General features: G+C 33.8%; 14 protein-coding genes, 2 long non-coding RNA genes, 1 other non-coding gene and 1 pseudogene across 22 annotated transcripts; 11 read left to right on the forward strand and 7 right to left on the reverse strand.

The window, feature by feature from the left end:
* Positions 1-5,150: 5,150 nt before the first annotated feature.
* On the forward strand, positions 5,151-6,495 carry LOC122606084 (methylesterase 17). Its single transcript, XM_043779042.1, has 4 exons — positions 5,151-5,418; positions 5,528-5,668; positions 5,873-6,007; positions 6,121-6,495. Exons 1-4 carry the CDS (start codon positions 5,170-5,172, stop codon positions 6,400-6,402), a joined length of 807 nt encoding a protein of 268 aa, XP_043634977.1. The 5' UTR covers positions 5,151-5,169; the 3' UTR covers positions 6,403-6,495.
* A 751-nt stretch (positions 6,496-7,246) lies between these two features.
* Positions 7,247-7,320, forward strand: TRNAI-AAU. Its single transcript has one exon. It is a non-coding gene; the product is annotated as a tRNA-Ile (tRNA).
* A 2,635-nt stretch (positions 7,321-9,955) lies between these two features.
* Positions 9,956-12,990, reverse strand: LOC122603663 (probable inactive receptor kinase At5g58300). Of its 2 annotated transcripts, none has more exons than XM_043776432.1 (3): positions 12,908-12,990; positions 11,278-12,607; positions 9,956-10,727 (listed from the first exon to the last, which is right to left on the reverse strand). In XM_043776432.1, the coding sequence occupies exons 2-3, from the start codon at positions 12,539-12,541 to the stop codon at positions 10,096-10,098; spliced, it is 1,896 nt and encodes a 631-aa protein (XP_043632367.1). In that variant the 5' UTR covers positions 12,542-12,607; positions 12,908-12,990; the 3' UTR covers positions 9,956-10,095. The 2 variants fall into 2 exon arrangements, with proteins under 2 accessions (XP_043632367.1, XP_043632366.1); XM_043776431.1 differs by lacking the exon at positions 12,908-12,990 and adding an exon at positions 12,833-12,904.
* A 7,526-nt stretch (positions 12,991-20,516) lies between these two features.
* LOC122602707 lies at positions 20,517-21,720 on the reverse strand. Its single transcript, XR_006324372.1, has 3 exons — positions 21,660-21,720; positions 20,946-21,026; positions 20,517-20,851 (listed from the first exon to the last, which is right to left on the reverse strand). It is a non-coding gene; the product is annotated as an uncharacterized LOC122602707 (long non-coding RNA).
* Positions 21,721-22,783: 1,063 nt separating this feature from the next.
* Positions 22,784-25,362, forward strand: LOC122602714 (calvin cycle protein CP12-3, chloroplastic-like). Of its 2 annotated transcripts, none has more exons than XM_043775303.1 (2): positions 22,784-23,951; positions 24,846-25,362. In XM_043775303.1, the coding sequence occupies exons 1-2, from the start codon at positions 23,909-23,911 to the stop codon at positions 25,217-25,219; spliced, it is 417 nt and encodes a 138-aa protein (XP_043631238.1). In that variant the 5' UTR covers positions 22,784-23,908; the 3' UTR covers positions 25,220-25,362. The 2 variants fall into 2 exon arrangements, with proteins under 2 accessions (XP_043631238.1, XP_043631239.1); XM_043775304.1 differs by having other exon boundaries at positions 22,784-23,942.
* A 1,318-nt stretch (positions 25,363-26,680) lies between these two features.
* On the reverse strand, positions 26,681-30,819 carry LOC122603843. The gene is made up of 3 exons (XM_043776666.1): positions 30,060-30,819; positions 28,054-28,326; positions 26,681-27,171 (listed from the first exon to the last, which is right to left on the reverse strand). Exons 1-3 carry the CDS (start codon positions 30,588-30,590, stop codon positions 26,905-26,907), a joined length of 1,071 nt encoding a protein of 356 aa, XP_043632601.1. The 5' UTR covers positions 30,591-30,819; the 3' UTR covers positions 26,681-26,904.
* Positions 30,820-32,883: 2,064 nt separating this feature from the next.
* On the reverse strand, positions 32,884-34,511 carry LOC122603842 (annotated as a pseudogene).
* A 2,464-nt stretch (positions 34,512-36,975) lies between these two features.
* On the forward strand, positions 36,976-39,784 carry LOC122603257 (hydroxyacylglutathione hydrolase cytoplasmic). Its single transcript, XM_043775919.1, has 7 exons — positions 36,976-37,149; positions 37,262-37,384; positions 37,939-38,100; positions 38,387-38,465; positions 38,888-39,001; positions 39,131-39,307; positions 39,533-39,784. The coding sequence occupies exons 1-7, from the start codon at positions 37,103-37,105 to the stop codon at positions 39,605-39,607; spliced, it is 777 nt and encodes a 258-aa protein (XP_043631854.1). The 5' UTR covers positions 36,976-37,102; the 3' UTR covers positions 39,608-39,784.
* Positions 39,785-42,898: 3,114 nt separating this feature from the next.
* Positions 42,899-49,341, forward strand: LOC122606086 (E3 ubiquitin-protein ligase RNFT1-like). Of its 2 annotated transcripts, none has more exons than XM_043779044.1 (8): positions 42,899-43,873; positions 43,964-44,040; positions 44,147-44,315; positions 44,625-44,713; positions 44,813-44,977; positions 45,057-45,134; positions 47,350-47,456; positions 48,967-49,341. In XM_043779044.1, the coding sequence occupies exons 1-8, from the start codon at positions 43,132-43,134 to the stop codon at positions 49,070-49,072; spliced, it is 1,533 nt and encodes a 510-aa protein (XP_043634979.1). In that variant the 5' UTR covers positions 42,899-43,131; the 3' UTR covers positions 49,073-49,341. The 2 variants fall into 2 exon arrangements, with proteins under 2 accessions (XP_043634979.1, XP_043634980.1); XM_043779045.1 differs by having other exon boundaries at positions 42,904-43,873; positions 47,353-47,456.
* Positions 49,342-59,252: 9,911 nt separating this feature from the next.
* On the forward strand, positions 59,253-61,005 carry LOC122605960. The gene is made up of 2 exons (XR_006324767.1): positions 59,253-60,511; positions 60,725-61,005. It is a non-coding gene; the product is annotated as an uncharacterized LOC122605960 (long non-coding RNA).
* Positions 61,006-65,983: 4,978 nt separating this feature from the next.
* Positions 65,984-72,328, forward strand: LOC122603115. 2 transcript variants are annotated; one of them, XM_043775735.1, is made up of 9 exons: positions 65,984-66,161; positions 66,379-66,459; positions 68,355-68,540; positions 68,659-68,758; positions 68,865-68,899; positions 68,976-69,128; positions 69,238-71,243; positions 71,315-71,380; positions 71,859-72,328. In XM_043775735.1, the coding sequence occupies exons 2-9, from the start codon at positions 66,389-66,391 to the stop codon at positions 71,903-71,905; spliced, it is 2,664 nt and encodes an 887-aa protein (XP_043631670.1). In that variant the 5' UTR covers positions 65,984-66,161; positions 66,379-66,388; the 3' UTR covers positions 71,906-72,328. The 2 variants fall into 2 exon arrangements, with proteins under 2 accessions (XP_043631670.1, XP_043631669.1); XM_043775734.1 differs by having other exon boundaries at positions 65,985-66,161; positions 71,832-72,328.
* A 908-nt stretch (positions 72,329-73,236) lies between these two features.
* Positions 73,237-75,638, forward strand: LOC122606243 (cell division cycle 20.5, cofactor of APC complex-like). The gene is made up of 7 exons (XM_043779203.1): positions 73,237-73,355; positions 73,445-73,547; positions 73,903-74,093; positions 74,183-74,452; positions 74,527-74,626; positions 74,725-75,041; positions 75,124-75,638. The coding sequence occupies exons 1-7, from the start codon at positions 73,242-73,244 to the stop codon at positions 75,418-75,420; spliced, it is 1,392 nt and encodes a 463-aa protein (XP_043635138.1). The 5' UTR covers positions 73,237-73,241; the 3' UTR covers positions 75,421-75,638.
* A 1,793-nt stretch (positions 75,639-77,431) lies between these two features.
* On the reverse strand, positions 77,432-78,928 carry LOC122604946 (putative F-box/LRR-repeat protein At5g02700). The gene has a single exon (XM_043777802.1). It carries the CDS (start codon positions 78,926-78,928, stop codon positions 77,432-77,434), a length of 1,497 nt encoding a protein of 498 aa, XP_043633737.1.
* A 21,729-nt stretch (positions 78,929-100,657) lies between these two features.
* On the reverse strand, positions 100,658-104,270 carry LOC122603662 (probable pterin-4-alpha-carbinolamine dehydratase, chloroplastic). The gene is made up of 3 exons (XM_043776430.1): positions 103,865-104,270; positions 101,050-101,242; positions 100,658-100,911 (listed from the first exon to the last, which is right to left on the reverse strand). The coding sequence occupies exons 1-3, from the start codon at positions 104,198-104,200 to the stop codon at positions 100,820-100,822; spliced, it is 621 nt and encodes a 206-aa protein (XP_043632365.1). The 5' UTR covers positions 104,201-104,270; the 3' UTR covers positions 100,658-100,819.
* A 1,544-nt stretch (positions 104,271-105,814) lies between these two features.
* On the forward strand, positions 105,815-108,037 carry LOC122606126 (putative aldehyde oxidase Art an 7). The gene is made up of 3 exons (XM_043779089.1): positions 105,815-106,201; positions 106,538-106,701; positions 106,768-108,037. The coding sequence occupies exons 1-3, from the start codon at positions 105,815-105,817 to the stop codon at positions 107,960-107,962; spliced, it is 1,746 nt and encodes a 581-aa protein (XP_043635024.1). The 3' UTR covers positions 107,963-108,037.
* Positions 108,038-109,956: 1,919 nt separating this feature from the next.
* On the forward strand, positions 109,957-114,766 carry LOC122605192 (uncharacterized protein At1g28695-like). Of its 2 annotated transcripts, XM_043778092.1 has the most exons (4): positions 109,957-110,294; positions 110,573-110,950; positions 112,782-113,314; positions 114,724-114,766. In XM_043778092.1, the coding sequence occupies exons 1-3, from the start codon at positions 110,127-110,129 to the stop codon at positions 113,283-113,285; spliced, it is 1,050 nt and encodes a 349-aa protein (XP_043634027.1). In that variant the 5' UTR covers positions 109,957-110,126; the 3' UTR covers positions 113,286-113,314; positions 114,724-114,766. The 2 variants fall into 2 exon arrangements, with proteins under 2 accessions (XP_043634027.1, XP_043634028.1); XM_043778093.1 differs by lacking the exon at positions 114,724-114,766 and having other exon boundaries at positions 112,782-113,370.
* A 2,177-nt stretch (positions 114,767-116,943) lies between these two features.
* LOC122604947 (uncharacterized protein At1g28695-like) lies at positions 116,944-118,968 on the reverse strand. The gene is made up of 3 exons (XM_043777803.1): positions 118,709-118,968; positions 117,549-117,938; positions 116,944-117,456 (listed from the first exon to the last, which is right to left on the reverse strand). Exons 1-3 carry the CDS (start codon positions 118,946-118,948, stop codon positions 116,944-116,946), a joined length of 1,143 nt encoding a protein of 380 aa, XP_043633738.1. The 5' UTR covers positions 118,949-118,968.
* Positions 118,969-122,409: 3,441 nt separating this feature from the next.
* Positions 122,410-126,621, forward strand: LOC122604948 (light-harvesting complex-like protein 3 isotype 1, chloroplastic). Its single transcript, XM_043777804.1, has 5 exons — positions 122,410-122,739; positions 122,903-123,040; positions 123,176-123,420; positions 124,645-124,742; positions 126,366-126,621. Exons 1-5 carry the CDS (start codon positions 122,418-122,420, stop codon positions 126,619-126,621), a joined length of 1,059 nt encoding a protein of 352 aa, XP_043633739.1. The 5' UTR covers positions 122,410-122,417.
* Positions 126,622-136,384: the final 9,763 nt, after the last annotated feature.

A 136,384-nucleotide genomic window follows, 5' to 3' on the forward strand; every position in this document is an offset into this window, starting at 1 on the left:
CAGAAGTTCTTATGCTAGAGTCCACACTGAATAACGTTTAGCCAGCCGTTAACGTTACCGTTTGGGACCAGCTTCTGGATCTTTCTTGCCTACTCTATAAATACCCTCAAACAACCAGCTTGTAGTCTCTAATGAAAAACACACACACAAACCCGTGAAGCAACTTTGATACTTCACACCAGTTGGGAACCGCCAACAAGCCTTAATCCTTTATTCACATTTTCTCGATATAAATTTACCCTAACTAATTTAAGTGTAACTTTACCCTTAAACATCTATATACACTATTTAATAAAGCAAATTACTTTTTTTGTTTAACTTTCAATCTTTGAAAACCAAAAATACTCATCTTTTTTTATTTACTAATTTAAACATCTAACATACTTATAATATTTTTAATAAAATAATTTACAATATATATTTCAACTCTTAAAATAACTACACTATTACCTTTAACATTAAATACTTTACATTCACCACCGTCACTGCCCCCAAAACGGCTACCAACATTAACGCCGCCACCTATCGCCACCACCACCACTACACCGCCGTTATTGCATTGTGCGGGCTTAAATCTACTATAGGTGAAGGGTGAAGTTTATTTGTTAAAATTGACAAGTCAACAACAATTCACACGACAACACAGGTATAGTTAAAAAGTTTGCGAAAAGAACCAAAATTTAGGATCTACTTGCTAAACTTTGCCATGTGAATGGGTTGCCGGAATACATTAATGTTATAGTGTTGCTGAAATTTGGTGCTAAAATACATTGGTTCAGAAAAACCAAGGGTTGGGAAGTTGAACGTCAGATACGCCATGCTTGCCAACCCGAAGGTTCACACCGCCAGGATACGTCCCAAATCATCATCGCCAATGCAAAAAATATTCAGCAACCTAACATGTTCAACGATATCATCGCATCAACCTATTAGTTTCTCGGCTAAATATTGGTTAGAATGAAACAAAAATGACAACAATATTACGAAATGAAAATGCCGGCAACGCTACCGTTAAAATAAACTACCTAGCTAATCAAAATTAAGTAATTATCAACAATATCAAGTAAAATACGCATCAAATATATAAATATCAACCATATACAACAATAATAAGCAACCACCCCAAAAAGATTCACCAAAAAACACAGAAAGTGGCCGATGATGAAAGAAACCCTTAAACAAAAAGCGGACACATGAAACCCCCCCCAAAAGGGAGAAAACATCTAAACCACCAAACGTGACGGCCTTGAAAACCCACTAAATGGAAAAGACAAGACTCGCCGAAAAAATCAGGGGGTTTTAGATCTCACGGGAATAAGGGTGAATATTCGAGAGCATCAGCGAGTGGTTTCATTTCAGACAATATAAAGCTAATAAAATCACAATAGAAACTTTGAAATCGGAAACCCCCATTAAAAAAAGTTAGGTTTATGAGAAGCATGCAGTGGACCACGTAAAAATTTTTGTTTTTTCACACACCACACTTTCCAACGTAAACATTGATCGGTCCCTTGGGGCCGATTTATATAACCAAAACCGAGTGACACTTTTTGTCGAAAAGTAAGGGATGAAGAAACTGCTAACCGATAAATGAACCCGAAAAATAAAACTGATCACATTCTTCACCCTTAAATACTACTCGTATATATAAAACATGAAAATTTGATATCAATAAAGGTCTAACTTTCGTTATAAAGTTCTTTAGGTCGTCAAACCGAACTCAAAATTTAACATAAACTTCTTATTAGTTGAGTTTGAGCCAAGTCTAGCTTGACTAATTGATTGTACTGAATGCATATATTACTATGCATAACGTTACGCGTTGTTTATCTCAAAGAATTGGTATCAAATATTTCTAACAAAATTTATTTATAAAACCCAATCTAAGTATCAAATTATATTTTATTTGCCTAAATTTAAATACATAACTATCTTTCATCATCATAGACCACCATAAGAAATCACACATGTTATGTGAAAAAAAGAGAGTATAATTTGTTTTAATCTTGAACTAAATATTGTAAGACGGAAATCTATAGGCATTTCCATATAGAGTTTCCTTATTTTGAGAATCATTTTTTTAAAGATCTTTGATAACTCTTAATTTATATATTTGTTCACATGTTTTTTTGTTCATTCACATGTGAAATGATATAAAAATATATGTTGAAGAAGAAATTTTTTTTAAAAACCTTCAAAATAGCTTTTCGTGAACTTGTGAATGAATTTGTTCACGTTTTTTGTTCACATGTGACAAACGATTATATATAAGGTTTTGAATTTTTTTTTTTTTTGCAATATATGTATTTATGACGCTTTACATGTGAATGAAAAAAAAAACATGTGATCCAATATAAAATTTAGGAATTTTTATGATTCTTATAAAAAAATGTGTTCTCGTAATAAGGTTCTTTTTATATAATACTCCAAGGATAAATAATGAAAGAAATGTCTGTTTCGCCATTTCACGTATGAGTTATGACATATGCGATTTAAAATAGCAACTTATATGACCAAGCCCGAGACATGAAGAGTGGTATAAGGCCATGAAGCCCAAATAGAAATTTTTTTTTAATGAGGCTTACCCCAACATGCATTATTGCCATCCAAATTATTATTATTTTTTTTAAGACAATAATTATATAAAACTAATAGGTAATTACAAAGTAAAACTCTACGAATCAAAAAGTTGCAAGTAGCAACCACTTGGCCGTAAGTTAGAAATACCAATAAAACATGAAACAACTAACACATAAACACTCTACCCAAATCTAAAACAAAAGCTAATGACAACATATAAATGACAACATTATATATTGCCAACCAAATTATGACCATACCTTCCACCTCCGGGCCTAGTTTTGAAATTTTTCTTTCGCCGAGTAACGAAATTAGGGACAGTGGGACACCTCATTATATAAATGACAACATTTTAAAAGCAAAATCCTACAAAGTTGTCATTGTAAGGAGTCGAATTCAAAACTTCAAATAAACTAGAGATACATCAACTAGTTGGACTATTATAGGTTTGAATTACTTTTGATTTATATGTGTTAATTTGTATGAGAGGGGTAACCGTGCAATGCGGCGACAGAGTGTCAATGACGGGTGATGGTGAAATTAACGGTGTGTGAAAATGTTTGGTTTTATGTAAGAGTGTTTTAAGATTTAGGATATATGTGTTAAAAGGTTATGGGTAAAAAAGGTAATTCAAACGGTGAATTGTTTAAAGTGGAAAAAAAATGGTCTTTCTTTATATTAGACGGTATAGATATGAATTAACAAAAGTAAGTGTAATTAATTTTTTTTTTTATGTATATAAATACGACACTGAAGATTTTGGAGACAAACGAAGGTGATAAAACCACAGTTTGATAGTGGCAATCCAAAACACTAAAATCCACACGCAAGCATACAACCACATAATACACTTGTAAAAATTGGCCCATGCCTTTTCCTAACCACTCTCTGCCAGAATCGCACCATGGCTGTATGAAAAGCGGATCACCGATCACGTATAGTAGATATACTATACTATGTCTATCACTTCACTATATATAATATAAGATGATTTATATTTATGAATTATCCATGTTATTTATGTGCTAGCAGAATGCCCGTACGATAAGGTAATTATAATGGTAGCGGCAGAGATAACGACGGTGTGGTGGCGGTGGTGAGTAATAAGTTATTGATGCAAATTTTATCGACATAAAAGAAGTTAATGTACTTATTAGAAGTAAACGTGTAGCTATTTGTAATTTATATTCATTAAGGGCAGAGCCCCCCACCAGTCATGAAATATCATATTATGAAACCGATATCAAGACGCTAAATACTAGATCACCCAAAGGTAATTTGACTTGAAGTTTATAATAAATTAAAAATAATGTAAAACGCGAAAATTAACTTATACATTGGTGCGAGTCTCTACTAATTAATTAAGAATGGTAATTATTTCAAATTTTTTTATATGTTCGCATGTGTCCGTACGTAGATTTCCGTGCAAATATCGAAGTCGGTGGTAAATACTTAGACTAGGGGTGTTGAACGACGGCGACCTTTACGTGCGCAGGTTGAAATTGATTGTCTATTACTTACATGTTGAGACGTTCTACATCCGTGTGCGTGGCTTCGTCCACCACACCAATCTATCTACATGTTGGTCTGTAAAATTTATTAACCCAATTTAATTACATGATTAGAAATAAGTGGTTTATTTTAAAATAAGTTAAGGTGCATTTATCTTATCGAAATTCTTATCTAATTACATTTATATAAACTAATTTTAGTTAGATATGTTTTTTACATTTTAAATAAGTTTTAATAACTGGCCGGATGTCATGTTTTTTTCACAAGAGTTATGAGATTTGAAACTTTTTCTGGTATGATATAAAAATTTTTGTCGGGAATGATCATGATAATTAATATCTTGATTAGACGCATACATTAAAAATAAATACTCGTTATTTTTGAAAAACCCGATAAGAAAAACCTTGTATGTTTAATTAACCGTTTGTTGATCATTGATTGCAGATAAGAAAAACCTTGTATGGTTTGTATTAAAAATTTCTCCAAATTATATACTCTTAATAGTACAAGTCAAATTAATTAAGCAATAACATGAATGTTATATAAACTTTTATTAAGGTACGTATTAGACGTTATAGATTAATTAAGTTATACATACTCGGAGCGGATCTTCACTTACCCCACGTTTTACTTTACGTAATACCATCAAAAGTTATATGAAAAAGAAAGTAGACTATATATATAATATAAAATTATAAATGGAGTACTACCGGTATAAATCTCTTGATAATATATCTACAGCAATTATTACCCATAGATAACAAATATATATATATATATAATATATAATTTACGTGATAATAAATTTACAATAATTACTAGTCATATATAACAAATGTACATAATTGTAAAGATGGATAATGAAGTTATTGTTATAAATGACTAATAATTATTACAGATTTACCCTTCTCGTAAGAGTCGAAAGGTAACATGCAAGGTAATTTAATTGTTACATCACTTGGCCACGTACTTAATTAGAACATACAATATATATGTATAAAGTGTTTTCACACCAGTCCACATATATAATATGGTGGTCATAATTTAGGAGTGTAGGCATATATAGGAGAATTTAAGATGGACAATACATCACATGAGTTGATGATGAAGAAGAAGCCACACTTTGTGTTCATTCATGGTCTAGGTGGTGGAAGCTGGTGTTGGTACAAGATTAAATGCCTTATGAACACTTTCGGCTACACCGCCACTTGTATAGACCTCAAAGGTGCCGAGATTGATCCTTCCAATCCCAGCAAGATCCTCTCTTTCGATGTCTATAACCAGCCCCTTATCGACTTCTTCAAGTCATTGCCTGACCATGAACAGGTACGTACGTGCATTAAATACATAATCACATATATATATGTTAACGAACACTAAGAAACATATATATGGGTCGTATGTATGTATGTATGTATGTATGTAATTATTGCAGGTGATATTGGTTGGACATAGTGCTGGAGGATTAAGCGTGACAGATGCGACTCGTAAGTTTCCAAATAATATAAGCCTTGCGGTTTATATTGCTGCCACCATGCTTAAAGGCGGATTCCTGACTGAGCAGGATATCAAAGATGTAAGTTGACCCCCCTCAGTTGTGTTTTCAACTATTTCCTACTTTAGGCATATAAGCATTAACATTTTTACCTTAATCTTGGCGGTTTTTGAAATTATTAGATCGACTTCAATTCAGAGACATTTATATCATTGATATATATACTCCGTATTTTTTAAAAACACAAATTAAGTCATAACTATATATATTTTGCAAATTTGTCAGGGTGTCCCTGATTTGTCAGAACTTGGGGATGTTTATGATCTGGAATTCGGATTAGGCCCAGATCAATCGCCTACTAATGCAATCATCAAAAAGGATTTACAGCAAAAACTTCTCTATCATATGACCCCTCCAGAGGTATATATATATATGGAGTTAATTGATTCATTAATTACTTAACAGATTAAAAACTCCATTGTTACAATATACAGTAATAAACATTCACTTGTGTTTGATTAAATAATTTGTAGGATTTCACATTAGCTGCAATGCTAATAAGACCAGGACCTGTGTACGCATTACAAGGTACTAAGTTTAAAGAAGGAAATGAGGAGGGTGTAGAAAAGGTGCCACGGGTATATATCAAGACAATGTACGATAGACTTCTTAGACCCGAACAACAAGACAGGATGATCGAGAAGTGGCCACCTATGAATGTATATGTTGTCGAAAGTGACCATAGCCCAAATTTCTCTAATCCTTTTGTCTTGTGTGGCATCTTAGTTAAGGCTTATCTATCTATTAATTACTGATCACACTAGTATCTAATTTGGTGCAATGTGATTCTCTCAAACCATATGTAGTTACTATCTAATATCCAGTGCATTCTATTCTAGCAAAATAAAGTCAATTTGTGTCGCATATATATGTTCTCTTATCAATTTGTTGATTTATAGTGCCATCATTAATCCCAGAAAACAACCAATCCATCTAGATGGGTCGCACACGGGTATCTTAATTAGATTTCAGCTATAGTAGTGAGTCTGGCTAAGTTATTTCCTCCGGGATCTTAAGTTCGAGTCTAGAATGATTCACAGAACTTACAAAAGAAAAAGATTTCGGGAAAACAATAGTTTATTTTTTTTATCCAAAAAAAAGATATTAAGGATGATAAGTAAGTCAACTGATTACAACCACTATAGCTTAATCTAGTGATAAAGGTATGCCCAATCTCAGTGTCTTGGGTTCAAGTCTCATTTGAGACATTGTAGTGTATATAATGGTGTTCCTTTCCAAAAGGTTCGAATATTGGTGTGTAATAATTTGCCATGAAAAACAAAAAATTCAATTCAATTTGTTAAAGTTTAACTAATTCAATATATGTATAAATCATGTAAAGTCCACAATATATCTTGATAAAGTCGATACAATATTACATTATTAAGTGACGAGAATGGAGGCATAGGTAAGAAGTATAAAGTGTTTTCAATTTACCAGATAGTCTCTCAATTCCTTCAAATGAACATCTTTTGGCACTTGCAAATATTTTTCAAAAACTTTACTGTATATAACATTTTATGGTTGACAAGTTTAATAAAGATTTAGATTTTTGATCAATAAAGTTAGATTCTTGATCAATCAAAGAGTGAACTAAATGGCCTATTAGCTCAGTTGGTTAGAGCGTCGTGCTAATAACGCGAAGGTCGCAGGTTCGAAACCTGCATGGGCCACTTTTTTTCATTCATATTTCTTTTTATCGTGTTTTTGTTTTTTACGCTATTTGGGCTTTTTCATGTTCATAATTTGCTATTAGTTTTTATATTTTGTACTTTGTAGTGGGCTTAGTTGAGCTTCAGTTATCTACACAACCACTTAATAACTTACCTATATTGTAACTCCTTTTTTTCAAAACGAAAATTTTAATCATGTATAACAAGCCTAATATACCTTTTCGTAAGCTAATAACACAAGAATTTTGGAACTCGGAGGATTATTAGAAGGGTATATTATTTTCCTTACACAGATATTATACTAGTACTAATACCCGTGCGTGATACATGGTTTGACAGATAAATATTTATATTTTCTAACAATTGTTTGGATCCGTTTATCATGTGAACAACAAAACAATATAGGATAAGTAATATAAAAAATCAAAAAATAAGTTATATAGTTATAGAAAGTATGTTAAACCTTTTGAGCATTAAAGATAAGTTAAGCTATATTGAATTGAAGTTTGCTAATATTTACTCACTTTTCTAAAATATTCGGTAAGGAATCTAAGCTAAATAAAAGATTTATTTTTTTCCGAACGGTCTAATGAAAGATTTAACATAATCCACACAAATTTCTAATGGCTTGTTTATGAATACGAACGTAATGGGATAGAATACTATAAAAAATTTGATTAGTATTAGGAAAGTACAAATTAAGATATTGATTCAAATGTACACATGTCATTTAAATATTACGTCACATGTCGATTAAAGAATGATACAATCCTGTTTTAGTTTATTGGTAGATTGGACGTTAGATATGTAGAATTAACTAAATATGTCAAATGGTTAATGTCTCTATATATATTCATCTACGTTAGGCCTATTGACTATGCATCCAACAAACAACAATCATTTATAATCTTTTATTATACGAAAACACAGTTGTTTTAATAACTTATTAACCAATCATATTTTTCGATTTATTTAAATTCTCAACTTTGTCTTTTCTCGACCTCTAGTTGTATAAAAAACCTATAAATCTTGTTGCGATTCTTCAAAATCTCATTGCGATTTTGAAGTTCTCATTGCGATTTTGTAGATCTCATTGCGATTTTGTCAGATTATTGCGATTTTGTTGGTTATTTTGTGAAAATCCAAAAAAACTTGGCTAATTTGATATAATCGCAATAAAATTTGGCTAATCATGTTATTTTCTCGTTAAAAAACCATACCAAATGATTCATGCCCCTCCAAATTATTTGTTCATGTTCCGCCATCGCCTGGTTTTGACAGGGTTTAGGTTTTGTTTTTTCGACCCGATAAAACTTCAATGGTAGCTCTCGATATTAATTTTACTTATTTTTTTTGCTAATACTCGTAATAAAAACGAGTACTTGTGTAAAAAGTCTTTGTATGGTTTTCTTAAAGTTCGATTTATACCTCTGCTTTATGATTCTCATTTATGTTCAGTTGAGATGTACCTTCTCTTTTCTTTACTTTCTTAGTACCTAGCTAGAAAATCTAACTTGGTGCGACTTGATTCTCTCAAACAGGCCACATGTAGTTATTTCATTTACAATGTGTTGTATGCATTCATTTCTAACCAAAATAAAGTTTAAAAGTGTCGCATTTCTTATGATTGTTTTATATTTCTATGGATAAAACAATCATAAATGAGAATTACATAATGTGAAAAGGGTTTAAGTCCCACACTTAGTTAAGGCCCCCAAATTTTAAAGAAAAGGGTTTTTTCTACTGCTTGTCACCACTAGCCTTTTTGAAATGGGAGGAGAGGTCAAGATTTTGGTAAAAATAAATAAACTCATACTACTCTATAATAATATTTCTACAATTCTACTCTTTATTTTCGATGACTTTCAGTTTCTCCCCTCCATCTTCAACAATTCTTTTTATTATTATGTATATACTATTGAAGTATTGAGTATATATTAAAGTTTTTACTTGGCTTTATTTATTATGTATAATGATTTAACTTTATTTTTGTTTTGTATGTTTTAATTGTTGGGTATTTTTTTTCTTCTATTGATTTCTGATATGGTCTCGTGTAGAACTATCTAAATGATTGTTAGAGACTTTTAAGGGAGGCTCCCAAATTAGTCCCGCTTAAAGCTCAGAAAAGCTTGAGCCGGCCTTGATAAACCAGAAGTCCAAAATGTTATATATTGCTACTGATATTCAAACTTTTGGATCAACTATTAATTGATTGTCATCGTACGTATTTTGTCATCAACTATTATTTATAATTTTATAGGTTCCATTGAAAATTTGTCATATAAAAAAAGTCTCATGAATGTTTTTGTGTTGTACCAATCATTTGCCGTTTAAAGACGTGACAATGTGTTGTTTTATAATAGACGTCATGTATATATTATATGTAAAACTTGTTATCATTCTATTATGAATACTGACCTTAAAGTATTGAAACAATGAGAGTCGAGTTTAAGAATACATTAAAGATCCAAAGACAGTGTTACAGAATGTTGCATAAACAACAGATTCAACAATATTTTTGTTTACAGATAAGCAGTTCATTTTGCAATATGTACGTACCCACATGTGCAACTATAGAAAAAGTATAGAAGAATATGTACAAACCGGCCTATTAGCTCAGCTGGTTAGAGCGTTGTGCTAATAACACGATCGAAACTGCGACCATAATAATTCTTTTTATGAATAATTTGGAAATACAAGCAACCACAAAATTGAAGTTCTAACAATAACAACATAACTATATAATTTCAACTACAACCAACTCCAGATCAACAATCATGGAGTCTGCACATTAGATCCTTTGGACCTATTATCATCTGAAGAAGCCCGATGTTCAGAAGAATCTGATGACCGTAGATCAACAATCATCTTCACAACATCATCCATAGAAGGTCTCATATCAGGAACCTTAGTCACACAGGCAAGCCCAATTTGAAGCATCTGCACCATCTCTTCTTCAACATGTGGATACCTCATTAGTTCCTCATCAAACACCTCTGCAGTCCATTCCTCTCGAACCACTGATCTCACCCACCTTGGCAGGTCCACCACCTCATCATGCCCCGATGACGGTAGAGGAGGCTTACCAGTCAACAGCTCAAGAAGCAGGACTCCAAAGCTGTAAACGTCTGATTCTTGAGTTAATTTTCGGCTTTCTAACACTTCTGGCGCGTAGTAGCCAATGTAACGAGGTTTTGTGGGAGGAAAGTTCATTAAGGGAGCCAAGCCCAGATCGGATACGCAACCATTGAAGTCTGTGGTTAGAAGGATGTTTGAAGCTTTGATGTTGCCATGGGTAAATCTTGCACCTCCTTCTGTATGGATATGTGAAATACCTTTTGCTGCTCCTAGTGATATCTTCACTCTTGTCTCCCAATCTAATGGAGTTCTACCTAGACCTCTATATCCTGTGGAAAAAACAGGATGTTAACATTAAAAAGCGTTGGAAAGGAAATAAGTCAAACGGATTAACACGCTAAATTGTTTATGGTATTTTATAAAATATGTACATCGAGTCTTTATGGTTAAATCCACCCGGTTTCAATGCGAAACATTTATAGTTTTGTAGAGCCCATTTGTAGCTCTTTACCCACCTCTCGAGAACTGCCCTTATTACTATCTGCTGCTGAAGAAAATACGGTGTTATGTAACATAACCCATTTGCCAATGACTTGATTGGAGTAATGTTTTATTTCTAACGGGTTAGACAAAATCTATTCGTTATATATTTTTCAGAAATTGCTCAAAAGGATACAGGTCGAAAGTCGCTAAAGTGCATTATTAATCTATCAAACCTCTTTAAATAAGTTCATTTGAACTATTTAGATTTAACTTTCCTAGTGTCTGGCACTAGATTCAATTCCGGATTGTTTTGACCCACTACCTGCCCCGCCCATTTTGTCACCTTTATTGACACAGAAACTAGTTGGAAACCAGTTCTACAATACAATTGATTACCATGCAAGACTGCAGATAGGCTGCCGGTTATCATGTACTCGTAAACCAGAAGCTTCTCATCCTTAGAGAAATAGTAAGCACAAAGTGGCACAATATTGGGGTGTCTTCCTATCCTCCCTACGAACTCCATATGTTGGTCAAACTCTTTTTTAGCAACCCCAACTTCTCTTACTCGTTTCACTACCACTGTTGTTCCCTCATCGAGTATAGCCTTATAAGTTGTTCCGTAGCTACCTTTACCAAGAACTTCTGCTGATGCTCTCAACAAATCCTCAAGATCAAAATTGTAACTACTCCCTTCAAAAAACACCAACTTGTTCTTTTCGGCTGCTTGAACCCCACTCCCAAAGTCATCAGATTTTTCATTTTTCCCAGGTGGGACCGCCTTTATCGTTAACTCACTGACGGAATCTCTATCTTTCTTCTTCAAGAAACAAAACAAGAATATCGCAAGTAGGATAAGAAGTAAAAAGCCTCCTACAGCAATGCCTAGGATTGCACCGATCCTGAGTTTTTTGTTATGCTTTTTTGGACGTACAGGCAAGGATGGGGAGTATTGTGGGGTCAAATATGAGCATTCACTTAAAGGGGTTCCACATAAGAAAGAATTCCCTGAAAATGAAGAAACCGGGAACTTCTGGAGGGAGGATGGGATCGAACCATTGAGTGAGTTATGGCTAACATTCAAAAGACGGAGTCTGGTGAGGTTTAGTTTAGGAACAGGTCCTGAAAAGAAGTTATATTGGAGGTTCAGGGAGGTCAAACGGGTCAAATTATTTAGCGTTTGAGGAAGGTTTCCTGAAAAGGAGTTAAACGAGAGATCTAAAATGCTTAACTTGACAGAAAGAGGGGTAGGAATGTCTCCCGTAAAGTTGTTGTTTTGAAGGTAAAGAAACTGGAGAGTTGGAATGGAGGGTATATCAGAAGGAAGCGACCCATTAAGGAAATTGGATCTTAGGCTCAAGATTCTGAGAGCATCTAGTTTTCCGATACTGTTTGGAGGGATTTGACCGAATAGTCCATGACCCGGGAGATGAATAGCAATGACTCTTGTGCCCTCATCATTACAAGTGATACCAACCCATGAAGTGCAAATGGGGATGGTGGAATTCCAGTTCAGTTTTCTTACGTGTGGGACAGTTGAAGCGAATTGAAGAAGAGCCTCGGCATCAGAGCTGAGGTCAGCAGTTGTCACTTGAAGATTATACAGTAGGAATATTATGGCGGTGATTGCTAAATAATGGAGTTTTATAGGCTTTTTCATTGTGTATATGTGCAACTACATATAGATAAACCTTTGATCTCAGTAGCTAGCCATAATGCTTCCTGGCTACAACATAAAGAACAGAAAATCATATCACAAAGAAGTGATCCACAAATGGAAGTTTAGCTGGTTGAAATTCTAAAGTGAACTTATTTGTTACAAAACATATTTGGAAAACATCGATAAGTGCATTTTAGATGATTTTCTCATATGATTAAGCAAAACAAAGTTTCACTAGTACATATGAAATTCTATATAAGCAATCTAAAGGAAGAAGCATTAGAGGCTTACAGAAATACTCTGTATAATACTTGTAGCTACCGATAAGACAGTAGTGAGGAAGAGAGAGGAAAATTGGCTGGTTACCTTCAAGAGCTCGCAGTAGAAGCTTCAAACTTTGTTAAATGATAGCCTCTACTATGCTGAAATTCTTACCTTTTCCATATGGGAAAAAAGCAGAAGACAATTATTTGAGCTTTAGCTTTTCCATTAGAAAGTGCATGCTTTAAATTGCCAATAATAAACAATTGCAAAGAAATAAAGAAGCATTTCAATACAAAAATGATAAAGGCAATTGTCATCTTTATTCATTCAACTATTAAAGTTGACGGTGATGCAAAGATTAACAAGCAAGAAATCTACAGGGCAAATGTATCACAGGTGAGTTAAGAAGAAATTATAAATACATTATGCGTTAAGACTCGTCTTAACCCGAACAGGGGAACCTCATCTTTTACCCGTAATAATAAATAAATAATGCGAAAAGTACAACAAACTAGAGAAGATGTCAGTGAACATAAAGAATCTGAAACTTGAGGAAAGAAGAATCACTGATAAAAAAGGGAAAGCAAAAGTAGACTCCTTTGTTCTGAAAAAGTTAAATAAGTTCTTAGATAAAAAGATTACAATTACAATAGTATAGTATAATGTTTTTAAGAATCCAATGTTACAATAAAGTATAAACTACTTAATAAGAATAAGTGACATAACCACATATTGTAATGAATAGCGTTCACAACTTCCATCATTTATTCCCAACATAACTAGACATAAAGTGGACTAATTACGCCTGCATGTTTCAATGAGACCAAACTCAGAAACAAAGGTTCTGACAGACCAAGAACAAGCATAATTATATCATGTCCTATGTTTTGTGAAATTAATAAAAAGTAACTGCTCAGTGCCGCCTTCTGCGGGTTTTGAGCCCCAATACCTCGACGGTGTATGGGGGAGGTTAAGATGTAGGCAGACCTTACCTCTACCTAAGTAGAGAGGCTGCTTCCAAATTCTACCCTAATTAGTTGAGCCAAGTTAAACACTCTTAAAGATTAAGCAAAAGTAAGGTTTCCATGTAGGTATCAATGTAGTTTAATAATCTGCCATACACCGGCCAAAATTTCATAGGTGTGCTCTGAGTCGGGTTTATAAACAAAGAGATCTCCATCTAGATGAGGAATATCCGTAGAAACAATATGTCCACCGCTCATCCTGAATCGAAGTTGAGTAATATAATTATATGCATTCGGTAATTTAATGGCGTATAGCTTTGCAAACGAGTTTGGAACACCACACTCCATCTTCCATATAACATAACTATGAGAAGAATCGCAACCGCAACAAGAGATTCCCGTAGCTTAGATAAACAACAAAAGGCAGAGCCACGAGGGCGTGCTAATTTTTTTGGTAGGCATATTTCTATAAGTTCTCGAGTATTCATAGCAAATGACAAAATCAGACGATGATCATTACGAAAGTATGTATTATCAACCAAAATCGTATCATAAGCTATCCACTAAATAAACTCATCTATAACTTCCTGGCTGTTGGGACATAACCGAATTGTGTTGCGAGGGAGGCTAATCGGTAGAGTTGTCCAAACACGTGAACTTAATGTATATACCTCAACAGGTAAAGAAGTTGTTATACAGTCTAAGGTTAGATCCTCATCGTCCTCCTCCTCCTCATCAGTCCAAGGCCCACGCAAAATGTCTAAAACGCTACTATATGTAATCTTGACGAGCATGGGGTCATTAGTGTGAGGACTGACCCCGAAAACACTACAGACCCCATCACTGATGATAATGGATTTTCGAATTGATGGATTCCAAACAACGGCCGTCGGTTTATCAATATCATCATCATCATCATCATAATTATTGTAATGTAAAATAAAACAAAACAATCCTAAAGAGCTACCTTGTATCGTATATGATGGTTTAACAGGGTCGGGAAGAGTAAGGGAAACCTTATTTTGAGGGAAAGTATCATCATCATCAAAAATTCTAACAATATCGTCATTCCACTCTTTTTGTACAAGTAGATGGTGTCGTTGTCGTCGAATGTGATAATCAGCGATAAACTCGGGGGATTTGATCAAAGAATTCCATGCTTTCGAAACCGATGTGCATCGAAGCAACGATTTCAGATCATCCGTCCTTTTTATTATTTCCTCTTGCAGATCTAATTGTGCAACCCTTTTACTTTTTTCCGCCTCTTCTTGCAGTTCTAGTTGTGGTATGTCATCACCCCTTTTACTATTTTTTCCACCTCTTTCACACTTTTTATTTATTTTATTTTATATTTACACAAAAAATAATTAATTCAAACATTTATTTAAAATCAAACATTAAAATACATAATTAAAAAAGACAGTACATGATTATAATACGAAATAGATAATAATGCTACGATTACTCTTCATCATCTTTTATTGACATTTTTCCTAAGCCACGGTAAGCGCTTCGTTTGCCCACCGCTTGTCGTGTTGCGGACATTTGACTTCCCACGTTGATTTGTCTTCTCCGCAGTTGTCGTGATAAGATTTGGCCCAAGTGCATTGGTCGATCAACGTCTGACCAGCCTTAAAAACATTGTCGATCACCCTCTTGACCCTTTTGCTCTCATACTGCAGAAACAACGAATATGTCTCTTCGTGTTTCGAGACCTTGCGGCCTGGTGCTTCTATTTCCTGAACGTGTTGGTCGCATTGGTGTCTCTTCTTCTGTAGGTAAACCAGTTCCCCAGATAGTTCATTTTGAAGGAGGGTGTCCTCTTTGATATCGGTCATGATTCGTGTTTTCATCTCATCTTCAGTGAGACGAGGTTGGTGAACGTTCTTATTTGATGATGATGAAGGCATTTGAAATGGTGAGTGAGTTAGCAGATGAAACAAGTTTGAAACAAGTGGAATGGAGATGATACTAATTAAGGCTCTGGGTAGCTATTTATAGAGTGATAATGTAGCTAGCCGTTAAGGGACTGTAAATGTAAATGTTTTTGAACTTTTGGCCGTTTGAGGGACTGTAATTGTAAATATTTTGAATTTTGAACGTTGGAGGAGAGTCTGTGACTTCAGCTATAAATAATTTAAAACATAATAAGAGACACCTTATGAATATCAATAATATGATATCACTTAAGATAGATATGATCAAGGTGCTCTTTTTGACTACGAATCCTTTGAAAAATCGAGTTCAACTCGTTCAAACGATCTTCCATTAACTCGATGTCTTCATTAATTTGAAAATAGAGCTCATCAAAAACTCTCGCACAATCGGCTTGACGGTTGTACTTCTATAATGATGATTAATATATAAATATGTGAGATTGCCTATAATAATATGAGGTACAACTAATATAAAATAAAATTGAGAATGGCAAAAATATATATATATATATATATATATATATATATGTAGAGAATTGATAAGAATTGATAAACATGTTCATCACTAAAAGCCGTTGGCGATTTTCTATATACATAGCATTATGTTAGAGACTTTATAAGTTATATTTGGTTACAAATGAGGAGGTCTGACATAACCTGAAAGCCCAATAAAATACAATTTAGATAAACATGAAATTGCTTCATCACTAAAAGCCCACTCATAGTATACGCGCCTGATTGATTTTTAACCCCTGTGCGTTATATATGGTTGCAAATGAGCGATATTGTAATGTACTTCCATAAACCTTATGATATGGTAGGCTCCTTTCAATAAAAATTGTTTTAGCCATGAAAATGAGTCAGGTAATCCGTCAAACTGATCAACTAAAGGCTAACACGTAGTTGACCCTTAGTATATGTAGTATTTAAAACTGTTAAACTTACAAAATCTGTTTGCCATAACAAAAATCTGCATAAAGTACAGTCCTCTTTATGCATTTTCCCTTTTAAGTAAATCACAAATTAAAGACTCATAGTTAGTGGATCAAACTACAACCATTATAGAACAATGGTGAACCATATAATAAGAGAGCTGCACATATCCAAGTCAGATATTCGTATGCATCAACCTCCCTTTTGGTGAAAAAAGCGAGCTTCATTAACATCACACAAAAATATAGCTTTTGCAGTTGAAATACGATTTTATTATGAGCAATACTGAGATGAGTACAACCCCGACAATTTCTAATTAAATCAAAGTTTGATGGTGTTTATAATATAAGACGAATGTAACCTGAAAAATGTAGGAAATCACATAAGACGAATGTAACCACTTTAGAAATGAATAATTACATAAGAAACAGTTCTCATATCCTAAACACATGACAAAGGAAAGATGTAGGAAATCACAAAAAAATGTTTTTTTACAAACAAAATTCTCAAGTGGCCCAGTTATATAATCCAAAGTACATGCTTGGTTGGCTGTTGAAGCATCACGAAGGCTAGAAAGAGTGACCAGTGAACTGCATTTGTTTTATTTCGGCTTGTCGGGGTTGTATATTGCCCTGCACAATAGGTGACCTACTCAAAAATATTAAATTACATAGAATGGGTCAGAATGAGTTATGTTGTATCTTGAATGTGTTGGTTGGATAAAAGAAATCATCTTCAAAGTACTTATGTCAAACGGGTCAAAAATTGCCCATAGTGTATATAAATGCCTAAAAGATTTAGAATCATTTTCTTGGAACAATCAAATAGGAGTGAGATGACATAAGTTCTTTACGTGTGCCCATAGTGTATGATCAGGCCAATGACTAAAACAATAAAATACTACCCATAGTGTATGATCAGGCAAATGGTCATATTTCCAATGAATTAACAAATTCAACATAAACAGGGCTGATATAATTCATCTCATATGTCCATACCCAACATTCGAACTTGCAGATGATATCAAAGCTATATGTAAGTGTTTATGCAAGATAACTGAACTTCCACGGTAAGCTTGTTTTAGTATCCTGGAAAATAATAAAGTAACAAACGGACTTAAAAAAGGCACGCACCTGTCAGAAGTTATATCCGACATATTCTTTGGAGTCCAAGACAATAACAGGTTACCAACACAAAGCAAACTTCCTTCATAGTCAACCCCATTAACAGTTAACCCTGTATCGGTATATGCTGTGTGAAATCGAGTTTAATAATTTATAACAAGATCTACCGTTTACTTTTAACCACACACTTACGGGCAGTGTACCCATTCGTATGTAATATAGTTAAATGGTAAGACCAGGATTGAACACAAGGACTAAATGTTGTACTTAAGGTTGTAAAAATGTAAATCAAGAGAAAGTTTGGTTTGTGACCGAGTTGTCACTTTGCGTTTCAGAAAGCTAATTAATCGACAAGTAAAATGAATTAAATACTCAACCGGTGTCAATCGAGAGTATGCGAAAATAGTTTGAGTTGTAACAAATAATTAAAAAGCCATCTATGTCGAATCCGCTACACAAGAAGTTTAGGTTGCATATGGTTTAAGCTCAAAATTCAATATTGTTGGTGACAATAATCGTGACAAGACTAAAACACACCCGGCGTGCACTCCGGTTGTAAAATCGACTCAATCACCTAATCAATTCAATTCCTTGCAACAAGTGGTACCACCAACCTTATTACGCTTCCTTGAACTAACTAGTTTGTTTGACTACTTAAATAACAATTTTATCTTTGTGAAAGAAACGTGGTACCACCAACCGTTAAATTCACTTAACAAAGTAATTTCTATTAAACTTATATTCTTTACTATCATACCATGACCTAGCAAAAATTGTTCTTAGACAAACAACTAAAATAATACTTGCATTCAACTAGTACCACTATTGAAAAACACAAATATCACCAAGAACACAAATCTAAGTGGAAGAAATCACTTCATTAAGATCTTGACAAAATGTTAAGTAAAACCAACTTGAATTCAAAATACTATGCAACCATAACTAATTGTTTCACTTCATCTTCATAGATGTATAAGGATTTAGCTACTCATAATGTTAAAAGCTAAAGATTGAAGTAGAAAGGAAGACATGATGTACCAAATATAGAGAACAAATACAAACCGAAGTTACAATCGAGCTACAATGAGTAACAATAGCTAAAATTAATCTTCAAGTCTTCAAATGATGTTGGAGTAGTGAAAAACTCTTGAAAACCTTGAAAAACGGCTGAAGTATAAGTGTGTGAGCTGAAAATGTCCAAGACTAGGGTTTGGATGGAGTGGTGGATGGTATTTATACCCCAGGAGAGAGAAAATGGTGATGTCAGATAGAACTCGCGCCGCTAGGAACTCGGGTCGCGCCGCTAGTTCTTTCAAGCCAAAGTTCTGACTTCGAAAGTGCCCAACTCGCGTCGCTAGTCTTGCCACTCGCGCCGCTACTGGGTTGAAAACCCTGTCTCGTGTCGCGAGATACCCTCCTCGCGTTGCTATCTCCTACAGGTTAAAGTTCTGTCTTAAATTTTCTCAGGTCGCGCCGCGAGAGACCCTCCTCGCGCCGCGAGGTCTTGCAGAGTTTTGCCGTTTCAGCTTCGTTCTTCTTCGGTTAGTGCATATGGACCACTTCTGAGCTATTTTCTACCATATGGGGCAATATACCTGCTGTAGGCCTGAAACCACTAGCAAATACCATAACGTACCACAAAACAAGTATAAATGGCTATAAAACTAGTACAAAATGTCCAATTCAGTGTAGGAAAACATGTACAATTTGAGGCTTATCAGTATACCTACAAAAATGTTTACCAAACGAACTAAACAACCACCAAATACCTTTTAAACATAAACTTTTATTCGCCAAATACTTATACACATTGTACGTATAAACAATAAAACCACCACAAAGGTCTCCTATTGGTCAGGACTCAGGCATCCCAATGTGCTCACAATAGGTCTTGGGTTCAAAACTCCCTAGGTTACCATCTTGGGGATGGCTAACAGGCAGAAGAAAGGTTTCGGAAACGGTTACAGGAATAGGACACCTAGTTAGACCCTGACTTGAAGATCTGACCTCCCCAAGTAGCCTGAACATGAAAAACCTTGTTCTTTTACATATCAACTATTAAAACTTGACATTATGTATGTGTGCAGGAGCTTCAGTATCACATTATGTACGTATGCAGGAGCCTCAGTATCACATTATGGCTCAGTATCACATTATAGATTGTGTTTTCAATATTGGATGACTAAAACTTGACTATATGTTTCGTATTAATGAAAGCAACTTAGTTGAGCTCTTGAAACTAAGCTACAACTGCAAATGCTTCATCAGCCTGGCCCGTATTAACTGGGCCATTCAAAGCCATGTTTTACTAATATTTATCTATTTAACCTTACATTTTGGTTGAGGGGTAATCTAAAATGACATTCTGTACGTATGTACAATATGGGCGATACAAAAACTGATATACAATTGGCATATAGCCTGTACAGACAGATTGCATTACTCTAAAAACCTGACCATTCACTTTGAAAATATATAAAAAAATAATAGTATAAGTCATGCAACCCTTTTGTAAGCAAACATTAAGCCATAAGTATGTTATTAATAAGAAAGATTAAGCTAACCTCACGCAATGAGAATGAAATGGTAGATGAGGAAGTGCGGATATGTGCATAAAACCTTGAAACCTGAAAAAAAGAGAAACTAAACAGTAAATTAGAGAACTGAACAGTATTATACAAATTAGTTGGTATATAAATCCACTCACATTATATAAACTATGCATCTTGTAAAACTTCTCTGTAAACCACATTTGCGGTGTATACACCGGGTTGATGGAAATTTTGGGTAGGCCTAACCAAAACCTTTACCCTTTCGCGTGATATCCCTCGAGACAAAGCCACGTATAGTTGTCCGTGTGAAAATACCGATTCAGGTAGATAGACACCAACGTGTGGAACTGTCTGGCCTTGGGCTCTGTTTATTGTCATCGCGAAGCTAAGTCAAATCGGGAACTGTTTTCTCTTCAACTTAAAGGGGTACATATCATTTTCAGAAGGACATAGGGGTATTCTTGGTAAGAAAACTCTTTTACCGGCATGCTGCCCAACCGCTATTTCCGCATCAATGACATTTTGTTGAAAACCTCTGCATATCAAACGTGTCCCGTTACAAAGTCCGTTGGATGGATCGATGTACGCAATAGTATAACTAAGAAACATATTACATAGTCGTGCAATACCATTGGATGGAGCAACTGCATTGGCAATAGGTACAGTAGTATTTGCGGTTCCAGTGCCGTCAGAATAAGCGGATTGAGAACCTGCATTGGACATTTTTTTTATTATTGAATGAATGATGAATGAATGAGAATGTGTGTCTGGCGTATTTTTTTTATACTAATTGGAATGGTGGTTAGGTGGGTATAAATTTCCTAAAAATGTGAAGTTTGACATAGAGAAATCAATCACAGAGAATTATGAAACGGCTGTAATGTTGTAATGTATACCAAAGATAAATCGTCTCACAATCAATCACAATATATACCAAATATAGATATGAAAAGATATGCATTGGACAGTTACCAAATTAAAACGACATTTAATTCACAATTTTGGTGAAATTATCTCTGGAAAATGCAAAAAAAAAAAGATTTAAAAGTCTGAACAAAATAATTCAATTTCATGTAAATAGAGATGATGATAATTCAATTTCTTGAAACATAGTAAACTAAAACTAAAACAACGTCGTTTTAATTATTTTGATTGATAATTTAATTCAATTTCTAGAAAACCACCTGATAGTGATGGCTGCTTCATGACCATCTTGAAACATATATCGTGAAACAATTCAATTTCTAGAAAACCAATTTCTTAAAAACCAATTCATTTCCTTCCCCCCTAAAATAATTCAATTTATTGAAACATAGTAAACTAAAACAATATGTTAAACCCACCTGATAGTGATGATGCATCGCGGATGAAGGAACCCTAGAAAACCACCTGATGGTGATGATGCATCGCGGATGAAGAAACCCTAGAAAACCAACCGATGATGGTGGTGATGAAGAGGATTTCACGATATAATTGATACATGCATAGATCATTGATTGACGATATATAATCATTTTTTGTTCAACCATATCTCTGTGTCGATGATGGCAAGGAAGGGGGAAAGGGGGGAATTGTGCTGGTGGGGAATAAGATTACGTTAATTAAAAAAAAAAGTCCAAAGGCAATTATGTAATTTTAAAGACAGAAACATATTTAATATGGGGGAGGAGTTTCTTTTATAAGGTAGTAGAGATGAGTGTAGTAGATATGGTCTATGACATGGTTTTTGTTATTGCCATTTTGCCTTGGCTATATGCAGGTATCAATATATATATATATATATATATATGGGTTAATAACTTGGAAAGTATCTCAATTTGTCACTGAAATTTTTTTTGGGGCTCAAACAAAAAAGTTCTATTCAGGGGAAAGAAAACGGCTAAAATCTCTTTATTGGAGTTCCGTACAAGTTGCCTGTTAAAAAAGATTTTCCAAATATTTTTTTTGTTTTTTATCTTATATATTGAATGTCCATGTCATATATTTCTAATTTCACATTTCCAAATCAGATTCAAAATTCTATGGCAAATCACAAACATCCAATATCCAACTTCAAAGATAAACAACACACTAGACAATATCCAACATCAAATCTAACACACACTAAACAATGAACAAACTAAAGTTACTGGTGACGGGGATAATTTCTACCACATCAAATATGTTTCCAACAAAACTAAGAACAATCAAGATGCACAATCAAGAACAATCATATATCCGTTTTTCTATACCTTTATCTCGTTATAACGATGGTAATTAAGCATCGGTTTTGTGTGGTTATATGCGGTAATGGCAGTCGAGATCTGGATTTTTGTGGTTGTATACGGAAACAGTGGTGGTCGGACTTGGGTGACCGGGGAAGATAATCGTTATTCCCGGAATTTCAAGGGTGTGGGTGTATTTATATGGTTTTTTCTTATGTGTATATATAATGGATCTGAGAGTGATGAGAGCCCCCAAAACAAACAGCACCTCCTATCAATGAAAAAATTAATAAAGGAAGGAAGGAATAAAACAGCAACAAAAGTAAAAGTAGCAGCAGCAGCAGAGAAAAAAAGAAAAAGGTTTTAATGGCTATGGAGGTGTGGTATGTATATAATTTGTAACTTTGAATCGAATCACATATTGTGTCAAAATTACATAAAAACATATATGGATCTGTAAACATCAGATTATGTAAACAACAATATCTCACTTTACAATATCACAAGATAAACTTTTCGAGCTTGTGGCATATTTGATGGGGAAAAAAAGAACTTTTGATTTGATGAAAAGGGAATTTGGCTGGAAGTTGAATGTTGGGGAGATGCATATACTCCGTATTTAGGGGACGTTTGGTACGAGTGAATCATAGAGAATGGAAATACATAAGAGAATGGAAATGTAGAGAAAGAGAATAAGACTTGATAATGAGCAATTATTCAACTGTTTGGTACCAAAAAGAGATTCGACACTAAATCCCACTTAAAATATGAAACCATAGCAAAACAAAAAGGTAAATTGACATCAGCCTATAAACGAGTTTGTGAGCATTAACTCCATCTTAAAAATGTTTAATCCATGATGCAATAAAACTCTATTTATATACTGATGATCTGAATACTGGATAAAGAAATCCAAATATTTAAAGCAAGCTCGAAATAACGGAATTTTTTTCGTTTAACTGTTTGGAGCCTTCTTGACTTTGATGATGGTAGGACCTCTAGCGATTGTTATAAAGCTCTTACCTCAACCTTTCGCCTCATCTATTTTTTTGCCACTCCATTTTCAGATCTGGGATTAGTGACAGAGTATTTTTAAAATTCTTAGCAACTCTATCAAAAGATATTATTGTTGTGGCCGATTGAGATGATTGAAGTGGTGATGGATGATGGTTGTCCGACTGGTGATAATGATGGTAGTTTTCAGCAATGGATGTACGATTACGGTGGTGGATTGGTGGCGTGGTTACGATGGTTTCGGTGATAACGTAGCGGCGGTTGGCTGTGGTAATAGGGAAGTAGTGGTCCGACAATTATGGTGGTGGTAAGGATTAAGGAAGCAATGATGCGGCATCTATGGGGTTGGAGGTGGGGGTGGGGATAGGTCAAAGATGCTCGTAGGCTACATTCACATAAGAATGCCAAGTGAGAAAGGTTCCTTGTAATTTATCATTCTCTGCCATTCTTCTCATTTTTAAGTGGAATTATATTTAGAGAATGAGAATCAATTTTCAATTCCACATTTCCATTCTCTACATTACACAACAAGGGAAGTGTTTCCCTTTCTCATTCTCACATTTCCTTTCCATCCTACCAAACACGACCTTAGTGTTTTATATTTAATCATTTTATGCTATTTTGTGTGCTAGAAGTTTTAACCTGCTAATTATAGTCCACGTTAGCTTTAGCAGGTCACGACCCCATTAAAGAGATTTTACCTGTTTTTCTTCCCCTGAATAGAACTTTTTTTTGTTCGAACCCCAAAAAAGATTTCAGTGACAAGTTGAAAGACTTTCCGAGTAATTAGCCATATATATATATAGTTTTTTATATTTTTGGATGGTAGTTTGACTTCTTTTGTTGTTGCAAATTTGGTTTGTCATACATTCATACCCTCTTATTACATCTTGTAGTGTGGGATACAGTTTGGGTATTGATCAGTGATTTCAATTGTCGAATAGAACCATGTATATATTATTAGGTAATATATTTTTGTTTGCATTATAGATAAGATCTAACAGTTCCTTGAGCTAAAAAATCAATCTTTGTTAATAAAAACTCTACTTTCAATCTTCCCATGTTTAACAAACACTCCACTTTCTCTAAAAATGCACCACTTTGATCAACGTATGTTTTGTCTTTTAACTAAGTACCAAACTTAGTAGCATAAATAAGAAACAAAACTTCTATTTCTTCATATATTGGAAACAACGACCCCATGAAGATATCAATGACAATCTGTAATATCTATAAATACACATACACATATGCATCTACATATAATTATGAAAGTAATAATGGCAACTAATCTTAAAAGTTCGTTTATAGGATCAATTACAGAAGTAAACAGTGTCAAATCCTGTTCCTTATTAGGCTACAAATTGTTCACTTCTTCTTCTTCAGTATGTTTTTCTGGTCAGAAGAAGGGATTATCTGGGGTGGGGTTAAAGGCGATGTTTAAGGGAACGCATGTTAGAGAGATGAAACTGACAGAAATGATTGAAAACAAAGTGACGGAAGCAAAGGAAGTGTGTGCTGGAGATAAAGACTCTGATGAGTGTAAGGTGGCGTGGGACGAGGTAGAAGAAATAAGTCAAGCGAAAGCTCATCTACGTGTGAAGTTGGAGCATGATGAAGATCCTTTGGACTCGTTTTGCTCGGGTAATCCTGAAACTGATGAGTGCAGTGTTTATGATGATTGATAAAATCAGAGATCTGTATTGCCTCTGTTTGTAATTTAAATTTTATTTTTCTTTTCATTTCTCACCAATTTTCGGTTTTCAACTTTCACACTCTATTCTCGAGTTTATAGTTATAAGAAAAGAAATGATAAGATTAAAGAGGAGAGGAGAAGAAAAAAAAATATATTCATATAATGCATTCTCGAGTTTAATAAAAAGTGATAGAAATGATAAAAAAGGAAATAATCCACAACATTTTCATTTCATTTCTATCACAACAATTTGGACATTTAAACATTTTTACCCATATAGCCTTTGTAAAACAATTATTAGATATAGATTTAAGGGTGAAGTTGTAATTTCATATATCTATCTTTTCTTTTCCTTCCAAATCATGCTAAAATTGACAAGAAAATTTTAGAACTTCCACAAGTTTTCTTATCATTTCCTTTCTTTTATTTTATAAAGAAAACTCAAGAATGAAGATTTGAAATAATTATCTATCATTTTTTTTTATTCCATGAAAAAACCCTCAAGAATGTAGTGTCAAGCTTAATGTTACAGATTTGGTTCTAAAATTTAAAGATATCGACTATATATGTTAATATACTCAACATCCTCAGATAAGCGAAACAAATAAAGTGTTTCAAATTCACTTGCCCAACAGCATTCATCATTTCATCCGTTGAACAGTGACAAGAAATAAGTTCCATTCCTCTACATTCATATGCAACAAGCTCTATTGGTCGAGCTATCGTGTTTGTAGATTAAGTTATTGTTGGAACCACGTTAGTGTGACCGTCACTGATCATGTATCATTCCTGATATGATAATTGACGATATCTGAAATCCCTATGTCTAGTAAATATATAATGGGCTTATTTACTCTTAAAGACGTAGTATATGGTTTCTCATTAGGTGATTGTAAACTAAGAGGACTAATGGTGCACACATTAAACACCAAAGGGGTTTAAAGTATAAATACTCTCTTTATATATAGAGAGTCATTAACCCTAAGTTGAGGTTAATCCCTACACACATAATACCTTAATTTTCGTGTGTCTCTCCTCTCTAAATTCGTGCATTATGTTCCAGCCGAATTTATCATCCCATTATTACTCGATCATCTTGTTATGAGAACCCGAAATCAATAGCAATCATGTTTTATGTTCTTACAGGTTTCACAGGACGATTAGGAATCATGTTTATTCCAACAGTTATTTCAGAAGCTTAAGCCAGGAATGATGCCTGGCCCAAGTCTATTTTGACAACCCAGCCAAACATTGCAACCTTAAGTTTATTTTGACATAATTACATATTACAAAATTACTTGTTTCGAGTCAATGGTTTCCACATGTCCAAACCACCACCAATGCCACCATTAAAAAGCTAGATATTTGCTATAGCATTCATGCAACAGAATCTAGTAATTTCTAGTCCGTCCATGTATTTCTTTGAAAGAACAATTTTAGTCGAACACAATTGTGAAAAGCCATATTAGCAGTAGTTGATTCTTGCGAAAAAGATGTTCATCTGAGATGCAGCCAATTTCAAACTTATTTTCCTAGAAGATCTTTCTTTCAATGTATCCTAGTCACATTCTTGACTCCATTTGATTTGGCCTTTGTCCCGATTACAAGGATATGAACAACTCATTCTAAAATTAAGAAGAAAAACCAACAAAACGTGCAGGGGAAAAAGGGCGACTATGAAGCTTCTCTTTGAATCTTTTCAACTTCCTCGCGGTGTTTTCTCTCTGCTTCCTCGAGTTCTTTCTCGGCATCTTCTTTGTCCTCTTTTATGTCACGATCTTCAAACTCCTTGGCTGCTGCCATTGCTTTCACAACAGGATCTCTTAGCTCTGATATCAACCCACCACCCACTCTATATTCTTCTTCATCTCCAATCAGGAATATACGTTGATCGGGTCCCGTTGCCATTGGAATGTCCACTGATAGCAATTTCATATCATACTGCAAAACAGTAGTAGCAGACCATAAAATTACAGCATGAATATGGCACGGTGTATTACTGACCACTATATTTAAGTGGCAACATGGACCAGAGAGCAGGTTCAAAACAAGTAAAGATTTGTTTTTATATTAAAATGGCCCAGTTTGACTCACTTACATTTGAAGCACTTGAGCTAAAAGTTACATCGTTTAGCGGTCTTATTTCGGCTAAAATTTTAAATCTATAAATAACCCCTTAAAAACAAAATGCATCTCCAATTGACCCATTTTTACATACAGTTTTCACACACACATAAACAACAACCATACTCTGCATTATGAGTACCTTAAGTTCATATGCCAACTTAGAGCCATAGCCTAGAGAGGGAATTTCAACGTATTTGTGAGAAATTGGGTGATTGGGTCAAACTGAGGTATCTGTTATTGCTAGTGCGTAAATGGGTAAACTAACAAAGTTTAAATAAAAATAATAGTGGTGAAAATGAGTCATATGGTTAAAAGAAGTTCAAATAATATATACTATTAAAAGTTTTTACAACTTTCTAAATTACCTCATTCAAAGTATCATTTAATAATAGTATTTGCAATCACACTAAACATATCAACCAAGTACTGACATAATAACAGACAAAAATTTGAAGGCAGGTCAACCCAACAATACCTGTTTGCCCCGCATGGACACACAGCTGTACTTTTAAGAATGATCCAAATGTTTCACTTTAAAAGGAATAAAACACACTCTCGTGCATCAGGATTGTCAAGGGTAGGCATCAGCATTTACTCTTTTAAGTTTCAAGTCAATATGTAACATAAATTCTTGAAAGATGTGGTAAAACACTCTAATACATTAAGATGTTAAAATCAAGAAACTGAAAAACTAACCTGGCCTTTTTTGTTCTTGACTTCAACACTAACTAAGCCTTTCATCTCAGAACCACGTATTGGGAAAATAAGAAAACATCGCCTGCTCCTGAGACCTGCCTTGAAGTTTTTTAGTGTTATACCACCTCCTGACATAACATATGCTCTTAAATCTGTTCCCGTGAGCGGAGCACCCATAATTTCAAGAATGTCAGCAGAGGTGTTAAGTTTTCTCATTGCCATCCGATAAACCTTGTCAGGATTGATATTGAATCTTAAATGAAGATACAATCCCTTAATGACAAAAAAGAAAAGAAGATGATATCAGAAGTCAGAACGAGTCTTCATCATAATACAAAATACTGGTAGTTATCTTTCTAAAAAAATACAAACTATTGGTAGAACAATTAATTAGAATATCTATCAATTTTCGATCTAGAACACCTCATGAACTCATGATAAAAGTTAACAAGTATGCTCAGAAGCAACATGTCTTAAGGACTGATCAAACTAAAAGACCATAACTACCATTTACCACCTAATTTACGCCTAAATGCCTAATAGTCTCCTGCAAACCCGAAGTTAATAATAATGAAAAATGTAAGGACATTTGCACAAAGCAGGCAAAAGATGGTAAAACTCTTAACCAGCCGATTTCATAGGGGACACTTAATTGTGAGGCATGATGTCACCCTAGATAGAGATCTAGTTACGATTTGCTTTGACAGAATGCAGTTTTCAGTTCTACCAAGCATGATGAGGGGAACACAATGTACATTCCCAAAAGACACTGTGCTCAATCTATAATACACGGCTGCCTAGAAACTTGCTTGCGATGTAAATATAAATATAGAGGTTGCAAGATCGGGGGTCTGTATAATGGGTCAACACAAATTCGATTGAAATGGGTCTAGTCATAACAGGAAGGTAAGGTTGGATTGACCTACATTGCTTATCTTATAAACTTGCTTGTGATGTAAATACAAAAGCTACCTTTAAATAACTAGTTTAGTCTTGACAGCTCCGCCCTACCCCCTAGTTTGTATGACAATGAAAATGCAAGCCCTATTCAGAATGGCACATCGAGTATTCTAGTGTCACCCTTGATAGAATTTTAGTTGGAATCTGCTATGATATATTAAAGTTGTATATTCATCAAGCATGATGAGGATAGCACATGCTCTCTTGCTAAATATTATATGCTAAATCACTCATAAACACTTACTTAGAGATCTAATAATGTTGGCATATGAATATAAACACACGAAAAGATGTTCAAAGGCTTCATAAAATAAAACACCTGATGTAGAGAAAGACATTCAACTGCCAAAGTCAGAACTATGCCAAATAAACCAACTTCAAAAAGAAAAATACGGGTAATAATTATTTGTGGTGCATACTTGCATGTCCCCTAGAAGAAGCACATGCGAGGAATGTAGCATAAACCAGATCCCCATTCCTCATACTCATAGCAATAAATATTAAGCGTATAAGATAGACTTTCCTTTTCTTGATCAAAAAATGACACCCCGTCTGACATACATCCTAACTTAGAACTCTGAAACTCCATCAAGTCTTGTGGGCTACTAATAACTTCATACGCTTAAAAATCCATCAAAAAGTAACTACTACATGGCATAATCTGGCTAGAGAATGCATAACGCCTATGAACAAAAGAGAACCCATGTACAAAACTACTAACAAAACATCATAATATAAGCTACCCTTCTATGTTCCTTGTCAAAAACATATATCACATGAATTCATGTTACTTGTACAGAATAGGACACGACATTCTACTAAACTGTCCCTCACTAGCAAAGGGTTCAAGACTTTCTATTAAATCTCCCTTCACTAGCAAAAGGTTCACGAGTTTCTATTAAATCGCCTAACAATATATTGTCCGAATATGATACTATGCCAAGAGTAACAAATTTCCAACAGTAGTACTACACAACCTACATTGCATCAAACGAAACCAACAGCCGACTAAAAGCGCAACAAAAGAAGTCGTAAAAAGAACTCACAGTGAAAGCAACGATAGCGGAAGAAAGAGCAAGAAAACCATACTTAGCCATACCCTCAGAAAACCCAATAAAAGTATTAGCAATCCCAAACATAACCCTCCATAACAAAACACATATAAACGCACCACCAGCTGTCACTAATATCACTGCATTCCTTCTCCAAAACGCATCCATTTGCAACCCCACCGCCTGTTTATACCTCGAAAACGTCTTACCCACAACCTTCACAGGCTCCTTAAAAATCTTCCCTTTCAATGTATTCACATCCACTTTCCCACCTGATTTCGAACCCCCATTTGTAGTGTACCTAAACCCTAGATAACTTCTACTCAAATTCAATTCTGATAGTTTTGGAGACGAATTTTGGGGCGGAAATATAGGATGTCTGAAAGATGGTGGGACTGCACTGTAACTACGAGATATTGAACGAGAAATTGGAGATGAAATTGGGGGTTTTGAGACGAGATTATGATGATGGTGATTAAGGAATCTAGTGAAAATAGATTTGGAAATTGATGGTGATTTTGACATTATTTTTTTTTTTTTTTAAGTTTTGGGAATTGGGGGATTTAGATTCACGAACTGCACAAACTCGATTATGAGGATGGTGAGATTGAAGGGAATTAAATTGAATCAATATTTGATTAGAGTAGATGGATTTTGGTGTGTTTGACTTTTAGATACTATTGATTTTGACTTGATGGCTTTTATTTGAAGCAACTGTATATGTTTATGATGATTTCAGAGACGCGGTATGACTAGTCTAGTAGTGTCACACTGAAATCACTGTAATGTAACTATGTGTGTTAATGTGTTATTTCTTGGAGGATCCGACTAAATGGGCTTCGGCTTTGTCAACATTCTATACAGGGATTGAGATTCTATAAAGTTAAAACTCAACTTCATAGGTAAAGTTGGTATCTAAACTTTTGGATTAAAATCAAAGATCAAAATTTAAAAACCATATTTGAATCTTGACATTTGATTTCAACCCAAAGGTCAAGATATTCTCAACTTCACTTATGAAGTTGAAAACAACTTTAGAGAATTTTTAAGGGCCTAGAAAAATAAAAAAGGGATCAAAAGGGACCATGACTATATATAGAGCCGAACACAAAAATGCGATGAGTCCACTAGAGTTTTTATTTTTTGAAAAGTGAATTTTGCTAGTCTGTTATACGTTCTATTAATTAGATCGCGCTAGAGACTTCTCTCGAAGTATAAATGTCTATTTAAAATACACGATTGAAGGAAAACTCCATACTCATCCACCTAAAGGTACAACGATTAATAGAGATAAACTCTGCCCTTATTAAGAGACTTTCTATGTCCACCCTAATACCTGAACACAAAACATCTTGAATGAGGTGATGTTCTTTCAACCACTGACCAAATGCTCAAAAACGATTCGAGTAGAATTGATAATATTAAAACTTGTTTATATTAAAACAAAACCTAGCAATTTCCTAGTATACTTTAATTCAACATCCATAATAATCCTAAAAGCAATCTCCTCCTTGCTCACCATAGGTAAGAAGCGAAAAACAACCTGAGCTCACCTTTCTTTCAATTGGTAATCGACCACTAACCCGACCGTTATCGTTTGACGTAACATAAAACATCGATCAAGCTTGGGTTCAATATCAAGCTTTAAGAATTTTAATCGACTTGAGCTTGAAGATAATTATCGATTTCATTCAACTTTATGAAACTCCTAAGCATATTTTATTACACACCATTTTATTTCTATTACCCATTTTGATCCCGTCATGCTCTCAAATTTTGGTTGAATGCTTTCTTGATTTGAAAAGGCGACAAATAGTTGTTTCAAAAATAAATATTTAATATATTTATAGAGATTCATTCAAATAAGCTAGTTTGAAGGGTCTTGCAAATCAAATTTAATAACTTCATTTTAAGTTGGTGAAAAACTTAATATAATTTTCTTTTTAACATTCAACTAGTTGTTGACCCTGCGTGTTGTCACGGGCTACGTTTTTGGCAAACGTCTAAGTGAGTTGAGTGATAAAGTAAGGGCCCTGAGAAACCGGAGGGTATACATTAAAGTTTTGACAAATTTATGTCAAATATTTGAACTCAAACTTTAAAAGTTACAACTAACTATCTAGCAATAACATTAAGAATATTGTAAAGGAATAATAAGTCGTATAATGACACAAATAATAACTATATTAATGCTTTAAATGTTTCATGAATGTAAGACGTAAGAATGATGAAAATTATTATATATTAAAAACGCTATATATATATATATGTATGTATGTATAAATACGGAAGAAAATAATAAAAAACTAAATCTGTACAAGTAAAACCATAACTGTGTACAAATTGTATGCTGAAAACCTGAGAACCCAAAAGTTTAGTGTCAATAAAAATGAAAACAAAATTTTGATGTGGGATACAAGTTAAAAGATAAAAACTTTCATTTAAAAAACAACTAAACATGTAGCAATACAATAAAAATAATGTAGAGAATATTAAGATGTATAAAAACATGAACAATAACTATATTAATCTTTTAAATGTAACATGAACGTAAGATGTAACGATGATAAAAGTTATTGTATAATGAAACGCTATATGTATAAAAAGACAAATGAAAATAATCAAAAACTAAATGTTTAAAAGTAAAACTGAAACTGTGTGAAAGTTGTTTGATGAAAATATGAGAATTTAAAAGTTTAGTGTCACAAAAATGAAAGCGAAAACTTTAATGTTGGGTAAAAGTTAAAAAATAAAAATTTTAGGGGATTAAAACGAAATTTGGTTTTAAATTTAAAGGGTTAAAACGAAATTTGGTTAAAATTAGTATATGCTTTAAAAGCTTGTACATTCCACGTATAAAGTACTTATACATTTACATAGGTTTTTAATATATACAAGCAATTCAATAGCTTCTATATCTTCACTTACATCACGAAACGACCCATCACTTCTTTTCAGTCTTCGGTTTGCCAGTAAAGTTGGTTGCTCAATGTTGTGATTGATACACCATTGACCAATTAAACTTCTTAACACGTAGTTAGGAGTTAGGGTGGCATTCCGGAGCTTTTGCTGAGTTTTTGGGCACGTAGTATTTCCACAATCAATCCATCTTTGTATGTATGATCTCTCATAAGTCTGCAAGATATCATATATGATCAATGAAAGAATACAATACGCTTGATAAAAACAAGAAGACATTCAGTTCAGCTGAAAATTCAATCTACCTGTCCGGTGGACACAATCACAGGATCCCGCATTAGTTCTAGAGAAATCGGGCATAAGAAATCATCAGGAATCACAGGTGTATCCGACTTCTTATTTTCATCATTCAGCATAGTAACTGCCTCCGATGAATCCTTTGGATTCTAAGACGAATAAACCACTTCGTTTTGACCATCCCCATTCAAAAGATCATCTTTGACAAAGTTTCCACCTTTCTTTCAATTTCTAGCTGATTAACAACATTAATCGCACTCTCCTTAAGCAAATTAGCCTCTTTCTGCGATACCAAATTTACGGATTTACCGTATCTTTCTCTTGCTCTTCTAAGCTGCCCTCTCACTAAATCAACCTAATTCAAAACATTTCCAAAAAACTTACACTTTACAAAATAACCATAAGTATATACTCATAAAAATATTCTTACTTGTTCTTGAACTTCCTCAGAGATCAAAATGATCATATGGCAAATTTGCTAATGCTTTTTCTAACTTCCTTGTAACACATTGAAATTGAAATTCAACTTTCTTGGCTGCTCCATCCTTTTTCAGTCAAATTTAAACATTAATAAATTCACAATTCAAAACATAATACATTCATAAACTAAAATATAAAATAATAACCCCCATATAGAATAGTACTTATCTGTTTATCCTTTCAACTCACTAAAATATGACTCTTTTTTTAGCTTCTATTTTCTTTTTATTCAATTAGACTTTATAAGATTTTCCTAACTGGTTAACAAGCAATAAAAGATTCTACATTTTTATACTTACATTTATAAATTTATATAAAACTAGCCCTTTTTAGATACAAACTAAAGTTTTAATCTTTAACATCTTAAAACCATGAATTTATTTTATTTTATAAAATACAATCATATATATAAGAAAATGGATAAGAACTTACAGGGGAGATCTTGTGATCAAAATTGGCAGCAATTGACAACAATTTCTTAGCAGATTGAATGGAAATTGTCAAATCAGAAACCCAATTGGAGGAATTTGAAGAAGATGAAGATGAATTAAAGTTATCTAATTCACCATTAAAGTCCCTAATTTCTTCAAATAAATGAGATAACAATGCAATTCTTCTTGAAAGGTCAGTACAATCTTTCTTGAAGTCGCCGGAGAATCCGCCGGCGGAGGTCCTAGAGATGTCACGGACGAGACAGAGGAGAGATTGGGTTGCAGCTAGTACGGCGGTGGATTCAACGCCGCCGGCCATTGCTGGCTGTGTGTGTGTGTTTGACTCTGTATTTTGTGTAATGGAAAACTAGAAAGTTTGGACGCCGCCCGATGGGCGGCGTCGATTTTTGAAGCGAACTATGGTATACCGGTACTTACCAAGAAGTTTTTGGGGTAAGAAAGTTGGTTAACGGTAGAAATATGTGTTTAACGGGCGACGTCGATTTTTGAAGCGAACTATGGTATACTGGTACTTACTAAGAAGTTTTTGGGGTAAGAAAGTTGGTTAACGGTAGAAATATGTGTTTAATTGCATATAAAATATTAAAGGTGTTATCTCCCATTTCTTTATTATTTAAAAAGAATCCCATATATTTGGGTTAAAAACAAATACAAAACCAAATGTAGAAAAGTTACAGAAGGTTAAGGAATATATAATGAAAAAAAAAACACAAAAAAAACAAATAAATTAAGAGGTTCTATAAAAATGTAAAAATTTTGCAAAGTAAAACTTTTTAAAAAGCCTAAAATTTTTCAACAAAATAAACTAAACTAATACACCAAATTAATCATATGTAAAAGATCAGGTTTATATACGTAACTTTAAAAGTTGAAATGGTAAGATTAAAAAAACTTAAAAAAAATATATTTTTTTTAAAATGTAAAAGATCAGGATTATACATGTAACTTTGAAAAGTTGAAATGGTAAGATTAAAAACTAAACTAATACACCAAATTAATCATATGTAAAAGATCAAGTTTGTATACGTAACTTTAAAAGTTGAAATGGTAAGATTAAAAAAACTTAAAAAAAAAAATAAAAAAAAAGTGGTGATGGGGGACTTGAACCCACACCCTCTATATAATAAGTGATGTCTAAGACCACTTGGTCTACCTCAACTTTTGTTTATTATTCCATTTATCACATATATATTCGAAATATTTATTTGTGTAAAAAAATCCAAAAAGTTACTATTCATAACCTTGATATTTAATGATATTCTAATATAATGGCAAAGTTGTTCTCAATGGTACATCCATTGTGGGATGAATGTTGCCGCATAGATTAAAAGCAAACCTCATAATATCTAGTCAAAAAAAGTAAGTAACTCCTAATGCCGTTTTTTATGGGTTTTTGGTCCCAATATCGTCTTCGACGGTTTATGGGGAAGGTTGATATGTAGACAGCCTTACTCCTACCAAAGGTAGAGAGGCTGTTTCCAGGTTCTACCATAGGTAGAAAAGGACCTCCAGCCTTGCTGGACATGAGGATCGAACTCATGACCTCTGTTTCCAGAGACATGAGCTCCAACCACTGATCCAACCCAGTTGATTTTATAATTCATTAGGAGTAAAACATTCATTTTATTGGATTCGAACTTAGGTCTTCCCAAACCAACCTTCTTTTTTTTAAATCTTCAGATATCTTTTTCATATATAAAGCTGAAGTCTTTGCCTAAATAATAACTAAAAAAGCATAGCTATAATCTTTTCATTTATTAATTTATTTTTGAAAAATCTATTTATGATGTCATACCTATACCTATTATTAATAAAATTAAATTAATTATTTAAAAACTTCTAAGCCAGTAGAACATATTCTTCCATCATTGCTTTTCCTATTTGTTCTCCAAATTGTTCTAACATATCTTAAATTGGTTATGGTTATTTAAATTATTGGCGGTTATCGCCATTCATTTTAAGCGCTGACCATTCATTTCATCAAATTAAATATAATAAGGATGTTTTTTTATATATAATTTTTTGTTTTCCATTTATACACAGTTCCAATTATCAATTATTTATCATTGGTTATTTATTATTAAACTTTATGTTATTCTTTCTCTAAGCATTTTTCACAAGTATAAATATTAGTTGTGTTTCTAATGCAATTTTTTTAGTTTATCTAGGTGCCATTGAATAATTGACTTATTTGATCGGGTTAATCGAATTCCGGGTTATATGGGTTTTAACAATTATGGTGTATCCTAGATCCTTCAAATCAGACAAGAAAGAGTTGTCTTTCTACTAATCATGTTTCTATGTTTGAAAATTTGGTTGATTTCAAGGAAATAACACAATATAATGATGAAAATGTGTTGATGGTTTTCAAACTAGATCTGGAGACCTTAAGACGTTGAAAATTTTTAATCCTTTTATTATTTGATTTTTGTAACTTTGATTTGATATTAGTTTCATGTTCTATTTTGGATATCACTTTCTCATTTGTTTTTTATATATTGCCATAACTTTTAGGGGTATCCGGGTATGTAATTAAAAATGTCTGATTATTACGTAATCAACTATATTGACGTATTTTTCATATATAACATTTAATTATATCATAATTGAAATAACCGTTAATTAATTAACTTAATCTTACCCGGGTATCACTCGGGTGCTTAAGCTAGTATAATATATAGAAAGAAAAAAAACTAAAAACTTGTAAAAAGGGGCCGCCAAATGACGAGTAATAAAAAGCAGTTAAGCCCAAGATTCAACAATCACCGGCCCAAAATCCATAATCAAATCACACCGATTGTTCGAGATCATCCCCGTGACGACCAGTCGACCACAACAGACCAAAAGATTCAATCACACAAAATACACACCGTAAAGAAGAAGAAGAAGATGAAGGTGATTCACATCCCTTGCCTGGAAGACAACTACTCTTATCTGTATGTACTTAATCATCATCATCAGATAAATTTTATTAATTTATTCCAGTAGGTTGGTTTTTGATTTATTTATTTAAATATAAGCTGACTTGACTGATTGATTAATTGGCAGAGTTTTTGATGAGAAAACAAAACAAGGAGCAGTAGTGGATCCTGTCGAGCCCGAAAAGGTTCTTTCAGTCGCTAAACAACATGGCGTTGATCTTAAGCTTGTTCTTACCACTCATCACCACTGGTTTGTCACTTTGTTGACCTTATTTTTTATTTATTTATTTAATCCAAATTTGTATTTATTTATAATTCCAGACAAGATATTCAATATATCTTACTGATTTAGCTCAGTTCGTTAACTTTCGGTGCCATATGTCTCAAGTAAAAGCGAAAATTCAAAATTATGTTGTGGAAAATGTTATATAACAAATGTCATATGTGATTCTAGATATGTAGTAGGTTTGTTTATTTGTTATGCTGAGGATAGGCCATGTTTCGTAGTCTGTTAAAATTGGTTGTCGGTTTAAATTATGAAGGTGCTGGTTTGTAGCTGCGATCAGTTTTTCGTTTTTTATGATACTCGAAGTTGGTTATTCAGTATCATCTGATCAGACTGGAAAATCATTACAAAACTGATTATGGATATAGATATAGGACTACCTCACTGTTTGTAACTATAAGCAGCTGAGTATATGATTTTTGATATGATTCTATAAGTCACAATTTTCACCTAGAAAAAGACACTTGAAACATCCTTTATTGATGTTTGCATTGGCTTTCGTGTTATAATGATGATAGGGATCATGCGGGGGGGAATGAGAAGATAAAAGAGTTGGTGCCAGGTATTAAAGTTTATGGTGGCTCTGTTGATAATGTAAAGGGGTGTACTAATAAGGTTGAAAATGGCGATAAGTTGACGCTTGGGGATGATATAAATATACTCTCTCTCCACACACCATGGTATGTTTAGTTATTTCTGGTCAATGTTGTTTTCATTGTGACCCACGTTGCAAAGCCTCATTGATAGCCAAGTAGGGCAATCTTGTTGACAAAAGACCGTAGTATCAGATGATTTGCGGTCTAGAGCAACCGACAGCCAGATATTATGTGGCATGAAATTTTATCAAAAAAAGTAAACTTTGCTATTTAATGGGCAATCGGGAAATGGAACTGTTGCGGTTTCCATAGGTATTTTGTGTCTCATGTTATGGGAATAATAACTTGATGTGGTTTACTGCTTTTTCAGCCATACTAAAGGACACATAAGTTACTATTTGACCGCGAAAGAAGACGAGGACCCTGCTGTGTTCACAGGCGACACACTGGTTGGTGTATCCTTACATATTTAGATACCCATTGAAATGCATGCCAATCCTTATAATTGTCAAGGCACTTTGTGACACTTGCAAATTATTTAATAAATTATTTTGACACCGTATTAGGTGTTTTAGTGGTTGAATCAGGGAGAATTTCAGTTCAATGCATAGCCAATATTTTCCCGGCTTGTAAGATAAGTAGATAACTAGTTTACTAGCTAAAATTGAAGCAGGTTGGTTGACTAAATTTGCGTTATTTTTTAAGGAACTGATGCATGCAGCCCTTTGGGTTTCTGCTCAAACCTCGTTAGAAACATAGTTTATAGCTTATTTGTTTGACCATTCCTAAAAAAACAGAACAAGACAATATGAATCTTTCGGTGCCTGTTGGGTTGCATCAAGCATTCTGAAAAATCGGTTATATTTTGTAGTTTGTTGCTGGTTGTGGCAAGTTTTTTGAGGGCACAGCAGAGCAGATGCATGAGTCATTATGTGTGACTTTGGCTTCTTTGCCAAAACATACTCGAGTGTACTGTGGCCATGAGGTACTTTTTGTATTCTTTTCCTGTCTTATAGTTTTTAAGCCTTGATCTGGTGGTAAAACATATACCCTTTTTCAAGTTTTATTTTTCTATTTTCTCCTGACCATGTGACCGTGTTTTCTCGTTTTTCAGTATACAGTGAAAAATTTGCAGTTTGCTCAAACGGTTGAACCAGAGAATGCCAATATATCTCAAAAGCTATCATGGGCTCAGCATCAGAGGCAATCTGGGCTTCCTACTATTCCATCCACCATTGATGATGAATTAAAAATTAATCCGTTTATGCGAGCTGATCTACCAGAAGTTCAGGTCTTGCTGCTTTTATTTAATCAATTTCCACTTCTACACGATCTTGAAAAGTTAAAAGGCAACATAATAAATGTTAATGTATCTAAATGGTTACAAAGATTTTGAACTAAAATGGAACCGGCTTGTTCCGTCATTTAATCCTACTTTTATGAACATATACAGCATATCTGAATTTTTAACTAAATTTTGAATAACTAGGGTCTCATATATTCAATCACATTGCAGGCAAAGGTTGGATGCAAGTCCCCTGTCGAAGCAATGCGGGAGATAAGGCAGCGTAAGGATAATTGGAGAGGGTAATCACCAAACAGTCTTCTCTTTAGTATTCTGTCACATATATTTCCTTTGTATCTTCTATGTAACCCCGCGTGTAATAATGTATGCCATCAAAACTTCAAAAGGCCTATCCTGTTTACTTGTAATTTTGTGATGTTCAATATGTCATAAATTTTCCTATTCACGGTCTATCTTTCAAAATCCCATCTCATTTCCTTTTCTCGTTTGCTAAAGGTTTATCTAATCTCTTCATTTGATGATTAATAGGATTTGTAATACTCACCTTTAAGTGGATTACACCCTTCCCTTTTTGGTCTTTGACCTTTGATAGAGATTTAGTTATCAATCCAAATGAAGCAAGATGACCCGATGATTGGATCTGTTGAAGGGTTATGGAGAAAGGGTATGGTAGAGCTTATTCCCCTGTCTTTATTGTGTCGGTGTGGGTAATGATTTGAAATCACCCTTGTAAATGATTCAAATTGGGAGTTGTGATTATAAAGGAGTGGGAAGGAAGTAAAAGAACCATAAAGATGTTCAAATTCTTTTGATTTATTCTTTGCTTGATGTAAACTTGAAGGGTTAGAGTATGCTTTAGACGTCTACGTATTTAGTCTTCCAACTAAAGAAATTGAATGCTTCATCATCACAATTCACTCTGCTGGAAGTACTAGTTATTCCAAACTCGTCTTCCAGTCAATAATTGACTTTTGAAAGTCAAATATTATACTCGTAATGAACGATTAATGCTTGCCAATGGCCTAAGTGACAATACATACTCATATGGCATTATGGCTGATTGGCTTCTTATGACATGTTTAAGTACCAGCTCGTTGCTTCTGTTAAGTCGAGGTACTTGAAAATACATTTTGTTGCAAACATGGTGACAATTAGTACAACGTGGTTACCTTTGTTCTAAATAAGACGTGACAAATAGTACAATTAAGTTGGTATGCCTTGTTATGTTTGCTCTTCGTTAGTAGTTTGTTACCATGAGATAAATCAGCTGTCTAATTTCATGGGAACACTTCCTTTCAAGACTATCTTTAAAATAATCAACAGGTTTTCAAGTTTCCACCTTTAACAAAGTTAATTTGGCACATATGGAAGTGGGAGTGGAAAAGATCTTTTTTATTTAAGTTATCTGGGGAAGACAAGTCTTTTAACTCAAATATAATTGGCCTAAGGTATCGCTTAGAAGTTTATGGACCCTTCCCCGCCAAAATGCCAAATCCCTTCTTAATACATGGGGTATATATATGTTGATATTGTGTGAAAATCAGTAAGGTAAGTATACAAAACTAAACGGCCTTAGTAAGTTACTTTGAATCATTTGTCTTGATATCTCTTTTTTTTTTTTTTAGTTTTATTTGGTACTTCAACTCTTCAAGTTCCTTGATTTCTCTTCAGGTTATCCATTTACTTTTAGCTACTAGATAAGATGACTTGTGTTGCATGTCTCATTCATAGGTTTATATGAACAAGTAAATGGGTAAGATTTTTCATGTTCGGATTATCTAGAGACGTCAAGTCTTTTGATTAAGATGTTTTAGTTAGAATTTAATAATGTTTTAAATCCGATACCTCTTGTTTTTTCTCCTACAATGTAACAATCTTCTATATAATCTTACTAATTTAAAAAGATTTGAAGATTTAATATGTTTATTATAGAAAACTAGTCACACCGAGAAGAATATAACTTGTTCAGCGAACATTAGTTGGCCATCTAGGCTTCCTCTTTGCTGCTAAAACTTAAGTATCACAAAGTATCGATGTCAACTAACTCCATATGCTTGCCATAGGAAACTACCGAAGTATCAAGGATAGCAGGATACCAAATAATAAAATGTTCATTTGGTTATGTCTATGACGGGTCAAACCATCAATCTTTTGAAAGAAGAAGTGTGATATCAAAGCTAAATATTATATGTCCCATCTATTAAAACAATATAGTTTGTGATCTTTTGAAAAAATTGATTACAACTTTCATAGCATCAACTGTTGCTAGTAATCGATGATATTAAGAATAATATTAGATACAATACACTTAGCTTCTAGGAATTATATAATGTGACATGATTTCTTAAAGCACTAGACGTTCCATCTTAAAAAGACGTAATTAAGAGTCTTCGTATGATGGCAAAGTGTCAAAATAAATGCAACAAATTAGATCATCTTTTCAATCAAAGTTAAAAGCCATAACCCTTCATACCAAGTTACCAACGTGTTCACACGGTCCAATTCACATCAAAAATTAAGGATTTGTTGCACCCACTGCATGCATTAATAGAAGTTTAAGAAGTGCCAGATAAACAAATGTATTGGAATTTTATGTATAAGTGACAACAAGATACCATATGTATATCAAAATTGGGTAACTTAATAGTCTAATACACTATCATATATCAAAACTTATTAATAATTTATCGGCATTCACCATAAAAGTATAATTTGCAAAAAAAAATTAAAAAAAATAGGTACATTACAACGTTCCGTGTAAAGTTGTTTAAAGTTATTATTGTGAGATAATTACTCGTACCAAAATGACACGTATATAAGATTAATATGTCCCTGTCAAAATTGACTTTTACATATATTAGAAATTCAATTAACATTAAAAGCATTTCCTTACACTATCTTTTTTTTTTTCCTTTAAAACAACAATATATTAAAATAAAAAGGCCATTAAAGTTAGAACAAAAAATTATTTTACGAGTAATCATACATTGAGAAATATGCATAGATCTTTCCAAATAGCTTAACTGTCTTAAGTGTGAGAAAACCAAATGTATCTAATGCAAAATGTTAAACACATGTTAGTTGTGACACTTTATTATAATAAACACTTTGTTTTATCATATTCATTCATTAAAAACTATTTATAAGCGTATGGAATGTTTAGTTTATTTCAACTTTACTAAAATTATAAGGCATCGGGTGAAACTACCGGCCCGTTATCCGTTAAAAGAAAGAAAAATTGACAAAAAGAATTACTAGTATAAAAAAAACTTAAAAAATTAAGGATTAAATAAGATGGAATTGTATTGTGCTTTTACGCGTTAAGTTCAAAGCTGTCTTTTTTTTTTTTTTGAACATTAGGTCATAGCTGTCTACTTCACCCCTTCTATTTCATTACTGTACTTACTGTATACAATATTTCCTTTATTTATTTATTATCTTTAAAAATTAATTAAAAACATTATTACCGAGAAAAATCCTCACAAAATTTACTTATCACACGTTAACTCCAATTTTAATGCAAATTCAATCCTTCCCAGTTTCGTTCTTCCAATAACACTATTTCTCCTTTCTACCCCAATCCCTTGAATCGATTTGAATCCTTGTTTCTTTCTTCTCGATTCCACCCTAAATCATTCTCAATTCAATTATACATACACAAATTTGTATCTATATATAGATATTTATATACTCATAATAATATCGCTACCTAATCCTGTTCGTCATCGAAATAATCATATATATATATTATAATTATAATTATAAATAAATTAGTTAAGCAACATTGTGATTGAATTATCAGAGTTTATATGCGGCGATTTATGGAAACAACAGGAGGTGATTCAACGAATTCTGATGTCCATTCAAATCCTTCATCTCCGACGGCGGCGTTACGGAGAACAATTAGTAACAATTCGTCATCGCCGAGAACGACGTCGTCTCCGCCGTTTCCGATTATCAGGTTTTTACAAGCACCTGTAACTACTTTGATTGAGTATTCAGGTGTGTTAAGACCTAGGTCAAGTAATAATAATGATTATAATGAATCTGAGTCTCTAATTCCTGTTAATAATAGTAATCACCGGAGTCATGATCATGAAAGTAGGTCTAGTGGTTCCGGTAGAGTTAGTAATGGTAGTACTACTGCTACTAGTAGTAATGATGGAGGTGAAAATAGTACGGATGAGGTTTCGATCCGGATATTGACCGGTGGAGAGCAGGACGAACACCGTGGTGAGGCGGTGGAGCGTGGAGAGAGCGAGTCGGTTGATTCTGGTGATGTAACTGGTGGTGGTAATGGTAATGGTAATGGTGGGATTGATAATAGTAATGGTAGTAATAATAATAATAATAATAATAATAATAATAATAATAATAATAATAATAATAATAATAATAATAATAATAATAATAATAATAATAATAATAATAATAATGTGGATACAGCATATCAGCAGAGGTATGATTTGCAGCAGGTTTCGAGATGGATTGAACAGATTCTTCCGTTCTCGATCTTGTTGTTGATTGTGTTCATTCGTCAGCACTTACAAGGTGCTTTTTTATTTGGTTTTGCTTACTTGTTTAAGCTGTCTTATTAAATGGATCTTGCATTAAATGTTTATTTTGTATGGTGATTTGTAGGTCTCTTTGTTACTGTCTATATAACTGCTTTCATGTACAAATCAAATGATATTCTACGGAAGCAGACTGCTTTAAAGGTATAATAATATATGCCGTTTCAGTTTGTCTTAAATTTGTGGTTAAATACATATGTGTATGTTGAATGTTCCCTCGTTGAGCTTAACGATATTAGAACTTGTGCAGGGGGAGAGAAAGTTATCTGTTCTGGCAGGGTATTGTATTCTTTTTATGCTTCATGTGATTGGAGTTTACTGGTGGTACCAAAACGAAGATCTTTGTTATCCCTTGTTTATGGTTCCCCCAAAAGCAATACCACCATTTTGGGACGCTGTATTCACCATCATTGTAAATGGTATGCATTTCATTACCTCTTTTATAGTGATGCATTTTTGGGGTGATGATCGGATTGCACTTATTATATGCTTTCTTTGTAGCCACATAATTTCAATATATGATTGAACAAATATGTGTGATTCGTTGACTAAATTAGAACACGTAAGCTTTAAAGTATAGGAGAAATAATAAGTCAAGGTGATAACGGAGATGGACAATTTACAGTGAGTTTAGAGAGAGGAAGTTATGAAACTGTTTGTTATAGGATTTTCCTACACATGGGAGGATGTCATTGCTATTACAAATAATAAAATTCTCTTGCTTGCAGATACAATGGTACGGCAGGCTGCAATGGCTTTTAAGTTGGTATTGCTTATGTACTATAAAAATGGCAGGGGCCATAGTTTTCGTAGGCAGGTAACGTAATATAACCTAATAGCTTGTAACATACATTATAAAGAAATGTGTTTCAGACATATTTATAGATTGTGCTGATGGTTGATTTTTGCATTTTAGGGTCAAATGTTGACTCTGGTTGAGTACACACTCTTATTATACCGTGCCTTCTTACCTGCCCCTGTCTGGTACCGTTTCTTTTTGAACAAAGAATATGGCAGCCTCTTTTCGTCTTTGACAACAGGCTTGTATTTAACCTTGAAGCTCACATCTGTTGTTGAAAAGGTATGGATTTGCTGTTTTTCTGTTATTTCCTTGAAGTTTATAGTGAGTTAATTTATATCCTTCCTACTTATAATCTCAGATTGGATCCTTCTATGCCGCATTAAAGGCACTATCACGGAAGGAGGTCAATTATGGATCACATGCAACGGTAGAACAGGTACGTCAAGCAATTTTTTATCTTTTGTAATGGTCTTATTAGCACCAGATATTAGTATCATTATAAGAGGGTGTTTGGGTTACGCTTATTTGGGAGGCTTGTTAGCTTATAGCGTATGAAGGCATTGTAAGCTCAGTCTAGGTGTTTGGATAATCTTATTTGCGTAGACATATTTGCTTATTTATGCAATTATGCCCCATTACATAAGCTTTAATTCCCTTACTTATTCCCTAAGGCTTATGCTTATTTGAAGCTTCATGTTTGTAAGTACATATTAATTTTCCAATTTGCTTGTTATAAATGCCTTTTTACTATAAAATTTCTATGACTTTCTGATTTTTTGAAGAAACATATTAATATGGTAACAGATATAGTATATACTAAAATGCACAAGAACCCATTATAAATGTTTCTCTTACTAGTTACTATTATTTGGTATTATCAGTTTATCACATGATAATCTAAATCATCATTATCTTGTTATCTAGAATGCATTAATTAAACCAAACAATAACATGGTAAACCGAAAATATGTAACATGTCCATTTTGATAATCTGATAAATGATGAACATAAGCTACTATGTGATTAGCTAACCCGAACACTCAGAAGATAAGCCAATCCAAACACTTAAAAATGTTTTTCAGCCTTATAAAAAATTAGCCATAAGCTACTTATTTTTAATATGCACGAGAAGGTTACCCACGCAATGCGGCGGTAGAGACGGGTGGCGCCGGTGTTGGTGACCTAGCGATGTGTTTATTAATTTAAAAGTAATTGATCTAATGGGGGGTAATGTAAAAGTAATTAATTTCATTAAGGGTATTATAAGTATATTAGGTGGATATATTTAAATTAGTTAATAAAAGAGAAGGGTATTTTAGGTATTTTAAAGGTTAAAAGTTAAAAGATGACAAAAGGGTGATTTGCTTTATAAGGGAGTAAAAAAAAAGGCTAATTGGATAGGAACCCCCTGATCCCATGTACCATTTGGTACCCACTAATCCCCCAGCCAGACTAGTGTCCAGGTGAATCTCAACCACTTAATAATCCCCTGATTATCTCAAGTTTGCCTTTGGCAATACTCGAACCCAGGATCCCCCTGGAAAGTGGCGGCTGGTGGCCACTGGGCTATTACCCTATGGTTAAGGGAGTATAGATAAGCTCAAAACATAAGCTATCCAAACACCACCTAACTCGAGGAAGAAATAACATACTAGTAAAAGGCGAGTTTTTTTGGAGATCTTTTGCCTTCAGCGGACACATTTAACCCAACTTGCTTATTTGGGATGAGAAAACAAGTGATAATTCTATGAGGTGGCATTTACAGTCCCTTTATTTATTAAATGGATCGTTTAAGGTTCTGGTTTATTTGTAACGGGTCAAATAGGTTTAAAGTTACTCAAAGTGTATCTTTAATGCTTAAGGAGACTTTATTTATGAAAACTGAACTCTCAGATTATATGATTATCTGAAAACAACATTGTTATAGTAATCATATTTGTCACATTAGCTATTTATAAAAAAAATTGAACCTTCGGTAAAATGTTTTGCGGGTCAAACGACCCGTTCCGCCTCTTTTTGTGATGATCATTAGATCATACAAATTGTTTAGTTTGAATAACTATTATCCTTACTATACTCACAAAAATAGTAAAAGTAAAATAGTCAAAGATGATTGATTCAATCACTCCTAACAAAAACAAGGAGAAAGTCTTACTGTGAAAGGAAGATAATGAACCTGCAGGCCCATGACTTTCAAGCAATACACTTGACCAAGCCTAGTTACTAGTTAGGTTTGGCAGCTTAGATCTTTTTCCCCAAAAGATTCTCCGGTAGTGTTATTATTGAGGAGCACTCTAGATATTTGATTACTAAGCATCCACTTGTATCAAGCTACATTTATCATATTTAGCAGGTATTTTAAATCCTAGAATCATTTCCTAGATGGTCTAGTGGATAGCATCCTGACATAGTGACATCTTTACAAGAGGTCTAGGTTTGAATCCCACTAGGTACAATCTTGGAGGTGGCAGGGAGGTTTGGAAACAGCCACGGATACCCAGCTTAGGCTGTGTAGATCTATGTAAATAAATACACTCCTTCCCCGGGTAACCTGAATAGTGAAATCCCCAACCGTCTTCCCATTTACGTTTCGTATTGCAGAAGCTTTGGCTCTAGTTACATTATATTCTGACTTTTTTTTTTTATACTAGCAGGTGAGTGAGGCAGGAGACTTGTGTGCTATCTGCCAGGAAAAGATGCAGGCTCCAATTTTGTTGCGTTGCAAACATATTTTTTGCGAGGACTGTGTTTCAGAATGGTTAGCAATTTGACAATCATCTTCTCTGATATCAACAGTTAACTTAACGTAATTTAATATTAATAAATGGGTGTACATTTGCTTAAACTTTTTCTTAAAGATCATACTAGAAAATAGTACAATAAAATTTGATCAAGGAAACACACATAATCATACTACATTAGGTAGTTGAACTAGTTTGAGGGAGAGAGAAAAGTTACCTGGTGCTTTCTGGGAGGAAGATTAAACAATTTAAGCAGCACTTGCTTGGTTAGTTTCCATACTATTCTAATCCTATAATGATTTCCAGTTTTAAAGTGTATTTCTAAAAAATTGGTATCTGATAAGTTAGGGTGTTGAACTGTTGATCATAGTTCTCTCCTGCCTTGCTATGATGTGCCAATGCAAATAAATTATTTGCACGTCATGCTTTTGTGAGATCTTGTTCTCGAAGTTTTTTCCAAGTGATGATTGATGAATGGTTGCTCTCTTTCAGGTCATTTTCACATAATAGTGTCTTGTTTGCAAACCACTTGTATACTGTTAGTCCATTCATCATGAAACAGCCCTATTAACATCTGATTCCATGATCGCTATTGATCATGAAATATCGCTCAGCCCTATTAGCATTTTCTATCCGTAAACTTCATTTTTATTAATCCTCAAAAGTTCATCCATCTTTGCCAATAAATACCCAGATTGTGGGCTTTGGCCCGGTTGTTTGGTAAAATATGGAGGTATATTCCTGCCTTGTTTTTAGATTAGGTGTTGTAACCACTAACCAGTGCTTGGTCCCAAACTGGACTGTGTTATGCAAATTTTATAATCCTTAAACAAATAAAATTCATAATGGTGTTTCAAATTTGTAATATATAAATCGTTAAGGATTTGAATTAGACTGACTGAAGCAAGAACCCTTTTAACAAAATCCAGAATCAGAAATCAACTTGACTAGAGCTGGTATGGTACTGGTGGCAGTTTCGGGTTTTTTGTTTTTTTTTTTTTGTTTTCCCAGTTGGGTTTGTGTCTTGCATGTTTGTATTTTTTTTTATCACCAATCTGATGGTGGCCACCTCCTCAAGTCTGCAGCAGGCTTTCCCATTTCTCCCCAAGATCTGTTAACTCGGCCCTCTGCCCTCGACACAATCAAAAGTTTCTGTTTTGAAGAGCTTCGAGCTATTCATGATCTCATCTAATCCTTTTACCTTTCTTGCTGAACCGTGTTCTATCACACATATTGAACTTGTGAGACTGATACAGATTTTTTCATAGTAGAAGGACAACGATGTTAAAATTTGTTCCACGTACTTGCTAGAGGAGTTTGTTTCGTCCAATGGTTCTCAATAAACCCTAACTTACTGTCTTAATACTATCAACTAATGGCTATATTTGTATGGACTTTTCTTGATTGAAGAAATAGCGAAGTTGCCAAAGGCCTAAGCAAACAGCCTGGGCCATTCTTAAAGCATTATATTTCCCAACTAATTTCTTTTTTGTTGATTAATTAGCTTTTTGGCCACTCTATTTTCAGGTTCGAAAGGGAAAGAACTTGTCCACTATGTAGAGCTTTGGTGAGACCAGCGGATATACGATCATTTGGAGATGGCTCAACGAGTTTGTTCTTCCAGTTATTCTAGACTTCCCAAGTTCCCATGCAGACCGTTTGCTTTCTTCAATATCGTCCACGGATTTTCCCAAAGTTATAATCTGTATTATTGCAGTTATTTTTGGCATCTTTTCCCCCGCTAATTGTACAGTCGAGGATTTCTTGTGCCCCTAATTATAGTGATATACTCACACACATATACATACATACAATATTACACATGAGTGGATTATGTAATACCATTGTTAACGCTTTGTATATGGAAATACGCTATAAGTGTTTGTATGGATGATTTCCACATGTCTGAAGTCGTTAATCATTTTAGTTTTTTAGTTGCAAAGAGGGCCCAAGAGAAGAACTTGAGTGCATAGTGCATACTGTTAGGGACAAGTAGCGTCAAACTGTCAAAGGCGATGTCAGCTATTAGGGGTTCAAATCATGTTTCATGTTTCATGTTTCTTTAACCAAAATGTTACATGATTTTTACCTTTGTTTATGTTTGGACACGGGACTGGATACCTTTTTTTTTTTTTTTAATGAGAGAGTGCCGCGCGTTGCGGCGGTGAGATGGTAGGGGTGATAGGTCATAGACTCATAGGAGGTGATAAGTCATAGTTTACCCGTACGGGCTCTGCCATCGGATTTAAAAATTCGTTGAAAGTATATCAAATGACATCTTTAACTTAAGGGCTGAAATTTTAAGAACATCATACAATTTTTATTATTTATCGATAAATGGTTTTTGAAATAAACGATTTTGAATGAATTAGAGGAATGAAATGATTTATGAAGGAGAGAAAAAAACGAGTGGTTGAGATTTGAGGAGAGGGAAAAAAATGAGTGTTTAAAATTTAAAGGTATTATAGGTATATTAGGTAAAGATGTTTAAATTAGTGAAAAAAATGATGGATAATTTAGGTAATCCAAATCATCTTTTGAAATTTCAAAAAAGGTCAAAATGCTTTATAAAATAATATAGATTAAAATGTGAATATAGTCTTATCTGTTTCATGATGTATGGGAAAAATGTAAAATCATCAACATATAGTCTCCGTACCGGCATTTATACCGTGACTATTGAATGTTTGAGTGTTTATATTTGTCAAACTTACAAATTTTAATTATTAAAATATATATTAAGTATTTTATATTGTTTTTACTTATGCCATACAACTTCATGCAAAGACACATCCAATGCCATCAATGATGGCTATTGTTGGCCAGTATGTCGCGGCCTTAAGCTGTCATTGCACTGCAATGTCCATTCCATGTTTTTGCTTCTCCCATTCCCTTGCTTTTCTAATGTGAAGTTCTACTCTCTTTTTGTAAAGATGTTTTATGTCAATTTTTTGCAAAAAATAGTCAGATTTTAGTGCAATGAGCTTTATTGCATTATAAGGACGTTTCTTCTGATTATTTATACGCACATGCAGATAAAATATAACCTTTTTGATAACCTTGTCCTCAGATGATATAGTCATTTTAAAAGTATTCAATGCAAATAAAGATGGATATATGAAATTCTAAATTTTATAGAATAGTACAAATGTCCAAATATTTATTCCACATCCAACTGATACTTTTAACCACCTTCAACGTGGGTCAGACTAGGACCTAATTTCTTTATAGTGATCTCACGTTCGAACTTTAATAGGTAACAATTTTTGGGCTGCAAGGGAAATGGTTAAAAAACGATGATAAACGTATTTCAATGTCATTCTCATGTAATAATTAACCTGAATAGAGAAAACCTTATCTGTTGACTTATTTATCAAACTAGTAATTTTTTTTGTTCTCTTATTATAAAAGATCCAAGAAGTAACAAGTTAGAAGATTAAAACTATGAAATCTAGAAACGTGAGAGCTGTCCTTCATGACACATTGGCTTGCTTGTGTCCGTCCGCCACCATCACCAACTCCCGTTAGTGTCAAAGGAAATCCCACTCAAATTTTGGTTGATTCTCCCAAGTTGACTTCTATATCTTTTCATAAATATAAAACATGGTTGACCAAGTTCAAAGTTCAACAACTGAGCCACTGAGGCCTCCAAACCATTCATATATGCACATGAAGAAGATTTTAAATTGGAAAAATGATGATAACTTAGACCCAGAAGAGATAAGATAATATTATGGATTTCAAAGTGGCGTATCTTGGTGTATCAAGAATCACCAGCTAGCCAAGCCATTAGATTAGTGTCACGGAAAAGAGAATTGATATTAGTATCAAATTATTTGATTATTTTACCACATCGGTGTAGTTAATATTTGTATAGTCTGCAATGATACTTGTACATAGTGATAAGAAAATTAAAAAAAATGGTACAAATATCATCTCTCACGGAAAATGAGGAAGTGCTCATCCAATGTTATATTTAACAAGGATTTGGATATCCACTTGTTACGAACATTTTTTACCCAAATTAAAGAGCAACTAATTAAAAAATGATAGTTACATTAATGCAATTAACAATACTTCCATGACAACTTATATTGATTATATTATTCACAATCGATACATGATGTTTATTTATTTATTTAAAAAAAAAAAAAGATACATGATGTTTAAAAAATTATAACAATAAAATAAAATTGACATGTAATTAAAAAGAAACAAGATAAGCTTAATAATAATAAAAAGAAGTCAGAACAAAAAATCCAGCTTATTAGCATACTCTTAAGCAACAATTCTTCAATAACGAAATGTTTTACAAAGCTTTTTACAAAAAAATTTAATATTTCATAAAATGTTTGCACAACCTATTTATATTGGAGTGAAAAGCTTTTCTAAAATAAGTTTAGAAATTTCAAGTATTTGGAAGAAGTTTACATTATTTTCTCTTCTTTGTTTCAAAGATATAGTTTTTAATATTTTTTAAAAGTTTTTGGAAGAATTTTACACTCTCTTTCTCTTCATTTAATTTATAAAGCAGAATATATGTATAAGAAAAACACAAGAAACTAAGAACAACAATGAAGAAACAGAAGGTAGTGGAGTTAGCTCAGAGACCACACACACTGAAGACTAGCTGATCACCTCATCGATATGTCTTGTTTTGGTCATCTCTCCCCATACCGCCAATCATTAACTCTTGACATATTTATTTAAGTAAAGTAATTACCACCAGAGCTAATATGTTAATTAATCAATGTCTATATATATGCATCAAAGTATGTATATATTAAACCTTTTCATTTTTAGTTTTACCCAACGTCTTGAGTTTTATTCTTAAGAATAACAAGTCTTGAGTTTTCCATCCGAATACTTGTAACGGACCGTAGCCAATATCTTGTCGTCTAACGTACGTGCACGACTCACCATTATACGGTGAGGTTTTCCTGATATTGTATCCAGACTGAATCTTCAAAAAATAATAAAGCATGTTTATGATAAGGTATTTCTGTTGGCCTGATTTTTCTTAACTTTAATACAGTAGGACAATACTGATAATGCAAGTAAGTAAATCACCCCACTTTGATATTGAGGTTTATAGATAAGAAAATCAATGTCTAGTTACTAATAATACACACATATATATAGGGAAATGCTAAAAGGGCTGTATTTAACGTGCATAAAAAATTTATATCTTTCATATTAAAAGTCCGTCCCTGATTTTCATGATAATGTACAAACAATCTATGCACCTTAAACACAGTCCTAAGAGCTGTATTTAGCAAATCCCATATATATAATTAAGCTGGCATTTTTTTTTTCTATACCATTCTTATTATCGATTTATAATAATTTAAAATTGTACAATCCACGCCATCTTTACATGCATATATAACTGAGTTTCAGATAGCTAGAAAATTGAACCTAGCTAGCTGGTAGTTCTAGAATCATGATCAGATAGTAACTAGTTGAGGTGGTTGGTTAACGTTTGACAAGTTGATAACCACTTGAATATATATATATATATATACATGAATGAGAAAAATGAATATGGGACTGTTATGCACCAAATTTGGGTGAAAAATCTCTCACATATCAATATTTTAATAATTTGAATAAATGCTTAGCCCTCATGATTTTTATGGTTTAAAAAAAAGTATGTGAGAGGTTTTTCACCTAACTTAGGTGCCTAACAGCCTCATATTCCCTTCCCCATTTATATATATATATATATATAAGGCTGTGTGACACCTAAGCTTAGTTGTGGAACTCCTCACATACTAATATTTTATTATTTCTTATTTAATGAATAAATGTATAGGCCTTCATGATTTTTATGAATTAAAAAAACAATATGTAAGTATTCCACACCTAAACTTATATATATATATATATAGGGACAATCAAATAAGAATAGTCTTAAAATAAGAACGGTGAGAACACTTAAAAAACATCATTTTGATGCATTAAAAGTCCATATAACTAACATAGTGCATAACTAATTTTCATTATTTAAGTGTATAGCAACACATTGACCTGTCAAAATAAAAAAAATCATGTTTTTTGTTTTGTGCATCCATCCTGGCTGTATATTCTTCAAAATGATGCATCCACCAAAAAACGTGATTTTTTCGATTTTGACGGATCAATGTGTTGTTAAACACTTAAATGATAATAATTAGTTCTGCACCATGTTAGTTTTATGGACTTTTAATGCATCAAAATGATTTTTTTAAAGTGTTCTCACCGTTCTTATTTTAAGACTGTTCTCACCGTATATATATATATATATATATATAAATAGGGGAAAGATAATTTGAGACCAACTAAAAAAAGTCCAAAAAAGGACCATTGATTTTCATAACTTACACACCACCATCATCATCTACTACGATATATAAGACTTTTTTGTAAAAACACTAAGACTTTCCGGCGACGGGCCCACCAAAAAATCATGTGTAACACATGATTTTTAACTCATGATTTTTTGGTGGGCCCGTCGTCGGAAAGTCTTAGTGTTTTTACAAAAAAGTCTTGTATATCGTAGTAGATGATGATGGTGTACAAAAATCAATGGTCCTAATTAGTCTTAAAATAAGAGGTGGTCTCAAAATATCTCACCCTTGTAAGGAAAAGGTAATTTGAAACCAAAATATATATATATACACACAAGAAAACACATTGGTCCATAAAGTACCCCACATCAATTAACACTGCGAACTCTCATGTGGTATTGGTCATGGCGCACACATTATAGTGATGTACAAGTGTACAACGTATATGTTACCCACTTATCTAAGTCCTTAATTTGTCCCCTAGAAGATGAAGAATATACATTATGGAAACATATACATGCCATACTAGATTAGACTTAATTATATAAACAAAATACACCCTTATATAATAGTATTTACTTTTACATTCATACACACACATACTATTAAAAATTGACTTTTACGACATTTGATTCGTTGGAATATGATTACCTAAAATAAATGAATGTTCGAAAATATTTAAGCTTATGAAGTCACACGTTTTGACACAATACATTATGTAATTAATTAATATGTTAATGTAATGTATTAGTTAATATATATGTTTACGAAGTAACTAAATAAACGTTTGTCAAATGTTAAAATATACGTGTATTAATGATTAAAGGTTTCGAAAGAGATGGACTTAAATTATAATTAGGAATTAAGGATGTTTCCTAATTATACATATAGGGGGCCGGTTTTACAAAGGGGTTTTTAACCCTAATATTAGCTTGTTTACCAAGTTAAGTAAACCCTAATATTAACCTTATATAAAGAGGGTTCAGGGTTATTATTTGTAAGATGATTGAAAGGTAAAAACCCTAACAAATATCTCTCTTTCTCTCCTCTCTTTTTCGGCCAAACCAAAACCCAAAAAGGTTTCAGTTTTCCTTGTTCAACTACATCAAAGGAAGCACAAAGGGTTATGGGATTCGTGATCGACACTAGCATACATACATCGTTGTGTCGTGTGTGCAATTGTAAAAGAGTTTTACTTTAAACCCTAAACTATAGTTTATGGGATTCATTAACTTTGTCAATTAATATTTATATTGCATAAATATTTCCGCTGGGTACTCGTGTTATTTGTGTGTGATGAATTGTTTAAATCTTGGTTATGACACTCACATTACGACTTACGAGCAAACTAATTCCAGCATAACTTATATTACGAGCTAGCCCGGGGACATATATAACGAGTTAGACTAGTTTAATTTATGCCGTTCAACACATATAAGAAAAATATATAAACAATATAATTAGTTGTGACTTTTACATAATGTCTTTCTTAATGGACCATCACCCTAATAATTTATCAACCAATATAATTAGAATATGATTGAATATTTCGATAATCCTGACTTCATCTCAGTAATACGTGTAAGTCAGAAATACGATCAAGTAGCTTGACTTGCCATTTAAAAATAAAAAAAAACACTATTAAAGTTAGAAAACTCTAATGCAAAAAAGATGACAATTATCAATTTAGGTAACATATAATTTCATATCTTATTTTAATATTCACAGGAAATGATTATTTGGACTAAATATATAACTATATATTATCTGGAAATATATTTCATGTTAACATTGAAGTAAATTTAAAAAAATATTAGCTATATAAATATTTTTTTAGAAATCATTAATTATATATATATATATATAGGGAAATGCTAAATACAACCCTTAGGACTGTATTTAACGTGCATAAAAAAAATTTGTATCTTCCATATTGAAAGTCCGCCCCCTGATTTTTATGGTAAATGTACAAATAATTTATGCACCTTAAACACAGCCCTAAGAGCTGTATTTAGCAAACCCCATATATATATAGGTTTTAGGTAAATAAAATAAATATTAAGGTAAAACAAATAAAACAATATATTTTTCTTAACTGAAATCACCGTGCATCATGAAAATCATCGTACATCAATTGCTTCGTGCATCAATTTTAGCATGATCTAAGGGTCAAGTTCTTTTCTTATCTGTTTTACTTTAATATTTGTCTTGCAATACCCAACCCAATATATATATATATATTTATTAAATATATATATATTTAGAATTACCACAACATATAAAACAAAATAAAGGTATATATGATAAAAAGAAAAAATAAAGCTAAATTAGTTTGGAGTAATGTTGTACAGTATACAGTTAATTAGTGGTCAAAGGTAAACAAAATAAAGTATCCAGACACAGTAATTTAACACGGACCCGCATTGCTGCTGGATCTCGATCTTCATCCATCTCTATACACATCTTTTCCTTTCTCACTCTCATTCTCTCTCTGGCTATAACTTTTTTTCCTTCACATAAACAGTGAAAGTGGGATTTTCCTTTTCAGACCAACAAACAACCATGCATTTATTTTTCACATATTAGAAGTGTCACACTACTCACACACTACTCATATATTATAGATTTGAGGTTATTATTATAAAACAAGTATTAAACTAAAATAAATAAAACAAGATTTTGATTTTTAGATCTTGATTAAATTGATGATGCACGAAAATTCACGAAACACAAGTATTATAAGCTGTACGATGATTTTCATGATATACGGTGATTTACAGTAAAGATAAACCTATTGTTTTACTCCGTATTTGTTTTACATTAATACTTGTCTTATTTACCTAGACCCTATAATTATAATATGCCTGTAGGATTTTAAATACAGAATATTTAAGGTTTTTTTTTTTAAATGAGTAAATTAATCGCGAATATCAGCAGGTGCAACCAAGCGTGGTACCACATATGGGGGGCAAAGAGGACTAATGTCCCCCTTTGAAATTTATATTTTGTCATGTATTTTTAGATTTTTTTAATTCGTGGATTTTAATATTTTCCTATAGGTTTTTAGCCTTTTGCTATTTTTTAAATTTATTTTTCATTAAATTTTTAAATTTATCCTCTCTGTGATTTATTTCTGGTACTGCCTCTCTGTGCAACATACATTGTTTTAATCGTGTTCGCGTTATAGTGTTCTCTCGTAGAATAGATACCCAATTTAAACCATTATTACCCAGAAATCGAGGGGAAACTCATCCAGATGGCGAGACACACCGTAGTTGAAAATTAAATACTTGTGGCTACATCAAATCATGTATCAAGTACGTAGGTTGTGAAGAAATTTATCAATGGAAGTTGGTGGTTCATTGGTAAAATTTTCGAGCTTGGAAAAATTCATCAAGGTTTGAGTCTCCTCTCTATATTTGTAGAAGTTGATTATTGGAGGATTTCAGAATCCCGGTCTCTTGGGTTTCATTCCAGATTTTCATGTATAATTTAAGAGTAATTAAGGGTTAATAATAAAAATAAAAAAGGGTTGAAAGGAATTAATTTGTCTGGGGAAAATAAACAAGTACCAACTAGCTTGTTTACATGTAAAAGTGGTTACTTGTAATAAAAATCAGTGAATTTTCAGTTTTAATTTAGAAAGTTTTTATGATTGTTTATCTGTTAAAAAAGATCAAAAATATCATATAAAGAGAAATATAAACAATCCAAATATATATGTATATTATATTGGGTTTAGTGTGTTTTACATATATATATGGGTATGTTTTTGGGTAGCTTTTAAAAGTGAAGAAATCTGAGTCTGACTCTCATGATAAAAGCGACCCATCAATATAATCAGCTGTTCATTTCCTTTTTCCATAATTATAAACTCCTACACACACCTGATTCCATCCTACAGTAGTTTAGCGACCCACTTCTGCAGAAACGGTCACTGTTGCTAGCTATCTAGCTGTTCATTCATTTCAGATATATATATCCAGTAAATTAATGAATTGAATGAATACCCATTCCATTCCATTCCATTCCATTCCATTCAATTCTGCTATCTACCTTCTGTTCATTTATTCTATGGATCATACGTACACCAGAGTTAAGTTTTCTTTTTTACTTCCCGATCTCTCTCTCTCTCTCTCTCTCTAGACACATGTTTATCTTTTTTTTTTTCTCCAACAGACATAAAAAAAATAATAATAATACGAGTAATTAATAATAGAATTTTTTTTTTTTTGAAGATGTTATATATAAGATTTATTGGGATATATAGCTATATGACTTACATATAAGCTGGGCTAGTTGGTGTCTTGATATGTATGTTCGGGATTAGGGTTTGTGGGTTATTATTCTTATTATTTTCCTTTTTTGTTGTTTAAGTTTAATTTAGGTTGGTTGTATGTTTGATTATTGAAATCTATCTTGTTGATATATATTTTATGTGTTACTGATTATAACGACAACAATACCCAATCTGTCGGTAACAGGCACGGCGAACGTGAGATGTAGATTTTCATATCTTTATCCCAGGGTAGTGTTTATATGTTAATTATTAGTGATTCTGGATACGTGAGATATTCGACTTTTTATCAAGAATCGAAACGATCCAAAAATGGAAGGTTTTAATTACTGTAATTAACACCTTTTATTTATGGAGTATTTCAGATATTTTCCTTTCTTGCTTCATAAATGGTTACTTATGAATAATAAATATATAACACACAGGGCTAGTCATAACAGATCGAACTGAAAAGGAATTAATCAAGAAGTTATAATTAAGTTATATTTTTGTTAATTATATATATATGTAGTGGTTTTTTGCTTATTGTTTGATTCAATTGATTAATTGCCGGCCGTTATGTATGTTTTGCACTCTCGATGCTTCCTGCACGTATTCTAAAGCACAAGAAGAAATTAATGAAAACCAATAAGTGAAAGTACATCATACAAGCAGCAGTTTTGACATGCATCTAGAAAATGACTAATAAATCATACTCCTCGCTTGAAGAAATTAATTGAAGTGATACATATATACTATTATGACTATATATACAGTTGTATCTATAACGCTCGTTAACGTTAAAATTCTATATATGCTAGCTGAAGTTTCATTTGATGTTTAAGTAGCTAGCTAGGTAGCTAATTAAATGGAAAAGATAGAGGGAGTATATATATATATATATATATATATATATATATATATATATATATATATATATGGGAAAAGGGAATATAAGGCTGTCTGGCACCTAAGCTTAGGTGTGGAACTCCTCACATACTAATATTTTACTATTTATTGTTTAATGAATAAATGCATGGGCCCCCATGATTTTTATGGATTAAAAAAACAATATGTGAGTGTTCTACACCTAAGCTTAGATACCCGACAGCCTTATATTACCATCCCCCTATAATATATATATATATATATATATATATATATATATATATATATGAAAAAGTTCATGTAAAAACTATTTGGATTGGAGTACCGTGAAAAACTTGAAATTATAATTTGATGTTCATATGTAAATGACCTATGTGAACAAATCCATGAATATATGAACAGATCAAGTTATACATAATATTACCTGTATTTATATGTGAATGGTCTTTATATGAACCTTATCATATATATATATATATATTCAGTGAACTGAAGTGAGAAGTGAAGGGAGCTCCCTTCAGCCCACTCATGGATGCGATGAAGGAATAGAATTAGCTGCCGACTCATTCATTTAACCGGTCAGTAGTAGCTAGATCGGAAGGAATCCTACTCAACAGTTTATTATGCGCTACTTTTTGATTAATTGAATGATGCGGGAGATAGTTTCTTCCTTTGCTAATCTATGCTTGGACTGAAGGGAGCTCCCTCTCCCGCGGCCTCCCTCAATATAAATATATATCATCCATTTTTCCTTTTTACGAGCTAACTGGTAGCTGTCATATATTAATAACTACTAACTACTTGCTATCGGGCTAGCTAGACTGCGATAGTTTCTTAATTAAGTAATGCTTATACAATTTAATTATAATAGATATATACAAAAATATGTGTGTGAAGAAGTTGTGTGTTATATATATGCGTGTTTAATAATCTTTTATTGATAATGTGATTTATCTTCATGCAAGATATATATCTTTATCTTTTACCGTATATTACTATAAATAAATTAATCAAATGAAAATATTTAAAATTTTAATTAGAACTTGCCTAAATCAAACTTAGAAATTTTATCGTTTTTGAGCGTTCGTTTCACAGGACTGCTAGCCATTACATCCATACGGTTAGGCAGTCATTAGCGATCGATCCACGGAGTCAGGGACCACAGGGGAGGGAAACTTACCAATTTAACCGCTATAGAAGGCACGACGTTAATTTGGAGGTAAAACCTCGTCTGCTCAGACTCGATCCCTGGTCTCCCAGGATCTAAGTATCATTGTAGGATTTCGGAATGCTGCTGGGGTTTGGAAAGGAACTTAGAAATATTATCTAGCTAGCTAGCCAATTAATAAATTACTATTCATTATCAGTAAATCTTAAACATTCGATTTCGAATAACTTTTTTAAGAAAGATACGTTACAATATAGTTACAAAATAATTAACAACTTTTTGGGTTACGTAATTTTATATTTTAATTTAATTATTGTAAATTTTATAACAATAATCATTAATTTCAACCGTCAAAGCTATCACTTTGGTGGTCATGTCGCGCACTTGCCTCTGTCGCATCGCATCTTACAGGTATCATTCTATTGTACATGTATATATACATATATACTATATATATTTTAGTCGTACATGATCTACATATGTATGTATACATCTTTATATTTGTAACGAGTAATTGTGACACAATCTCTCACGATAAGAAAATACGTTTAAAAAAAAAAACGCCGAGAGAAGTAGTTTGAGTTTTGGTTTTTAATTAATTTGTTGACTCTTATATATATGCAGTTCACAAGTTCGCTGGTTCTTACTACCTAAACAGGGAAGCAATACTGTCTCAAAATTCATTTCACTGGCCAGCATGTCATGTGGATCGATATGATAATACGGAGTAATATTAATATATCCCTAGATATATATGTTTTTGGAAGTCTAGCTTGTATATATATATGTTTTTGGAAGTCTAGCTTGTATATATATATGTTGCCTTCTGGCTTCATTATTGTCGAGGATAACATATAATTAAATTAACAATATAAAATAAGGCTTGTTGGTGGACTGTCGAACGACATGATTTTGTCATATATATTCCAGCTAGATATACCTTTATGAAACATTTTTTTATAAAGTAATATAGTACCTTAAATAGCCATTTGTGGATTATTCACTATGTGACATGTCTAGAAGTTCGTGCTGTTACTATGCACTTTATTGGAAAGATTCTTGAAGAAAGTACGGTTTATGGAAATGGAAAGAAACCCAAGGCTAACAATTGGGTTGGTTGGTGATATTTAAATCACTAAATTCCATGTGTCTAAGCGACTATTGGACGAAACTGCAACAAATACTCCCAATGATATTACATTACATAAATCATATTATATTATCCTGTCCGTATTAGTATATCAAATCTTTTATTTTGATTTTTGGAATATTTTTCTTTCAACTTTATAAGAAAATATGTGAATAGATTAGATTTTTCTATTACTCTATTTATTTTACCAATTCCTATATAATACAAGGAAAATGATAAATCTTCCTAATTAATCCTCATAATATATTCACTTGTTAACACATAGAATCTACTAATTCTCTTTCCTAATCTCATCCTCTGATTTTCCACATGTCACAATTCTATTAACTAGGAGGATTTTTAGGCTAATAATTTAGGAGGATTGATCATTACCCATAATATAAACAAAGATATTTATAACTGACGAGTCAAAATAAGACATTTTATATAAGACTTAGAGTAGTAGTTAACAACTAATAAGCACCTGATTGCTATGATATTATAGATGGCTACTAACTTGGAGAAATGGCAGATCAAGCCAACCTTCTCAAATCTCTCACTAATTAAGATTAGTCAACTTATTTCACCCTTTCAGCCCTTCAAGCTATCATTTTTATTGTCAGTAATTAGGTTCCTTCAAAATTATTTATTTTTCTCATAACTAAATTAAACAATTTATTCATAATAACAATGAATTATAACTAATTGAAAGTTTAATATTAAAAAGCAAATGTATACATTATAATTATGAATGATGACACTACATTTTTGAAAAGTTTATTCAAAATAACAGTTTAATAATAGGTTTTTTAAGAAAAAGTTATTCAAAAAGATATATTGTAATTATCTATGTAAACTAACAACTAGTTTTTTTTTTTTTATTTAAATAAAAAATGACACATGTTGTTCAAATAAAAATGTTATATGTTGATTAATGATTAATGAATACTTACCATGGTGTTTTATTATGTTGATAAATCGAAAAGTGAATAGTAATACAACTATTTTGGACACGGATCACTTTATTGAAATTTAGGTATTTAGCTATGGCCTGCTTTTTAACTTGTCCATCCACATTTTGGACGCTTGTTTTAGATCTGGCTTTAATTGAAAATAAAAATGAAGTCCGGCCGTTTCATCATCTGGCTGCCCATCTTTTAGATTTGGACTAGATGTCCTAATTGGGCCTTTGTGCATGCCCAGGAAATAAATATTATCTAAACCACTTCATTTATATAAGTGTGAACAAGCCGGGCCTTTGTGTAAAGATAGAAATATGAGTGGGATAAAACTTAATTAGCGTGTAATTTATCTGTGATTAGTTTGTAATTTATTGATCGATTGGATTGGGTTTGGGTTGGTTGGCCTGGCATATATTTTGTACAAAACTAATAAGTATTTCGCAATTGTTTTTTTTTTTGAACGGCAAACATTGAGGGAGTGGTGGTGGTTTAAAACCAGACACCAAGTATTCCGCAATATAATTAGTGAGTATCTATGATTACTAGCTAGAGTAACTTTTGATCTACACGTATGGTGTTATTATAATATACTTATTGAGTTTTATACTCTTATGTATCGAATATATAACTTTTGACTCGTTTGATCCAGTTAGGGATAAAACACTATCCAAGTTAACCCATTTATCATTGAATGTTTTTAAATTGCGAGTCCAACCTTGTGACTTCGTGTTTTCATATTGTTCTATGGCCCAAAGTCCGAATGAAATTATTATAGAAATGTTTTGGGCTTTTGGCTGTTGGTTTGATTTTCCATAAGAAGTTTTTAATTTGCTTATGTTTAACCAAATCCTTCATCTCATGCTGCTATTTGATACAGATATCAATGCCTTGCTAAAGTGAAGGCAAGAAATGATCTCTCCATAGACAAATGGAGCTCCAATCGTAGTGGAAGATGCACGTGTGACTCAAGGATACGGATTACACGCTTTGCTAGAGAATGTCCTTTACATTAATGCCATTGTTCTATGACGAAGACCAACCAGCTAGTTTAGATTAAGTGGTTAATACCCCTGACTCTAGAGACTTTTTTACTTTAGGTCATAATCTGAAATATACCTTTCAACCTTAGATAGGGATAGGGAAAGAGGATGTGTGATTTTTAAGATAACAAGTGAAAATGTAACATTATCACACCTTGTTCTTGTAAATATTTTGATTATAAATGATTCATGTTTTTTAGAGGGTTGGCAACACACCTTTCATCATTTTTTCACCACTCACTAGCTTCCAACCAATCACATTATGCCACCTCAACTCCACCACTCACTCACTACTCATCTAAATTTTGTTAGCATCCGGCTACTTACTTCATCACTCACTATACTTTTCATTTTTTTTTAAAACTACAGTTTAATTAAACAAAAATAGCAGGTGTAATGTGCATTGGGACACTAACTTGCAAGATGGAAATGCGTGGTCTGACTACTCAATTTGACGCCACCACTCGTGGTGTAAGGTAGGCGGTGGTGTTTCAGCGTGGTGTCACGCCCACCACCCGCCTTGCCAACCCCCTTAGATGTTGAGAACCTAAAATGGTTAATTCTTTGCATCATGACAGTCTATTGTATAATGAGGTGGGGGCTTTTACTTTTTTTATCAGAATGTAAAATTGAAGGTAAAGCTTGACCCACCATGCACCTCTGCAGATGGTGGTGGTGAGAGGGCTTGTAAATTAAGATTAGCAAAACACAATAAAAGGTGGGTACCTTTCCTTACTGTGCTACAAAAGTGTACCAAAATGAGGAAGTGTCAGATTTACAGCAAATCATCAATATGGGTTGTGACAAAATGTGTGGCCTAAGCTTATGATGGTGGCCCTCACTCTTTGATCCCTTTGCCTATACTAACATCCAACTACCCTAGCTAGTTGTTCATCATTGACATTTCAAATTTTGTATGACTTCATATTCTTCTTATTCAAGGATGGAAAAAACATGGAATAGTGAGATGCTATCTCAACCATTATTAATGTAGACACATATGATTGATTGTATCATATCATTGTGATGGTTTTGTTGCATCATATCAATAGGATGTGTATATAATAATATAAATTGTTCTTTTCTTTCACATTTTATTAAACACTAGTTTAAGAAATATTCAAAAAAATTAAAAAATACTAGTTTAAGATAATATTCGAATTTCGAAGACAGCGTTTTTATTTTTAAATAGAATATAATTATTATGTAGAAGCGTGACTGTAAGGATTGGAGCCTTGGAGGTCATTGTAGCTAATGTTTAATATATATAAGTATATAACCATGAAAACAAAAATTTGAAGGTCAAATCTTATGGTATCAAAAACAAAATAAGCATTAAAAGTCGTCATTGCCATTGCTTTCATTTCATTGCAATTCTGACCCACATGATTACCGTTGTATGTTAATTTATTGATGTTTTTTTTGGTTTGATGACCTTATGTTCATTTCTTTGTTAGGCTCGTTTTTTTACGAGTAATACACATTTTAATAACCTAAATATAAGTATGGAAAGTAATTAATCTTCTTAAACGTTAGCTTAAAAATCCTCCTAAAACTATATGAATGTGATAAGTGAATTCCACTTAATTTCTATCATAATCTTACCCCTTCAATTTTCACATGTCATCATCTTATGAATTTAAAGAATTTTAAGGCTTATGAATTAAAAGGAGCGATGTATTTTTAATTATTGTTAGAGTCATACGTAGCGATGACAAAAACTTTATTAAAGGGACTTGTTAGTCTTGCATTTTTAACCCCCTCTCTTTGTGTGATGTTAGAGTTGGTACGTGTATATAACTTTATCAACCATGTGTTTTAATAAAAGTTGTTTCATAGAAAAGCTTACACATCGATATCGAATTATTATGTACTATTCCAATTGAGTTACGATGCCTTCATGTATTCTTGTACCAAATCCTAACATTGATTTTAAGGGAAACATTAATGAAATGAATAATTCCCCGCAACCACCAAAATTTATCATAGTGGTACTACCATATATTGTTATTTGTTCCAAAATTTATCTTTTTTTTTTAAACGCGTTATAATTGAAAAATATTTTTTATTTTAGAAAACTAGAATATATATTAGAGATGTGAGATGAGAAGAAAAGAGATGGAAAATGAAAAATAAAAAACGAGAAAAAAATGTTTTTAAGTTTTCCATTAAAAAATGAAAAACATTGTTTTCTGATTTCATTGAAAATATTCTTGGAAAACAATAAGTGTTTTTTCCAACTAAACACACTTTACGATTTTGTTTTGTTTTTCTTTTTTATATGAATAATATTTTCAAGTTGTTTTTAATCTATCATATATTTGGATGCCATGAAAATCTCGCAAACATTTTTTTTTATCATTATATAAATATTATTTAAATATGAAAAGTGGAAGATAAAAGAATAAAAAAAAGAAGTCAAATTCACAAGTCTAGCTCTACTAGAAAATTTTTCCTATTTTGCAAAATCACAATTGTAAATTATGTTATTTTGCTAAATAATAATGATATAGCAGCACAACGTCACCAAACTAGTTGTCATTGTGTTTTTGTGTCTCTATTTCCATTGTTACGAGCTTGAACAAAGTGACGTGTAGACTCTCGATTCTCTTGTATCATGTTGTCTCTTTCACTAAAATAATAATACAAATATTAAAACCCGAAGAAAAAACAAACTATTCAATTTCGCATTTATGCTTGGACAACAACCTCTTCCATCCACCTATACATACAATACACTAGTAATCATTTCACTCCCTATGCATACATACATACATACATACATACATTCACTCTCTGTTCACTGTGTCTTTGTGTGTGTGTTTTAAGTAGCAGTGCTAACAAATTTGGTCAAAGTTTATTTGACTTTTTGCTGGTTTCAGTTGTGGTGAGCTACAGCCTACAAGAATTTTGTTATTTTATTTTCAACGGTAGGTGTATATTTGACTAATTGCATTATTATCATTTTGGATTTTTATGAATATACATTTTGTATTTGTAACAAGCCTGTGACATTAGTGTGAATTTTACTTTGTACATATTGAAATTTGAAATCAATCAATCAATAATAATAATAATAATTTAATAATAATAGTTGTTAATGTTACTATTTGAATTAACAATTTTTTTTTAATTTCTTATCATCAGGTTGGTAGGGATGGAGGGAGGAATAAATCCTGATGCAATACTTGATTTTGTTGAATTTCATATACATTCAAACCAAAACAGGTTGCTTCTCTTCTTTTAGTAACTTATATTTCTCATTGTTTGTAAAATGGAGTTCATTTCCCCTGTTCAAGTTACCACATAGGACCAGTAAATTTGATTCAGATGTACCCGGCGACCTAACAGAGTACTAATCTATCTTAGAGAACCCTTTGACCTGTTGTATGGACATCAGGTCACTTTGGTGGTGGTTTATCTGTCATTGTTAGCGTTTTTTTGCAAATTTGTCAATGTTTATAACTTAGGTAGAAAAGAAAGATCATGTTGATCAGAATTAGAAAGCAATAGCTGTGATCAGTTTTTACTTTTTACACTAAAGAAAGTTATTTTTACTAGGGATTATGGCACCGGAGTGTAACCAACTATGACCAAAAGGTTATGTAATGTAACCAACTACTTGACTAGTTTATAGTGTAACCACCTTTATTTTTTGGGTTATGTTATGTAAGTTACCTGCTACTGCAAGTTTCCATCCGGTTAAGCCAAAAATAAAGTTAGGAAAAATGGCACCGGAATGTAACTAACTATAACCAAAGGGTTATGTAATGTAACCAACTACTCAACTAGATATGTAGTGTAACCACCTTTGTAATTCAACTAACAAAAATAAAATTATAAAATTATTCATTTCTTTTGCTTCTTTTATCTTCTTCATTTCATCACACGGACTATGCAACACAACCCAAAATGAGAATCTAAACCCAAATATATTAACTCACCTGATTTATCATATCATCAATCAATATATCATCTTCTATCTATCACTATATATCTATATCTATATAAATTTCTCCTTCGCCGTCGTAGACAAATGGTTTCACCACGCCGATTCATTCTATAATATTAATCACCACACTATACCATGATCAGATATCTCAATGGGTTTTGCTTTATTTGATTCCACAACTATTGTCAAAGATCCGAATGGCTATGGCTCAACGAATGATGCAAAAGCTCAAAAAAATCCGATCATGTCCACGGAATCCGCTGATGTTGTTCAGTGTTGCCGGAATCTGTTGCTGGTTGGTAGGATCTGCTACTGCTGCTGTTGCCGAAATCTATTGCTATTATTCACTATTGCCGGAATATGTCGTCGGAATCTGATGTTGTTCTTCACTATCGACAGAATCTAGTGTTGTTCTTCGCTGTTGTCATATACCATCTACTCGATAAATATCCATCTATTAATCTAGCCATTTACACACAAATCTGATTTCTCAATAAAACCCACAAATCTTCAAACTCAAATTGATAGAAAAGAAAGGTCGCTTGTTGTCTGAATCTTCAAAATCAAAACCGCCGGATCGAATCTTCAAAATCAAAACCGGTGGTAATGGTGGCTGAAGGGTGGTGGTTGTGACCGGAGGTGAAAGTGAAAAAAGAAAGAGATAGAGAGAAGAGGTGTATATTCTATAATTGTTTATATATAAATAATTAGAATATATATATATATATATATATTATTGATACATGTGACACGTGGCTCTCCTTTTTAAATAAAATGAATAATAATGGAAGTGGTAACCGACAACTTGTTTCCCATCTGGTTGCTTACATTACATAACCCAAAAAGCAAAGGTGGTTACACTACATAGCTAGACGAGTAGTTAGTTACATTACATAACCTTTTAGTCATAGTTGGTTACATTCTGTTGCCATTATCCCAATAAAAAAAGAATAAAAATGAAAGTGGTAACTGGCAACTTGTTTTCTATCCGGTTGCTTACATTATATAACCCAAAAAGCAAAGGTGGTTACACTACATAGCTAGTTTAGTAGTTGGTTACATTACATAACCTTTTGGTCATAGTTGGTTACATTCCGGTGCCATTATCCCTTTTTACTATTATTGTGTACTGCTTTTACAAGTGTAATATTCCTTTTTTACTATTATGTAGATATGAGGCCAATGTATGGAGTAACAATATAGAGGAGAATGTAGTATCCGGGCCCTTGGATCTAATGCTATTACATTTGCCTGAAATTAAAAATCTGTCCTCTAAAGGCTCTAGCACAAAGTTGAAGGTTTTGCCACCCGAGAGTGTAAATGATGTCAGCTGGTTTACAACAACCACACTGTTAAGGTCTGTATAATATATTCATATGTATATTGAATTCACTGTTATCGAACTCTAACTTTCTTTATTTCATAGTTTAAAAGGCTGTCGTTTATATTTGCTTACCTTGGTTCTATATTGTCAGATTTTTGCGCATTATTGGTTTGCCAGACATCCTTACTGCTGGGAATGAAATTTCCCAATTAGAGGAGACCAGAAAATTTCAATTCTCATTATCTGATAAGGTAACTCCTGAATCGTTTGAAGTAACTTTGAATGGCTAATATTCTAATGTATATGTGCGAGTAGAAGCAAAGGACTAAATGAGTATTGCTCATCTTGTTTTAACAGGCTGAAGTGGATATAACAACATCAGTCGAGTCGAAGTATGTTTCATTGTACTGTCTTTTACTTTCTTATCTTATTTGTTTTCTCACTAACATGTATCATGGTTCCTGATAGAAATGAACTACTGCAAGCAGTCGATTTGAGATTGGCAGCATTGAAAGAGGAACTAGCTGATGTGATTAATCAGGCTATTGGTTCCAAAAGCTCACCTAAGGATATATCTGACTTGGCAAACTTCGCTTTTCATTTCGGAGCCAAGGATTTGAGGTATTTTTTTATGGTGTTTTGGCATTTCTTTTTATATATACCCTTTAGTTATGCGTTCCTTGTAAACAAATATGGGGATATCAAAATTACTATTCTGCACTTGTTTCAGGGACATCTTGCAGAAGCTTTCAGAGATTGAAAGACATAGCTCAACAGAAGATGAAGATTCACGCTTTTCTAGTGAGGAAGATCAACCATCTGTTGAAAGAAGTCGAGGTCTTACAAGATCTGCGATGCCTAGAAGGTCTGCATCTCCAATGAGAAGAATCCAGATTGGGCGATCTGGTTCTCGAAGAGCAGCTGCACTAAATATCAAGAGTCTCAACGTATTTCCAAAGTCCGCATCCCAGAGAGATGCAGCTGGTAACATTAGTGAAGACGAAGATTCACAAAGACCCCCTAAGAGCAATGCACTAAAAATGAGCGTGCAAGATAAGATCAGTCTATTTGAAAGTAAACAAAAAGACCAAGGTATAGACACTCAGAAGACAAAACCAACTGTTGGTGCAAACAAAGCTATACTTAAACGATGGATTACAGGATCAGGTACTAGCACTGGCAATTCTTCTCCGAGCAGCTCTAAAAATCTAGCGTCAGAGGACAAGACAGAATCTGATCGTACTATTAACAAAACTGAAACTTGTGCCGAGACCTTAGAAAACATCTCACCCTTGCCTGAAAAGGGAACATCTCATCAATTAGGGCTGGAAGCCGGAACAGTTGAATCTGAAAGAGATTGGAGTGAAGAAAAGGAAGCTGCATTGGACGATCCCACGAAACTAATGGACAGCAAGCCAGTTAGACATCAAAATGCGAATATTGTTGATCACAAAGGTATGGATCCGAAAGAGCAGAAGGGTGGATTATATGAGCTATATAAGCATAAGAGAGAAGAACCTCAATTTAAAGAGACACATAAACCTATTGACGAGAAAAAAGGCAAGATGGCTGCCAACAAAGTGAGTGGTGTTAGTAGAAGACAGAATGAACTTCAAAAATCTCAAAAGAACTCAACTCAGTTGCTAGATTCTAGAACCACAAAAGCTTCTGCTGTGAAGAAATCTTCATTAAAATCGTCTCCTTTGCCTGCTTCACGTAAATCATGGCCTTCAACACCTTCACCACAAGCTTCAGGAGCATCACCTGCTAGGACTCCATCCCGTCCCACTTCTACTAGTTCTACACCAACAAATCGAAAACCTCACCCTACTGGAAAAATGGAAAAGTTACAACCCCAATTGAGGACTCCGAAGGCAACACAGCCAAATGCTACCAAGCGAACTAACACTATAAATCAGAAGAAGAAGCAGCCTATAGGGGCAGAAAACAAAAAGATTACGAAAACCAACGTTCCCATTCCTAAGGAAGATGTTGATGCTACTGCCACTGCTAAACCCAGTTTTTATAATAAAGTGACCAGGAAAAACAGTGTAGTTCCATTGGAAACAAAGCCGTTTCTTCGTAAGGGTTCTGGGATCGGGCGTGGTCCTGGTCCAGCTGTTAACAAGACAAAAGTTGTGGGCCAGAAAACCGAGGATAATGTGGTCACAAGGATTGGTACAACCAGTCAAAATAAGGAGACGGAACTCGAACTGTCAGAAAACAGTCCTAATATAGATTTGGAACCCCAAGTGGTTAGACATAGCCCCACAAAATGTGAGGAATCAGAGAGAAATTGCAGTAGTGTCGTCGGCCCAAGGGAAACAGAATGGGTGGTAAGTGATATCAATATTACTATGGAAGAAGAAGTAGTAATTTCCCCAACTGCGTGGGTGGTAAGCGAAGAGATTGATCAGGATGAGATTATTCCATGCAAAGAAAGCCTGGTAAATGTTTCATCACCAGCCAGTGTCACTCCACCAGCTGGATTTTCTCATCCACGTGTTCGTCACTCTTTATCTCAAATGTTTTCCGAGGACAGCAACAAAGCTGATATAGGTGAGTGGGGAAATGCTGAGCACCATTCTACCTTGATCTATCAAAAAGATGCACCGAGAGGATTAAAAAGACTTTTGAAGTTTTCACGGAAAGCTAAAGCTGACTTGCATGTAACTGCCTGGTCCAACAGTCCATCAACATTTTCTGAAGGAGAGGATGATGCTGATGAACCTAAAGGTACATAGTTATATAAAGTTTTAATGGAGTAAAAAAGTTGGCTATGCTAGTAATTCTCCTTGTCTGTACAGGTCTATCAAATTTTAGCAGATTTAATGAGCAGAATCATGTCTCTGCATCCATGAATACAACCAAAGGTAGTTTCTAAAATAATCTGTGTCTTTTATAATGGTAGATCTGGAAACAAGATTCGATTGTAACCACATTCCTTAATTAGCATGAGCTAATACATTAAGATTTTAAAATTTGGTCCCACTAAACTTGTCCAGTTTCAAAATTTAAAGTCAAACTTTTCCTACTTTGACCATAAATATTTTTAATTGTGTTATATAATAGTTGATGAAAGTTATACCAATGAAACACACATCTAAAACACAATCAATTCATATAACTTTCATCAAATGTTATATAACACAAACAAAAATATTTAATGGTGGAAGTTCGTAAAGGTTGACTTTGAAAATTTAAAAGTGGACAAGTTTAGTGGGACGGAGGGAGTACATTCTATTTACTTATCTTTCCCTGATACCGAATCTTAGTTTTATACCCCTTGTAAATTCCGATATTTCTGCTTATCTTGTTTTTCAGCAACAAGGTCATTCTTCTCTCTTTCAGCATTCAGGGCCAACAAGATGAAGGAGACCAAGGTTCTTCATCATTAAAAGAGAGTCCAAGAAAGTACTGGAACTGTAAATTAGACATTTGACCTTACCCTGTAGAGGTGAACTTCATCGGTTTTAAGTAGATATATTCATCCATTAAAGACCAGGAAATGATCCATTTTTATTCAGACGTTGCATGTTAATTTCTTGCTACAAGTCATTAGCGGGTGGAGTCCTTCTCAAAGTGCCTATTGCACAAATCGTTTGGGATAGAAGGCAAGTGTGCCCAGTAATGTATAAAGACAACTATTGATATTTAGAAGGCAAGTGTGCCCAGCTGTTAAACTCAAAGTATTTTTTTTTTATTTATAAATTTATTAATATTAGCAGATTGGAAAGCTTTAAAGACTGAATATTGTGGTTTTGTATGTACATGTACAACAATATGTTTGCTGTATGAAGTTAGATTGTGCTTTTTGACTTTTTTTTATTTTTATATTTATAATACTCGTAGCTCATACTTGATTTTGACCTTTTGTTGGATCTTAATAGTGATATATTACTCGCCTTTTTGGTTGAAGGGCTATACGAGTTTCTTTTCCTTTGAGCAATACTACATTTTGTAAACTCCAAATAGCATTGTAATAATTTTCATTACTTGTCAGATATAAAAGTTGTAAGTTTTTTTTTTTTTTTTGGAATAGCAAGTTGTAAGGCATGTACATCGTACAGGGGTGTCTAGGGTTTACGTGAAATTTGTGTAGTGTAAAATTGTACTAAACTTATGATTTTACTCTTTTTCACCTCATTTTAATTGTCCTATTAGGACTGGTAAAGTCTTTTTTTTTTTTCAGACTTTAACTGTAAATATTTTTGTTTGTGTTATATATTAGTTGATGAAAGATATATAAATGAAAAATACATTTAAAACTCAATCAATTCATATATGTTATATCAATTGTTATATAAAATATACAATAATATTTACGGTCAAAGTTGAAAGAAAAAAACTCAAAAAGTAAAATTATGACATTTAATATGGACCGGAGATTATTTATTAACTTAAATTTATATTTTTCTTATTAAAAGTCAATCTTTTGACTTTTTGACTCTTTTTTTTAATCACTTCCATAAAAAAAAAAGTTAAAAAACTTATACCAATACACCTAGTAAAAGCTACAAAACCCTTTTTTTGGTTAATCAAACACATTTCCATATCACTTTCCCCTAAATTTCCAGAAAAGGATAAAAGGAAAGTGGCAGTTATAAACAGGCCCAAAAGAAAGTGTGCCACTTTATTTCTGTTTGAAAGACGCTCTGTTTACAAACCCAACTTTTGGCGCCAATCCGATCCAAAACAGAATCTTTTCCTTTTTCAAAATCACCAAATCAAAAGATGGTGTTATTGAACCTGGAATTGAATTCAGACCCATTAAAAGATTGGAAGTTGCAATCAGATTGGTACTCTCCAACTCGCCTTCACAACAGTCCTGTTGTTTACGATTTCCCGGTAACCCGCTTTCTTCATTCTATCCATACTTTTTATATCTTTTTCTTGATAATGTGATTGATTTCTCAATCTGGGTTTTGCTTTTTTAGGGCGATCGGTTTATACCCAACAGGAGTTTGATGGATCTTGATCAAGCCTGCAGCCTGTTGACCAACAGAACCAATTATCCCACCAAATGCAATTTCGGTGCAAGTCTCTTTGCCTTTTCTGTATTTCATATTCATATTTGTTAATGGGTTTATGGATTTTGGGTCTTTTCTTTAAATCTTTCTGGTTTTTCTCACATTTGATGAAAATTTCAAGAATAAATGATATAAAGAAGAAAAATATTACTGTAAATTTATTTAGAAATTCAATAACAAAAGCCCTGTCAAAGATTTTTTTTTTTGTCATTAATTTCTAAAAAGATATAATCTTTTATGTATTATTACATAAACTTTTGGAATTTTCAACAAATGTGATAATGTGAATTAAAGATTCTGATGTGAATCTTGGAATTCATTAAAGGATTTTTTTGTTTTCGGTCATTATTCTATGTAACAGGAAGAATACCGAAAAATAATGGAGGAAAATCTGACTTTAGATAGTGAAGGAAGACCCTTTAGAATGCTTGCTTTTAGAGGAAGTCCGAAATTCAGTAGAAAGTCAATTCGATATATTGATGAGCTTCGTCGTAGTGATGAAGAAAATTTGAACAACATAAGTGAGCATCCAATCCAACAAAGAAAATTTCAGCGGGTAAAATCCATCTTCAGTGCTTGATAGTTTTTAAATGATATTTTTGGGTCTGTTTTAAAAACTATTTTCTTGGGTTTTTGTTTTCATAGAGAGAAACCAGAATACTAGATGCACCACTTCTCCAAGACGATTTCTATATGAATGTAATGGATTGGGGGAAGAACAACATTCTTGCGATTGGACTGGGACGAGATGTGTACTTATGGAATGCTACGAATAGAAGCATACATCATATATATAAATCGGATCACGTGAATGACCATCCTTCTAGTATTTCATGGTCTCAAGACAGCAAAATGCTGGCGGTGGGTCATGCACGCTCAGAGATCGATATATGGGACGCACACGCATCCAAAATTGTAAGAATTGTCTCTCCTCTTCATGTGCCATTGTTTGTCTCTGTAAGTTTGTTAAATCTTATGTTATTGCACAGATCAAAACACTAAAAGGTCATACCAAAATGGTAGGAGCAACTTCATGGAATGGTCACATATTAACATCAGGCAGTAGAAAAGCCATTTTGAATCATGATGGTATTAGTTCTATTAACCTTTATCCGTTTTCATAATTTCATCCCAGTAATGAAAAATGTTGAATTACTGAAACTAAAAGAATGCATTTTGGCTGGCAGTTCGGGCTAGAAACACTTTGGTATCATCTGTAAAGGCGCACAGAAGTACAGTGTGTGGCTTGAAATGGTCAATGAATGGTAACTTACTGGCTAGTGGCGGTGATGATAATGTTGTATACATATGGGAAGCGTCACAGATGAACTCAGCCAGGTTCGTGCACCGGTTTACAAACCATGTTGCTGCAGTGAAGGCTTTAGCTTGGTGCCCTTATAATTATGAAGTGCTGGCCTCTGGTGGTGGTTCACAAGATGGGTGCATTAAGTTATGGAACACTCAAAAAGGGACTTGTATTACTAGTGTCAACACAGAAGCACAGGCAAGTACTATTTTTTTGTATTGTCACTACTTTGTGTAGTTGTAACTTATGAATTTATAGTTTTACCTTTTTTACTATGCAGATTTGTGGGCTAGAATGGAACAGACATTATAAGGAGATAGCAAGTGCACATGGGTATAGCTTCAATCATGAACGTAAGAACGCACTGTCACTGTGGAGGTACCCTTCAATGGTTAAAGTGGGTGACATAAGGAGCCACCAGTCTCGAGTTTTGCAGCTGTCTCAGAACCCTGATGGGTTGACATTGGTGTCGGCTGGTGCTGATGAAACACTTCGGTTTTGGGAGTTTTTCGGGCCACCGCCACCAGCTAAGAGGCCATGCAGTGTCCTGTCGTTAAAGGCACTCCATATAAGATAGATGAAAAATAGATGATCCGTGCAATATCTTAGCGTAGCATTAACAGTCCTGATGTATGAAGTAAGAACATTAGAGATGCATTTGTTAATATCTTGTAGTATACCTTGAATGTTATGGATTAATTGGCCAAATAAACATAAGAGGATTGAACGGTTATATTTCAAAGTAAACTCTGACTTTTCATTAAAATGTTGTATAAGAATATTGGAAAATGGAATAAGAAGATGCAACAAGCTCATATCTAAATGTCTTAATGCTGAATTGAGTTTCTAACTGTCATATCTTGCTAACGGTGGTTTTGTTCTGGCTAAAGTGAGGGAGAACCCTGAACATTGAGTTTGACAGTAGCCATTTTCGGGGAATTGCAAATTGGACAGGCCAATGTAGTTATCCAGACATCCTGTAAAGTCTTCTACAACTCTTTTGGACTGCATACATTAAAACTCAACCATAACTTTTTTGGGACTGTAGAGACACATCTTTAATTAAGATTAAGTTATAGGCGTACCAAACACTTTCATGCATAATGTTATTGATTTATTATCTATGGATGTTTACTGATCTCATGTGATAATTAATCAGTAATCACCAAACACAAGTACAAATGGAAGGGAATAAGAAACTTAGCAAAGGAAGTACGTACAATATGGTATCGCCTGAGAAGCCGACCCAAACACGTACCCCTAAGCTACTATTCTTCTATTGGACTTTTGTAATTGTTATAAATCTTGTTAGTAAAATTGTAATTAGTTTATAGTCTAAGGGTTAAGTGTGTAAACTTTAGTACAGTAATTAATTTTAGTGAAAGGTTTCTACAAGAAGGGATGCATTGGTCGTATGAAACGAAGTGATGGGCGCATATCTCACAAAGAAAGCAACGTGATGATTCATGAAGAGTCACAATTGCGCGCTAAGGTGGGTTTTCAGTAACTCTAACAAGAATAAACACGACATAACATAGCATGAATAAAACAAGCACATGAATCAAACTAATGTTAAATAAAATGCTTCAAGAATACACATTATTATATATATTAAAAACAAAGTTATCAGTACGCGTGCAAATAATAGTAACAGGTCACTTTAATTTTCTTTGAGCCCGTTTTCGATTCTTAATAGGCCATTTCCATTTCAATTTGGGTTGACTAATGGGCCAACTTTATTTTTTTTAAACCCGCCAATAGTTTTTTAATTTTTAGCTTAACATATATAATTTGTTTTGAAACTTATGTTTTGATCTATTAAATTGTTTTTATTTGTTTTACAAATATGACTTATTTTAATTGATTATTATCATTATTCTAAGTTTCTTACACTTTTAACACTTTTTGAGCCCGTTTTCATTTCTTAACTGGCTATTTCCATTTTATTTGGGTCGTTTTTAGTTTTTTTAACTTGACCTGACTAATGGGCCAACTTTATTTTCTTTGAACCCGCCAATAGTTTATCAATTTTGAGCTTAACATACATAATTTGTTTTGAAACTTATATTTTGATCAGTTAAATTGTTTCTAATTTGTTTACAAAGGTTACTTATTTTAATTGAATATTATTATTATTCTAAGTTTCTTACCCTTTTAACACTTTTAAGAATATCGCATCTTATCACAGTAGTGGGTACGTTTGAATATGTACATGTAGTCATCTCCAACTATTAATTTGTAATACTTATTAGTTTTTAATTTTATTTCGGATGATGTTTTATATTGTCAAGTTTCTTTATTTAATAATAGCTTATTTATCAAAAGATAAATATCAACTCAATTTTTCAAACTATATAATATGTCTGAAAACATGTTACTGCATAAATTTACCTTATATGAAATACAGTAAATATAATGTCTCTTGAGACAACGCCCAGGTGACATATCTCGTTAAAAATAAAATAAAATTGAACCTCAGTATCTAATCATGAGAGAACCACTTAAGCTTTAACTCAACATCATGTGTGTCAGGCAATGAGTCAAGAAAACCCGTTTCCCACGGACTTGTTAGAGCTTCCCATCCTCCGCTAAGAGGGTTTTTTTATTAGGACATCTTTAAGATCAGTCATGTTATTTTCCATCATCCCCCTCACTGTTAGCTTACAGAGGGACTTGCTGTAGAATCCATATAGCTTAACACGAGTGGGATGGAAAATAGAAAAGAAAGCATCAAAGGCTCGTGTATGCTCCCTGAATACATCACCCAAATCTATAAAATAATCAAGGGATAGTAGTTGGACATTAGTAACCGGAAACAGGACCCTTTTTCTAAGATCATCAACATCAACACTTCCGTTCGATGAGAATGGTGTTCCATCATCATGACTGAATTCTATATGAATGTCAAACTTGCTTGATAAATTAAGTACTTCCCTCAACCAAATGAAGAACGAAGTACCGACTGGATTCCTCAAGTTGAGTCTAAGTTTAATTTCCTTGGGAGCATTGGCTTGAAACAATAGAGTAGGTAGTGTCTTGCCTTTATATTCAAAAGAAAGTAAATTTGGAGCATAAACTTGTAGGCCCATTAGCCCGTGCTTCATGTATAGGGTGAGCCTTTTGAGAGGACTAGTGATAACATACCTTTTCGAGGCCCGACCCTTGCTTCGAAGTTCCAAGCTTTCGAGAAAAGGAAACTTGGATTCGATCATATCAAAAAATGTACTGTCAATAATCATGCCTTCTAAATGTAGCCCAGTCACGCTTCTTCCTAATGAAGAAGCCGTGGTGCTGTCTGTAGTTTTAAATGGTAAATGGCTTTTCCGAACAACACAACGCCTTTGGTAATAAAAGGAGCCAAGACTTGGGACATTATCGATTTCCAATAGACCATCTTCTTCATATGAAGTCACTCTAAGTTGGCGCAGACAATTAAGATTTTTAACCTTGATTGTCTTCAAGCCTTCGCATAAATCAAGGCGAACCTCCTCAAGCAAGCTACAAGTAGACAATAAGCTATGAAAGACGTCTTCACTTATATTCACCTCTTTTAACACTAGAACACGCAAGGATGCACATTTGATCACAGGATTGATACCGGGATTAATGATCCGGTAGCAATTCAACTGAATTGTTTGTAACTTTTCGCCAGAGAACAATAAATCATCTGCGAATGTAAACATGGAGCCGGTGAAATTGCAACCTTTAAGGGAAAGCTCCTTGAGACAACTTCTAGTTTTGGACGATAGTACATGCCGAAAACAAGATTTAGCATAACCCGGGTCTGTAACAAAGTATTCAAAAGCTAAAGTTTCGATTGGTACATCGTTTTCGTGATACCTTTGGATAGTCTTGTAGACCAGCTCATTGTTTTTTGTTTCTCGTGAAGAGCCAATAAAATGGGGAAACCTGAGGGTTGGGATGGTAGACCAGGCGTGGTGCCATGACTTGGACAAGACACACGTGCGGGCAGATTCTTGTTCCGATAACAACGATTGTATACGGTGCATTAACTCCGTAGGAAGATCATCTAATGATTGTTGCGGTGTCCTTGTTGTTCTGCTTTTAGTCCTCCTCTTCTCCATTAATTATTAATCTTCTCAAGTTTATAGATAGAAAACCAAACGAATTATACACTTATTATTATTTATACAAAAATAATAATAAGAATACTTACAAATCTATATATATGACTACCTTAATTAAAAGCAGCGAAACAGCAGGTTCGATAAATTAAGGGATAGTAGTTGGACGTTAGTAATCGGAAACAGGGCCCTTTTTCTAAGCTCATCAACATCAACAGTTCCGTTAAATGGGGATGGTGTTTCTGCTCTATCATGACTGGATTCTATATGAATGTCGAACTTGCTTGATAAATTAAGTACTTCCCTCAACTTTAGGAAAAAAGAAGTACCGACTTGATACTTCAAGTTAAATGTAAGCTTAATTTCCTTGGGAGCATTGGTTGGAAACAATAGAGTAGGTAGTCTCTTGCCTTCATAATCAAAAGAAAGTAACTCTGGAGCATAAACCTGTAGGGCGATATAGCCTGCCTTTCATGTATAGGGTGTTAGAATATGAACACATACAATCATACATAATCACGAGTAAGCGTAACGGAAGAAATCGAAACAAATATGCAATCAAATTAATTAACAAAGAATAGAATTGAATTGTGTACCTTATGCAAAGCTCCAATAAGATAATAATAACAAGATTATTATTAATGCTTAGGGTTTAAAGCAAAACCCCTCTACGATCGCACACTAGACACCCCGAATAACCTATGCTAGTACTCGATCACAAACCAAACAACCTTTTGCTTGAACCTTAAACTTCAAAGTCGAAACCCCTCAAGAAGAAGGAATTTCGGCCACTTCAAAGCAAGGAAGAAAAAGGAGAGAATTTGCTTATGTGAAAAAGTATATGTGAAAAATCTTAAACTTAACCCTCTATTTATAGGACATAATTAGGTTAAAGTTTACTTGGAAAATAAGCTAGACAAAGGCTTACAAGGCCTTTGTCATGGCCGGCCCCCCTTTAGCATTTAGGGCCCAAATCCATTTTTCAATTTTCACATTTTAATCATCCTCTTTAATCAATTAAATATAATTAACCCTTTAATTATGTTTAATTAATCATTTCGTGATCAAACTAATTAATATATTACTTTTAATATATCAATTAATATTATCGAGTTACTGTGTCATTTCGTGTGACCCCGTAGGCTTAAATTATTTCCGGACATGCGATTTATAATAAAATGATCACACTCCAACAGCTCTCACTTGAGCATGTTATTATAAATGCAATAACATTGGTTGGCGTCTAGCAACACTCCAATGCTCCCGGAAATATTTAAGAATAGATTCTTAAATTGCCAAGTTGAAATGATTTAGTCTTTAATATCCCTTTGTTCAGATACCATTGTTAATTATGAATATGGATCAATGTCATTTCATAATTTAACGATTATGTTTCTCATTTCTACAATTAATTAAGATTACCAAATTAGTCAAGACAACTTCTTGAGTTCATTTGCGTGTGGCCACACAAACATCTTCAATTAATTAATGAGGGCGCCAAATGGTATCATACTTCAGTTGCAAATTGAAGGAACAAATCATGTATTGACTACAAGTGTCTGGCCATGTCGTTTCCTAACATTTCTGAAAATAGCCCTTTATTACTGTCTTGTTCAGGACAGTTAGGAACTATATCAAGAAATGCAATTCACACATGCATAACTTACTTGTATCTCAAGTCAAAGGATAAATAAAGTAACCATTTCACGAATTTCATTTAATGACGCCGATCCATAAAATGATAATTCGTTCTGTGGGGTAAGTCCAATATTCACCTTTTGAATATCATGTGAGTTTAGTATGATCCACCATCTTCAAAATATTCCCTTAAATATTTTCACCAATCTCTCACAATTGTCTTACTTTAATTATATTCCCATGTAATTAATCGACAATAGACATTTAGAATATTCGACTAATATTCATGGATTTAAACATGCAAATATAGGACACAATTATTATAAAAATGAAACCACTTATACCGCGTATAAAAATTCATTTATTGGAAATAACAATTGTTTAACATCCCATTATCCAAATACCAATCACAGATTTACATGATATAACTTAGCAATAACCTATGCCCACGACATACTTATTGACCTTTCCTTTTGACAATGCCTTTGTAAAAAAGATCCGCTAAGTTATAATCTGTGTGAACTTTGAGTAATTTGATTTCACGCAATTCGCTTTGCTCACGAACGTAGTGATATCTTCTCAGGTAATGTCTGGCACCTTTCTGAACCCCAGGTTCATTGGCAATGATAATTGCTCCCAAATTATCACAGTACAGTTCCATAGGTGTGTTATTTGAGGATTATCATATAAATCCAAAGATAAACTTTCTAATCCAGACAACCTTCATGTCGTCTTCTCTGAGACGACAATATACTCAGACTCTGTCACATACATAGCAACTGTGGTTTGCTTTTAGCTCATAGCATTCCACCGTGTCTTCATTTAAAATGAAGACGTATCCCGACTGATATTCTCGAAACATCTTCATCAGTCATGAAATCCAACATCACAAGTTTTATTACCATTTGAATTTTGATTAGGATTTCAACCATACACCAAGAATAATTCTTTAGTAGCCCGCATGTACTTAAGAATACTTTTCACAGCAGTTCACTGATCCACTCCGGGATTTTGCTGATATCGGCTAACAATATTTTGAGCGAAACACAACTTCAGGTCTAGTGCATCTTACCGCATACATGATAGATCCCACAGCCAAAGCATAAGAAACTCTTTGCACACGCTCCACCTTTTCAGGTGTAGAAGCACCGTTCTTGCTAGATAAATTAAGTCCTTCTTGCATAGGCAAATTCCCGCGCTTAGAATTTTTCATCTTGAATCTCTTCAAGATCTTATCTATATACGCACTTTGACTTAATCCGATCAACCGTTTACTTCTATCTCTATAGATTTTGATCCCAAGTATGAATGCTGCTTCACCCAAGTCTTTCATAGCGAAACACTTTCCAAGATAAGATTTAACGTCTTTCAACATTGGAATGTGATTTCCTATTATCAATATGTCATCGACATACAAGACAAGGAAAGTAACATTACTCCCACTAGCTTTGCGATATACACATGGCTCATCAGGATTCTGAACAAAATCAAACTTTTTGATCTCTTCATCAAACCTTTTATTCCAACTCCTTGATGCTTGCTTTAGTCCATAAATGGACCTTTGAAGCTTGCATACTTTGTTAGGATATTTAGGATCGACAAAACCTTCTGGTTGTACCATATAGACTTCCTCGTCTAGAAAACCATTCAAGAAAGCGGTTTTGACATCCATTTGCCATATTTCTAAGTCATAGTACGCAGCTATGGCTAAGATAATCCTAATAGCTCTAATGTCCGCAACCGGAGAAAAGGTTTCCTCATAATCAACTCCAAAGAGTTGAGTATAACCTTTCGCCACAAGACGAGCTTTATAGGTGTGTATATTTCCATCCATGTCGGTCTTCTTCTTGAAGATCCACTTACACCCAACGGTTCTACCATTTGGTGGAAGATCAACCAAGCTCCATACTTGATTGTCTTTCATGGATTTCATTTCCATATTCGCAGCTTCAAGCCATTTGTTAGATTCCGGATCAATAATGCAACATTGAAATTAGGAGGTTCATTCAAATCTCCTACTACGTGTTCTTGAGACTCAATCATAAGATTTAACCTTTCACGAGCACGTATTGTCCTTGAGGACCTACGAACTGGAATCGCTTTATCTTCAGCTTGTAGTTCACCTAGAGATTCATCTCTTTGAACATTTCCCCCCCAAGTTGAAGATTTGCCAGTACTTACAGAAGTTGACTCATCTTCTTGAGTTTCATCAAGTTCAACAATCCTCCCACTGTCCTCTTGAGATATGAGTCTCCTTTCAAGGAACTCAGCAAATCAAAAAAAAATCTTTGACAATGATTCCGGTAGGAAAGTAGAAGTAGTAACCCATTGTTTCCTTTGGGTATCTTACAAAGATGCACTTGACAGATCTGGATTCAAGTTTGTCAGGCGTGTCTCGTTTCACGAGTGCCTCACATCCCCAGACCTTTAAGTAAGACAAATGAGGAACACTTCCATGCCACAATTCATGTGGTGTCTTGTCAACCTTCTTGGTTGGAACCATATTGAGAATGCATGCAGCAATCTCTAGAGCATAATCCCATAATGAAATGGGAGAGTCTTAAAATTCATCGTTTATCTTACCATGTTCAACAAGGTTCGATTTCTCCTTTCTCATATACCTTTATATAGGAGTAAGCTCTTGGATAAATCCACAAGCTTTTAGATGATCCTTAAACTTTTGGCTTAAGTATTCTTCATCTCGATCCGAATGAAGAATCTTGATGGTTCTATTGAGTTGATTCTCTACTTCACTTTTAAATTCATTGAATATTTCGAAGACTTCATGTTTATGTTTAAGCAATTAAACATAACCATAATGACTGAAATCATTCATAAAAAATGATGAAGTAGCTAGCCTTTCCTTGACACATGCCTAAATGGGCTACATACATCTGAATGTAGTAGTCCAAGTAATTTTTTAGCCCTCTCCGGTTTTATGTGGAAAAGGTATTCTTGTCATCTTGCCGAAACCACAAGGCATGCATTTGTCAAATGATTCATCATTTGATTTAACGATCTCTTGTCAAATGATTCATCATTTGATTTTAAGATCCCTTCAATTTGAAGTATGCATTTCTTGCTAACAACAACACATTTATCAAACGATTCATCATTTGATTTCAAGATCCCTTCATTATGAAGATTTCCAATGTGTTTCTTGCTAACGACAATCCCAAAAAACACGCAATTTATCAAATGATTCATCATTTGATTGTAAGATCTCTTCATAATGAAGATTTCCAATGCGTTTTCTTGCTAATGATAATGTCAAATCCATGCATTTATCAAATGATGAATCATTTGATGGTAAGACACCGTCCCTTTGAAGTCTTTAAATGCCTTTCTTGACAAAATTAAACAAGATGACTATGTCAAAAATAATTAGAGTCCAAGTTAAACTTGACTCTTTGCTATTGAATTATTATTTGTATAACAACGCATATAATTCAATTTTGAAGATACTTGAAACACTTGCCGAACCAGCTTGCTTCTTCTTCACATTCAACTCAGCTAGATACTTTAGCCGTATGCTCCTTTTGTCAAAAGGATCCTTTAAGGTTTTGAGACAATCACAACTTGTTTTCTCTTTCCAAAAATCTTACCCTTAGCTTACGGTTGTTTTGCTTTCTAGACCTTTCCCCCCTTGATCATAAGAACTTGGGATGTAGCAGATTTCCTTGGAAGCTCTTTCTCATACTCAATTAACATGACATGAAGTTTAGCTGTGGTTTTACTAATGCTATGCATATTACAATTGCGCACGAACTCCTAAAACATCCGCTTTTTAGGTTCATGCCAATAGTAATATGCAGATGATAAGCATAGTTTAACCTTTCCAATTGCCCATGAGTACCTCTTCAACTAGAGTACTTGAGGAGATGTTCCATGCTCGTGTCGCAAGTCACGAAGTTGATCAACTAGGTCGAACAACTCCACTCCGGCTTGCTTTTAGTACAAAGACTTGAGTTCAGTGAGCATATCACATGGAAATGAATGCTCAAATTGCTTTTGAAGGTCGGCATTCATGCTTTCCAACATTAAACAAGCAACCTCATTGTGTCTATCATTGTATGCAGCCAACTTTCAAGTTGAAGCATTCGCTCCTGGAACAACGGTGTCTGCTCATCAATGACTTGAACCCAGTCATTGAAGTTTGGCTCGAGAAAGTCTTTTCCTTTCTAGCATCGACCTGAAAGCCGATTGGTGTATGTTTGAGAAGGATTTGTTGTTGCCATCTTCAAAACAGACAAAAGTTCAATTATCGGTATTTTTGATAATTAATCCTTAAGAAATGTAATTTACCCTTGTTAAATTCATCTAACAAATTACTTTCACTAAGGCTAGGATCCAACTTGACATACAATCATTTCATCAGTTGATCTACTAGAAATGACAGTATTCAAAAGGTAATCGAGAATCGATAGTTGCATTCATGCAACTCCTAGAATTATGGGACTTACAACAACACTGTAAACGGGTATTAAGTATTTTGTAAACATGTTTCGTCCCATCTTATGCCACGGGTTAAGGTCTCACCTCTTAACTCGTTTTAAGTCGCCCAATTAAGAACATGTAGATAGTCCACCGCTGTCTCACAACGAGTGGTAATCCACCTTGAAGAGATACAATTCACCTACGTCTCACGTAGAGCAAAAAGCACTGGCAAGTGTTCTTAGCAAAGTGGGTGGCATTGACTTAACTTTAAATGGGTAATGCATTTGATGTGAATCAAAAGTTTATGTTTGAAGACTCATGCATAATCTTCGAAACATAATCTTTAATAAAATCATTTGTATAGTCTTAACAACACAAGAGAGCTCGGTAGCTCCATTTGAACGCACAAAGAAGCGCAAGGGCAAAGGTTTGCAATGAACGCAATTAAAAACCCGTCCTTTTAGAAGGCTAGCGCACTCCGACTTATACCTCTCTTAGAGTTTGTTCAAATGGGTGAGCCGGTGTATCTCAAGGTTGCAAGACTCCAATTTTATTAATGAAATCTCTATTTCGATAGTTCTTGGTCAATTTTATTTTCAAAACAATTTTTGCATCACTTTTATACAACTTATAAACAATACAAAAATTAATAAATTTGCTAATTCCGAACTACTTAATCATGTAACAAGTTAAGGTAGGCCACCTAAACATGGTCACTATGGTTCATGTATATGTTTAAACCCGGATACCCCTTCCGAAAAAGAGGACCACATGCATCAAGTTACCTTGATTGCGTAAGCCTTTAAACAAAATAGCTAACACTTAGCACATAAACACAAAAACACATTAAAACATGCCGACTGGAAATTTCCAGTAGCTTCACGACCAGTTTAAGCCTGTTTCTAGTCCGATTCAGATTTCAACCAGAACTACAAAGTCGTAGCCCTATGAGTCATCAATCTACAGTCCAAATTTGGGCTTCTAACTCATTACCTATTAATAGATATGAATTTTTTAGTAAACTGTCGCACATCAGGAAATTTACACGAAAAATTCACATTGTCACATAATTATCTAATAATCAACCCTAATTATTGGATCATCATGCTTTGCAAAATATATCTCTATATATCCAGTAAAATCACAATAAATTTTGCATAAATATCTTGTGATTTTACTATTATTTAACAACTTTAAATAATTAAGATACACATAATCATGCAATTCATCACATAAATCATGTCAATTCACAATTCAAAACTTGCTTGAGGGTTTCAATCTCCATTGAATGAGGTTGAAAATTTAATTAAACAAAAACCCTAATTTTTATTTAATCAAGATCCGATTTAATTAATTAAAAATAAGAAAAACAACCTTTTAATTATTTAACAATTAATTAAAATCAACTAACCCTTAAACCCCCCTTCAAGTTTTGATCTTTGTAATTAATAGATCACATATGTGGCTCGTGATACCACTGTTAGAATATGAACACATACAATCATACATAATCACGAGTAAGCGCAACGGAAGAAATCGAAACAAATATGCAATCAAATTATTTAACAAAGAATAGAATTGAATTGTGTACCTTATGCAAAGCTCCAATAAGATAATAATAACAAGATTATTATTAATGCTTAGGGTTTAAAGCAAAACCCCTCTACGATCGCACACTAGACACCCCGAATAGCCTATGCTAGTACTCGATCACAAACCAAACAACCTTTTGCTTGAACCTTAAACTTCAAAGTCGAAACCCCTCAAGAAGAAGGAATTTCGGCCACTTCAAAGCAAGGAAGAAAAAGGAGAGAATTTGCTTATGTGAAAAAGTATATGTGAAAAATCTTAAACTTAACCCTCTATTTATAGGACATAATTAGGTTAAAGTTTACTTGAAAAATAAGCTAAACAAAGGCTTACAAAGCCTTTGTCATGGCCGGGCCCCCTTTAGTATTTAGGGCCCAAATCCATTTTCCAATTTTCACATTTTAATCATCCTCTTTAATCAATTAAATATAATTAACCCTTTAATTATGTTTAATTAATCATTTCGTGATCAAACTAATTAATATACTACTTTAATATATCAATTAATATTATCGAGTTACCGTGTCATTTCGTGTGACCCCGTAGGCTTAAATTATTCCCGGACATGCGATTTATAATAAAATGATCACACTCCAACATAGGGTGAGCCTCTTGAGAGAAAGACTAGTGATAACAAACCTTTTTGAGGCCCGGACCCTGATTCTAAGCAATTCCAAGCTTTCGAGAAAAGGAAACTTGGATTCGATCATATTAAAAAATGTATTGTCAATGATCATGCCTTCTAAATGTAGCCGAGTCACGCTTCTTCCTAATGAAGAAGCCGTAGGTGGTGCTGTCTCTAGTTTTGAATGGTAAAGGTTTTTTCCCAACAACACAACGCCTTTTGTAATAAAAGGAGCCAAGACTTGGGACATTATCGATTTCCAAAAGACCATCTTTTTCATATGAAGTCACATTAAGTTGGCGAAGACAACCAAGATTTTTAACCTTGATTGTCTTCAAGCCTTCGCATAAATCAAGGCGAAACTCCTCAAGAAAGCTACAAGTAGACAATAAGCTATGAAAGACGTCTTCACTTATATTCACCTTTTCTAACACTAGAAAACGCAAGGAGGCACATTTGATCACAGGATTGATACCCGGATTGATGATCCAGGAACCACCGGTCGTTGCTTTCAACTTAATTGTTTCTAACTTGTCGCCAGAGAACAATAAATCATCTAAGAATGTAAACATGGAATCGGATAAATTCCATATTTGAAGGGAAAGCTCCTTGAGACAACTTCTAGTTTGGGACGATAGCACATGTAACATCCCAAACTTTTTATTTAACAATTGACCTGAGTCGTTAAGTCAACATTACGTGTCCGTTAAGCCTATACATGATTTAATGACTATATGTGTTTAATGTGTTATATGTGTCAAGCTTTAGTGCCTTAATGATTAATGTGCTAAAGTGCTTAAGATATGTTTTATATGTCTTTTGATGTGCTTAAAGTATTTAATGTGTTGTAAGTATTCCCAATAGGTGTTTTGAGTTAAATATGAGCCATAAAGAAGCCTAAGGACTAGTTTTGACATAGGTGGAAACTAAAAAACGGGATTAGGGTCTTGGAGCATGTCATTAGCTTCTAATTACTCATATTATCCTTTTCTCTTTGAGCCTTAACCATTCCCCATTGCCATAATCAATTCCTTGTTCGATTTCATCTTCGTTTGGTTGATTCGAGAGTGTTTTGATCAAGTTTTTACATTCTCCTTATAATCTCCAGGTATCCCAGGTATAATAACATTGATTTCATGTCCTTTCAATCCTTTGATTCGATTCATAACTGATCTAGGTCTTTAGAGGGTTGATTGGAGTCAAAAACGTGAGTTTTAATCGATTCGGTAACCTAAAATGATTGTTGTGTGTTGCAAATCAATTGGATGTTGAGGGTTGTTTTCATGACATCATTAGAGTCTTAAAATGATGAATTTGAGGGTTAAAAGTCGTTCATAAGGTTTGGGGTCGTTTGGGGTGTGTTTGGTTAAGTTTTGGAGGTTAAACAATGATGTTTGTGCAGAAACGGGGCTAGCTGCGGCGCAGCTACTAAGCTGCGGCGCAACTGGAATCCAGTGACACATAGCTGCGACGCAACTTGGTAGTTGCGACGCAATAGCGACGGAATTTTCAAATGGCCATAACTTTTGAACCGTAACTCCGTTTTTAACAAATAAGCTATCCACGGAATCGTAAGAGAGTCTACTTTCTAATGGTTATGTTTTCAAAAGATGATTGTGATGTCAAGTTTCCAGAAAGGTTAATATAGTGAGTGAATGTCGAGTTTCGTCGAGTTTTGTAAGCTTTAAAGTACTAATCGAATGTCCGATGCATCAAGCCTTGTAATGGGTCATGTTTATAGATACTTAGGCTTGATTCATGAACAAAAGTAAGTAGGTACTTGTTTAGCTTATTATATCGTTTAATGATTATAGGTAGTCGGGAATACTTGCAAAGCTCGGTAACTTACGTTATCATTTTGTACGCTTCTAAGAGGTAAGATACACTACTTTGACATGCTGAGGGTTCAACAAAAGATGGTTTCTATAATAGCTTCCATTTGATATCTTGATCGTTTATGGGTAATCGGGATACATGGGAGGTGATATGGGCTATGTAAATGACATTTGAGGCCTGATATGCAGTCCCTATGATATGAAATGAAATGAAATGATATGATATGATATTTTTGAGATGTATTGTATGGTGCATGTTTGTATGGCTTATTAATCTAGTTCACTAGACTCTTTAAGTTGCCATGTCACGTGCACGTTTAAGGGCCCAAACGTAAAAGATGATTATGTGTTATGTTTAGGTAATGTAGATTCCTGAACTATATGTAATGTAAATCGAGCTCGTATATGATATGAAAGTGTTAAGCTTAACCCGTACTTGCCCTTGCCCGGTGAGTACGTATATGGTTGCTTGGGTGGCTCCTTGCAACATAATTACGTGGTTAGAGTATCTCCAGGTGGCGTGATTAACCACCAATGTCTTGAACATACGGACTACTCCTGGATTGGCTTGCCATTCCTTAACGACACTGATGGACCGCCGTAAGGCTTATCCATCCAGTCGGGTGTGAGGTCCCGTTAGGTCTTTTGACCGCCTACACACAAACTTACACCTTATATGATATGAGTGACTTATGTCACACCTGAAATGATGTTATATGTGATGATGAAAAGATGATTAGGCACATCTAAGACGAACAATCCTATACGAATGATGTTTATGGCTATATGAGATGTTATGTGCCTTAATGATGAAATATGACTTTTAATACGTTTAATTGGACAAATGTTTTTATAAGCTCGTGTTATCTTACTTAGCTAATTCGTTAGCTAACACTTGTTTCTTGAAATGTGTTGTTCCTTCAGGTTTAGAAAGCTTTGAGTGTTGATGAATAAAGAGCGAGGCATGGGTAGATTGTTTGAAAAGGATTATAGTTTACCCATAGTGGCTGCTCCTTTAGACCTTTGAATTTTATGTTTAGATATTTATGAATTGTATTGACTTGTGATCGGTTGTTTTATGTTGGGCAACCGATGGATTTCCATTTAGACTTGTTTCAATGATATGGCTAGTAACACCGTTTGATGAATAAACCAAACTGAAATTATTGGTTTGGACTTTTAAATGTTTTTCCGCTTTCTTTGACACCGTTAGGTGAAAGCTCTTGGAAATCCTTGTTTTTAAATGATGGGTGTTACAGCACATGCCGAAACCAAGATTCAGTGTAACCCGCTGCCGGCTCTTTAACATGGAATTCAAAATCTAAAGAGATTGGATTGGTACATGGTTGTCGTGATACCTTCGGATAGTATTGTAGACTCGATCATCGTTTTTTGTTTCTTGTGTATCGGAAAAGCCATAATGCTTAGGAAAGCTGAGGGTTGGGATGGTAGACCAGGTGTGGAGCCATGACTTGGACAAGACACACGTGCGGGCAACTTCTTTTTCTAATACAGTAAAACCTCTATAAATTAATAATGATGTTGGGACCGGGATATTTTATTAAATTATCGAAATATTATTATATCGATAAATTAATGAATTATAAATTTAAAGAGGTTCATGTATCACTTTTAAAATTTTCATATCCAATGTACATTCACACATTAAATGACACAAAAGTCCAAAGCAAATTGCTTTCAACACGATAAAATTCGTTCCATGAATTTTATCGGCTCAAGTAATTTAAACATGTAAACTATGACGAAGACATTCGTGAGCTTGATTACGGGTATGCATTATTAGCACAAAATGGATGTGAATGAGTTGCGGGATTATCCTGGTGAAAATAATGGATTATCCTGGTGAAAATAATGAATGTTTTGAGATTCAAAGCATTGAAAAATTTGTGATGGATACTGTTCAAAATCTAGTTAATGGCGAAGTTGAGGATAATACAATAGTTTTTGAAATCGATCACTCGGAAAGAAAAATTATAAGCGACTAACAACTCCTCACAATTTTTGTTGCGACAATGTCTCAACTATTAAGTGCAATGTAGAAATTTAAATATATATTCAACATAGATATAAAGTTTAAAAGAAAAACAAGTGAATATAGATTCATTTTTTACTAAATAATATTAAAATTTTGGAATATTTAAGGAATTATTAATTTATAGTATTGATGGGAACTATATTTTTACCTTGGGGTTTCAAAAAAGTTATTATCTTATTATTGATTGGTTTTATCGAGGTTATTAATTTATCGAGTATTAATTTATAGAGGTTCTACTGTAATAACAATTGTATTCGGTGCATCAACTCCCTGGGAACATCATCTACTGATTGTTGCTGTGTCGTCGTTCTTGTTCTGCTTCTTGTCCTCCTTTTCTCCATTATTTATTAACCTCAAGTTTTTTATAGATAGAAAACCAAACGAATTATATACCTATTATTTATACAAAAATAATAATAAGCTACCTTATAATTAAAAGCAGTACTGAAACAGCAAGTTCGATCTCTCCGGGTTAATTAATATTGTTGTCGTCGTAATTGATACGTACGTAGTGGTTTTTGCTATGAACCATGAACGAAAGAATGATCGATGTATCATTAAGGTATTGGGACCAGAATTACTTTTTCTTAGTCAACCTACCTTATTTTTTTTACCTAAATATTAGAGTTAATTACATAAATCGTACTTGTCATGAACCATTACTTGCAGTTTTCATCCCTAAGTTTAATAAATTACAGCTTTAGTCCAACAAACTTTATCCCGTCAACACTTTTGGTCCTGAGTATTAACGTCTGTTTAATAGCTCATCACGTGCCAGCCACGTGATGGGTATTTTCGTCATTTTCCTCCTTTTCAGTTATTACACTTTTAAGCCAAATTTTTTGTTACTTTTTTGTATTTTTTTTTTCCAAATCTTCATCATCAAAAACAATTATCATCTATCATTGACAATTTATATCTATTATCATCATCATTACACAAAATAAATAAATAAATAAATAGTTTTTCAATCAAAATAGAAAACATAATTATTATTCATCAACAAATCTTTCATTCTATGCTCATAACCCACAAATAAAACACAAAATTCATATATTAAAGTATAAAAGATTACTTCCCTAACAACTTGAATCCACAATCATAGCCACACTCAACCAATCCCATTTCATATTTTATCAGTTTCATTTTGAAAAGTTTGGATTTATGGTGACTTTTGACCGAAGCCCGAAACCTTAGGGTGTGTTTAGTTCAAGAAAACTTTCATGTTTTCCATTTTCATTTTCCAAGAAAACATAGAAAACAAGAAACGCGTTCAAGTTATATTTTTCTGGAAAAGTTTTCCTAGAAAATGAAAATTCCTTTTTCTAACTTTTGCACTAAAATTAGAAAACTGTTTTTTTCAGTTTTTATTTTCACTTTTCTATTTTCCAAACCTTTTAGAAATCTAAAATTAGAAAACAAGTGAATTTGAACATGTTTTCTAGTTTTCTAAAATGAAAAAATGAAAACTCCATATTTTATTTTGAACGCGTTTTCAAAATTTTTAAAGGTTTTTTAGAAATAAAAAACCTTTTCATTTTCTAGAAAACTAGAATTGGAAAACTTGAAAACATTTTCTCAAACTAAACGTGTCCTTACATTCCAAGCAGGACACACAAACATTTTTATTTAGGGGATATTTCATTTTGAGTTTAGAATTATGTTAACTAACCACTCTTCCCCTGCCAACACATATCATCCATGTTGTTTCTTTGTTTTGTTGGGCCACGCTGAAGATAAAAACAAATAATAATAATAATAATAATAATAATAATAATAATAATAATAATAATAATAATAAAATCATTTATGCTTCTTGTTTTAACAAAGGAACTATCATTCACATTCTTTTACCTTGTTGACTACATTTGACTAAATCTATGCTTTTTGGAATTTAGAGTTAATTGCAGGATTCGTCCATGTGGTTTGTACGTTTTCGTGGTTTACATCCCTCTTTAAAAATTTTAGTCAAAAAGGTTCAAACTACTGAGTTTTGTTACACTTTACATCCCTGAGAGGGATACCGTCTATTTTAATCTGTTAAGTGAAATTATGTGCCCCTCATGTGAGGACAATATGGTATTTTGCTCCACCTCACACCTGCCTTCCTCTTCTCTTTCCTTCTTCACCAGAAATTCATTTTAAGTTCAGAACTCCATCTTCATTTATCTAACCCACCAAAAAGTGTACAGCTCTATGATGATTAACGAACTAACAATTAATTAATCATATGGGTTTTTAAGACACGAAAAGAAAAGAGCTATAAGTATCTTATATTTTATTTTCACATCTATTTCATTATGATTTCAACCACCTTTTGTAAGTCTAATCTTGTTACTTCAACTCAGAGGCGGAGGCAGGAATTGAGGATAGGGGTAGCCAAAATAAGTGACGATCCATAATACCACTCTGCCTTCGTAATCTTACGCGCATAGTGATGGATCAATTCTTCATCTATCGGACGAAACGTCACCATTTCTTAGCACTAAACAAAGACGTTAACACAAAGTGATAAAATTAATCTGGTTATGTTCATCTATGAGCACATGACTGAGCAATAAAACACAAAGTGACAAAATGTTGAAGACTTATAGGTAAATAAGTTGATTGTCCCCACAATTTGGTTTCTATCTATATTAATTTGGGCAAATATATGATACGTTATTACAATAATATCAATGAGTTTTTTAAGGTTGTGATAGAATATAGAAGGGTAAACTTGGAAGGTGAATTGGCCATGGCCACCTCTACCACCCATATAGCTCCGCCGATGCTTCAACCCCTACTAACTTACATTTAGTTATCATGATCTTGTGTTTTAAGTCTACCAACAATTAAAAAAAAAACTAGTTGAAACTTTATTGACCTTTTCACCTTTACTGGGAGGGAGGGATTTCCCCTCGGGTAGCTTGCCGGATTTTTGGCCGGATCTTAGACTATCGATCTCACCAAAGAAAAACATATCTTGTTTCTTGTTAATTTTCGCACCCAACTATGCCTAATAAGGTAACCGTGGAAGATATAACCATAAATGAAAAAGAAAAAAAAAAAACCAACTTAGATCCAAGATGACGAAGCCAAACAAAGATATGTGCAATAGACATATCATGTATGTGGCTTATATCATGTATGTCATGCTTTCTTTTTGCCTTAGATTTTGTAAAATTGGACATTCAACGCAAAATATTGTAAAAGTAGTAACATCGGAGGTTCACGATCAAAAGGTAGTCAAACCTCGATACGTACGTGGCATGCCAACTGCGTAAATAGACGTCACATGGAAGGGTTGGACTTCAAACCTCATGATTTAATAAACTAATTTGCACCTTAAATTTTGATGTCACTAATTTATATCTATCATAATCATAATCTTCTTAAATATATATCAAAAACCATCTCACTTTGATGGGATGGCACCAACCGCAACTCATCGGGGAACCCGAGTTCTGTAAAAAACAGGATTAATTTGTTACTGAATTATCTTGATACTATTTTTGCTAGGGATTATGTAAATACTAAAAAGGTATATGAATCTAAAAGGTTCCCATCAACTTACTTTTACTACCACCTTCACATCAAGTACATTTAGGGCTCGTTTCTTTTTTTCGTCATTAAGTGTTTAGTGTATTAAGTGGTTGAATACATTAAGAATATCTGTGTATATTAAGTAAAATATAAGTAATTGACGATTATTTTGTTTATTAAGTAAAAAAAAAAAAAAAACCTTATATCATTTATGGAAAATGATGAATATAGGCATGCTAAGTACGGAGGTTTGACCAACCGGATATCGTCCGATAACTGTCGTACGTACTAATGAACTTTTTTGTTTTGAATACATGTTACACCGTATGATAAAATTAAAGAAGATAAAAAAAAAATACAATCATATATTTAAAAATATTAATCAATTCATGCACTTAATTATATATGTTATTGAAACATTTCACAACAAATTAACAGACATGCAATTTGTTTAATACGTCCATGCAGTATCAGATACTTATTATTAATTAGTGAAATGGCAGAGTGATCTTGAAACTCTCGGTTTTCTTTGCACTGCAAATCGGGCAATTCTTAACCCTCCTTTCACACACCATACACACACACAAATGCCGACATGGCATCCACAACATACTCGCTGGTCGGTTCAAGCAGTTCCTGCAGACCATATCCATTCTTTGTAATGATGTAGTAGCCGTGTTCAAATCAACAAAACATGACTGCACTTCTTCCTCTTGATGATGATGAACAACAGCGGCACCGTTACTACACCCCTCCCCGGCCCTTCGGTGCAACATTTCCTCGAAACGAAACGCGCGTTCTTCGTAGAAAAGATACATTTGTTTAAACAAATCCGCTTGCCTTTCCTTCTCTTTTAGCATTATTTCCATTTCCTTCTTCTTTTTTAATTCTTCACTAAGGTTTCTTCTCCAAAATTCCTCCACGCTTTGTAGCATTTGGTTAATCTAAATTTTCATAATAAGATTAAACAAAGAAGAGAAATTAATTAAGTAAATATATACAGTAATAATTACATGGTAGTTGATCATGAAGTTCTGTTGTGGTATTAAAGAAGAGATAAATTTATCTTCTGGTCCTTCTTCTTCTTCTTGTTGGTAAAGTTGCGACGACGATGGATAGAGATTTAAATCGGTACCAAAGACTGTCGTCGTCGTGTTTCGTGGCGAATTACGGAGCATATGAATGGATGGAAATTGTGTGAAAGGGTTCGTAAACGGGACGCCATTAGTACGATTCAATATTTCGACCCGTCTTCTCTTGTTAGAGCATTCGGGTTGATCTTCGGTAATTACCTGCTTGTTCTTGTTCTTCTGTGGCGCCATTTTTGTTAAAGATGAAGATTATCAGATGAAGTTTGCTGGTGGTTATAAAGGGTGTGAAACGGTGGCAAATCATGGTGGTGGTTTGGTTGGAAGAGACGATCGAGTATATATGCAGGATTCTATATTGTAAAGTCACGACGGTACGTACTGTATCATGTATGTGTTTAATTATATATATATTTGCGATGGTTCAATCCTATCTTATATATATGGTAAAGAATTAAAAATGGTGCATCGAGGGTTGTCACATTTTGAATGTGGTCACTTTGTGTTGCGGGAACGTTCTCTTTTTACCATTTGTGGTGAAAGTTTCCTTTGAGTTTTGAGCGGTTAATTAAGGTGTCGTTTCATAGAAGGGTCATTTTGTAAAAACCTTTAAGGGGAAAAAAAACACATAACCATCCACCGTCCTAAGTTTTTATATTATTTAATATATTTAATTAGAACGAGGAAATTATCTTAACTTGTACTTCGGAACATTATAGTGACTAATGACTAATTAAGGGTTGGTTTGTTTTTTTAATCACGGTGTGATCGATTGAATAAATTAAATGACTCAATGAATACTACTTTCCATTATCGCTCAGTGATGGAGCACCACATGCTGGAGATCTCGAGTTTGAGACATGGGAAAGACATTTTAAGGAATTTTATAAATAAAAGTCCTTTAGTGAAACATGTTTGAGTCCTGCAAAGGGGCAAAGTTTTACCTTAATTAAATGTCGTTTTTGCGGACGGTTTAGTTGGGGGTTTCTCCTCGCGGACCCGGTTAAGTCAACGTAGGCTAGATACCCTATTGCAAGCAAATGATCCACACCTTTAAAAAAAAGACATAATGATTAAATAATATTTGTATATATTAAGTCAATATAATTGTGTTTTATTTACTAAGTAAAAATAAACAATTTTAATTAACTTAATGAATTAAATATTTTTATTATTAAGTCTGTTATGTTCTAAAGAAACTGGAAGTAACCAATACTACAATGCTATCAACATGTAATAATACCAAAAGTATAATAAATATATGGAAAAAGTGAATATAAGACTGTCTGACACCTAAATTTAGGTGTGGAACCTCTCACGTATTAATATTTCGTGATTAATAAATAAATGTTTGGGCCCCCATGAATTTTATGGATTAAAAAAACAATATTTGAATGTTTCACACCTAATCTTAGATACCGAACAGCCTTATATTCTCATCCCTGTAAATATATAGAGAGTATTTCAAATTTGCTTTTAGGAGGTTAAATGCTTCTCCTCTCACAACTTTTTATCAAAAAAAAAATTGGATTAAATCATGTGATGTGAGTGAAATAAGTTTATGAGTATATATCCGTAATATATAACATAAATAGTTATATCTAGAATGAATTGTTAATATAGAAAGAATGATTATTACTCATGAAATCCCCAAAAGCTATGTAACTAATACCTCTTATAATGCATTTATTCAATATTCATTCCAACAATAAGATTTTAATACTTTTTAATATTTTAAATGGATGTTCGTGCGATGTGACGGCTACCTTACAAAAATTATGGCTAAATATAATAACTATAAAAAAGTTAGCTTGATAATTTATACCAAAGAGCTAGTAGCTCATCCAAAATATACGTTTTGAATAATTTATTGACCAATAATAATAATATCAGCTCAATTAGCTACCCAAAAGGTGTTGATTGGTGGTCATCGTTAGTGATGGTGGTGATGGTGGCCGAAAATAAAAGAGGGGAGTTTTCGTGCAGACGATGAGAAAGATAAGGGGAAAGTGAGAACATAATATTTGTTTCATGATAAGATGAGGATGGCATAAACTTTTAGGAGTAGTTTTAGTTGAAAATGAATTAATAAAAAATTAGAAATCAAGAAAAAGTGTATTTTGAAAATAAAAAAAATGTTTATTTAATTTCTTAAAGAGGGAAAGGTAGTTCTTTTATAAGGTAGTATAAATAAGATTTTGATAACCTTAAAATACTTTATTATTTCGAAAAATCATATTAATATCACAATTATTGATTTATTTATGACATGGTATAACTTTTGCAACACATTATGCAAGTTAACAAAACACATGTGTGGTAGATATATTAATTATAATGATAATGGTATCAATATCATCTTACTTATAATTTATAAACACATAATCAACTTAAAATCCAATACTACTCTTTCAATAAAAATCTTTTTTTTTTTTCAAAATGTATTAATAATAGAATAGTTATGAATTATCATTAAAAAAAAAAAAATTCTTAACTTTATGCTACATGACGAATATATAGACATATAGTTGTAATGAAATTAATGTAATATATAGTAAATTCCCATATTTCATTACATTACATGTACAATATAAAATAGCATGTTGTATTACAAACCATATTATATCAGATTACGCGTTATTATCTATACTATATTAAAAAAATACTCTCCTTGTTGAAAGTTGTATAGGCTGAAATGCCTAAAAAATTCTCTTATTTATACTATGTAATATTTTCATCTAGCACTCTTTAAAATCTTTTCAAATACACTATCCTCTTTAACATTTATAATTAAATTACACTATCAATCATTTATCTTTTAAAATATCTCCATTAACCCTTTAAACCAAAGACTTTTATATCATTATCAACACCACTCGACGACACCGTCACCACCAACAGTTGCCCCCACCACCACACCGTCGCCACCACAACTACCGTCGCATGTGCAAGAACAATGCTAGTTATTCAACATTAATTACCAATAACTCAAAATAATTTTTATTTTTTTTTCTTTTCAGGATGTTGCTTAATACATATATTGAGTTCTCATGGTTTGGAAGAAACTTTTGAAAAATACGGTAATTTGTTTTTATGTACAATGTTAAGAAAAACATTTTATGTTCGGTGGAGAAATTAACATTTCATATAAATTTATGAACTAATGACGTTATTTTTCGTAAAGTTAACCTATCTGGTGGAGTATCTTGACTTTTGGGGTAAACAAGTAAAGTCTGATGTAATTTAATCCTTGATATGATGTAGTTTTAGATCATTTGGGATAGTTGTAATATTTGCCGTTAAAACGAAAAATAACGTCATCCTTTGTCATCAAAATTAAATGTTTCATGCCTAGACTTGGTGTATATAAACCATACTAATGGAATGGTTCAAACACAACAACTTTTGTGATTTTGTTTGTGATTGAAAATGGCACAACCAGTTACCAACAATGTCTCTGATGAAATGGTGTATGCTCAAGAGGAAGCTGAAAACATGGTAACATATGACACAAATCTATAAAGTTACAATTGATACACACTTCTGTTAATAAATTTTTTTCATGTTCATGCAGTTGAAACATGTTCATTTGGACCTACTGGATGCACGACTGAAAATACTCGACGACGAAATAAAGAGGAGGGAGGACTCAGTAATTGAGCTGAAACAGATCAGGAATATCTTCCAGTTTTGTTATGACCGGGCTAAGAATATGGAGACCGCTCTCAAGCGGATAGGGATGGAGAAAAGGAGGGCAGCTGCAGATGGTGATGGTCAAGAGGAAGAAGGGGAGTCAAGTTTTAACCCAGGCGCCATAAATGGTGCGACTTGCAATGGCCGAAGTTAAGGCCTACCGGATTTGTAATGCTGATAAAACTGCTAGTTTTAGGGCCGGTAGCGGGTAGAGTACACCAGTGAGGTGTCTTTAATAAGTGGAATTAAACAGCTGTAGGATGTAATGTTGAATTGAAAGCAAAAAGCTAGTAATGAAGTCATGAATAAATTATAATAATAAAATGATATCAGTTTGTGATTTTAAGTTATGATAGTTATGGTGTTCAAAACAGAAATGTATTGGAGACTTTCTATTTCTTTGTGTATCAATGAATTGTACAGATCTACTGTTGCAGTTTTTATACCAAAATCGGTAGTGATAGTATGCAATGAAAGTAAATGGAAAGGTATATGGAAAGAGAGCAGTGGTTATGGATATCATTGACAAAATCCAAGATCGAGACAGGAATTATGAATCAGTATCTATTCTAAACGCTACCGTTATGCAACAATCAAACAAACCATCAATGTAAGAACTTATTAAACATAAACAGAAATTTGGATCTCATTTAATAATCGAATCTATTGTCATGCTGCAAAGAACATCAGTGTGGCAGGGGAAACCCCATGATGACGCGTGTACGTGTAGGAAGAAGGAAGGTCGTCCAAAGACGGCATGAGACACTGTGTTGCCGTTGCGGGTTTCAAGACGTGTGAAGAGGGGCCCACTTGTAATATAGAAGGATACTTGTAATATAGAAGGATGTGAGTGATAAGGTTGTAATATCTAATGAGTGAGTCCCAAATTTGGTGTGGCGTGTGTATGACCAAACTATAGAAAAGTAGGGGATTTGAGTGACGTTTATGATGCTGACGTGCGAACACGATACGTTTGTACGTGAAGGCTACTCCATACCGTATACCCTAAGGTACATGTGTTCACGTTCAGGGTGATGGCGATTTATGGTGGCTATACCATTTATTAAGAGCCTGGATGCTTTAATACCACAGGTAATCACATGGCCTTCTTTAGGATGAAGTAGCCACAAATTTTAAGAGAAGATAACGTTAATTTTTACATAACGGGATACAGATCATCATACTAATTAAGCATCTTGTAACTGTGTAGGTATTTAAAAATAAAATGACATATTTAAGGTATAAAGGATCAAAAGAATGAATTTCATTATGTTTCTCCACTCGGACAATTAAGACAACATAATTTGTGTGGGCAAAATTCGTTTTAAGAAAAGTAAAAATAAGAACAAGAAGAATAAAGAAAACATACAGGAAATTCTATACTTTCTGGGATTTTTATGCAGATTAAGCCCAAGCTCTTTTTCTTGGAACAAGATCTGAAGTTCTTATATCATCGATTTTTGCAGCTACTATGAAATCATTCATGCTCAAGCCTCCTGCAATTAGCAACAAAAGGTGGAAGGGAAATATTAAGATAATCGAAGGACTAAAAGTTGGTTCACAGAACTTTTTACTTTAATGAAATTGGCAAGATAAAGAATCCACAGGAAAAGATACATAAGAACGGTTGTTACCAATGGAAGACGTCCATAGTTCGGCTTTGACTTGATTGGGCTGTTCCAGTTGAATATTAGGAAAATGGCCAGTAGATCCGATGGCTTTATGGATTCGGTTTATGAGTTCTACTCCACATTCAAAATCTCGAAGCTTCCACAAGCATTGTAGTTTTAGTATTCCACTTTCGTTTACTAGTCTCCAACCAATAACCTACATGATACAAAACAAGATTTTCTTGTAACAGTCCAGATAGAAAGACTATATGCTCTACTTACAAAAAGCATGTACGTTTTTTCAATGTTACTACTACTCTACTAGTCTCCAACCAATAACCTACACGATACACAGTCCAGATAGAAAGACTATATACTCTCTTCTACAAAAAGCATGTACATTTTTTTCAATGTTACTAAGTTTGGTATAGTTCTACAAGAGTTCTCATAATTTATACTAAATTCATATTGGATCTAATGTTGAAGTCTTCTGCATCTGTCATAGCCAGTGAAGGTTAAATTAGACGGTACATTTTGCAATTACTTACAGTCAGTAACAACGTAAACAGTTGACAGATGACCATTAATCCAACATAATCATACAACTAAAATCTTAGAGAAAGTATGCAGTCATGGAAGTTGGCCTTTCTCAACAGTTGATAATTGACAGAAGAAAATAAATAATAATATAATCAAGCTCGTGAATGTTTATAAGGCACAAATTGTTGTAATGTCATTAGTACCTACGATTCCCTAAAGATATGAAATCAATGATACTTTTGCTTTCCAACTAATTAATCCAAAAACGAAATTATATCAATGCTGTTTGTTTTACTTCCGTTGATACTTCCTCCTTGAAAGAAAACTATGTTTCCTTAACAAGGTTACTCGCACGATATAAGGTAATACACCCTGAGCTTTTGACTTCCATTTCTACAAGAATTTCCCGCTTTAATTTCACTTCTATTATAGGCTAGATCACAACATCACTACTTTTTATTTGTTAATGCATTCAACAAAAAATAAAGATCTAGTTATATATAACAAGAACTAGTCGTCTTTTCTTAGCATAAAATCAAAGACATTTAAACTTCCAATCCCCGAAATCCTAATCAGCCTAGATTTAGTCTAATCCCTTGCCACAATTACAATTCTTGAAAAGATATAAACCTGTACGCTGTAAAAATTCACTTGTTTTTATCCTTTCTAAAGTCTAAACCAAGTTTGATCTCTTTTAACCTTAGCTCTGTTGATTCTCTACCTGACATGGTTTAAAGGGCCCATATCATGTCTATTCCGTGTGTCCCACGTAATGAAGTTATAAAACGAGGAATGAATTCTAGTATCATTACTATCATCATCATATCACTTGAAGATAGAGCAACACCGCCTACATTCCTATGCAAGTAACAAAAGGCTGCAAAAGAGAGCTATAGATAGTCCAAGATTCTAGCAGCCCATAAAAGGCCATGATACAAGATCGGCTAAAAAGCACAAGAAGAATAACGGTTCTCAATCTTTCATGTGGTACAAGATTTCAGAGAATTGGACAGTTTGAGGCTTCTTAGTTGATGTTTTAGAATGCAGGCAACCCTGAACATTTCATACATGAGGGGACGTGTTACGCAAGTCAGCTGCAATAGTGTGTGTGACTGTGTGAGGAGCTGTAATGACTAATGAGCATATGAGCTGAGTTGGTAACACACATCTTTTTGCCCTAAAAGAAACCTATTTGGCCTAGCCCCTCATCTAACAGATTTGAAAAGGCCTTCCATACTATGATTATATATGTAGCCTGATCATAATTGTCAACAAACTAGCTGTATACTGACTTGAAGAATTCTCAACATCTACATATAACATAAATCCATAACATTCAAAAAGGGTAATTGGATGGGAACCCCCTGATCCCATGTACCATTTGGTACCCACTAATCCCCCAGCCAGGCTAATGTCCAAGTGAATCTCAACCACTTAATAATCCCCTGATTATCTCAAGTTTGCCTTGGGCAAGACTTGGACCCAGGACCTCTCCTGGAAAGTGGCGGCTGGTGGCCACTAGGCTATTACCTAGTGGTTATATATCCATAACATTCTACAATTCATGACTTATAATAAATGAAAATTACAAGAGTAGGGAAGGAGAAATTCAAATTGGCTTTTCTATAGATTTACAAAATAAGGAATAAATCTAGAGATAATAAGGTGAATCTGTTAGCTGCCATGAATACGATACTACAAAGACACTAAACTAAGATTTTATGGCTTTCCACCAAGTACTAACTTTCACGAGAGACTACAAAACTAAATGTTGTTTGTTTCCGTGCAGTTATAACAAACTCTGCATATTGGTAAATGGAAAAATCTCCAATTAAAGAAAAAAAAATTAATACATACTAAGATGTCGATTATCAGTAAAACGCCACTATATGCCATATCCGGAAAGTGGGCAGAGACTTCGGTTTGAGTTCCTGATACTTATATTTTCATATATTGAAAAGGCCAATCAGTGCTCCATTCCACATCATATGCAACTTCAGCAAACCAAACTGAAGATCATACTCCTTTGACTTTGAAAGTCAAACTATGAAATTACTATGGACTTAACAACCAACTAAACACCAAATTTATCTACTTTTTACATAGTTTCTAGAATTCCAACATAGAATTTTCAAAACCAACAACTTCATTATAATATATTACTAGTTCAAAAGCATTCATATTGACCAACACCCATATCATAAAATCAAACAATATACTAACAATCTACTAACATAAGTAAAAATTACAGTACCAAATATATATTGAAACAATACAAGGATATAATTGTAAAACAAACCTTTCTCAAGAGATTCTTGGCATCATCTTCAGACATAGGAGACTGCAAATGTGAAACTGGAAGGCATTCTTGTTGAGAAAGAGACATAGCAGCAACATTTGGTATCAAAATCTTGTGTTCTGTATCATGATAACCAACTTTATCACTGAAATTTGACTCTATTTCAGCTGGAAAAGGATCTCTAGCACCAAAATCACCCAAAAAATCATTACCCAGAGAAAAATTTCTTGTTCTTGTTCTTGTAGAAAACTTGTGTGTGAAAATGGCGAATTTATGGGTTTGGTTTGTTGAGAAAGTGAGTGTGGGAGGAAGGCATAAAGTTGGCAAAATCGCCATTTGAGAGAAAACTATGTGTTATCTTCTTGTTTTCTCTTTGCCAAATGCTGGGGATGATTTGTTTGGTTTTCTGTATCTTATCCTAGTGGCTAAAAAACAAAAGAAAAAAGCGTGACCCGGTTTTATTCAGGAGTGTTTTAGCCTTTACTTTATTGTGGTTGAAAAATTCGATGATTTTGGGAATGTTTAACTTCAACATTAGAAATTTAGAAAATAGAAAATAGAATATTATCTAACTTTAACATTAAAAATTTACTTTCTATTTTGGGAAAGAAAATAGAAAGTAGCTACTATCTCCGTTAGAAATTTAGAAGCGTCATACTTTTAATAATCAAAATCTATATTTTTAAACTTTAACATTAAATATATTTAGTTGTGTTATATAGAACTTTTTATATATATATATAACCCGAGGAAAGTTATTTTGAGAACCATAAAAAAAAAAGAACGCGAGAACCAATCTGGGCCACACATCTCATCTTCTTTTTTCTCTCTCATCACTTTCATCCAAATTTTTCAAAACGTTTTATCTCACAAACCGTGCATCGTTAGACGAAAAAAAAACCATGGGTAGTCTTAAAATTTCGTCCTCTTTCATTAGAGATGTGACTTGATATACTTTTGACAAACTTTTAAATTTCGAAAAAAAAAATTTTTTCGAATTTTTTTTTTACCTGCACATGTGTAGGATGTGTATGATGTATACCCTACACATGTCCTGCACATGTGTAGGACATCCTACACATGTGTAGGATTATCGCTAAAAAAAAAATTAAAAAAAAATCGAAATTTAAAAGTTTGTCAAAAGTATATCAAGTCGCATCTCTAATGAAAGAGCACGAAATTTTAAGACTACCCATGCTTTTTTTTTCGTTTAACGATGTACGGTTTGTGAGATAAAACCATTTGAATGAATTGGGTGAAAATGAGGAGAGAGAAAATTAAATATCATCAAGATCAAAATCAATGGCCAGGATTGGTTCTCGCGTTCTTTTATTTTTATGGTTCTCAAAATAACTCACCCCTTGATAAAAGTTATACCATGCAATAAAAACATGTCTAAAACAAAATCAATTCATATAACTTTATCAAATATTATCTAACATTATTTAAGATTAAATTTATCAATATTAAACTTTGAAAATGCAAAATATGACATTTTTATGTATAATTTATGTTAGTCTTCGTGTATATATAGTATTTGGATTTGATTTGACATGCATATAATTTTTTTATTGGTTGGGGAATAACATAAAATCCTTAGTTCGTTGGTAAACAAATTAGGTTAGAAGTTTTTTCTTAAAAGCTCCTAAAAATTTCTCACCAAACATACCCAAAAAATTAAATGGATGAGGATTTTATATTCAAGTTATCCGAAAAAAACGTGTAAATCTTGAGTCATAGCAAGATTCGAATCTAGAATATGAACTTCAAAGACCTTAACTATAAAACATATATTGTGTGTGGCTTATAATTGACATAATTACCTATTGTTAGAAATAAACTTTCCTTCATAGTTCACCATCTATATATATTAACCATCAAAATTATTTAGCTAATTTAAGTATAAAGGGTTTTGTATGATGAAAAACCAACAAAGCTAAAATGAATCAAATGGCTTCATTATGCAAAACCTATATCGTTTTCCTCCTCGTATGGCCTCAATTGTTTTCATTTTGCGTATTTGCCGCCCGAGGGGCCGGTGGTCGTGGCAATCATGGTGGAGGAGGAGGAGCCGATTACACAAAGCCAGAGATTGTAACCAACTTTAAAGGAGCATGGGTGGTGGATAATCCAAATGCAGGTGTGGCTGCCATGCAACTACAATTGATGCCTAATGATAAAGTCGTTTGGTTTGATACAACCTCACTTGGCCCTTCTGCTCGAAAGTTAGACCCCCCGGGAAATTGTCCTCGTAACCCGGATCTCAAAAACCAGCCCGATTGCTTTGCACATGCTATCGCCTACGACTGGAAAACCTCAAAAAGTAGAACCATTGTGGTATGTGTCTAGTTAACCGTTGCGATTTTGTGTTACCTTCATTCCATTCTAAATGTCCTGGTTTGACCGTGTGAGCCTTTTCTTTCAACTTTGACCGTAAATAACTCTATTTCTCATATATAATACTTGATGAAAGTTATACCAATGAAAAGTATATTTAAACCCAATAAAACTATATAATTTATTATCAAACATTACATAATACAAACAAAAATATTTACGGTCAAAATTGAAAGAAAAATACTCAAAAAGTCAAACTATGTCATTTAAAATGAGACGATTAAGAATTTAGCTCAATATATAAGGAATTCGCATGCATTATGTCTACAATTGCAGCTATCAGGTGAACCATGGTGCTCTTCAGGGAACTTGTGGCCTAATGGTAACCTTGTGGCTACAGGAGGTACCTTTAGTGGTGTCAAAGCTATTAGAATGCTTCCTAAAGATGACCCGAATGCAAATTTTATTGAAAGAAAAGATGCTCTTGGTGACTTCAGATGGTATGTCATAACATTTTACGCGATTTTCCATAATACGTGACCTGAAATTGAATCAATCAATCACAGGTATGCATCTAATCAAGTTTTAGAAGATGGAAGTGCAATATTGGTTGGAGGTCGGGAAGCCTTCAGCATTGAAATTGTCCCACCATCACTTGACTTCAAACCGAGACGAATTGACTTCCCTTTCCTCAAAGAAACGTGTACACCTCCAAAGGGACCAAACCGATTCATCGAGAACAACCTGTACCCGTTCGTTTACCTACTTCCAGACGGCAATGTGTTCCTTTTTGCCAACGACCGGGCTGTCAACTTAGATCCAAAATCAGGAAGGATTCTTAAAAAACATTCTGTGTTGCGTGGTGGCTCTCGAAACTACCCTGCTTCCGGAATGTCTGCTCTGTTTCCACTCAAGCTTTCTGATGACAACACACATCCGCTTAATGTGGAAGTTGTTGTTTGTGGTGGTAACAAGCCTGATGCATTTGAAAAAGTTGATGCAAAACATGTCAAAGAGAAAATATACGTACCTGCATTACAGGATTGCCATAGAATCCATCCAATGAAGGACGGTGCTAATTGGGCGAACGAACAAGTAATGCCAACACCGAGGGTCATGGGCGACCTTTTACACCTCCCGACTGGAGATCTTATCATGATTAATGGCGCGAAAAAAGGTACTGCTGCTTGGGAGGATGCGATCGAGCCTAATTTTGTACCAATCATATATAGTCCAAATAAACCAAGGGGTCAAAGGTTTAAGGAAATGGCTCCTACAACTATTGCTAGAATGTATCATTCTACTGCAGCATTGTTACCGGACACTAGGATTTTGGTTGCTGGTAGTAACCCACACGAGTTCTACACTTTCAATATCCCACTCCCAACCGAATTGAGAGTCGAGAAATTCTCTCCTCATTACCTAGATCCTGCCCTTGATAAGGATAGGCTCGAGATATGTGACCCTCGGACCGATAAGGTTTTGAAGTATGGTGCACCATTTAAGATTGCTGTTACATTCAAGTCTAACATAAAGTTATTGCTTGGTGAGGCTAAGGTAACTTTGGTTTACCCACCTTTCACCACTCATGGATTCTCCCAAAATCAAAGACTGATCGTTCCCAAGATAAAGGGGATCGATAATAATGTGATCAGCGCTCTTGCACCACCGTCTGGAAAGATTGCGCCTCCGGGTTACTATATGATGTTTGTGAATCGCCTTGGCGTTCCCGGACATGGTATTTGGGTACATATTGATTAGTGTTGCAACCATATCAACTTGTGTGTTGAGCTTGTATATCGGTTTGTTAATTAGGTTTTTAGCTTAATGATTAGACTGATAATTATGGTTATGAAACTAGATTAATGCAGTAAGACACGAATGTCTTTTTTGTTTAAATTCTAAAATCAAAGATATGCTGCTTTATTTGTTAAACCCTCAATTTTCAATATTTTTTTAGGTTGCTCAGTTAACAACTTTATTCAATAATAACACATGACATAGGTATACCGATAATAATGCCTCTGTTTCTACATGTTTTGTATGGTGGTTTTTAAAAAATGGATTCGTGTTGCTGTTACTTCAAATCTTAAATTTTATATTTTTTTTCACATACGGAAGTAATCAATTGTTTGAAACAAATTAAATTAACGATAATAAAAATAAAATCTTTTACCAAGTCGTGCACGTAAACTTCATGTATTGATGGTTAGCTTTTGTGTTCTTTCATTTTATAGTTAATTTTTCGGATCGTCTATTTGATTAACCAAAATCGTGTTTCGTCCTTACGTTTTAAAAACGACACGGGTGATCCTTTATAGGAGTATAAGTTTCTAACTCAGTCCTTTATTTAACGTCCGTCTAATTGCCTCCGTTTTTTTCCTCATGTGCTTCCCACATAAGGGTGTTTACGTCTCTTTCTATCACTAATAGATTGATAGTGATTAATCAGTTAGAAAGACTATCGAAAATGATTATAACTATAATATAGGGAAAAATTCATAAAAAGATAACCTATTTACACAAATTTCCTATTAAAGGTAACCTATTTTATTTTCGTCTATTTAAAGGACCTTATTTTCAAAAATTTCCTAATAAAGAGTATCTCGTTAATATTTGACAGACGACATCCGTTAAGTGGCACGTCACCGATGCCACGCCATCAGATTTGTCGGCGTGACAGTTCACTTTGACTAGCTTATATTCGTTTGGTGACGTGGCATATCTGATGATGCGGCATTGGTGACGTGACACTTAACGGGAGTCGTCTGTCAAAAATTAACGAGATATCCTTTATTAGAAAATATTTAAAATTGGGTCATTTAAATAAATGAAAACAAAATAAGTTACCTTTAATAAGAAATTTGTGTAAATTACCTTTTTATGAATTTTTCTCAATAATATATATAGAGTAACATGCTTATACAGAGTATCATTTTTAGTCATTTTACATTCCAAATATATAATCAACTCCAAACACCCGAGAAAATATCTTTTTACATGATTTTGGCACTTTTAACACATGAAATAGCACACACAAAGCAAAAATGTCCAATCACATGAAAAAATCACATGTTCACCACATAATTAGTTATATTAATATCAAGATTAAGATGGTTTAGCAATGACAAAAACAATTAAACCTGCTTAAAGAGAAGAATATCAACAACTTTTAAGGGTAAGTGTATATATAGCTTTAATTTTATAGCGGGAAAAAGTTTTAGAGTAACTTACACACAAATGTTTATAACTTTTTACATGATTTTGGCACTCTTAACACACATGAAAGGGCATATACACAAAGCAAAGACGTCAAATCACATGAAAAGAACACAGATTAATCAGAATTAATTTGATACAATTTCTATTTATTATATTATTTGAAACTAATTTCTAGGTAGATTTATTTTCTTTAACATACCAAATTAGAGAATGCATACATCGCGTGGAAAACAAGTCATAAGTTCCAAAATAAACCAATCATATGAGGGAAAAGTGAATATAAGGTTGTCTGACATCTAAGTTTAGGCGTGGAATCTCTCACATACAAATTTTTTAATATTTCTTGATTAATGAATAAATGTTTGGCCCCCATGAATTTAATGGATTAAAAAAAAACAATATATGAGTGTTTCACACTTAAACTTAGGTACGTACCTAATAGCCTTATATTCTCATCCCCGTCATATAAATAAATCCTCATATATATATATATATAGAGAGAGACATAGACATAGACAATAGACAATATATGAAGTCAAGAGACGTACGTCGAACATGAAGTCTCATTCCACCACTGCAAAACTTAAGAAAATTATTTAGAAATTGTTACATAATTGATCATTCATTGATCAATAATCTAGTCGATCACCGAGGAACCACCACCATACCGAATCGCTCATCAACACTATATATATAAATAATAATGGATCAATCAAAATTTTCCAAAGCGAACACTCCTCTTGTGATTTGCAATATAATGCTCATATCCTTCCTTGTCATCTATCTTTTATTAGAGAAAAATCCATCCGTCGTATCCATAACCGCCATTACCCAAAAATTGCATCCTTCCAAACCCTCATTATCATCCCTGGTAATTATTAACTAAGCTTCATTAACTATCATACTTATTAAGTACGTGTTTGTTTGTTTTTTTTTTGACATATCTAACGTTTTTATCTTCGAGATCGAGCATCTTGCAAGCTTTATTCCAATTTTTACTACCGTAAAAAGAACAATTTATTCACATTATTTACAATCACAAGTTTATTTGTTCCAACATGAGATATTGCTTGTATATTTTAATATATGTATATATTGTTGAAAAAAAAAAAGAAATGTTTACGTCTAGTTAAAACTTTGTGGATGCAGAACGATACCTCGATATATAAAGATGAGTTAGATGTGGAATTGGAAAGAGCATCAATGCCAAACAAAACGGTGATAATAGCCGTAGTGAACAAAGCTTACACCGAGGGTGATAAGTCGATGCTCGATATCTTCTTAGACGGGTTTTGGTTAGGCGAAGATACAAGGCAGCTGACAAACCATCTCTTGATCGTGGCAGTCGATCAAACAGCCTATGAAAGGTGCATGTTTCTTAAGCTACATTGTTATAAACTGAAAACGGACGGTGTAGATTTCGTGGGCGAAAAAATTTACATGTCGCAAGATTTTATTAACATGATGTGGCAAAGAACCCGGTTTCTTAGGGATGTTCTACGGCGTGGATACAACTTTGTCTTCACGGTAAGTTGGTCGTTGATGTTTTTCTATAGTGAGATGTTGAAAAATAGATGTGCATGATCCGGTTTGGCTGATTTTTGTTAGAGATCTTAACCAAACCAATATAAATGATTTAATGATTTATCAAACCCAACCGTCGAAATTGTTATGTCAAACCAAACTAACTAAAATCAATTAATCGGTTTGGTTTGTTCTGGTTAAACAATTATCATACTTTTAACATTCAATATATATAAGCTTTTAAAACAGCAAGGTTGGATCAACTAGTTAACACTCTTGTCTCTGGAGACAGAGGTCATGGGTTCTATCCTCATCCCTTGCAAGGCCAGAGGTCCTTTTCTATCTTTAAATAGAACCTGAAAGCAACCTCTCTACACCGTCGTGATAGGGGTAAGACTATATACATCTTAACCTCTCTTATACACCATTGAGATATTGGGACCCAAATCTCGTAAAAGACAACATTGGGCGTTACCAACTGATAAGCTTTTAGTAATACGAGTACCAAAGTGTAAATGTTCACAAATATACTTAAAATGAAACACAAAATCTCTTGAAAAATAATAACCGGAAATAAGTAAAAAACTGAAAATAAAATGTAGTTCTTGTAATCTTGTCCCATACGCTATCTCTAAGAAAATAGAAAACATATTAGTTAGATTGGTCTTTGATTGCTAATAATTAGCTTAGGAATTGTATATTTGAAAATTTTAATTTTAGAAGTTGAATATTTTCAAGCACCGGCTAATAAATTATTATTTACAGTAATTAATATTTATATATATATGTATAAACATACCATTAATAATAAATATTTGGTCCGGTTTGGTTAAATTGGTTTGATAAAAGCCTAAAACCATAAACAAAACCATAAAAGCGGTTCATGAAAAAGGAAAACCGACGGTCTAAAGTTTTTATTTCACCTCAACCAATCCGTCCAATTACTTCGCTCTAAACGGTTTAGCCGGTTTAGACGTACACATCCTTAATTTGTCTGTAATTGGTGGGTGTTTTAATTTTATGCATTAACATATTGTATTAATTTAAGTAAAACTTGTTCCCTAAGTATTAATGAAATAAAATGAACATTATTAATGAAATAAAATGAACATTAATAACACATACAAATTAAATAGTTTTTCAGTTTTTCTACACAATCGGACTTTTATTTTATTCAAAAGTCTAAAATTGATATTCTAGCTATTCATTGATTCAGAGTATAACACTCATTTTGTTGAATTTAGGTACTTGTCAAAATCTCCAAGAGGAGACTTTGATATCTTTTTGTCAAATACAACTATTTAGCATTTACAAATAAGTTTTATTGAACCTAGCTAGAAGTTTTATTTGAAAGTTAACGAGTTCACAAACCATTTAAAAAAAAAGAAATACTTGTTTACATTTAATTAATTATATTTAAAAAAAACTGCGGAATTGGTTTTTTCATTTTTTTAATATTTGAAAATACCTACAGAAAAAAACTATAAATTTTTTTAATATTGTAAAAATTTCACTCTTATAATTATATAGATAAATCGTTCACACTTAAATCAAAATTATCCAGATTTAAAAATGTGGAAATTAATTTAGAACATATAATTTTACTTTTTTTCTTGAGTAGAGGAATTTTGAGTTACAAATTAACTTTCATACTTTCAGATATAAATAATTCATATAACTTTAAACACTGATCAATATTATAAAAAAGAAAAAAAAATCCACTAAATTTCAACTTTTTGTATCTTTAATAATTTATGTCTGTCACAATTACAACAACATAAACAAAAACTAATATAATTGTATGGTTTCTGTAAAATCGAATATGATCGATCAGGACACGGATGTATTATGGCTAAGGAATCCATTTCCAAGGCTAACACTAATAAACCAAATGATCGACCTTCATATCAGCGTCGACCACTTTAATGGCGACCAATGGTCAGAAAGAAATTCTATAAACACCGGTTACTACATGATCAGATCTAACAACAGGACGATTGCTTTGTTCGAGGAATGGTATGATAAAAGAAATAGCTCAGCTGGCAAAAAGGAACAAGATGTTCTCAATGAACTAATGTGGAGAGGAACTTTTAGAAGGCTGGGACTTAAAGTAAGGTTTTTGGACACCGTTTATTTCAGTGGATTTTGTCAAGACAGTAGAGATGCTAGTCTTGTTTCTACCGTTCATGCCAATTGTTGCCGGAGTATTAGAGCAAAAGTCGGTGACCTGACCGCGGTGATTCATGACTGGAATAGATTTAATGATCCATTACGCAATAAAACGATTGGATTTAGATGGTCGGATCATTTAGGTTGTAAAAGATCATGGAGGTCATGATTTGTTTTTCCATTAGTTTCTCGTTACATATGTATTAGCATGTGATTTGAATATTTGATAAATTGAGGTTATGATAATTAAAGGATACCTTAACTTTTTTTTTTTTTTTTTTTAAAAGTGAGTTTCGATTCAGACGTGTTGGAGACAATTTTAACTAAAGATTTTCTGGACTTCCAACCCCTGCTCATGGAAAATTCCTTTGAGATGAGAACCCTAAGACTCGAACTTGAGACTTTGGGTAAACTCACCCCGGACCCACATAGTGAATTTATAAGATACTCCTAGGCACTAGGGTTTAAGCTAGTGGGTGATTTGCGTAAGAAAGTTTCGTAATTAATTAAATCCTTATTATATTTTTGTTTTTCTTTTTAGGACAAACGTTCTTGTCATCTTAATTTGATGATCATTTTTCTTATACCAAGTATTAATCATAAGTATCATTTATTTCAAACTTTTTTCTTCTTTGCATATTACAGTAATTCAGAAAATGATATAGACGTCTCTAATATTCGTACGTATAATTTTGCGAAATTCATCATCGTAGTCTTTGGGGGAACCAGGGGACCTCAGGCCACTAATTAAAACACTAATTTAATTGTAACTTAACATTACATGCACAGAAGTAATTTAATTGTAACGCAAAATCATCTTGCAAACGCAACGTCGATCAAACAGCCACTACAACATAAATGACTTTTAGTGACTAAAGAGAAGAGTCACGAAAAATACAACAAACAGTCACTAAAGCCCAAAAGACCTTCTGCTTCTGAAATAAAAAGGTTAAATTAATTAATTACTACATAGCCCGAAGTAATCTTTTTCTTTCATATGTTATATCTATACTATATTATAAAGCAAATAAGGTTTTAATTTTCAACATTCAATTTCAACAATGTACACATGATAATACATAATGTATCATACATCAATGTCTACAACTTTCTCTCTCCTCCATAAATCATTTTATTCCGGCCTCTAATTCTTTCAAAATCTTTTATCTCAAAAACCGTACATCAATAAATTATAAAAATTATATGGGTGTTCTTAAAATTTCATGCTCTTTCATTAGAGATGTCATTCAATATACTTTCGACGAATTTTTAAATCTGAGGTCGGAGCACGTACGGCTAAGATATTTGGCTATGACACTCTATGATATATCATCTCCTATGACCTATCATAGGCTATGACCTATGACCATCACTATCTCACCGCCGCAACGCGCGGATACTTGCTCTCGTTGTATATAAATGACTATATAATTAATAGCATATGCAGTAATTAATTAATTAACGTATCATATCGATCAATTTGAGTAAAGAATACGGAGTATACATTGTTGACTCGATCGACTCGGGGCTCATGACCGACTTCATGAGTCATTATCGGAGTAGACTATTGGGTCATGATTTGTTTTTCCATTATTTTCTCGTTACACATGTATTAGCATGTGATTTGAATATTTGATAAATTGAGGTTATGATAATAAATGGCATCAAATACGGCCATTATCGGAGTAGACTATTGGGGCGTTGTATAGGATGTTAATTACCACCTATTCTATATACATGTTGTGTTATTCTATGAGTTTTGCTAATGTAATCCAACTTATTAATTAACCACATATAAAAGTTTGAAAAGTCTTTGACTACATTTTTGTTAAAATTTAAAGTTTATGCTTCGGAGTTCGGACTACGTGAAGCGGTGGAGTTGCCAAAAATTCAATAGCGCGCATAGACTGTACGTATTCGTTCAAAATATCCTTCTTACAAACATCCTAATCAACACGCTACGTCAATTTTTCATCCATCCTTCTCACAAACACTTTTTACCTACAACAATAATATATTCATCCTTCTTACAAACAACCATATAAACTCCAAAGTAACTTTTATCTTTTACCTTTATCTCTCCTCAGTCTTCTCCATCCTTCTCTACAAACAACCATGGATGGGCATCCTCCATGTCATCACCCACATCAATAGTCTCCCTACAAACACTCTCCATGTCACCACAAATTTCCTATGAACATCCTTATTGTGGATAGTCTTAGTCTTTCAACGGTGAGATTGTTAACTACTCCGTATTACAGTCACATTAATTCACTATCCACTAACAATACTAGGGGCTTGTTTGTTTTAAGTGACTGAATGGATATACAATGTTTGTATAGATTAAGTCAATATAGTTATTTTTTGGTTTATTAAGTCAAAAACAAACATATTTTATTGACTTAATGGATTAAGACAACTAAAATTAAGTCATGGCTTTTTAATTAAGAGTTTATCAAACACCACCTAGATGACTTTCTATATTAGTTCTCTTTGATTAACGTCTCGTTTGAATGGAATATTTTCACATATACCAGAATAAAAGAACACTACAAATAATATTGCATTTGTTCATATTTTTAGTTTTTAAGTGTAGATTAAATTTCATACACTTTTAGTTCTTCATCTTTTTACACACATAAAAGCGTGGCAAATTTTTTAATTTGTTCACCTTAACTAAAAGTTTGGACAAATACAACATTATTTGTAGTAAAAGTTAAATTATGAAAAGTTATTAAAATACAATATTTTTTATTATTGTTTTATAATATTATACGTGATTGGTTATTATAAAATAAATATTAGTATAAAACATATAAGATAAAATTTTAACTATGGAATCATATCATAACTGATGCTCAAAATTCATAAACTAATGCATGAATATTTTTATAACATATATATACAACGGTTTTCAATTTAGGAAAAATGATTATAGTATTTTGTTTTATTTTTATATTTTTTTTTATTTGCACCAAAACATTATACATTACAATATCAAAAGCAATGCTAACTTTAACAACCAAGAGGCCATCATATCGGATAGGAATTCAGCATATTACAAAACTCACAAGTATATATAAGACGAATACAAAATTTCACAAATATAGTAAACTAGTTAATCAACCCGGGTTTAACCCAAATCTTTAATTAAATTTGTAAAAAACAAATGTAAAAGAATATATGTAATTTTTATTATTGATAAATTATAACTTGATATGAAAATAGTGAATTGGGTAAAACAATAAATAAATATACCTATTACATTAATAAAAAGGCATTTCATAATATTATATAAAAGAATTTTAAAATTTCTTTGTTTCAAATAAAAGATTAAAAATTTAAATAAGCATTATGTGCGTTGAAAGCCTAATGCTATACAAAAATGAGAGAAAACTCTTTTTTTTAAAAATATGATATCATAAATGAAATAAAAGCTTTTTTAAAAATTTTGTTTAATACATAATAATATTTTTTAAAATACATCTAAAAAACAATTCTTCTTTATATTATATATATATATAAAGATTGTCGGTCATGAAATATCACGTAATACAAACATTTAAAAAAAGATACATGTAATCGTCTTGCCAAGTTGTTTAATCAATCAGGTTAGTATATGTTCGGAAACTAAAAAACGAACATTGAAAACTCCACGCTCATTGTCAAGGCCTCGATCATATATTTGTATATACACTAGCTATATACATTTTTTTTTTAAAAAAAAAAAAACCTGTAACTTTGATACACTAGACTATACACAACAAAAGGCCCATGTTACAATTTCGTTGACAAAAGCTAGCTAGAGACTCCCCTAATCGATCGAGTCATCGGTTCCATGAATTCTGACAGGCTGTATGATCCGACCACCGAAACTGATCATCCGTCGAAATACCGTTCGTGGAGGAATTGGCCTTAAACTTCTTCCAATCATGAAGAACTTTGATGAGATCGGTTTCTTTAGCGTGAATACTTCGGCAACAATTAGCATGAACAGTTGAAACCTCATTAACATCTCTACTATTTTCACAAAATCCACTAAAATAAATCGTGTCTAAAAACTTAACTCGCATTCCTAATCTTTTAAACTCCCCTTTTCGCATAATATCGTATAGGACGTCTTGTTCTTTCTTCCCGACCGAATGGTCTTTCTCTCCGTACCATTGGTCATACAATGCGATGGTTTTGTTGTTTGACCTGATCATGTAGAAGCCCGTGTTGATTGGGTTTTCATCTGACCACTGATCGCCATTAAACCTATCGACACTGATTTGAAGGTCCAAGCTTTCGTCGTTATGGAGCATTTTAAATGGATTTCTTAGCCACAGTATATCCATATCCTACAAAATTTTAAGAACACACTAGCTGAATTAAATGTCTAGTTAATTTCCTGATAATCTAAAAGTAGAGATCGAGTGCATGTATATGATACCGTGAAGATAAAGTTGTATCCATGCTTGAGAACATCTCCAAGAAAGAGTGTTCTTCGCCACATCATCTTTAAGAAATCCTCAGACATGAAAAGCTTCTCCCCGCCGTCGAATTCCACACCTTCTGTTTGTAGCTTATAGCAATGTAGTCCTAGAAAGTTGCACCTATCGTACGCCGTTTGATCAACCGCCACAATCAAAAGGTGTTTCTTAATTTGGCGAGTATCTTCCCCTAGCCAAAACGCGTCTAGGAATATATCGAGCATGGGCTTATCCCCTTCGGTGTAGGCTTTATTAGCAACGGCAAGGATCACGGTTTTGTTTTCAGTCGAAGCTCCTGCCAATGCCTCTTCTAACTCATCATGATAAGTCTCTTCATCATTTTTTTTGGGCTGCAAATTAAAATGTTGCCATGAACACATACTCGTTAAACTTATATTAATTTGAAGCATGTAATATAAACTACCTTAATTAATTTATGATTGCGTCATTGTTATTAAAAATATATTCTATATAGATGATGAAGGATTCGAGTATACTGCTTAGCTTAAGGCTTTGACTTATATAATATAACTTTTGATCAGAGAGACACCATTTTTTTTCAATTTGAAATAAAATAAAAGATCATAAAAAAAAAAAAGAAACCCCAGAAATCGCAATGAAAAGCGTCCGTTGTCTAATGGATAGGAACAGAGGTCTTCTAAACCTTTAGTATAGGTTCAAATCCTATTAGCAGTGGATAACGGAGTCTTGCTAGTTTCTTGTTGGTGTCGCTATATCTACATGACTTTGAATAATTAATACGTTTTTAATTTGTATAAGTGAATCTAGACGTACAAGAAGATATAGATGTGCATAAAAACAATTTGAACCAATGTCATGAAACATATAGGCGATTAGGAGACAAAACTACCAAGCTATTTATATCTTTGATGGCTGACAAAATTGATTATCATGTAAAAATGGCTTGATTATCATGTAAAAATGCCGTGGGATTATACATCAAGAAGAAGCTCACCGCGGTTGATGGTGATGGGGATGGGGACGGGGATGGTGATTGTGGTGGTGATTCTGGTTGAGGTGGTGGTGATTGTGACGGTATTTCTGGTGGTGGTGATCCTGAAGGTGATTCGGGTGGAGGTGGTGGTGATGGTGATTCTGCAGGTGAAGGTGATTCTGGTGGCGATTGGGATGGGGATGGTGATTCTGCATCAGGTAGAGGTAGTAATGGTTTGGAACGATAAAACTTGTGGGTGATGTTGGATATGGACACCGAGCCATCCTTATTGGATCCAAGATAGATAAGAACAAGAGATGCAACCGAAAATATCCACAGCCCAAGAAGAATTCGAGCCTTGGGGTATTGATCTCCTGATATCTCTTCTTCTATGGCTTTCTTCATGGCTTTGCCGGTTTTATTCTTTTGACGTTCCCGGGCTCCCGGCTGGAGGTATGGATTGCAATGTGATCTTAGATGGATAGAGTATCATGTTGATGGGGAAAAAACACAACTTGAAGAAATTTGATCGATAAAGAAAGTAAACAAATTGAAAGAGGGAATATATATGATACAAGCCATTCAAAAACACAACTAACATAACCAACTTTAATTAGTGGCATGTGATGGAGATCGATGAACAAGCGACTTGTGTGTTAAATTATTCATTTATACTTAACCACTATTACAATTAATTAAATAACGAGGCGCGCAACACGATCAGGGCAAAAGTGGTAACCCGACCAGGCAGCATTTGCGGCGACGTCGCCGCTAATGCTGCGGGGCCCCATCTGGCGCGTGGCAAAGACTTTTGACCGTTGACGAGACCATTTACTAAGCATTAGCAGCGACGTCGTCGCTAATGCCCTGGTCGGATTACTATTTTTCTGGTCGTGTTACCCTGTGCCTTAAATAATTAAGATTGTTACATTACAACTTACAACACCGAGGAAAAGCCTAACCTTATACTTAACAAAACGTTGGTGTGATTTGAGATAAGGCTATGTGAACCATAAGGTCATCCCTGTTTGAAACCGTTTTGATCAAAAGTATGCTGGTTTCTTTCCGGGTTTCTGTTGCTTTTTTTTTCCCCAAAAACCGATCCAGAACTAATCTCAACAACCGAAAACCAAACCTGTTCCAAATTGTTGGTTTTTCTTAAAACCCGAATCGGCTTGGTCAAAACAACAACCAAAAATCAAACCTGTTCCAAATTGTTGGTTTTTCTTAAAACCAGAATCGGCTTGCTCAAACCCGATTTTGACCGGATTCGGTTTTCAGTATCTTTCGACCGAGTATAAAAAATCCGGGGTTTTTTCGGGCCACCTCTACTCTAGTATACCGTAAGTCATTGATCCGTAAATCCCAAACTTGATCCAAAACAGATATTAGTTGAGCTTAACTTGATCATATGGGCTTTCTTATAAGGTTTGTCTTGTGGTCCATCTCTTTGTCAGGCATCACCTAGATGGCTAGATGACTAGATCTGCTGGTGAACCGTGAGCCCAACTTGGTTTTAAAAGCTAACGAGATGGAAATTGTTGTCATTCTACAATCTCAATTCTTTTTATATGAAAGTCTGTACAAAAATGAAATAAATGATAATTAGATAATGATTACAAAGAACCCTTATTTTGAGAACTCATTTTTTATAAGAACCGTAAGAACTCCTAAATTTCATATTGGATCACATTTTTTTTTCATTCATATGTGAAACGTTATAAAAATATATGTTGCAGAAGAAAAAAAATTTCAAAACCTTATATATAGTTATTTGTCACATGTAAACAAAAAAACGTTAACTAATTCATTCACAAGTTCACAAAAAACTACTTAGAAGGTTTCTTAAAAAAGTTTCTTCTATAACATATTTTTATATTATTTCACATGTGAATGAATAAAAAAAATTTTTGAACAAATATATAATTAAATAGTACTCATGGTTCTTAGAAAAAAATAGTTCTCAAAATAAGAAAACTCGTCAATGGGTTGGTGGCCTATTGGTAAGGTCTTTGACCTTGGGGAAAGCTACCAGGGTTTGAATCTCACTTCCTACATTTGTAGGAGTGAATTATTATAGAGGGTTTCGAAAGTCTTGGGTTTCATCACAGACATACGTAGTTCGTGCATCGCATACTACCCAATTAGATGTCACTGTAGTGTCTCGAATACTAACTAATAATTACTAACTACTAACTCGCTGTTAAAAAAAAACTCAATTAATAAAACATAGTTAGGGGAAAAAGTTTTGAAGTTATATTGGGTAAACTTATAACCATAACTTCTACCCTAATAAATTTGATACGAGTATTATGCTGGTTCAAACTCTCATTTTCATGAAAAGAATATGAAATGAAACAAGGTAACTTTTGTTTTGAGAAAAAAGTGAAAAGCACTAATTTTAGCATATAATATTATCATAGGTCTAACAAACCAATTAATTATAGGGCTAATGTTACCATGTGACCACGTGGAACCACAAGATGAAAACTACAATGTTACAGGTTTAATTCTTGTCAAAAACAAGTTGGAAAAAAAATATGTAGTGTTTTCACCGGATATGAGTATGTAGTGTGCGCTTTGGGTACCAAATTGATACATAAACCAGAGAGTTACACAATTTTTTTTCCAGATCTAACAATGTTTTTTTGGTTGGGTTTCTTATTTATTGTCTATTGTCAAAAGAAATTGACCACCTATTTTTTTAAAATTTTGGTTACATTAAATTATCAGCTTGCTTTTTAGTAGTTAAACTCATCTCCATTACTTCAGATTAATGCTAAAATATAATCTTTGAAGAACACATTGTATAAACAAGAGTTGGTAGCATGTGTTTTGCTGCAAAAACCAGTTTTGGGTTTTTAATGAAAAGAAAAATATAGCGCCCAGAATATAAAATTTGATGATGATTACATGAAAAAAAAATAAAAATAAAAAAAATGAACAGAGTGTCCAGATTACATGTTTATTAACCATAGGAGGCAAAAGTAAATACTAATTAAAGGTAGTGGGCCAAATCAAGGGTCCAAATTGCAAAGGCCCAATTATTTTAAAGTAAACAAAGTTCAAATTTTTAAAAACCCAACTAAAGTCATGAAAGAACATGATTAGTCAAAAAAAATGCTAATAGGAAAACACCATAATCATTTCTATAAGAATGATTATGCCCGACACTTTTTTGAGTTTCAACATAATCATTCTTATAGAAATAATAATGACTAATTTGTTAGGCGTAAATATATGCCTAAAAAATGACATATCAATTGTTAATGTTAATAGGAAGGAAAAAAAAAAAAAAGTAAAGTTCGTATGTCAGAATCATACTTTTAGGCATATGTTTAGAGCTTTAAATCTACTATTAGTCACATAAATCATTAACTCTAAATAGAAGATAATGGAAACTTATCGATTTTTTTATGCATACAAGATCGGAAAATCAATAGTTAACCTGCTATTTGAATTAAGGAAAATGATAAATCCTCCTAACCAGATAGCCTAAAAATCCTCCCAACACTTTACAAAAGTGACATGTGGTATCCACTAATTCTCTTTCCTAATTTTGTCCTCTGGTTTTTCCATATGTATCATCCAATAGTTAAAGAGGATTTTTAGGCTATTTAGTTTGAATGATTAATCACTTCCCTTGAATTAAATATATATAAACACAAAAGGTGGACAAATTGAAAAGTACATGACAAAAGCCTCCCATAATATCAAGGGATAAGCTTTTTTTTCCCCCTTTTATACCAAGTTATGGGTTGCAACACATGTTTCTTTATAGTGTCCGATTCTTTATTAAGCATATTCAAATAGCATACATGACCTTGTTCTAAGAATAATAAATAAAAAGTTTCAAAAAGAAGCTACAACAAAAATGACTACTATTAGCATCAATGCTGCAATGCACAGAGCTTGCAGCTCTCCTCACATAGCAACCAAAGAACCATCTCAGCTAGGAACAACGCGGTCTTTAGGAACCAAACAGGCCTCTACAATAGTATCTCTGAATGTTGAAGGGCAAAGCAGTCTAAACAAACCTCAAGAACAAAACCACGACAATATTGGAGTCGAGACGGGTGATGAAACAGAAATTTCCGGGGTCAAATTCACTGATGACCGATGGAAACATGGGACTTGGGATCTGAACTTGTTTGTAAAATCTGGAAGAATGGATTGGGATGCTTTGATTGTTGCTGGTGAATAACTTGAACCATTGTACTTTGCTTTTCATTGATGACAGGACACCAATTTTTTTAACTTATGGAAAATGAACATTACACCAATTTTTTTAACTTATGGAAAATGAACATTGTTGTGGAGCACTAAAGTTATATGATGTGGACCATTTTGGTTTTGCAGAAGCAAGAAGGCGAAAGTTTCTTGAATTGTATCCAGAAGGAGCAACAAATGAAGATCCTGTTCTGTTCAGAAGTTCGATTATACCTTGGTGGGCTTGGATTACACATTCTCACCTTCCCGAGGCTGAGTTACTCAATGGTTAGTGCTTAGTATATATTTTTTTTCATATTCGTTACATCTACCCAGTGTATACGTATCACATTGTTTACACCTATACAGAAGAATCACCGTTTCTAGTTTCATCAGTGTATTTGACTTATTAACCTGGTGTAGGTCGTGCGGCAATGATTGGGTTCTTTATGGCCTACGTTGTGGATGGTTTGACTGGGCTCGGCGTAGTGGGGCAAAGTGGTAGCTTCATATGCAAGATTGGTTTGTTCATGACAGTCCTTGGTGTAGTCTTTTTTAGGCAAACCAAGTCTCTAGAGGATCTCAAGAATTTAGCAGATGAAGCTACATTTTATGATAAACAGTGGCAAGCATCATGGAAAAATGCCTCCGGAAAAAGCAAAACTAATGTATATACCATCGCTCAATAAAACTGCTTATGTGCAACCCTAAACTTGTATTGCTTGTATGCACTCAGTTCGCTATCTGGACCATTATACGAACGTACCATGAAAACATTTGTGCTTCTAAATCTTGCTTGATTGGTAGATGCCAAATCTTCGGATATTGTTATGAATATGAATGGGATACATACATATAATGCCTATCTGGAGTTTTTAACTCTCCTCCTTTTCACCTTCCTATATATTGTGCTTACTGTAGTGAACTAGTGATTAAGAACCAATAAAGGGCGGTCTCTTATTTTCTCCCCTCTCCCATGCTAGACTTGCTAGAGGTTCAAACTCGAACCTCATAGTGAGGGAATCAGGAGCACCCCATCTGATCGGGCGGGAACCGAAAAAACCCGTAAAACCTTTCTTGTTACTCTAAGATTAAACACAAGGCCCAAATCCGTCATTGCCCTCTAAACATTATAAATTGCTTTATATTTGCAATTTTCCAAAATATTAATGCAATTATTCAAAATAGTAATACAATTATTAACGCGTTGTATGGTAGGCTGACAATAGCTTTATAGTTTATACCTATTTTTGGGACCAGGTATGGGGCAACATGACTAACATACCAAAAACAGACAAATATAGAATATGAATATGGATATGAAAATCTGTTATAGGTCAGGTCCAAACAAAATCATCAAGTCAGGAAACCACCCAGCCAAAGGTATACATTTTCTCCACTTCCTGGTTTTACTACGATAAAAGAAACAGACAAGATTAATTTATTTTTAAAAAAAAACAAGCTGTTGGTTTAATATACGTGCACAGACAGAATGGGAAGGCAAGGCAACTTGTGTAATTTCCCAATTATTTTTGGTACAAAAAAGGCAAAATCACTAAAACCTAAAAAGAGTAGTATATATCCTTGAGAAATTCCATGTCAGCTTAGCGCACTATGCACAGAAATGAGAAGGCAGGGCAACTTGGTTCCCTCGCTTTGTTGACCTTTGACATTGTTGACTTTTCTACTATAATCAAAGCTGGTGTGCCAGTCTGAGTCCTAGAAATCTACAATAAGAAAGATCCTTTTTTTTTATATCAGAGTACACATTCTTGATTATCAAACATGAGTTCCCACACATCTTGTTGCTCATACCTTTGGGTTCTCGCAATCTTTACATTGTTTCATTGTTCTTTGTCTGTTGAAAACAGCAGCAATATTCAATGTAACAGGTAAGAGAAAATGTGCTTTTGGAGTTCAAGAATAGCCTCGTTGATGGTGCAAACCGGCTCGTATCATGGAACAGTAGCAACGAAGATTGCTGCAAATGGTACGGGATCACCTGCAACAATCAAACCGTCATGTCAGCAAGATTAGCCTTCGCGGGCCAGATGACCCAGCCGACTTAGAATCCAAGAAGCATCTATACAAAGATTTGGAGGGAAAATCAACCCTTCTTTGCGTAATTTAACTTCACTCGAGTACTTAGACTTGAGCTGCAATGACTTTGGAGGCAACCCGATTCTACGTACATTGGGTCACTCCAGACTTGAAATATCTGAATCTTTCCGAGTCAAGATTCTCAGGGGAAATACCAAGTCAACTAGGGAATCTTTCCGCATTACAGGTTCTCAGCGTCGGGAATCGTTATAGTGCTGATCAATATGTGCAACAGGTGAAGAGTTTGCAGTGGCTGTCGGTCTTTCTTTGTTGCGCCACCTTGACATGAGCGGGGCTCAACTCGGTGAAGTGTTTGATTGGGTACAGGTGACACAAACTTGCTCCCTTCTTCCCTTGTCGAATTGTATTTGGCGTATTGTGGACTTCCTCCAATCACAACTAGTTAACTATGGTTAATCTTAGTTCACTTGAGATTCTTGATCTTTCTATAATAATTTCAGTACTAACTCAATACCGGGTTGGATTACTAGCTTACAGAGCCTTGTTTCCTTAAACCTTGCTTCTGTGAATTCAATGGTCCAGTTCCTGCTGGTCTTATGGACATGATTTCCCTTACCACCCTTGATTTGTCAAATAATCAACTCACAGGTATTCAAACTCGGCGTAATTTGTCTACAGTAAACATCTGTAGCTTGGAAGAAATCAATCTTTCCTGGAACAATTTAATGGAAAAAGTCTGTTAGACGTCCTACCAAATTTGTTCGAATGTAATCATCTAAACTCGAGTCTTTAAGGTTATATCAAGTGGGCTTTCTGGTAATCTACCATCCAACTTGGTAATCTGAAGAATTTGGTTCACATTGATCTTTATGGCAATTCTAATATGGGCTAATCCCAGATTCTTTGGGGAATTTATCATCCTTACAAACTCTAGAACTCGGGATAATTACATTCGGGCCCATCCCGGACTCGATGGGACGGTTATCATCTTTGCTATCAATGCATCTCCTTTCAATTCAATATCTGGCCCACTCCCGATTCTTTAGGAGAATTATCGTCTTGGGGGACTTGGATCTTTCGTATAATGAAATCAATGGAACTCTTCCTCACAGTGTTGGTCGACTTACAAATCTAACGAGCCTAAACATTGAGCACAATTTGTTAACAGGTATCGTGACCGAAGATCATTTTGGTAATCTCACGAATCTAATCATTTTGCGAGCAGATGCAAACCTGTTAAGACTCGATTATCGTCTAAGAACTGGGAACCACCTTTCAAACTCCAAATATTGAGCATAAATTCATGGAGTTTAGGTCCATCGTTCCCTTCTTGGCTTCAAAACCAGACCAATCTATCTATCTTGTATCTGGCCAGTAGCGGAATTTCAGATAACATTCCAAGTTGGTTCTGGACAACATTTTCGGGTTTGAAGTATCTGAATATCTCAGATAATATTATCCAATGTGTCAACTGACAATTTCTTTTGTCCTAAAACAGATGCAGAACGGAAACAGATTATATATATGAATCTGGGGAATACTAATCTTTCAGGTATGTTCCTGATTGCTGGACATCCTGGGAATTCTTAAATAACTTGAACCTCCAAAATAATAATCTCACTGGTGCAATCCCAAAATCTTTGGCTAATCTATCCTCTCTAGAATCATTAAACATGCGCAACAACAAGCTCTCGCAAGAATTACCCCTGGATCTAATGAATTCAAAGAGCTTAAAGATCATTGACCTTGCTGAAATGAACTCACTGGAAGCATACCAATATCAACGGGCAGAGAAGCTACGGTTTTAAAGCTTCTCAACCTTCTTTCCAACAAACTATCGGCGAAATCCCAATGAAATCTGTAAACTAGATTCTATTCAAATACTAGACCTTGCAGACAACAGTCTTTCGGGAAAGATACCAAACTGCTTCAACAATTTTAGTGTCATGACAGGAAAAGTGAACCCAAGCCAGGAAGTCGACTTAGACGGGGAAGAATTTAGGGCGTGCTTGGTTGGTATGAAGGAAGGATGAACGGATATAGCAGCATTCCGGTCTAGTCACAATCTTGGATCTTTCAGGGAATGATTTATCAGGGTCTATCCCAAGTGAGATCACGCAGTTGTTAGATTTACATTAATAAATTTTTTCAAGTAACCATTACAGAAGAATCCCGATTTGATTCATCTTCTTTCATAACGAGTCTCTCAAATTCTGACTTCAATTGTTGCGAGTGCGCTTGTTGAACATCTTCTGTCCCAACAAATCTGCCTTTAATGATCCCAATTTGTTTTGCTGTTTCACATCCCGCAACTTGCATTTGTAGATCTTCTGGCAATCCTTGAAATAGATACGCGGATGCAGAACTATCTTTCTTTACATCAATCTCCTTTGATGTACTCGCTTCTTCTAACAACCCCATACTCCATTTGCCACTAATATCTTCTTCATTCTTCCGCCCATAACGTATAGTTCGTATTGTTTAGAATTGGACATTGATAGGATGATAACTGTCAACAACATGATTGTTGTTTCCATTTTAATCTCCCGCCATATTTTTTCGATTTGATTTTCTTCTAAAACCAAAATTATTCTAACAATCGTTGAACTTAACTTTCGTCTAACCACAATAATTCTTCAACAATTCTAACGTTTTCCTCACGCGAATTGTAATAAGAAAATTCTATATTTTCCTTTATCGATTCTTCTACTAGAAATAAAATTAACAAGTATTGGAAAAGGTAACAATAAAACCTGTTAATGTATTCCTGGGCTTTCACTTATAATTTCGTGGGCCTCCTTTTGTAGACAACAGTCACGCCCCTTTAGTCCAATATGAACCGTTCCTTTTATTCCTTTCCCAAATAAAACTGCTTGCTGCTTCTTCCCTTGTTTCTTACACGTAATTAGGGCAATAACCCAAACGCTCCTTCTTCTTTCTTCTGATCTTCGGATCAAATGGTGGTGGTGGTTAATCAATGTTTTCTGGTAATCTATCTCTCCTTTCTTCTCTAGCGGTGGTGGCTAAACGTTTATATGACGGTTACCCTTCTTTTTTCCGACACACGGCGGCGACGGTTTCTTTTCTTCTCCGGCAACAACGACGGCGGCGGTTTCTTGTTCTTCAGCAACACCGATATGTTTCTCTCTTCTTTCTTTCTGAATTCTTTTCTGTTATTGATTCCCTGAATCAATTTGATCTTAGTCTCTGTCTTCTCTTTCGATCGGTTTCTCTCGATCACTTTTCTCTCGATTGATTCCCTAAATCAATTGGTCTCTTCTTACTTGGAACGATTCCCTGAATCGGCCCTTCTTCTCTGTCTCTCTTCTCTTAAGCGATCCTTCTTGAATCGTTGTTCTCTCTTTCTCTGGTTCGACCCTTGGCAACCCTTGGCTTTGATGCCACTGTTGGTCCCTCGTCCCTCTCACTCACTCACGAACACAAAACAATACACACACTAAACTTATCTTATTATTTACAACGTAGGTTTACACATATAGTTTTCCAACAGACACAACGAACCATCATGTCCGTTCACTAATAGGTATGACTTTCTAATAGACAACTTTTCCTAAAGGACACTTCCTTTTATTAACTAACTAGTTAACCGAAATACTTTCATTCGGTTGTAGACTTTATTCTTGACACTTTAGACCCCCTAACTTACACATCGACACTTCCATGGATTGATAAATTAGTATTCAACAAGATCTAAGATATATAGACGATCGGCGTTGTCTTTGTCTTGTCACATATCACAAGAATATGAACTAGAATCCATATATATATATATATACACTAGCATTGTACCGCGCGATGCGGCAACGGTTTGGTCATGACGACGACTGGTGTGGTGACGGCGGTCGTGGTGGTGACGAACTATTGTTGGTGGTGGTTGTAAGTAATTGATGTAAACATATAGTAGAGATATTTTAAAAAATAGGGATTGATGATGTAAATTATTAATCAAGGGTAAAGTGGTAATTTTGCATCTAACACTTTTATGAGAGAGAAACCGATAATTATTATAAGATAGTATAGATATTTGTTTTTTATTTATTTTGATTTTTGTGTTTTTCATAAAAACAGTAATAATTAAGAAGTTACATATATTATGTTATCTCATTGTCCTTATTAAAGTTTTTATAGCATTTATTTTATGTTTTTTTGTTATTTAGAGACTAGTATTTTTTATTATATTTATATGTTATAGAGTTAATTTTATGATGATTTGGTATATATTGTTTTATATTTTATCTAATGTGAAATATAGATTTATTTTAACGATAATACAGGGTTACGCACGGGTATTGTACTCATTTTGTTATTGATGTTTTTTATCTTCATTAGTTTTCCTTTTTAAATCATCCGCAAGAATTGCACCACCTTCAGTAAATGCATATATGTAATGCTGAATTGCTTTTATAGAAACGGAATTACACACACTAGATAAATTAGATGAGCGTGTTTATCTTCATGAAGTATAACCGCTATGTCATCTTGATAATAGTTAACGGAGAACTATACAAAGTTACAACATACACACATAATTATAGCTTGTCTATCATGAGGGTGGAACCTACAAACTATTAGTTGATAGGTCAACTCTTTAAAACCTCATATTCTTTTCAATATTTTTCCCTCTCTTCACTAAACTAACAAAACTTATTAATTGACCTCAGTTAACGTGTACTTATTAATCCCATGTATGTCATCATACGATTCTAAGTGTTAGTGAACCATGAAAGTGGAATGGATATTAAGTTTAGCAAAATTCTGGCTTAAAGATTTTTTTAGTGTAAACTTTTCCAACCGGCCAGCACTTTACAATGAGCTAATATTAGGGGTGTAAACGAGTCAAGCCAGCTCGTGAAATCCTCGAATTCGATTCGTAAAAAGCTCGTTCGAGCCAAGCTTAAATGAGCTCGAGCCCAATTCAAGCTTAACTGTTGACTCGTTTACTAAACGAGCTCGAGCTTTGAATTCATAACTCGATTAAGCTCGCGAGCCTAAACGCTTTCACATACTAATCGAGCCGAGCATAAACGAGTTTTTTTCACGAACCTCTGAATCGAGCTTAGTTTTGATCACTTACCTAGCTCAATTTCTAGCCAAACTCAGACTAATTTAGTTTTTTTTGACAAACGAGCCGAGCTTGAGCTTTCTTAACAAATCACGAGCCGAGCTCGAGTTCATAAACTATGGCTCGAACGAGCCCGAGCTCCTTAAACGATCTCGAGCTCGATCGAGCTCGGGCTTGACTCGGCTCGTTTACAGCCCTAGCTAATATTTGTTTAGTTGTACGTTTTTTTTCAAGGGAAAAAAGATTTTCTACCTATAATCCAAAATCGTTAAGCCATAATTTAACTAAATCATGTATTTCAATAACTTGATTGCTACATAGCTTAGATCATTGTAAATGAACACCTAAAATGCTGTCATCACAAGTTTCAAAAGAACCAAATTCCAACCAACAAAGATCTAACTTTTGAACTGGACATAGTTGTTTAAGATCGTGTCGACGAGTTCAGTTCTTCAAATTTATCAATCCAAACACATATTTTTATCATTTTAAACAATCAAGTGAGACACCGACTTCGATCTTTATTCTAAAACGAAAGAAAACTTCTATGTGGTTTGAGTTCTACATGATGGTCACAAAACTAAAATAAGAGAAAATAACCTATAATACAATCGAACATTGCAAGGAATAACTGGCTGTTTTGACACTTCTATTGCAGGGAAATGATACGAACCCACTCCATAATAGGCTCGCATCATGCCATAAGCTAAGTGTAGAATTCACTCCCAAAAGCTAGCTCAAAGGAGGAGGAACACCTAGACTTATAAACCACCAACCAATCACATACTTGGCCAATGTGGGATCATATCAATACCCCACCCTTTGAGGAGCCAACGTCCTCGTTGGTCACGGCTATGTTGGTCACGGTTGGCACCCTTCTCCTTGGGTCCAAGCCACCACTCCGAGTGTTAGAACCTCGAAAGGTAGGGCTGGCTCTGATACCAATTGATACGAACCCATCCCATAATAGGCTCGCATCATGCCATAAGCTAAGTGTAGAATTCACTCCCAAAGCTAGCTCAAAGGAGGAGGGAAACCTAGTGTTGGTCCCTCGTCCCTCTCACTCACGAACACAAAACAATACACACACTAAACTTATCTTCCTATTTCACAACACTTCAACGCACGACGCGTTCTTCTTGTTCTTCACGTTTTTACAAATGGACTTTACATGGTTATTATAATTACCCAATAGGCACATACGAAACAACACACCCTTTCACTAAGGGTATAACTTTCTAATAGACACATCTATTTCCTAAACGACATGTCCCTTCACTAACTAACTGTCTAACCGAAATAACTTCCATTCGGTTGTAGACTTTATTCTTGACACTTTAGACCCTTAACTTATACATCGACACTTCCATGGATCGATAAATTAGTATCCAACACTCCTCCCTAATTTATTAATCCATGTCTTTGATATCTTCAAGCTCCATTATCTTTATCTTTGAATTTTGGGTTGTTTCCATTTTCTTTGTCTTGATTTATTAACACGAAGTATGTCTCGACCTTTTTCTTGATTTGACTACTTTCTTCCTTATCTTCAATCTCGACTAGATCATCTTTGTCAACTTTGTCACTCTCTTTCTTTATTCGTATCATGTCATGATCTTGAATCCTCAACAATGTGTTTCTTGTATCACGATCTTCGTATTCAACTTTCTTGTTTCTTAACTTGTTGTCTTTCTCAATCTTGCTTTCCTTATGAATTTTGATAGCGTCTCTCGATGCTTCTTGCATTCGCCATTGTCATCTCTTGGTTCTTCTTCTCGATGTTTCTTTCTTAAAACAACTTCATAGTTTTCTTTCTCAAACGTTCTCTTTCTGACTTTAACTCTTTGATCTCTTTGCTCGTGCAATCTCTCAACTTCTTCAGGTTCTCTAACTCCTTTTGCATTTGTTTCTCAAATGTTATCTCCTTATCTTTCATTTTCTTCTTAATTCTTGTTTCTCCATCTCAAAGTCTTGAAGCATTTCGAACTTCCAAAACTCTAGTTTACTTCTCAAGTCAGTTTCTATCTCGAACTTCCATTTCTTTTCTTCTTTTCTTTTAAGGATGTTGTATCCTCTTCATCCTTAGTAGTAACCATCAATAGCGCTGTTCGTCATCTTCGAACACAAGGTTTGCTTTTTCTTCTCTATGGTTTGGTTTTGGACAATTTGCAGCAAAGTGTCCAAAATCTTGACAATTATAACATTGTATGTCCTTAAGTTGTCTACTGGATAGTTTTGATCTCCAGGGCTTTTCTTCCATCGATTGAAACTATCTTCATTTCTATTATCTCTCATGAATCTTCCTTGGCCTCTTCCTCTTGTTTGATTACCACCTCCTCGTCTATTATTCCCATAGTTGCGTTCATATTTTTGCCATTCCCTCGGCGTGTGAACAACAACTTCTCACTATTATCTTCTCCACTCTCTTTTCTAAACTTGAGCCTTTCTTCGTAAGTCTTAAGTTTCCCAATAACCTCCTCCAATTCGCTTCCTTAAAATCAACAACCATTTCAATGGTTGCTACTATTGGTATAAACTTCTGGTACTGCGTTGAGTAATTTTCGCACTTTCGTTTGTTCATCAATGTCATCCACATGTAGCAGCCTTTGTAATGATGCCATCATCTTTCGGCAAATGAATTATTGATTCATCTTCTTTCATAACGAATCTCTCAAATCTGACTTCAATTGTTGCGAGTGCGCTTGTTGTGCGCTTGTTGACATCTTCTGTCCCAACAAATCTGGTCTTTAATGAGTCCCAATTTGTTTCGCTGTTTCACATCCCGCACTTGCATTTGCAAATCTTCTGGCAATCCTTGGAATAGATATGCAGATGCAGAACTATCCTTTTTTATATCGATCTCTTTTGGTGTGCCTGTTCCTTCTACTAAATCCCATATTCCATTTGCCACAAGTATCTTCTTAATTCGTATTGCCCATAACATATAGTTCGTATTGTTTAGATTTGGACATTGATAGGATGACAACGGTATGGCAACACAGATTGTTGTTTTCGTTTTATCTCCCGACATATCCTTTTAATTTGATTTTCTTCTAAAACCAAAATAATTCTAACAATCGTTGAACTTAACTTTCGTCTAACCACAATAATTCTTCAAATTTTAAACTTTTCTTTTTGTATTATTATTCTAACAGTAAAAAGTACTAGTATTTAGAAGAATGATAGAACCTGTTATTTGGGCTTTTTAATCTTTGTGGGCTTCGAAAATATGTCACACCCCTTTTAATTCCAATAGACTGCCCGTTCCTTTTTTTCTTTTCCCAAAATAATCACGCTTGTTCCTGTTCCTTCTTTCTTCTTCACGCAATTAGGGTCCTTTTTTTTTCTTCTTCTGAACAAACGATGGGGTGGTGGGTACGGTACACTTATACAACGGTGGTAGTTTTCTCCTTTCCTTTCTCTTCTCTGATGATGATGGTTACTATGTTATTTCTCTTTTCCGGCACGGCAGTGGCGGTTCCTTTTCTTTTCCGGCAACACGGGCGGCGGTTACTCCCTCGCACAACCGATATGTTTCTCTTTCTTTTCTCTTTAATTCAATCTTTACTCAGTCAATTCTTTCTTTCTCTATTTGCTTTCTGAATCGATTTTCACTTGATCGGTTATTGATTCCCCTGAATCAATTTTCTTCTCTGTCCGTCTACTCTAAAATGATTCCTCTTGAATCATTTCTTCTCTGTGTCTCTTCTTTAAGCGATCCGAACGACCTTGGCTCTGATGCCACTGTTGGCCCTCGTCCCTCTCACTCACGAACACAAAACAATACACACACTAAACTTATCTTCTTATTTCACAACACTTCAACGCACGACGCATTCTTGTTCTTCACGTTTTTACAAATGGACTTTACATGGGTATTTATAATTACCCAATAGACACATACGAAACAACACACCCTTTCACTAAGGGTATAACTTTCTAATAGACACATGTATTTCCTAAACGACATGTCCCTTCACTAACGAACTGTCTAACCGAAAATAACTTCCATTCTGTTGTAGACTTTATTCTTGACACTTTAGACGCCTTAACTTATACATCGACACTTCCATGGATTGATAAATTAGTATCGAACACCTAGGCTTATAAACCACCAACCAATCCCATACTTGGCCGATGTGGGATCATATCAATAACTACTCTCCTTGCCTTTAGAGGAAATGTAAGCTAGTAAAAAAGGCCGCATAAAGAATCTATATGCTTTGAAGAGATTTTGCATACTTCTTAGTTCTTACTCTTTTTCTATGATATACATGTAAAATGTATGTACCTGTGTTTTCAAATATACCCAAATTAAGAGATCACGAATATATTTGTTTGGTTTATAGTCATCTTATTGTGAGCCATGTTGGACTGCCGGTTACTCAATTTTCAATTAACAGAAAAAAAGAGGGCTTTCTTCGGTCCAAGATATAGAGGCTGTGTACTTACTCTGCCAAATGCTAGCAACCCTTTTACTAGACTCAGTATGGCTAGTAGATAGATGGAATCCAAGGACTTGCTATACACATCTTGCAAAGCCGAAATGTTTAGGAGTAAGGATGGCCCTGTTACATATTCAAAGACAGAAACATAAGGTATGGTTATGAACATTCACATCAATGTTAATTAGGAACACAGAATGAAATAAACAGTGCCCTACGAATTACTGTAATCGATTACTGTCTTGGAAGTAATAGGGTCTCATGTACTAGCCTAATTTTAGTCTACTTCGCAGCAGAGAAGAAAATGATAATTTTTACATATCGGGCATGTATCATAGAACCACCAACAAGCAAACAATGTATAGAATAATATATTTTGATAAAACAAAACAACTTACCTTGACTTTCTTCTTCTCACAATCAATTGGCATTCCACAACTGCCTGTTGACTGACCATTATATTCACTGAACTGACCGACATAATGCAGATTCTGAAATGCTTCTTCACAAAATCTTGCTACTAACGTTTCATTTTGGGACATCGTCGCTCCATCTGAAAAGTGAGAGAATTTACCGTCAATATCCAAATAGAAGCTACAATACCACAAAATAAGATGTGCAGGATAGAAAAACATGATGCTATTGATTCATATTTCCTAAAACTGTTGCAAGTAATTTGGTATGTTTCCAGAGTATCAAGAATTTGGAGGGCAAGTTATGCTGGTGAAAACGTTAACTTGATGAAAAAGTTTCGAGTTTTGATCCTATAGAAAGAAGTTGTATACTAGAATTATAGTGAAGAGGTTGAGAGAAAACTAGAAAAGTAGAAGATTACGGAGAGTCATTTTGTGAGTCTCCCTCCATCTGTGTGTCTTCGCAGATACAACAATGACGAGGGTGCCATCATTATTGTATCTATTTTATTTTTTTTATTTTGGTAAAAGGTTACCCCGATGAATATATTTCAACAAAAATAAATGTGTAGTGCAAGTAGTGTCACTGACTGCCTACACGTTTGTATCTATTCCGTTGAGAGTGTTGTGATGATATTCAAGAGTAGTGAGGGAGCGTCTACTATGTAATCTGATTGTAATTAGTGAGTTTTAGTGGGTTGGATTGTCTCAATGAGCCAATTGTATTTGCCTTTCCTATTTACTTTATTATTCGTAATTGGTGTCTTGATTTCGTTGTTGTGATCGATCCAACATAACGGATATCCATGGACCCTGATATTTGATTCTTAAAATTTCTCCTAAACATGAATGAGCTACAGTTAGTGTGACTTTTTAATATTTAGTCGCCTAACCACATAATAGGTGCATACCTAAACGGACATAATATTAGTTACTTCTATATAAAAACAGCATTAATTAAGGTACCATAAAACTATGCAAACTACAACATTGATCATCTTACTTCTGTTTACTTTCCTAAGTGACAAATTTCAATCATCCATTAATATGGTTACTCTTGGAGGTCCCGATATGTTATCTACCATATAGAAATGAAGAAAAGCTGATTAAATATGGCTAATTCTGTGATTTATTTATTTTTTCAATCCAAACGCTGTGTTCATAGGTGTCTTTGCTAGTTCCATCACTATGCTCATTAGGTATTTACTGGTAGTTTTCCGAACACTATGCTTACTTGGTAAAGAGTCAAACTTACAACGATGTGATACAAAGTTTTTCAACATACACCAATTCAGCACACACACACAATATAATTAACTTAGCCTCCAGTTTCACCAACTTATTTTCCTTTCTTCTTCACACTCGTCATATTACCATTATTATCAATAACTTAATGTCACATCACACAAGCTCAATTGATGTTTTTGATCAGAAGTACCAAAATGGTAATATTATCCAATCTTCGAACTTCTAGCTAAAGGTGGGTCCTTCTCTAAAGGTACTTTTGAACATGTCCACAATAATATTCATGCCTGTGGTGCTCTGGTTAGGGAGTCTATTTAGCGACTGTAGGTTTCTTAAACTTTCTTGGTGACTTTTAATGACTACATATATCAATTCAATAAATATT

The sequence above is a fragment of the Erigeron canadensis genome, chromosome 6, assembly GCF_010389155.1.
Source record: "Erigeron canadensis isolate Cc75 chromosome 6, C_canadensis_v1, whole genome shotgun sequence".
NCBI lineage: Eukaryota > Viridiplantae > Streptophyta > Magnoliopsida > Asterales > Asteraceae > Erigeron > Erigeron canadensis.

Bases quoted from the DNA above. Each gene is read 5' to 3' on its own strand.
- LOC122606126 (XM_043779089.1), top strand. From the start codon at position 105,815: ATGGCTTCATTATGCAAAACCTATATCGTTTTCCTCCTCGTATGGCCT. The intron at 106,202-106,537 runs GTATGTGTCTAG...CTACAATTGCAG, and splicing joins CAAAAAGTAGAACCATTGTG to CTATCAGGTGAACCATGGTG. The intron at 106,702-106,767 runs GTATGTCATAAC...AATCAATCACAG, and splicing joins GCTCTTGGTGACTTCAGATG to GTATGCATCTAATCAAGTTT.
- LOC122603115 (XM_043775734.1), top strand. From the start codon at position 66,389: ATGGAGGGAGGAATAAATCCTGATGCAATACTTGATTTTGTTGAATTT. The intron at 66,460-68,354 runs GTTGCTTCTCTT...ACTATTATGTAG, and splicing joins ATACATTCAAACCAAAACAG to ATATGAGGCCAATGTATGGA. The intron at 68,541-68,658 runs GTCTGTATAATA...CTATATTGTCAG, and splicing joins ACAACAACCACACTGTTAAG to ATTTTTGCGCATTATTGGTT.
- LOC122604946 (XM_043777802.1), bottom strand. From the start codon at position 78,928: ATGGAGAAGAGGAGGACTAAAAGCAGAACAACAAGGACACCGCAACAA.
- LOC122603257 (XM_043775919.1), top strand. From the start codon at position 37,103: ATGAAGGTGATTCACATCCCTTGCCTGGAAGACAACTACTCTTATCT. The intron at 38,466-38,887 runs GTTGGTGTATCC...TATATTTTGTAG, and splicing joins TGTTCACAGGCGACACACTG to TTTGTTGCTGGTTGTGGCAA. The intron at 39,308-39,532 runs GTCTTGCTGCTT...ATCACATTGCAG, and splicing joins CTGATCTACCAGAAGTTCAG to GCAAAGGTTGGATGCAAGTC.
- LOC122606086 (XM_043779044.1), top strand. From the start codon at position 43,132: ATGCGGCGATTTATGGAAACAACAGGAGGTGATTCAACGAATTCTGAT. The intron at 44,316-44,624 runs GTATGCATTTCA...TCTTGCTTGCAG, and splicing joins ATTCACCATCATTGTAAATG to ATACAATGGTACGGCAGGCT. The intron at 44,714-44,812 runs GTAACGTAATAT...TTTGCATTTTAG, and splicing joins GCCATAGTTTTCGTAGGCAG to GGTCAAATGTTGACTCTGGT.
- LOC122606084 (XM_043779042.1), top strand. From the start codon at position 5,170: ATGGACAATACATCACATGAGTTGATGATGAAGAAGAAGCCACACTTT. The intron at 5,419-5,527 runs GTACGTACGTGC...TAATTATTGCAG, and splicing joins CATTGCCTGACCATGAACAG to GTGATATTGGTTGGACATAG. The intron at 6,008-6,120 runs GTATATATATAT...AATAATTTGTAG, and splicing joins ATCATATGACCCCTCCAGAG to GATTTCACATTAGCTGCAAT.
- LOC122603843 (XM_043776666.1), bottom strand. From the start codon at position 30,590: ATGTCAAAATCACCATCAATTTCCAAATCTATTTTCACTAGATTCCTT. The intron at 28,327-30,059 runs GTGAGTTCTTTT...TTTGTCATTAAG, and splicing joins CCGCTATCGTTGCTTTCACT to GGATTGTATCTTCATTTAAG. The intron at 27,172-28,053 runs GTTAGTTTTTCA...ACTGTTTTGCAG, and splicing joins TCAAGAACAAAAAAGGCCAG to TATGATATGAAATTGCTATC.
- LOC122604947 (XM_043777803.1), bottom strand. From the start codon at position 118,948: ATGAAGAAAGCCATAGAAGAAGAGATATCAGGAGATCAATACCCCAAG. The intron at 117,939-118,708 runs GCAGAATCACCA...TTTAATTTGCAG, and splicing joins CACCAGAATCACCTTCACCT to CCCAAAAAAAATGATGAAGA. The intron at 117,457-117,548 runs GTATCATATACA...AAAATTTTGTAG, and splicing joins GATACAACTTTATCTTCACG to GATATGGATATACTGTGGCT.
- LOC122605192 (XM_043778092.1), top strand. From the start codon at position 110,127: ATGGATCAATCAAAATTTTCCAAAGCGAACACTCCTCTTGTGATTTGC. The intron at 110,295-110,572 runs GTAATTATTAAC...TTGTGGATGCAG, and splicing joins AACCCTCATTATCATCCCTG to AACGATACCTCGATATATAA. The intron at 110,951-112,781 runs GTAAGTTGGTCG...ATGATCGATCAG, and splicing joins GATACAACTTTGTCTTCACG to GACACGGATGTATTATGGCT.
- LOC122602714 (XM_043775303.1), top strand. From the start codon at position 23,909: ATGCTCGTAGGCTACATTCACATAAGAATGCCAAGTGAGAAAG. The intron at 23,952-24,845 runs GTTCCTTGTAAT...GTTCGTTTATAG, and splicing joins AAGAATGCCAAGTGAGAAAG to GATCAATTACAGAAGTAAAC.
- LOC122606243 (XM_043779203.1), top strand. From the start codon at position 73,242: ATGGTGTTATTGAACCTGGAATTGAATTCAGACCCATTAAAAGATTGG. The intron at 73,356-73,444 runs GTAACCCGCTTT...TTGCTTTTTTAG, and splicing joins CTGTTGTTTACGATTTCCCG to GGCGATCGGTTTATACCCAA. The intron at 74,627-74,724 runs GTATTAGTTCTA...TTTGGCTGGCAG, and splicing joins AGCCATTTTGAATCATGATG to TTCGGGCTAGAAACACTTTG.
- LOC122603662 (XM_043776430.1), bottom strand. From the start codon at position 104,200: ATGGCGATTTTGCCAACTTTATGCCTTCCTCCCACACTCACTTTCTCA. The intron at 101,243-103,864 runs GTTTGTTTTACA...TGTATCATGTAG, and splicing joins CCAAGAATCTCTTGAGAAAG to GTTATTGGTTGGAGACTAGT. The intron at 100,912-101,049 runs GTAACAACCGTT...TGCTAATTGCAG, and splicing joins ACTATGGACGTCTTCCATTG to GAGGCTTGAGCATGAATGAT.
- LOC122603663 (XM_043776432.1), bottom strand. From the start codon at position 12,541: ATGAAAAAGCCTATAAAACTCCATTATTTAGCAATCACCGCCATAATA. The intron at 10,728-11,277 runs GTAATCAATTGT...TTTTTTCCACAG, and splicing joins CCTATCTGCAGTCTTGCATG to GATATAGAGGTCTAGGTAGA.
- LOC122604948 (XM_043777804.1), top strand. From the start codon at position 122,418: ATGACTACTATTAGCATCAATGCTGCAATGCACAGAGCTTGCAGCTCT. The intron at 122,740-122,902 runs GTGAATAACTTG...TTGGTTTTGCAG, and splicing joins GGATGCTTTGATTGTTGCTG to AAGCAAGAAGGCGAAAGTTT. The intron at 124,743-126,365 runs GTACGGGATCAC...CTAATCTTTCAG, and splicing joins AACGAAGATTGCTGCAAATG to GTATGTTCCTGATTGCTGGA.